General features: G+C 40.6%; 1 protein-coding gene and 3 long non-coding RNA genes across 7 annotated transcripts; 3 read left to right on the top strand and 1 right to left on the bottom strand.

The window, feature by feature from the left end:
• The first annotated feature begins 2,885 nt into the window (after positions 1-2,885).
• On the top strand, positions 2,886-15,159 carry LOC310895937. Its single transcript, XR_014581056.1, has 3 exons — positions 2,886-2,956; positions 4,242-4,352; positions 14,458-15,159. It is a non-coding gene; the product is annotated as an uncharacterized lncRNA (long non-coding RNA).
• A 28,482-nt stretch (positions 15,160-43,641) lies between these two features.
• On the top strand, positions 43,642-94,894 carry MAP3K7 (mitogen-activated protein kinase kinase kinase 7). Of its 4 annotated transcripts, none has more exons than XM_083831367.1 (17): positions 43,642-44,292; positions 55,713-55,823; positions 57,400-57,465; positions 58,405-58,450; positions 59,301-59,439; positions 60,565-60,689; positions 64,452-64,580; positions 66,766-66,896; positions 67,315-67,396; positions 68,571-68,722; positions 69,392-69,551; positions 72,116-72,196; positions 79,519-79,583; positions 85,870-85,978; positions 88,787-88,848; positions 89,379-89,494; positions 91,858-94,894. In XM_083831367.1, exons 1-17 carry the CDS (start codon positions 44,203-44,205, stop codon positions 92,036-92,038), a joined length of 1,845 nt encoding a protein of 614 aa, XP_083687493.1. In that variant the 5' UTR covers positions 43,642-44,202; the 3' UTR covers positions 92,039-94,894. The 4 variants fall into 4 exon arrangements, with proteins under 4 accessions (XP_083687493.1, XP_083687492.1, XP_083687494.1 ...); XM_083831366.1 differs by having other exon boundaries at positions 79,516-79,583; XM_083831368.1 differs by lacking the exon at positions 72,116-72,196 and having other exon boundaries at positions 79,516-79,583.
• Positions 94,895-97,649: 2,755 nt separating this feature from the next.
• LOC310897584 lies at positions 97,650-138,548 on the bottom strand. The gene is made up of 8 exons (XR_014582399.1): positions 137,779-138,548; positions 129,584-129,720; positions 116,758-116,826; positions 111,424-115,998; positions 109,073-109,263; positions 108,862-108,920; positions 108,334-108,468; positions 97,650-108,207 (listed from the first exon to the last, which is right to left on the bottom strand). It is a non-coding gene; the product is annotated as an uncharacterized lncRNA (long non-coding RNA).
• Positions 109,259-111,425, top strand: LOC310897585. Its single transcript, XR_014582400.1, has 3 exons — positions 109,259-110,261; positions 110,464-110,543; positions 111,265-111,425. It is a non-coding gene; the product is annotated as an uncharacterized lncRNA (long non-coding RNA).
• Positions 138,549-144,179: the final 5,631 nt, after the last annotated feature.

Below are 144,179 nucleotides of genomic sequence, written 5' to 3'. Positions count from 1 at the left end.
TTCATTAAAGTTGTTTTTTTTCATAGTCACGCTGAAACTGAATAATATAGTAACTAATGTTTCCCTCATTTGCCTTCATCTTCTTTACTTTTCTTTCCACCTGAAAATTGCAACAAAATTACCAGAAGCTGAACACGCAGAGGAAAAGTAGGGAAAAGGGAAAAGGGAAAAGGGAAAAGGGAAAAGGGAAAAGGGAAAAGGGAAAGGGGGGGGAAGGGGAGGGGAGGGGAGGGGAGGGGAGGGGAGGGGAGGGGAGGGGAGGGGAGGGGAGGGGAGGGGAGGGGAGGGGAGGGGAGGGGAGGGGAGGGGAGGGGAGGGGAGGGGAGGGAAGGGAAGGGAAGGGAAGGGAAGGGAAGGGAAGGGAAGGGAAGGGAAGGGAAGGGAAGGGAAGGGAAGGGAAGGGAAGGGAAGGGAAGGGAAGGGAAGGGAAGGGAAGGGAAGGGAAGGGAAGGGAAGGGAAGGGAAGGGAAGGGAAGGGAAGGGAAGGGAAGGGAAGGGAAGGGAAGGGAAGGGAAGGGAAGGGAAGGGAAGGGAAGGGAAGGGAAGGGAAGGGAAGGGAAGGGAAGGGAAGGGAAGGGAAGGGAAGGGAAGGGAAGGGAAGGGAAGGGAAGGGAAGGGAAGGGAAGGGAAGGGAAGGGAAGGGAAGGGAAGAAGAATCCTCCTAAAACCCTTCAAATACTTTTTGCATTATTTAACTGTTAGGGTCATTTTAGATCACCTGTCAAATGACGATGCTGAGACACCGAGCTCTTCAGCTCCTTTAAAATTCAGTGGACACTGCAGCTTCTCTAGCACTGCACCGTGAGTGTTGAGATCTCAGAGAATGAGACACTCCTTGAGTACTTCTGGGGCTTGAATGGTGGAGAATGAGCTCCAAGGATCTCTGACCCAAGGTTTTACCCCCTCATATTTTAGAATATTGTCACTCTATGCTGTATATACTAGGGCAAAACAAGAAAATTTTAGCTCTTTTAAAACAGTGTCTAGTAAGCACAATTCTCAGAAGGATGACCTTTCTTCAAAAGTGCTTAGAAACTAACCAGAAATACTCCTCCAATCTGATTTGCCACTGTGTTACACTGACGTGATACTACTGACAAGCCCTGGACTTCTCAGAACTTTGTGTATCAAACTGGAACAACAGAAGACAGTCAGGCTCTTTGTCTCTGCTCGATTTATAATAGTGACACGGTCTTTGTGAGGCATTCAGGCTGCATGCTTAAGAGAGCACTGAACAAATATTTTCTGGGCTTCTATAGTAACTAATAGTTGCTCCTGCCTTAAAAGGGTCATATATCCTCCCAAGACATATTTCACTGAAATTCTATTTAAGTAAAGCAAATACCTTTGTTAGTGGAATGTCCATAATGCATATTAAAACATGTAGTTTACAAAAGTGGGACAAACATAACCATGAGAGGGATTCAGTGCTTTGTAGAAAGCAGTGATTACACTTTCTGTTCCCAGTTAGCTTTCTCTCCCAGGTACAGCCAGGCACAAAGATGTCAGTTTTTAAGGCACAGCCCTGCAGTGGCAGGGAATTTGTTGCGCCAGTATTTTAAGATTGGCTGTTTCTCTGACCCATTCTCCATGCTTTTTCCTTAAACACATAAAATTGGGTTCTCTGGCACTTATGGAGAGACCCTCACTCAAGCTGTTTTACTTGTGAGACATTAAAAGTCCATGGTGACTCTTCCACCTGAGGCTTTAAGTTATAAGTTTTATTTTATAAAACATAAATCGAACTTAGAGTGCCATAAGCAATTCAAATTGTGCTCCATGTTTATGCACTCCGAAGCCATGATGACAAAGCCCTAGCCACTTTATCTTTTCTGAGTTTCATCACAAAGCTACTGTTAAACTCTTTTGGCTACCCAGCTTTTTATATATCTGTTTGAAACTAACGGGAAGATCTGCCCTCTTTCCTGGAGTTTTCCCACTACTTTTGAAGTGAGTAAGCCTCCAGCAACAGCCACGGTCGATGGTGGAGAGACACTTACTCTGTCATCAGTCAGTGCTTGGATCTAACTTCATACCTTTTGTTCTGAGAGCTTCAGCAATAGCTTCCCCGTTGTTTTCTGTGCTGTAGGAGCTGTGAACCACCAGCCCAGTCACTCCCCGCTGGGCTCCCGAGGTCTACATAGCACAAAGATCCACATCCACATCATGTCAGGGATAGGAAGAAATGTCTCACAGATATATAACTGAAAGATGATGCGACTTTTTGAGACTTATTGAATAACCTACATCAAGAAAACACTATTCAGGAAAAATATACTGGTTTAGAGCTGATCCATAAGATTTGAAATATAGATAGATAATCTAAATGCTTAATTTAAATAAATGACTTATTCATGATCTTTAAACTATCCACTGCCATCATTTGGAAATGATTTAAAGTAGCTGCAGTCCCACACAGGAGAGATGGTAACATGCTGCTGGGAACCTTTGTTGATAAAATTTACAGTTTTATCTATTTTGAAGTTTTTTAAAAAAAAAAATGTTGCACAGATAGGACACTCCATGTGGCAATAAATTAGAAGATTTGCAAACTAGCAGCAGGGGACAGTGTTTCTGAAGGAAAGTCCTTTACTAGAATCTGCGGGATACTTCAAAATTGCTATTATTACTATCTATTAAAAATCACAGTGTTAAAAATGCATGGAACGCTCTACAAAAAGATTAATGTTATGGTTTATTCCTTGCTCCAAAGAATTTAAAACACATCTCTGCCTCCAGAGACGTTGTTGCCATGCTCATGTAAGCCTGAAGGACCCAACAAAGTCAACAAAAGTTGCACAATATGATAAAGAGCACAGCTGGGCACTGATTAGGCAGAGCAAGCAAAGAAATGCAAGAAAAACAAGATATCCAGGTCTGAGAATTTTGACCCTGGTTCCTCTTACAGTTTGGTTTAATTGCACTGCATGAAACACTGTTTTCATTGGGAGTCAATGTAAGTTGTATTGTCTATTTAAATGTAACTTCAATTGACTTCAAAGAAGTGTCTCTAGTTCAGTTGTAGATGAGACTGGAACATAGTTATGCCTCAAATCATCATAATCTGGGACTCTATGTGGGTAGTACTGCAAAATATATCTCAGCTGTTCTTCAGACTGTTTATCAAGGCAGTATAGCTCTAAATGCCACTTTCTTTACTTATGTGTGTTCATATGAGTGTGGATATGTACGTGTTTGTTTATACATTTATTTGAAAGAGAGTACGTGAGTAAATTTTGGAGAATAAAGTTCTTTGTTTTTTTTTTAATTTTGGCAGAACACCTTTCTGGCACCAAATCATTATCCAAACTGGTATGAACAAAGAAATGAAATAAAAGTCCTTCTAACTCTTTGGTTTATATACCCAAGTAATGGGATAAAAGGAAGATTCCCAGATAATTAATTTTGATTACAGTTTTGTTCCAAGTTCTCATTCATACATATATACAAAATTCATAAAGATATGTGGTCTCCTCTATGGCAAGAGCTTATTTTATCTTAAAGAATAACTACCTTTACTTCAGACTGTTCAGTGTCTCTCTATGGCTTTTTCTGCACTAGTAATAATACACTGCCAGGACCATTCTTGGTCAATTGAGTCAGTTGTTTAAAAGCACTGTGAAGAAGGAACATACCTGGTTAAATCATGTCGTTGGTGTTAAAAGCTGTAAAAGATGAAGTGGAACAAAATAATATTACTTGTGGATGGCACACATGGGAGTCCATATCTCATGCCATGAGATGGAAATCTGTCCAGTATGAGTCTGCATAATATATTTTTGAGTTCCAAGGGACACACCAAACCAGGTTCCCACTGTGAGCTGCCCTTTCTGCAGTCATAGTGGACACACCATAGTTTGAAGGACCCTCTCAGGCAAGGAATGGAAGTGCCAGCAGCAGCTTTAGACCCAGGAACAGTATAAGTGGAAGGAAAACAAGGAGTGGAAGTGACTATGCCCCACAGCATCCTTTTGCCTTATCCCTCCATTGTCTCCTGGTTTCACATATTTCTGCCTGCTGGAGAGGGAAAAGGGCAAAAAGTGTCTGATAACTGACTTTGCTGCACTGTGATACTTCCCTCTGCAAGGAAAAGGTTCTCTCTCAGCACCCTGCCAGAGCCACAACTGGACCAGGGAACTGTTATACTCCTTATTTACAGTTGTGGGTATTATGTCACTTGTCATGTAGCTTGTTTTACTGTAGTATTATTTTGTACTGTTAATTTATTATCACTATTTCAGAGCTGTACCAGCAGAGCATAAGTCTGTGCTGGTATGACTTGGTAAATATATCACAGCTTCAGTGCTCAGTCATGACATCTGCAGGCCCATCACAAACTGTTGCATCAACAGGTATGTATACATTTTAGTTATATTTTTAACTGCAAATAACCTTTCCAATCTCCAACATAAATGTATTGCATGTATAAATGACACAAGTTATATACATGATACAGGTAGCAGAGTAATGTTGCTGCACAATGGCAACTTTCCACTGTTCAATAACTCAATTTTTATCTAATTATCACAAATTATAACATAATTTCTGAGCCAACAACATTGTTGTAACTGATTTTCTGCTTGAGCTGTACAAACACTAAAAACCACCTGAACTGGCAAGCTTGTGTGTGTAATTGAAAAAAACAGTTTGTGGTAAACAAAATGTGCCAAGGTTCTTCACCTGGAGCAAATTATTACAGCTGTTAATAAACCCATTTAAATGGATTTCATAACATGAGAAAATGCTCAAATAGCTCTGGATTTGGGTCTTTAGCTTTATCTCATGGGAGTAATCTAGTGATTGCAGTAGAACTAAACTGATCACATAATTAAGTATTTCAGGAATGGCTCCTGTAAGGGGATAAATATTTCTGTTTTTCACTGTTGCAGGCTTTGAAAGACACACAGGTACTTTGCATGTATGTCTCAAAAAAAAAAAAAAAAAAAAAAAAACGAGTCCACAACACTTCTTCAATTGATTTGCTCTTTGTCACTGTCACAGATATATTTTCCCTATTTTGACAGGTAGTTGTAATTCTATTAGCAACCCATCGACTTCCCTGTGAAATCAATCTCTGTTGGGCTAGCCGGGTCTTCTTAAACTAGCTGATTTATTGCTTCTGCCTAGTTAAAAAAAAAAAAAAAAAAAAGAGAGAGAGAGAGAGAGAGAAGAAGAAAAAGAAGATCTTCTGCTTCCACAGTGAACAAAGTACCTAAACAACGTCTGAAAATGAATAATTTTTAGCCTCACTGCTGGTCGTCTCAATGGCAGATGAGCTGTGACCTCTCGCCAGCAGTTTTGCTGAGACGCCTGCTGATGCTGGCATGTATAAATGATTGTCAATTTCCTGTATTAATTTACCTGGCGGTCTCATGTATAAACTAGAAGATCTCATTCACCCTAAATGTCTTCAGCATCAATCTATCATGTTTACCTAATTTTGTGATTTCGCACTGGGTTGCACAACCGCCTGAAACCGGAGAAATGCTTGAAGCACATTCAACACCTGTTCGCCCATGCAGACAGAAAATGGGGGCACACAGGTGAATTTGCAGTTTTTTGCATCCTAGTTTAGGTCAGAGGAAAAGGTTATCACCATACTCTTCTTATTCAGTGGCATCCAAAGAAGTTTAATGGTTTGACAGGCTTTAAAATGATGTCCTGGAGTTTTAACTGGTATCTGCCTTGGTTGCATTAATTCTTTCTTCTTTACTTTGGGTCATGAAAATAAATTACTTTTCTACTGGCCAGAAAGCAAGTTTATGTTGTTGTAGGTGGTTATATGAAGCTTTCTTATTATCTTTAAATATGTATTTGTGACTGTGGATGCAAAGAGATAAGGAATATTTTTGTACGCTCAGTTATCTTGTTCAGAAGTCAGTTACCAACTACCTTTTCTAATAGGTTGTAGAGTCAAAGTAGACATTTAAAACTACTCTTTGCAAAATGTAGTATCTCTCTGCCTTTTTATATAAGGGTGGAGGTCATATTTTTTTTTTAAGTGTATGCAATTGGTTAGCCAATCTCGCTGTTCTAGAAAAGCTTATGAGAGTAAGGACAGAGAGGCTGTATTTTAGATGGTCTTCATGAGGGAAACTCACCTACCCAAAATGTTGCAGTAGCGAGTATTTTCCTTTCAGTCTCCCTTCCTTCTTACTTAATTCAAATATAGAACTTAAAGAGTACCTTAATGCTGATCAAAGGAGGAAAAGAAAAAATAACCCAGCAATTATGTGACTTTCAAAATGGAATAAGACGCTTAGAAGAAAGAACATAAGTATGTACACAAGCGGAAAATGGGGGGGGGGGGGGGGGGGGCGGGGCGGAAACTCAATAATATCTACTTAAAAATAGAATTAAATAGTACTACTGAAGGTAAATATTAAGGTTGATACATTCTCCTAGGTGAAGACATAATATCAAACCAAAGCAAGAGTGAGACTGCTGGGTAAAGAATATCTTGCAATAGCTCCAACAGAAAACGTATCCAGGAAATCAAAGCTCTACTTAGTCCTTTCAAATATGAAAGCATAAAGAAAAATACATCAGACCACAGCAAAAGTCAACACCTATTAGGAAGAGACAGGTAGCACGAGTCAGAATAAAACTGGAAGAAATTCCTCAAATTAGACACATCACATCAGACCACAGTGATAGAGGTACATGTAAATAAAAGAAAGCAGGACCAATTGCCTACATTATCAGCGAAAATGTATAGCCTGAAAAAGTGCATTAGGCAAAAAAAAAAAAAGGGGGTTACTTCAATGCAGCTTTTTGACAGAACCACACCACCAGCCACAGCTCCACAAACAGCCTGTCCTTTGTGTTCCCCCAAAGACCTTGAACCAGCCAACAAAACAATACCCTACACAGTCACAATAGGATGTAGACCAGATCGTCTCCCTCTTTTGTGTCTACTTCCACCACAAGTTTTTCCCTGTGGTGGTGAAACTGGCTAAAATTTTGTCAAAACACAGAAAGACGTTTACAGATTAGAGGCAGCAGGAGTTCCTGCAAACAAGAAAACACTTCTCTTTCAGCATATGTAGTGAAGTAGTGTCTTTGGGCCCAATATGGAGAAATGGAGGAAGATTTTGGATCATTCAATGTCACAGCACATGAACAACTTCTAGCCCCACAATAATGATAATTGATGTCTACTAAATTGTAATCACAGATATCTCCAAACTGAGCCAGCATTTTAGAGCCTTTGTGTTAAGCAGTGAAAAAGATTAATGTTTGCCAGGACTCGGGGGGGGGGGGGGGGGGGACGAAAAAAAAAAGTCTTCAAACCCCTGCTTATTTTAAAGCTAACTGTTCATCTTCTCCCTTGATTTTGTGTTTGTTTGTTTTTGCTAGATGTAAGAGCAGTTACACAACATGATGGGTGTCAGAGAACAGCCAGTTAGATATTCTTGGTAAAAAACAAATTGGGTTACTCATTACTATATGAGGAGCCATCATTTTGAGAATTTAAGAAATCCAACGCTACTTGCAGAAGAAGCTCTTTGTCATTCTGATAAATGACAACCATACATGGGACTCTCCACAGAAAAGAAGGACTTGCCAACCCTGGCAGTTGCCCAGATACAGCATTTGACACCGACTTCAGCTGAGTATAAATATAGAATAGTGCCTAATGGACATTGGCTTCTAGCAGCATGGAGACCTTGAGTTGAATTCAATTATAGAAAAAACAGGTTCTAGGGGAGATTGTGTTACTGCTGGAAGGCCTCCACTAGGTACAGTAAAAGCTCTCTCCAGAAGGAAATGACTAAATATGGCAGAATCCTGTCTCTGAGGAATGTCTCTGAGATTCCTTCATATTCACAGTAATTTTGAATGTAACACAAAAACTCACTATGAGTAGTGCTTCAGCAGCCTCACACCATAAGGGCTCTGGTTCTATATGTTTAGGGCCAGGACAACAGCAGAGCAGAGAAAAAAGAGTTAAACCGTGGGTCACGAAAAAAAGGTTCTCCTTTACCTCTCTTTTCCCAAAGGCAGGGAACCAAAGAGCAAACCTTGGTATTTCTTGTCTTGGAGATGCATATCAGGATATGTGACTGGAGAAATATAGTGAAGAAAACATGAATGTCATGATAGCATCAGGGCTTGTCAGTCTTCAGGATGGAAACTATAATGCATCAGCTTTACAGAATTTTAAAAGGGTTCAAAATGAGTAGAAGGGCATGTGACAACACCAGCAAACTCCCCCAATACCTGAGATGCATCTCTGTCACATGAGGTATTCATGATATATTCCTGAACAACAGGCTACCTCTTATAATGCTGAAGTGAAAAGATCAAGTTTACCTAACTTGGGTATCTGACTTCCACCTACATTTAAGGCAACAGGAATGGCATTTATCTCATATTTAGCCTCTACAGCATAGATGTGCACATCTAAATATATCAGTGGAGTCCAGAAAGCAACTTGTTTGGTCATATAAATAAACTCCATTGACAGTAAGGGCTAGATCTGCAGTGGCCACAGCAGAAAGCTAGACATCTACCCAGTGGTGAACATCCCCATCTAAAGTCAGGCAAAATGGGTGAAACAGTTCTCTTGAAGAAAGTAAAAAGTGCCCTAGCTCTCCGTGTAGTGGAGACATGTCCTCTTGAGGGATTTTAGGTTTTATAAGTCCTAGAGAAAAAAAAAGCCCATTAAGACTGGTAAGGAAACAATGCGGAAAGTGATTAATGGGGAGCTATAATCACAATGTGCTTGATTTGTTTTGCAACACAGAACAAATCCTTAAACTACGGCTGCAGTAAACCTCATCCAGCTTTTGAAGGGAATACAGTCTGTTTGTCTTCACTGAACTGAATCTTCAACATGCAATAGCTAATTAAAGACACCAAAAGTCTGTAAATATTTTGATGAATATTGATATATCAGCCTGGGATCCTCACTTGGCTAGCTGGCTAAGTCTTGTTTCATTTATTTCAGTGACGCTAAGAATGACTGGTGATTTCATCATCTTCAGCTCCTAATAAAACAGCTAGTCCAAGAGAAGAGATGTATAAAGATCTTTCCATTATATAAACCAAAGAAATAACTTCTGATAAATGCAGGAAAATGAAATCTCTTGTACATGTCTACAGTATTAAGATATCTGGGAAGAATATTTCCCAAAGTGCTTTTCATTAGAATGAACAATAAAACAAAGGATGAAATTCAGAGCTGACTTACTGCAGGGAAATAATATGAAGAATTTGACTCTGCTAGAGTCAAACCACTTACACTACTTCTGCACAGTTAAAAATAGACTAGTCTGGCCAAAAGCACTTAAACAATGGGCAGTTGGATACTTAGGGGCTGATTCCTCATACATCAGATTTACATGCTGAGGAATATTTTTTCTACCTGGTTTCCTAATTCACGGTGCCATGGGCAGCAAATAAATAGATACCAATCATTTTTGAAATTACAACTCAAGTCTGACAATGGTATCAGCTTTTATTATTTTCATATCTGCCTAATGCTAAATCAACTCAAAGGTTAAAAACATAAGGTAGCAAGCAAAGGTACATAATTAAGATGCATACAAAATACCCTGTGCAGCAAGTAAATATTTTCTTTTTAATTATATTATTACCTGGCTTTGTTACTAAATTGCTACTCAATTTCATATATAATTGATTTTCCAAGAAAAATATTACCAAAGTGATTCTGCAGTTCAAAACAGTGTGAACTTAATAACATACAAACAATTTTTATCTCACAACCTATAGTGCTGCATGGGATTTAGCATGCTGAAAAAAAGATTCCTTCATATTCACAGTAATTTTGAATGTAACACAAAAACTCAATGACTTTTTTTCTCTATACTTGTTAAGAAGAATGCTAACAGTCCCTCCTGTGAGGATATATTTTGTAGGTGCTTTTGCAGATTATGAAAATAGTTGTGAGGAAATATTTGGATAAAGGAAGACAAAGCTCCAGGTAGCAATAGGTTTCATACTGAGTTGATAAATGCAATTAGGGATCAGAAGGATGAACAATTACTTCAGGGGAGTTTTGATACCAGAATGCAATATCAGATGATTAGAAAACTGGAAAAATATAATCTTTTTCCTATTGCAGAAGCAGCCAGCAGCCTCAGCACAGGTGAGAAAACCATTGTGCTAGGGCAATGGATATTGCATGCCCTGAAGTGTTCACAGGCTCAGTAATCAAATTTGAGATATACCTTTGTGATCATGATAAACTACGAAGCTACATTACCACAGCACAATGGAAGGAGGTACTGTGAAGAGTTAAAATGAAGGAGAACTCAGAGCGATCTTTCTTGGCCCAGAGGGCTTGAGACAGGTGGAAAACTTTCCCCCTCAGGAGAAGAGTGGACCAACACAGAGCCTACACTAGAGATCTGATCAAGAGGTGGAAGCATTTCACAGCCACTCTTCACTAAGGGACTTCGAGTTTACCAATGCTAGTATCTCACCAAACCAATTATGACATTACCACAGGGTCTGTGTTAACTAACTGCCAGAATTTCTCGTGTAATTGATTCTGAAAGAACAATATTGCCAGGAGAGGTCCAGTGCTGTTAGACGCTGAGCACCTCGGTGAGCTGCTGACCGCGTTGAGCTCCTATTGATTACAGGGAACGTGCAGCCCTGCCCAGACTGAAAGGCATAGAATGGTTCTCCGCAATCCTTCAGAGATGAAGCTTTTGTTGGGGAAAAATTAAACTGAACTTGGTAACTTAACCTCTGATTTGGTCTCTTTGAACTTGGAGGAAAAAGTAATGGGATAATAAAACATGTGCTGATTAGCTGAGCAATTCTAACTCAGTTATTGTTTCCATTATGTGGCTAATAGCCTCTCCTGAACAGACTTGATTTTTTTATCTGTTTGCATTAGAGTCAATTTGTGGTATGAGATTGGTATTATTTATTGAATGCTACACCCAGCCGCAAAGTTAAAAGTATGACAAGCCTCTTTGAATTTAATCACAATACTGTGAGACACAGGCTTGTATAGATGCTATAAATTAAGTTTAGCAAATATCACTGGTGTGGTGAATGGTCAAATGGAGGTTACCAGCTCCATGAAGCTGCTTTAGTCATTTCAAAAGGTTTAGACTGCTGTTTTGACCTGAATTGACCAGGCATTTAGGACTCGCTTATTTTGTACAGATAAACATTCACAATAAAATCAACTTTACCTAAATATGTAAGGCTAACCTGAGAATGAATATGTTCAAACTCAGAGACAAGCTAGAATTCAGCATCACTGAGCAATTTGACTGTGCATTGATGATTCTTTAGTACATTCAAAGCTGCAGATTTTTTTTAATTACTACAAATACTTAGTATTCTGACAGGCAGAACAAATTTGATACAAATAAACAATAGCTTTTTTTTTCTATTTTGCCTAAAACCTTCTGCTTTAAGCACTACAGACAGTTTCTCTCTTTTCTTGTTCCAACATGCAATTGACCGCTCTGCCCAATGTCCTTTTCTACCTTTTGATTTTTCCCCTAGCTGCTAATAGCATACACCATTTTATACAGCTTCAGTCTATTAACCAAGTGCCTGACCTTGTGGGATGCTGAACACCTGCTGGAATACATTCAGTGCCCATAATTCTCATTGATTTCATTACAGGAGAAAGAACTTGCTCTCTCCCAGGTCATTTGGGCTGATGAACAAAACCTCACTAGAAAAAAAGCGGCCCCTGGTGGGCCCATGCGGTTCCAGAAAGTCAGACCAACACCAGAAATGGCTGCTTCCAGAGCACCTAGCCTTGAACTGATGCCAGACAATATTACCTGCATACAACAAATTAAATGAGGAGCACAGATACTCTTCATTTCTTACACAGCCAGCGGAGGGGTATGTTTGACATTCACCTCTGGGTCTCACCAGTGATCCATCTAGCCTAGTACTGTACTTCTGACTTGCACAATAAGAGAGACATTACTAAGGGAGAAAACACAAGCTAAGCTGCCTTCTACAGTTTCTTCTTTTCATACCACGCAGCACCCATAGCTGTGCTCTAGGCATGTTAGAAGATGCATTCCTGCCTCTAACACTGTGCTCTAGTTCCAGCAGTGCAGGATTTGGTGAGCAGCAGTTCTGCCATTACCTTATCCAGCAGTTTAGTGACTTTGGAAACCTCAGTCATATCCTGCCTCACCCTTCTCCAGCTGAAGTGTCGCACATCTGTTAATGCCTCCTCATCAGGCTGCCCCATACTATTAATTATATTACTGACCCTTCCCTGCGTCTCCTCTATCTCCCCTATATCCTTCTTGAAACACAAGGCCAGAACTGTCTAGTAGTCAAAGATGAGGCACACCAAATTATAATGGTAAAGCAGTGCCCTCTGCCTTGTTCTGGATGAGAGAGGATCTGAGCCACAGAGCTTTGTATTTATACACCAGCGACCCTGCGCATTGTCACTCCTACAGCAGCTGTGTGCATACAAGCTAGTCGCCTCAGCCTCCCTTCAGGGAGCAACACCCTTCAGACATGAGCCATCTGGTTTGTTTTTTCATGTTTTAATATGAAATGAATATTAACTTCTATGTGCCTGCTTCCTCCCATTGACTAGAAAGCTAAACTACACAGCTAATGCAGACATAGACACCTGAGCTGCAGCTATGTAGAGGTGCCCAGAAGCACACCTACTGCATGTCTTCGACTTCCGGACTGGTCCCTGCCTCCTTTCAGCGGGATTTGGGGAGAAGTGAGCTAAGGAAGGAAAGTTCTGATGCATCATCCTGTGAATCTAAACTTGCTTTGACCCAGGCAGTGGTTAGAGAAGAAAAGGAAGTGCTCTCAGCACAGGTTCACCTGGGCTGCACGTTTTCTGGGTAGGTGTGACCTGCGTTGGGCTTGGTCAAGATGGAGTTGTTTGGCAAAAAGGCATATTTGGAGCGTTAGATTTGCACAGCGATGTGAACGAGAATATAATGATAAACTATAATGATAAGGGACTATCAGGATATGTTCTACTGATGACTGGAACTCAGAAAGAAAAATGAAAGGATGATAGGCAGATAAATACCACTTTATTTTGCTTTGTCCTTTCCTTGAAAGTATGTTTTTCATTTCAGGAATATGACTTGTTTATAATGAAGTGTGAGAAGTGACAAATAGGGAAAATAAAAAATTGAGTGCTAACTGCTCTCCCACCAATTGTTTGTGGCCCAGTCACTACTGCAAGAGTGACTCATTCAGCTTCAGTTTATGTGCACAAATTTAGCTCTACTCAAGAAAAACATTTTAAGGGTTCAATTTAAAAAAAGAAAACTCGGTAAGTATATGAAGAGATGAAATACTACTGCTGGACTCCAGTTCAGCATTGTTTTGAGTATCCTCAAAGCTTTCCTAGTGAGTTGACCTCCAAGAAAACATTTCATGTCTGATTTACTAGGCGTCTTGCTTTGGCTTTAGTGAACTTTCCTGTGAGGGAGAACATTATAATCAACTTTGAAACACAGAGCTAGTCACAACCTCTAACTATGGAGAGACAAACATCTCTCCATAATATTTACTTACTGGTTTATTTATTTGCAATTCTTAGGGTATCAAACTAATAATAAGCCCCCTCTAATTCACTGGAAGTGATAATATACTTTCACTGACATCACTGAAACATATAATCATGAACTATAAAAGTTTAAAAACCTGGAAACTGCAAAGATCAAAGGTGAAAGCTAATAAGTTTATATTAGAAATAACAACAGATGGCCCCAGAATGAAAACAAATGAACTCATTCCTAGAACTTTGCTGCCATTCGTAAACCACTTGCACTGGGAGTTTGGAGTTTATGACTTAAGTGGGCCTTTCCAGAGAAATAAAATTTCATTTTCACTACAGAGCCACCATTTGTCCTTTACATAGATTGTATTAAACTCTAAATGTAATAAATAATTGCAAATTTATTTATTGCAAATTTAAGATGTATTTACCAGCAACCATTTACTTTCATGGACTTTAAGTACAAATCTGCAGAACAGCATTCGCTTCATAATATGATAGCGCATATACTAACATCAAATCACAAATGCAGTGCTGAAAGTTATCACAGGCTTCTTTGCTATGTAGTACTCCTGCTTATCAGAACCCATCAAGCCTGCTGCATCCTTCCCAGGAGATAGGAAACATGCAATGAAGAATGGAGAACAGTATGCTTTATGCCAACTGCTGTCCCTTATGTTCTTTTCTCTTTCTCTGTTTGTAACTGAATAAGTAAAACCAAAGGTCAACATAAGCAGTACAGCTGTCCACATGCACTGTTTACTTTTCTGTTCCTTTGTTTTTATATTTTCTTTTGCCTTAACTCTAGAGAGGGTTAATTTGGACCATTATAAGACCTGAGAGTTGAAATGTAAAGAACTGTATGAAAACATATGCTACTGTAAAAGCCTCTAGTATTCAAAATGGACATTTTCCATTTCTTTTCAATTCCTTATACTCTCTTTCAAACTGTTTAGCAAGAGCTGTGGTCCTTCCCATTTTGTCCACATCCTCACCAGAAGAACTCCAGTCTCCAAGTGAATGAGAACCAGCAGCAAAAATAATCCTCAATGCAAAACTCAGACCTGAAATATTTCAACTGCTGAAGCTTATTAGCTTGGTGCTACCAGTCCTGAGCCATTGTTAGGTATGATGTTTCCTAATTTCCACTCCTATTATCAATGTATGCAAAGTGCCTTTAAAAAATAATAATAATACTTTGCAGGTGTATACAGTGTCTCACAGGATTGATGTGACTGTAGCATTTATAAAACCTTCTAAAAAGTCATTCTAGCTGGAGCATCACTCCCTTTGTGGCTCCTTAGGTCAAGCCCCCAGTACACATGCCCTCTCCTTTTCCTACCTTCATCAGGAGGTCCTGTATTCTCACTTCCCAACCATCTTTATTCAATGCCTTTCTGAAAACTCCTGGCATGCCACCATCACTAGTTTTTCCTGTCTTTTTGACTGAAGAATAAATATTTCAGGGAGTCAGCTCTTCAAACTGTTTTGGGAAGGTAAGCAAAGCTGACATAGACAGTATAATTATTTTGGAAGAAGTAAGTGAATGCTATCAACCTGTCCTTTGGTCTATAAAGAGAAAAGTGACTGAAGCTGCTGAATCTGCTAATCCTATACCAGGTATTCACATTTTCTCTTCTCTTTTTTTCTTTCTTTTTTGTCCCCCTTATTTTTACGTAGAATAAACGGGGTTTTTCCACTGATAATCAAGAATATTCCCTGAAATGCTCTGAGCTGCTATGCAAAAGTTTCTTGTTACAGAGAAAGGAAAGAAATGTCAAGCTGAGTAAAGAAGCTTATTTTGTTCAGACAAGAAAAAAAAGTGTATTTTACCTCCCCTAGCCAAAGCATTTTTAGGAGCAGGATAGAGGATGTTTAAATCAATAACCATTAAGAAGCACAAAGCTGCTAAAAGCATACGTCTTCAGAGAAAGAAATTACCAGGCTTGATGTAGAAATTACTGGGTGAAATTCTGTTTATGCAGAAGGGGTCCAGATTAGATGATCCTAACAGACCTTCTTGACATTGCAGTTTGAGAAACTATGAAACATGAGAACAAATAAAACAAATATTGCTCATCCTTGCAACAGCTTTTAAAGAATGCTTCCCCGGTGACATAAAATTTCACTTATTCATTTACTGCACTGAATTTATTTTTGTTCTACATACAGTTTATCAGATGAAGGTTTTCATATTGTCAAAACCACATTTCTGAGGACTTAAATTCCAAGCCCTTCCCTTTTTTCCAACGGGAGGTATAGAAGACAGTACACGCAAAATCTGCACTAAGCGACAGCATTGTCAAGAGCTTGCGACAAGGGGAACATAAGGCAGGAAGGGTAAGCGGTGCTGGGGTAGGGGAGGCTCAGTAGCCATTTGAGCAGCCATCAGAGCCTGGAAGCTGCCTTACAGGCAAATAAAAGCCATGTACAGCTCAGAAAACCTGAAGAATAGGAGGCAATAACCTGATCCTACAGACACCCAGGAGAGTTTGGCCATTCACTGAGGTAAGCTTTATACACTCAAATACCAAATTACTACTTTAATTCCCGCAAGAGAAGTTACAAATATGAAACTGGGTCCTGCCTTAGGTTAAAACTAAAGGATATTTATATAGACCAGGAAATACATTGTCTCAAACAACTGGAAATCCCCATCCACTAATGACTGGATTCCCAAGATCTTTGGAAAAATCATATTTCTCCACAAAAGATGGAGGAACTAATCACTGCTATCCCTTTGTGGTTAGGTAATGATCCCTTTCCTGCTTGGCTGACGTGCTCTAGAGCTGCTCCAAGAAAAATAGCTATGACATCCTACAGCTTGGCCTATAGGAGAAGGTAACACATAAATGGCCAGCATGATGGCTGTACTATTCCTTCCCTCTCCTTTCCGCCCTGAGAGCTTACTGTGCACCTGATCCCAGAGGTAGGCAAATACTTGCAATGTAGCACTAGAAAGGCCATTTTTCTTCCTGAAGACAGTCCTCAGAGGGTTTACAAACACTCTGCTGCTACTGTAACATTTCGGTTGATTAATGTTTTCCAGGAAACTCACTCTGTGCTGTGCTTTTGCATAGCTGACCAAATATCAGAAGGCTTATATAAATGTACACAGCCATAGGTCTGGCTTTTCTAGGTGCCTCTACATCTTAGGGTTAAGATCAGTATGACATATGCCTTGCATTTCTTCTTAAATTCCATAAAGGATATCTAAATACATGTAATCCCTCTGTAACATGATGACACAGGAGATATCACTGTGCTCAGGGTGTAACACTATATTGCTTCTCTTCACTGGTAATATTACAAAGCCCTTAGAATTAGAAATACTCCCACTTCTTTTCAGTTTTTCCTTTTTATTTTAAGCAACAGGTTACTTGCAAGTCAAAAACCATGTATCAGCTATTTGGAAAGGAGGGGTGCAAAGTTCTGCACTGTAACATTTTCATGCCATAAATTGCAGCCCACAGCAAAATGAAGCTAAGATTTCCTCACAAATAAAAGCGTTCTGATGTGAATGTATTCATCACAGATGGGGGCTGCTTCAAGATCTTACAGACATAATTTTTAGTGTAAAATTGACTATTGGAATTTCATTAAGCTTAAAATTAACACAACTTATTTCCAAACAGTATTAATCATAATTACTAGAGTTCAGCTTCTGATTACTCTGGGAGTATACATTCTTCCCACATTTGCAGCCTAAATAGAAACTTATCATACCCATCACAGCTTGTTGTCAAATGACAAAGATATTACTGAAATAAAATAAAAATTAAGTTGCAGCCTGCTGTGATAAAAACAATATCATAGTCAATATTTCACCCGTGGTTGAAAACCTGACTGATTATATAAGGGTGTATTATCAGAGTAGAAAGTAGAGGCATCAGGAGACAAACAGCATCTAATCCCTCTGTGGAGCAACTTCAATAAACTTCTCTAGAGTTATACCACTGCCAGGATTAGCCGACAAACTTTGAATTAAAGTATGAACCATGCTCTGACAACATGATTGTAATTTTTTCATTATTTTAATCCTTGATGAGAGAAAGAAATTGTTCAGACTCCAAGAGCAGAATAATAATTGTTACATTTATGTTTCTCCAATTATGGCTTATGAGGACTGCTTCCCAGCCATCTCTTCACTCTCATGAAGGTTTTATAACAAGGCTTTTGAATGAAACAAGTGTTTTCAATAGTGTAAGCAATGTAATGACATACTTGTGCAAAGGACTTGTTTTCATTGTGCTTTTATTCATGTCTGAAGTTACAGAATATCAGCCTTCTGTTTGTTCAGACTCTTTTATCCTCCTCACTTACATTCTTGGTTTAAGTGGATCTGAAGAAAACACTTCTTAAGATTGGTCTTTTCTATTTCCACTTATAATATTGTTTGAAGGGGGACATACTTTAAAAAAAAAGTAGTGTTAAATAGAGAAGAAAAGCAAATGCTCTTGTGTATTCTGCTCAGGCTCATAGGGATCAAGGTTGAGCTAAAATGTCTTCTTTGCACCACTACGTAGGTTGCGACAGTGGACCCTAATCCCAGATATCACATGCCAGATGACCACTTGGTCAGGCCACTAGGAAGGGTTTCAAAGTATATTTGCTTTACAGTTGATGTTTTTTGATATGGAAATGCAGAAATATTAGCAGTTACATTTTCTCAAGGAATGTTGCTGTTACTCCCCTGATTTTACAAACCATTGTATATGAAGCTTCTATACCCAACCATAGGTCAGCTAAAATTGGGAATCAAAACATACAGCTGGCCAAGGTGACATAACTGATTCAAAAATTACACGGTATGCTATGATATGATATGATATGATGACATTATGTTATGATATGATCTTTTAGCCTGACCTTTACTTTCCCCACAGTGACTCCTGCATCAAGACTACAACATCTAAGTGAGCTTGAGCCCATCTCTGAAAAAAATATCCACTATTGATTTGAAGACATCAGGTAATTGAAAAGCCATCATATTCCAAGGTAAATTGTTTTGTGGATTAATCACCCTCAATACTAAAAACACATCTTATTTGTCCAGCTTATTTTCTGACTGTTGGATCACATTATGGCTTTTCCACTACATTAAAGACCTGTCTCCACAAATATCTTCCTTATTTAATTCATAATCAGTTCACTTCTTAATCTCCGCTTGGAGAATCAAAAATGCATCAAGCTTCTTACACCTCTAAATTTATGGTATATTTATAGACTTGAAACTAGCTCTGGTAAATCTTTGTGAAAGATTTGTGACATTGATAGTAACGTTTCCCTGTTTTTCAGTGTCCTTGAAGGTATTCATGCTTGATATATTATTATTCCAGTAAATATCTCCTCGCCACTGAACAATGTGGAATACTGGTTTCCTGTTCATATTCGATATTCATTGCAAACACCTGAAAGTGGTGTTTGTCCTCTGTCCTTAGCACTTCCTAGTGAATTCCCCCTTTACTGGTTAGCATATCATGAACCCTAGCTTTTTTCAGTCAAAGTGCATTTTAGGATACAATACATGATTTTTCTTACCACAGTTGTCCCTGTTTTTCTAACTTTACTCCCAGAAAGCTGTGCAAAGCTACACAAGTTCCTCTGATTAAATCAATTAAAGTCTGTTACCTAAAGAGGCCCACCTCAAAAAGCCAGATCCTACCCGGCATCAGTGAACACAGTTCCCCTTGCCAACCTATGGCATTGCACCAGCTGACACCAGCTCACGATTTTGTCATAAGCACAGCAAGGTATTTTACAGCCATTCGTATAGCCACTCCTCGCTGAACCTACCATATCCTCTTCCACCACATAGGGCAGAACGGGAGCAAGGGTTCAAAAGTTTCCTCCAAATGCATCTAGAAAGTAGGCAGATGACCTGCTTGTCACCACCTACAAGACTTGACCTGCCAACTTGAAGGTTTAGCCAAGTAAGTAAGTATGATAACGGAGATGCCCTTTAGTGGAGTTAAATGAAAATGCTTCTGCCTAATGCTTCATCCCACCATAGCAGAAAAAAATACTAACAAAAAATCAGCTAACTTATGGCATACTTATCTTTGTTTTTATGCAGCCCAGTACAATACAATAGGCTTTTCTTTCTTTATCCCAATGGTTACTTTAAGTTCTGACAAAACCCTATTTTTGTAACATGCACCTTTCTAACCTGATAAGCTTTTCAGCTCTAGAAATCCTTCTGGTTAATAAGGGTCATCAGCGGGGACTAAGGAGGGACAACGAGGGATTTTAACGTGAAATCAGAAACACCAGTGAGAAGCAAGACACTTGAGAAGTCTGCCAGTGTTCAGGCCATAGAAAATAATGGACCTACATTTAAAAATTATAGCCCTGTTAAAGCATGGAGATATTGCACTAAAGGTGTTAAAATAACCAATTAAACATGCAGTTTTACTCCTGCAAAAATACAGAGCATTTCTGTGGAAAAAAAAAATACCACTGACAAGAACGCACCACAACTGCTAGAAATCAAAATAAATAAATAGCTTTAATTGGAAAAGGAATACTTCAGACCACAGTGCACAGTTTTGTGGGCAAAGTGAATCTGTTAGCCAGTCTTTTAATAAGCCCACATTGTTCTGGATTCAATTTAGCTTTCTGTGAACATGGACACAACCTGTTAATAATTTAACACACCTCTGGCAAAGTAGAAATGCAGTAAATAAAATGTAAACAAACAAAATAAAAACAGTGCTTTGTATTTGCAACTAGACAGCAGTTGTAAAGTAATGGGAAAGAGTGTCTGAAAATGCTAAACACACAAAAATCAAGAGACACAGAAAATTAAGATTCCAAGTGAGAAATTGACTTTACTATATTCCATGTTTCATAAAACATATATCATGTTTGGGTTTGGGTGGGGTTTGTTTGGGTGGGGTTTGTTTGGGTGGGTGATTGTGTTTTTTGTTTTGGGGTGGGGTTTGAATGTTTTTAATATTAAATATGTGTTTAAAGTCCTGCTCAGCAACACTGCTGTAGGAATTTCACTTTATGAAATTCTTCATTGCATTTCAGTACAGTTCTCTATCTACATTTCTTTTTTCTATAAACAGACAGAGGTGATGCATATGTGATGCATGTTCTGAACACATCATCAAAGAACAAGAATGCATTTTCAAATTAGAGCATTTGTATATGTATTTGTACAGCATGTTTATGGAAAAAAATAATGAATTTATTTAAATGAAGTATTAGGAATGGCTCGTAATCACTATTTGAGGTGGAAAAGCACTTTCCATCAGTTAATCTACCGCAGGGTTTTACAAGTTTTACTTGCTTCAAGCTTTCAATAAGTGAAGATAAGGGAGGCCACAGTACATCAGACCACACAAGCATGAGCAGCCAGCAGCCTCAGCCACTTGCTGTTCTCCTAAATTTCACCCTCTGAGCAGGTTCGTAAGGATATCCTGGACCACAACACAGGCAAACTCAATGTGGCTCAAAGCAGCTAAGAGGACTGAGCTTTGGAAATTAAGGGCCTGAGTAATTCTAGATAACTCAGCTAAGTTGAAGTTTCCTTGAAGTTTTCCCTTGAAGTTTCCACCCAGACTGGCTGTGGGCAGGTCTGTTCACCTCCTTTATAGTGGCTGCTGGGGCTTCACCCGGACACTCTGAGCTGGTCTCTCCCAACAGCGTGAGGGGAGCCAGCCCTGGTGCAGGACCTGACCCAGCCCACCGAGCCCGGCTGCAGGCTGAGGCCTAGCCTTGCACCTTGATGGCCTCCCCAGGCTCTTCCTCAACACCGAGCCAGCAGTCAGCACACAGCCAGCTCAAACACCTTCACCTGGAGTTCCCCTAAAATTGCCCTTCCATCCCACTCAGCTGATAGACCCAGGGAGACTTCAGTTGCACATTTGGTGCCATCTGTCCCATTTCTGCAGCACTTCATATTTGCAGGTCCCCTTTGAACAGCCTCAGCTGCAAGTGGTGCTCCAGCCCTGAGGAAGGCCATCTGATGAACACGGAGATTCTCTGTGGGGCAATTCCCCTATTTGTCAAGATCTCATTACTTTCCTTCCATAAATCCTTTTGGTTTCCTTTCTACACAGATCTGGCAGATGCCTAATGCTAGATGTGAGGAGCGCTGCTCTCTGTCTTGGCCATTAAAACTCCAGGGAAGGCAAAACTTCAGGTTTACTTATGTTCTTCCCTGTTACCTTTGGAGAGAAACAAAAGATTTGATTACGATATGGAGCCCCACAGTCTGTAACCATGTAATTGCATGTTATGCCAGTGACTTCTGTAAGAAGTGAACTCTTTGTGTCTGCTCGCACAGCAGATAAACCCTTAGCTGAGGAACCAGTGTTGATGCAGAAAGAAGCCAGAGAGATACTGCATCCTCACCTGTCCAGTCCTGGAGCACCACACAGAGCTGTGAGTTCATTTATACCAGAACGGACGTGCCATGGGAAGATGGATGGGACAGATCTGAAGACCATGCAGGAATGGCAGGATTTGCCCTTGGTGTTGTGAGCCTTGCCACAAATTTGGGCTGAGCTTTGTTAAGGGGTTGAAGGTTTGGTGATCCCTGCATATTGATAAGCTCACACAAGCTGCAGTGAAGGCACTGGAATATGTCTGTTCTTGTTATGTCCTTTACACTATACATCCCTTCCCATTAGACATGAGAGGATCCCATTTCCAGCTTAGGATGCATGAGTGAGAACAAGGACAGAAAGATAAGAGTTGTGCAAAACAACATCCCTCTGTTTTTTAATACCCTTGTCATCTATCAAGAGACTGACTGCTTCTCTTGCTTTTTTTTTTTCTTCCTCCAGCATATTTGTAAATGTTATTTACTTATTGTCACTAGTTCCTTTGGGCTGTCTACTTTAATTTTATATCACAAATTGTGACCGGCAGCATTTTGTTGCTGCTGCTTTCTTTATTAATTTGTATCTTACTGCTTCAGCAACAATAAACAGTCTTCAGCCCTCCCATAATTTGTGCTCCATTTTGGATCAAAATTTCATGGGAATATATACGGCATTCCAACTGCAGCAGAGGTGGGAAGGAACTGTGGACATTGCTAAGGCATGTCTGCACTTCTGATGGTCCCTTCTACACAGAGAGAAAAAAAAAATATGCCTGAATATCATATCAGCACTTCTACATTTCTCTCGTATCACTAAGCATCACCACTAGCACGTTACTAAAAATACTTACATTTTACTATTATTTAGAGTCTCCATAGTTCAGCATGTTATAAGCACCTAAAAATAATGCTTCACCCTTAGAACACTTCAAGCCCATTTTTTTCTGAGTCTTGAGCAGTTCAGAAACACTTTCTTGAGCCAATTTTGCATACAGACTTTTTGCCATCAAAATTAACATTCTAGTCATGCAAACGGCCTCGACAAGTTCCTCTAGAGTCAACATGTCAGTGTTTTATGTGCCACTGAATTTGCTATTTTCTATCTGTGAATATTGCAATGGCATTAGAGGCTTGACTCTCCCTATTTAACACTCCCTTTCTGACAGTCATCATTCTCAATTCTCTTAATTTGGACCATCACAGTATCTCCGACCAGACTGCAAACTTGAATTTGATTGTCTGATTATTTAAAATTATTGAAATCATCTTCTCTTTCCACTCTTCATCTTCTTTAAATACCCATGTCTCACCATAAATAAAATTTATAAAAACAATTCTTACCGCAGTCCTCACACAATAATGCTAATAAAAGCAATAAAAAGTATTTTTCTTCCATGTCAAACATGTTTGTGTATGCAGAGTAGTTACTTAACTGCATTAAGGGACATTTAATCATGTCTCTTACTAGGGATGTTGCAGAAGCTACATCCTATGACAGGAAGTTCTCCAGACACATTTGGCTATGGGTATCCCCAGAAGGAACATGGCTTTGCAGCACTTTTTGGTTTCTATTCTTTTTCACTAGCATGAATTTAAACTACTGTCTCTACAGTACAATATATTACATTAAAATGTAAAACAGATATAACTGAGGGGAATAGGAGGAAGGAAGAAAGGCCAGAAATCTGTGATATTAACCAGGATGAATTAACTTGTTTTCAAGTGTGTTTAATTCCTGTAGGCCTAAGTTACAATGTTTTAAAGCACCACTCATTTTCTTAAAGGTATTAGTTGAGGTACAGGAGCTGAGAGATAGAAATAAGATTGGATAAATATGTCTGCGACTCAGATCAACATCCCTTAAGTAAGAGTCTGCCTGTCATTGTGTCTGCTTTGTATGCCATCACTGCTGATCCCTGAGTGCAAGGATTCATGGCATTATCACAGCTTCCTTCTCCAGACCTAAATGCTAGCTTCAACACCATTTGTTTTTTTATTATTATATAGTAGGAAAATTGAATGACTCACACTGCCCACACACACTGGCTTATGCATTTGCACACAGCGGTCAGAGCCAAGGGTTTTCTAAATGACACATATAGTGGTGCTTTGAAAATCTATGTTCCAATGAAATCCCCCTCTCATTTCTAAATTACTGCTCTTGCTACTTACAAATGCATATGAGGCATCCACACTAGGAAATAAGCTTTCTTGTTATACCAGGGCTGATTGTTCAAGTGAGGATTTTTTTTCCCTATCACATCATCAATTTAAAGAGAAATATATCCCTCTCTGTAGGATTTGTTGCTTCAGAAATATATAGTGAAAACATCATAAAAAGGCTATTAATGACTATTGTTTAATTCTTAGGGGATTTAGAGTAATTTCTGTAAAATGCTATTACATTTTTATTGAACTTGTTCAGGTTTTTTAATAGATTTTGAGGCTAGAAGGGACTACTGAATCATCTGATTTGACCTCCTATATTGCTCATAAGAAAACATGCAGTTAGTTCTGTATTAAGTCCGTTGTATTGTTTAAGTAACAATATCTCTCTGTTTCAGCTCATTCACTGTAATGGATCCCTGTGTAGAGTTGCCTTTTAAAAGATATGGATGGAAGACACACTTGAATTGGAAAGAAGGGAATCCTGTCTCTCCTCTCCCAAAAAGAAAAAAAAGAAAAAAAAGACAGATGATAACAAATAAAATTCCCATTAAGTACTTCAAAAAAATTAGAATGTTCATTACTGAGATTCCTCTTCATAATAAAAAATAAATCTGTAAATAGTCATTTGTTGTCCCCTAAGCCTGAACAGCCTGTCCCCTGGCCTGAACAGATCACTACTTTTGAGACTCTCAGGCCTCAATACTTCTGGTATGTTTGAGGTATTAACTTTGGTATAAGACAAATTGCACCTTAGAAGTACTTAGTTTTCTTCCCTAATTTATCAGGGAAGGTGATTAGGTCAGCTACAGACAGAAGTGTTTGAGCAGATGGGTCTCATTCACATTGACTTGATATACTGCTGTCAAACTGCAATTGTAACCTGTGAATGGGTCTGACAGGTAATGCTGTCCCATTTGGATGAGAAAGTCATCATGACGAACATGTTAAAATAGTTGTCTCTTTCATGGTTAGAAGCACCTAACAAGTAGTAACAAGAAAAACACTTGTCCATCAACAGACTCCTTAAAAACAGAGTCCTGCAAGGAACAGTCCTCTCCCACAGCCTTGTCAGCATCTACATGCAGCCATGAAATGGGGAGCTCAGATACAGACTCAGATGCCAACCATCCAGCGACAGCACGCAGCGCTGCACAGCCTTCATTATTGACCAAATCCCCAAACTGGTAGTGAGCCACACATTACTGTAAAGTATAAAAGATGCAGTCAGTGGCCACACCTTTACTACTGTTAAGGGAAAAGCTGGGGAGAGAGTGAGGGCAAATACACTGGCATCACCAAATGAGCCAAAAGTGGCTCATATTTGAAAAATCACTGGACAATCTAGAACTTGAGAAACACAGAGGTTATGTTGGAGGCTGTGGAGCACACTTCAGGAAGTTTAGAGCCACTCTGTAATAACCTTTCTTTGACACTGCAAGCCCACAGTATTTAATTTAGGTTTGGATTTCTCATTCACACTGAGCTCCCAAGGAGCTGTAGCCATCAATAAATGCTTTCTTTTATCTTTGATTGGTTATAAGACACCATCCTAACCAAGTCCATCTTAGTTATATATGCTTTCATTAACTCCCATCTGGATTGTAACAGTGCGTTTTATTTGAACGTGAAGCAATCAGACCTTCAGAGACACCTACTAGCTGATTACAGAGAACAAATCATATTACTTTCTCCACTGATTCTGTAAAGTATTGAATCAGCTCAAGATTGCAGTGTTTATATTCAAAATACTCCATGGACCCCAGAAAGCTCTCTCGCAATGAATCTCTACACGTAAGAAGAGAAGTTAGCTGCCTGAGAAAGAACTGCATTGTGATCCAGTCTGTGGTGCCTGGATCCCACAGGTCATCCCACCTCCTCCTCCAAGGTGCATTTTATGCCTTTGTAAAATTAAAAGGATTCTACAAACACCAAAGCATGTGACCACTCACTCCTCTTCCCCAGGGGTGAAATGGGAGAATAAACCCCAAATGACAAACGCCACTCATGGCAGTAGCCATTTGGGCACAGCACCCAAATATTATGGTTTTGATGGCAGTATATGGAATAAAACCACTACTACAGTGGACACATTATAAATGTTACCATCTCTGATAAAAATTGTTATGTTCAGATGGATGAATAATCATGTAAATTACAATAACACTTCTCATTTTGCTTCATATTATTCAGCTCTTCTTTTCCTGACTTCTATTGCAGTTCCAGCTATTGGATGGACCAGAGAAAGTATATGTAGAGTAATCCCTTCCTCCCTTAATGAAATACAAAGGCAAACTACGCTGTGACTAACTTGCCTCTATCAGAAGTCATAATTCTTCAGGTAGACATATGAAGGACAGCTTTTGCCCAGTTTACCTCTGCTCAGAAAGGACTCAGTTCTCCGTTTTCTAAGCAAGACCACTCCTGAGATTTTATTACTAACTGAAAGATTATATCTGTAATAATATTATTTTTCTACAAGGTAGTGCCCACCAGGAATAACAGATTAAATAGTGTCCTAGCTTAGACAATTGCTAACACACACTGCATGAATTCTTTCCTGCCAGCTTCAATGATTCTGCCTGATTGTTTACATAGCCTGTTTCAAGAAAGCGCTTACTATATTTGCAAGCCTTTTGAATACAGGGAACTGAAGCAAAAAGAGAAAATAAATAAATAATTTAAAAAATAGGTTGTCCCACATGACACAGAACAATGTGATTGAATAAAGATGTAAAAATTTAATTGTCTATAAGGGACTAGTACCAGTTGTGAATAGTGATTTGGGGGAGATGTCAGAGATTTGCAGGATCCTGTCCCCCAAAACAGACTGTATGCCCTCCTCTTGTTTTTTGGCCACCTTGAAGAGTGTGCTAGCTCAGAGGGCTGGATTTCAAACTGTTCAGGGACAAGGGGCAAGGCAGAGGTGGTGGAACAGCCTTATGATGGGGAGGACTGCAAGAGGGGGCCTGACACTACTCAGAGTGCAGCAGCCATTAACTCAAGGAGCTGTGGCAGGGGAACAGCAAATGCTGCTGCTGAAATGGAGTACATCAATGTCAGCGTTGTCCTTGCTAGCTCAGATGCATTGCTTTCAGCTGGAGTATTTATTATTAATTATTATTAAATTTATTTATTTAAGTGTGCTTTGCATAGATAGACACATTGTCAGTCACCAAGGACTTAATATCTAAATTAGCTAGGACAAACAAACACAAGATGAAACAACAGTGTAGCAAAGACAGTGTGAGGGGATTATTAATGAAGACAGAAAGAGAGAAGTAATTGTTTGAAGTGTTGGGTTATTTAAGTGAGCCTCTAAAGATGAATCCAAGGATTTTAAAACTAGCCAATATGATCATTACAATAGTATAGACTACCAATTTTAGATGATGCAAAAAAACCAGGATGTAACACCAAAATGGACGTTCACTGGCATATCTCAAACTAGGTCATGAACCCTTCTTGCAGTTGGGAGTCAGTTCTAAGTCTAACCTCCTATTTCCCTGATTTTTTGCAAAACATCCATAAAATGAGGACAGACATTTTCCTGATACAGGAAAAGTAGTGATAAAGACAGTGGAGCACAGTACGGAGAAGGTAGAAGACAAGGGAACAAACAGAACAAGAAGATGGCCCAAATGGGCCATTCAGAGGGAATCAGAGTATGTGTACTCAGATAAGAAACATGTAGGTTGTTCCTGGGGTGTACAGCCTTACAGGATTTTAGTGAGTTTACTACTAAAAGGGCTAGAGGTAGAAAGCCAGCTGCAGAATTAATATGTTTAGAGTAGCTGAAAAGGATAATAACTGTACTAGCAAAGCACCAGTAGATAAGGAGAGGAGGAATGCGTAGGGCATGAAGGCCAAATGAGATCTAAAATGTCTTTGGCTCTTTAATAAAGAAAGGCTTTTATCTGAGGTCTTTTTCATTTCTTTTGTCCAGATAGAACAGACCAGCAATTTATATCATTTATTAGATAAACCAGCATCCATTCTTCAGAATGTATGTTTGAATTCTTCCAAAAAAAAAAATATAATAAAGCAATAGAAGTTGAAAGTATATGGACTCCCAAGCTCTGAGGGTCAGCTATTTCACCCACAAGCATCTTGTAGACGTACCTGGCAAAAACAGCTGACAAAGAAATTACAGAATAAGAGACTTTCAGAAGGTCATTTTCTCAGCTCTATTACCTCTTAAGCGCATTCCTAAAAGATTTCTTGTAATCTTGATCCTGCAGTCCCCTTTGGTGGCCATCTCAAATAGGCGACCTTTAATTTTCTTTCCATAATACTAAAGCTGTGCTTTAGCAAAGGTTCCCTAAAGCCCAAAATGGCTCATAAAACAACGGGGTTTCTGGTTGCTTTACGTCAGAGTCTGCAGATGTTTCAGAGTGCAGTGAGCTAAGTCTGGGCCATGAAGGGGTGAGTCCAGCTTAATACTTTTCTTAGGATTCAGAGAAGGAGCATTTAAGACCAAGAATCAAAGCTGGAAACCACAGGGAAAATATTTTCAGTGTCTGTTGCTCTTCTTTGTGTGATATTCCCCTGATTTCGGAAGTAAGATCCTTAAAGTTGTCTTGCATGGCTTCAGTTCAATCTCTGAAGTGCATTCTTATAACAAAGCAATATTGTTACCAGGATCCAGTGTCATGGGAAACAAGATTCCCACTTTATAGGGCATACACGCACCTCCTTTTCCTGCTTGTAGCTATATAGCTCATTTTTCCCCCTGCAAAGATAACTTGTGGCACCTACAGCAAATTCTGACATGGAAAAAAATGATGTTAGAGAAGCATTTAATCACTTTTCACCTTCTTTTTATGAGCTCTAAGTCCTGGAAACAAGAACCATACCCATGTTACTAAACATCCCTACGAGCAATGCTATCTATGTACCACTGGCAAACCACTTCAGTGTGATTCCTTCCAGCATACTTCTCACATCCAGTAGTCTCAAGAGCCTGCCTAAGACACATGCTTATTCTTTTTTCTTTTTTTTTTTTTTTGTAGATAGACCTCATTCAAACACATTTGAGACATTGCTTCACGGTCCAGAACACCTTTCCAGGGCATTGCATATGCTTTTTTCCCCACATGGAATTAATACTCTGAATTACTTCCATCAAGGAAAAAAAAATCTAAAAGGAACCACAGAAAGTGTTATTTTAAGCATCTACATTTGCAGGAAAGCCCCAGGATTCAGAAGACTTCTTTGGAATGAAGAAAAGTAGTAGGAAGAAAGAGTAATAGATGGAGATTCTCCAACAGCTGAGCCAAAAGCTGAGCTAAAAACTGAGGATGCATGGTTCTGTTAGGTTGTTAGCCAGATAGGGTATATAGGCATTTAATAGACCTTAGCTTTATGCTTTGAGAAGGCATAACCATAGGGAAATCCTCTGCCTGGGATTTGATGTACAAAGAAAGCGACCCCTTTTGTAGAGCATGAAAAATGTTTGAGTAGAAATACCTCGTGTAGCCCTTCCTATCCCGCTCCCATGTTAGCATAATAATACAAGCACAATATTGACAAAAGACACCCCACTGATATCAGAGACTTGTATCCCACAGCTGTGTATCTGCTTTGCAATCATGAACTTGCCAGGGGACTTTAGATCTTTAGCTGCTCCTTTAGCTCTTATTTTAGCATCCATCTGCTGTTCCCATGCCTCCCACTTACTCACCTCTGTTTTTCAGAGTCACATATTCTGAAAACAAGGAGTATCTTGTGTCCCATTTTCACCTCAGCAGGACCAGCTCTATCCTCTGACCTAAAGGCCACAAAGGGGATGGTGTGGACCTTGGCAAACAATGCCTGCTAGATTGCTTGTGGACTTCAGACATTCCCTCTGCCTTGATAAAGGATTATGTAGTGCCACATGGATGCACCTTCTTAATTCACAACTTGCCTGGGGTCTCAACCACTTGCCTGAAGTATGTGATAGTCCCTGGCCTGCCACGAAGCACAAGAATCTGAAGTGGGACGCTACTTGCAAGGATGGTCTGAAAGATAATAGCCATATACAGCTCTCAAATGTGTTTCATCAGTTCAGGAGGAATATACCAAAACTCTGTAGAAAAATAGGTAACTTTTTTTCTAAAAAGTGGTTAGATATCACTAAATAAGGCATAGATCACTGTTTTCTAATATCATATTAAAAATAAAAGTTAAATGTGAGCCTGAAAATGCACTTTAAAAGAAAAAAAAAAACTTTATATAACTAGAGCTCATTTTGATGCTTTCCCCCACTCTTAACTATAGATTATGTATTATGTTTCATATCTGGTAAGGCCAGAACATGCAGAGTATTTGCTTTTTAAGGCTATCTATAGCATATCCACGTACATGGGGTGAATATAAACAGACCACACAGAAAAATGATGGATGTAAAAGCTAAATCACTAAAGGGAAATTTGCTTTTCTAAAACTGAGCAGTCCCAAACCTACCTAAGTACATGCTTAGCTCAGAAAAAGTGCATTACTCAGGTGGTCCTCATGGCTGCATCGATCCTGGTTAATAAAAGGGACCAGGGCCTGTTCTCTGATCTCGGGACCAATAGGCACTGCATGGCCCATGTCAATATAAAGCTCATCTCTCCTCACAGTAAAGCACAAGGTACGGCCAAACCCAAGCAATTTCTGTCTGGGGGAGTATTTGGTGTCCTGGCCTTGGCCTTGACCAAGGGCTGTGGTGACCATTTAACAGCATGCACGCCTCCACACTAGTGCTCGGGCCTCTACCCTAGTCTTACATGATTTTCTAATATAAACTATGGTGGTGTATCTATATAGACACAACCACGGAAATTATGCAGCTTCTCAAATGTGATGGTGGGTGTGCTAATGTTCATGACAGAAGCTACAGGCCTCCGCAAGCAGCTGGAAGAACCCCATACTGCCGCAGAGTTCAATTTAAGCAATTAATTATGTTTCGTTTCTCTGTTTGATAGTGGTTAGGTCTGTTTCCAGGGGGGGAAAAATGCATTCTCCTGAATATTTAATGTTTTTAATTTATTCTTTCATTTCTGTAATTAATTGTAGGTGTCTGTTTTACTTACATGTAACTGAAGAAGGAAAGAAAAAAAAAAAAAAAGATGAATTTCTGAATAACCATACAGGAGCTGGTTTAGTTTGAAAAATAAGGGAGTCTGAAATGGCCTGATTAGATTTAAAAAATGTAATAAAAGGTGAAAAAGTCCAAACAGCAATAATGGAGTTTTTCTGGTAATCTTAACTTGCGAGAAAATCTATTTTTAATGAGACCAAAAAAAAAAAAAAAAAAAGAAAGAAAAAGTTAGGAAAAGAAAGCACACCAAAAAAGAGCCTTAAGACCATTCTGCTAATAAATTTGATTGTAACACCAGAACTGTCTCCTTCACAGACAAAAATCTGCCTTTAACACATTTGCAGAAGGGTTGCAGAAATAAATCAACTGTAGCCAGAACAAGACTTCTATAGTCAGTACCACAGTACCACCTTGTGGGGAAATAAAAACAGCCTCAGCACTGATTTCTTCCACTGAGCAGTTAGTCTCAGGAAACACCTATAATATAAATATAAAATTCTAAGATGAATGAAATAGATCCAGGCACCAGCAACATATGTGATGCATGATTTCTCCCAGCGTCAAATTACTTGGTTTGAAGAAGTCATATTCCAGTCAAAATCTTTCATAAGTTAAATGTGAAAACTTTCTGGAAGAAAAATGCCTCCTTTTACATTTGCTCAGATTCTTTTCTTGACTTCCATTTGCTGCAAATTTATTTCTCTGGTTACGCTGAATGAAGAGAACAATTGTCTCAGGTATGTCAAATTCTGCCCCTGCAAACACTTCATAAAATTAAAGGCTATGACATAAACTAACGCCAGGACCTTTGAGATGACTTTTCTTATTGCTTTTCAGTAAATAATGCAGAGATTAGGGGCAGTAAGATTCCTGAGTACATTTGAAGAAACAAGGTTATCAAATCCTTGGATGCCCAAAGGGAAGTATCACCTGCTTTTCTCCATTTCTTTTATACAGTGAAAGAAATTTGTATGATTAAGTAATTGCTGGCTGTCAGAAGAAACAGTCACCCAGTCGTCATATTTTAAGAGTTCTATTAAATGTAATTTTCACACTTTTAAATATAACTTCTTATAGGCATCTCTGAATTTAATGCCCCTAATAAAGAAGAGTAACTAGTTTTTTTTCTTTCCTAAGTGGTTTGTGTCTTGGCCAAACCAAAAGGCAGGCTTCCTCCTGCATTTTACCAACAGGCAGCACTTTTTTACCATTAGCTCTTACTGACATTTAATTACGGGGTACTCTTTACTGGATTCTGCCAGTTGAGCCAGACTTAGAGTGCCAAAGCACGTAGAATAGTCTTTAATTTTATGCTGTCTTGGGGGTGGAGGGAATTTTTGTTTTCATTTTTTGCTGTATAAAAAGAAAGCTTAAACCTATTTCCATTCATGTTGTGGAATCACAGAATCACAGAATTGTAGGAGTTGGAAGGGACCTCAAGAGATCATTGGGTCCAACCTCCCTGCCAAAGCAGGTTCCCTAGAGCATGTTGCCCAGGTAGGCGTCCAGATGGGCCTTGAATATCTCCAGAGAAGGAGACTCCACAGCCTCCCTGGGCAGCCCGTTCCAGTGCTCTGTCACCCTCACCATGAAGAAGTTCTTTCACAGGTTGGTGTGGAACTTCCCATGATCCATTTTGTGGCCATTGTCCCTTGTCCTGACCCCACAAACCACTGAAAGGAGGTTGGCCAAATCCCTCTGTCTCCCACACTTAAGGTATTTATAAACATTGATAAGATCTCCTCTCGGTCTTCTCTTCTCAAGGCTGAACAGACCCAGGTCTCACAGCCTTTCCTCACAAGGGAGATGCTCCAGGCCCCGTATCATCTTTGTGGCCCTCCGCTGGACTCTTTCCAGGAGATCCCTGTCTTTTTTGTACCAGGGAGCCCAGAACTGGACACAGTACAGTACTGCATACAGGCCAAGAGACTTTCTCAGAGAAATATGTAAGTCTCATAGTCAACATTTCAGGTCATCTGTGAATTTAGATATCAGTTATATTTGGTGGTTTTGTCCACAGTGACGAGATACACATACTTAAATCCTCTTCACAAGTAGGGTCCAAGTGATACAGATTTAGATTCCCTAGAGAGTGCTGGCCTCTAATTCTCATCAATGTAAATGAATAGATAATGAAATGGCTTTGAGAATTTGAACTACCCAACCCCAGAAGGAAGTGATTCAGGCAGCGGTATTTCTTTGCTTTTCAGTGCATCTACTTCCTAGATGCAAGAGAAGAGCTGTAGCGTGCCATGTAGCCACCGTAGTGGTGAATCATAGAATCACAGAATGGCTTGGTTTGGAAGAGACCTTAAAGATCATAGATTTCCATGCTTCCACCATGGGCAGGGACACCCCCCACTAGATCAGGTTGCCCAAAGCACCATCCAGCCTGGCCTTGAATACTTCCAGGGATGGGGCATCCACAGCTTCTCTGGGCAACCTGTGCTAGTGCCTCACCACCCTTATAGGAAAGAATTTCTTCCTTTTATCTAACATAAATCTACCCTCTTTTAGTTTAAAGCCATTACCCTTTGTCCTATCACTACACTCCCTGACAAAGAGTCCTCCAGCTTTCCTGTAGGCCCCCTTTAGGCATTGGAAGGCCCCTATGAGGTCTCCCTGGAGCCTTCTCTTCTCCAGGCTGAACAACCCTAACTACCTCAGCCTGTCTTTGTAGGAGAGGTGCTCCAGCCCTTTGATCATTCTTGTGGCCCTCCTCTAGACTCATTGTAATAGGTCCATGCCCTTCTCGGGCTTGGGGCCCCAAAGCTGAATGCAGTGCTCCAGGTGGGGTCTCATGAGAGCAGAGTAGAAGGGGAGAATCACCTCCCTTGACCTGCTGACCACTTCACCTGCTTGTGCAGGTGCTTTGCAGCTGCAACTCCACTCCTCCATCACACAACATGAAATAGTTCAAGTTTCTCAACTTAACAAATCAGCCACTAAATGGAAACATCTGCATGCTGTGCTATTTTCAGCTTTTTCATTGCTCATCTTTAATGTTCTGGTTTAAGGCTTTTGCAAGAAAAAAATTCTGTGCTAGACTGGCCAACAGGAGATAAAAGAAAACCAAGTATCACTGTATGAGCCCTTCTTGTTGAATTGTTCAGTCTGTGCAACAGACCGCCGTCCAAAACCTCTTTGCCCAAGAGGATTCAAACAATCCTAAAACATTCATCTCCCAAAGATGTCATTAAATACCATTTTGGGATAATTTGCACTGAGTGTTCTTCAGCCTCTTGTTCCACTTCATGTAAAATACTTAAAAATTAATTGAGCTAGGGAGTAACAACATAGTTTGGATTCCTTCCCTTGTGCCAATAAAGTGGATCACATGGTGTGAAAGAGCAATGACTAACAGCACCACCCATGTAAAACACTCAGTGTCTTTAGGGCTGGATTCTCCACTAGAATGTGACACCTGTATTTCACAATTCTTTCAAATTTTAAAGAAACTAAACCTTGTTACAAGGAGCAAATTTATGACTAGTAAAACTAGTAGGTGTAGCAGCCTCTGAAGTGTCATTAACATCCAACCTACTGGTCTGATACGAAGAGAAAGATGTATTTGTGCTCACTGAAGATTTACATGCTTAGATACTAGAAAATGTTGAGGTGATGCCAAAAATTAGGCCTTCATAAGTTAATTGGCTCAGCACTTTATTCCATTGATCTGGCTGTTGAAGTAAAGGCTACAATACTGCAAACCACACAAGAATCAGGCTGCCTTTCCCTAACCTTCTGTGGAGGTGTTTCTAACCTGCTGGCTTACTTGACCGAAGCACCTACAGCTCTCCATATTCTTGCTGCTGTCAGTTCTGGCTGTTATGAAAACAGAAACTAGGTACACAGAGCACCTATCCCTGTTTCTAATTTAAATAGCAGAATAGATCTTCTAGGAAAATGGAAACATTTTGAAGATGAGTTCTTGACTTTAAAAAGCCTTTCTGAAAAAGTGCTGAGGTGACATTAGTCTTTATTCTTATTACAGGATTAAAACCATGAGCGGTTTCCCCTCTTGCTTCCAGTCCATTATTCTCGCACTTTGTGGCATTCCACATTCATGTGTCCTGCCTAAAACACAGAATGCTGTCATCTCCCTTTTCTAGTATCTCTTAAAAATCATACATGCAAGAATTCCCTCCTCTTCTTCTAATTCATAAGTCTGAAGTTTAAAGAGATGGTAAAAAAAGAGATCAATAATCCTTTTCCAGGAATGAAAAAATATTAAAATTGTCCCTCCAAACTTCATCTTGTACTTCAAAACAAAGCCTTACTCACATAAATCTATCAAAAAAATATTTTTTCAAGTAATGAACATACGATTTCATTTCAATGTATACTCAGCCAAAAAAAAAGACCATGATTAGAATTAATTATATTATTTACACTTTTAATAGCACTCATTTGGCCAACATAAGATTGGAAAAGATCTCCCTAGGCAATGAATACAGTACTCTGCCCTCACAGGTAGTTATGTCAAATAAATGATTTCACTGATCAGGCACCACGCAGCTAAGCAACTTCGGCCCTGGTGGCTAGAAAGCTTTTTCAGGTTTCCAACTTGCATGTATTAACAGCGTTGTGCCAAAAGAAGTTTCTTTTTGCCTGAACATCACTTTTTCAACAGTGCTGCTTACCTTTCCAATATCTTTATCTTTCCAATCTCTGTAAAACGAGGCAACACATATCCTCTCTGTTTTGCAGGGTTAAGCATGCCAAGTTGTTTTATTTTCCCTTCTGTGGTAAGCCCTCTCTTATCTTGGCCATCTTAGTAGCTTTTCTCTGCAACTAGGTTGGCCTCAATTTATTTTTCTTGAAACACTGATAACCAGCACTGTAGAGGCTTTTAGATGAGGTCTCACATAACCCTGTATAGCTTTATCGTGTATATCATACAGGATATATACAAGCTTGGACTTTTTTCTAGGCACGTTACCTACAAGACTCATAGTCCTCCTGAAACAAGTTAAAACATGCAAGCTGTATTCTTCTTCATCTGTTCCAAATAAGTCTCTTATAGGAAGATGCCATGAGTCCTCAAGTTAATTCACAAACTTGCACTCTAATATTTTAAATATTAGTCACTTCTATTTCTCTTGTCCTTAGAGTCATCTAATTTTTCCCATTTGATATTCTTATCCTCCTCTCCATTAATGATTCTGTCTAAACTTGTGTCACCAGAAAATATCAGCCACTCTCCTGATTCTTTTGTCAACATCATTAACGGAATTATTAAGATTAACAAGGTTGATCTCAAAACTCAATCTCAAAAAAAAAATCTATTAGTAACTTCTTTCCATTCCAGTACTTCCCTTTTGATGGTCCCCACTGTCTTCTGACTGCTCCCATACTCTCCTTACCCACTTTCAGTTCTTTTAATGATTCTTATCATGTCCAGCTTAATTAATAATTTCCCACAAGGCAATAAATCAAATACAATCAAGATTGAATAGTTCTATTCCATTCCTTGTGCCTAAAAATATCACAAAATTTATCAAAAATGATCCTTTGTTAATCTGAGATAATCTACCCTTGATTAAAAAAGAGATGTGACATTTTATTCTACTTACCTCCATGCTCTTTATTATTCCCTCCTTCAAACTTTGCTTTAAAGCCTTGCTTTAAAGCTTTCTGAGAGCAGACTGTGTTTAGATGCCTAGATCACTTTTGTTATTTCACAGTTACCTGAAAACACTTCTACTTTTTCCTAACATATCCCCTATTGGAAACTTCATGTACCATGTCTTTCAGACGCCTCAGCTAAAGATCAGCCAGTCTATTTCCATGAGTTTCTTCTCCGTGTGCTAATTCTTTAGTATCTTTTCCCATTAGCCACTTAGCCAGTCCCAGTTGCTGCCAGCTGCAACAGGGGTAAAGTGTTAATTTAGTTTTGGGACTGCATCTAGATCATCTCTCACCTTTACTTTGCCCTTTGTGCACAGTGGCTGCATTACATCTATTTCCTTGCTCTCTGGGTGGCTTGGGCTGCTGCAAACCTTTGAGATCTCATATGCTGCAGATTAAGAGGCAGAGTACTCTTCAGAAACAATTGTGACCACCCGAGTTACTGCAAGATTCATATGAGAGAACTTCCTTTTTCTTTTACCAAAGCGAACACAGTTCCTTGCATATAGCTGTGTTTGGTATTTCACAAAGCAGCTCACATACTTATTTTGCAAGGCTTTTTTTTTTTTTTTAAATGTATACTTTTCATTTCAAGTAATAAGGCATACCTCAGCTGAAGGTATTTGAATGAACTCACAGCCCTTCAGAAGATTTTACATAGCGTGGAGAAGTCTGTGCAGAAAGGAAAAGGAAAAAAAAAAAACATGAAGCTGCTATCACAAAGTATTCTGCAGGGAAGAAAAAAAAAAAAAAAAAAAAAAAACACCTTTATGCTGTTTTGCCAGAGTTTTCAAAACAAAAAGAACTGTCTTTTTTCCAGTGGTGTCTAGTGACAGGACAAGAAGCAATGCGCACAAACTGAAACATGGGAGGAATCAGGTTCAGGTTCCATCTGAACATCAAGAAACACTCTTTCACAGCGAGGGTGACCAAGTAACGTAACGGGTTGCCCAGAGAGGTTGTGGAGACTTCTTGGAGGAGCAAGAAGCAACAGGAATTCAGTGTATTCAGGACACAAGTCTGCTCCCCAAGCACACAGAGAACACTTGCACAATGTAACCACACTGATCCAATACTCCTTGGAGATCTTCAAAAACCTCCTGGACACGGGCCTGGGTGGCCCTACTTGAGCAGAGAGGCGGACCAGATGGCCTTACAGAGGGCCCTGCCAGCCTTCTGTGATTGCAACTGAGATTCACAGTCAAATTCAACATACCTAAATGCTGCAACCCATGCGGGAAATCTTATGACAAGAGCCTAAGAAGCTACACAAGAAGAGTGGATTAGGCAAGAACTGCACCATACTGAACAAGACACCATTCAACACCTTCCACCACTGCTCTCTAGCATCATTCTTCCCTTGCTTAAACTTAGGTATTTTAACTAGCTGAAAAGAAAATGCATATACTGAAAGTATTACACGAGGTGAAGTCTTCTTAAAGAAATTATTTTTTTTTTCTTTTCTCATTTACATTAAAATAATGATGGTTTGCTCTTCTTAAAAAAAAAAAAAAAAAAAAAAAAAAACAACTCCTACAGCTGTTACATGGGATAATTTTAAGGGAGCTGGAACCTGAAATTTGACATGTTATCTTGAGATTTCAAACAATCTTCAAGTGCTGACCTTCCCTGAAATGTAATTTCTTTCTAACGTGAGAGATAAACTATCGAGGGAAAGAACACTGGCTTCCCAAGTTCTAGGTTTTTCTTCTAAACAAAGCTTTTCTCCCAGATAAACAAAGCCCGTGATGGAGGCAGCTGGAGTGCTTTTCTTTTCCTTCACCTTTCAAATGTGTTTGTTGAATAAATATTTAAAGTGTTCTATTTTGGGAGCGTACAAGTTATCCTCAGTCCTCAAATCCAACACACAGCTAATTAAGACTGTCAGTCAGAAAACAAAAAGAAGTAACAGCAAAATTACCACTTCCTTAAAACCCGATCTGATCTTCACAACAGTGACATTTTGATAATGATGATGACTCCACTTTCACAAAAGAGAGAACTCATTATTTTTGAGATACATATTTCTACATCAATTTCAGAAAGGAAATGAACCTTACAAACAACTATAATTGGAATGCTGTCCTCTGTGCTCTTAATTCTCATCAACAAAAAAAATAAAGGTAATGGAAGAATCACACTGCTAAAATATAAAAGACAGCAACTGTCACTTGCCTGATGTGTATCCTCAAGAGAGTTCTGTGAAACATAACAGAAAGCCAAACATTCAATTATATTTACTAGAGATCACCAATTGCCATCTAAAGTACAACCACCCAACCAGCCATCTTTCCAAAACAACCCCAACTCCCTCAGCCTGTCTTCACAGGAGAGGTGCTCCAGCCCTTTGATTATCCTTGTGGCCCTCCTCTGGACTCCTTCTAATACTTCCATGTCTTTCTTGTGCTGGGGGACCCAGAGCTCAACGCAGTGCTCCAGGTGGGGTGTCACAAGAGCAGAGCAGAGGGAAAGAATCACCTCCCTCAACCTGATGGTCACACTGCTTTTGATGCAGCCCAGAACACGGTTGGCTTTCTGGGCTGCAAGCACATATTGACGGCTCATATTAATCTTCTCATCAACACCCCCAGGTCCTGCTCCTCAGGGCTGCTCTCAGTCCATTCTCCACCCAGCCTGTATTTGTACTTGGGATTGCCCCAACTCAGGTGCAGGACCTTGCACTTGGCCTCGTTGAACCTCATGAGGTTCACACAAGCCCACCTCTCAGGCCTGTCCAGGTCCCTCTGGATGGCGTCCCTTTCCTCCTGTGTGTTGACTGCACCACACAGCTTGGTGTCATCAACAAACTTGCTGGGGGTGCACTCAATTTCACTGTCCATGTCACTAACAAAGATGCTAAATAGTGCCGGTCCCAATACCAACCCTGAGGAACACCACTCTTTACTGATCTCCACCTGGACATCAAGCCATCAACCACAACTCTTTGAGTGTGACCATCCAGCCAATTCCTTACTCACCAAGTGGTGATCCATCGAACCCATGTCTCTCCAACTTAGAGACAAGGATATCATGGGGGACAGTGACAAATACTTTGCACAAGTCCAGGCAGATGATGTCAGTTGTTCCTCCCCTACCCACCAATGCTGTCACCTCATCTAGAAGGCCATTAGGCTTGTCAGGCATGATCTGCCCTTAGTGAAGCCATGTTGGCTGTCACCAATCACCTCCTTATTTTCCATGTGCAAGTATTTACAGGACTGAAGCAATCCATTCATCACTACAAATTTATCTGAGAAGTGTCTAAATGTTAGGAGTCTGTTTTTTATCTAACTTAATTTCTCAATACCTCAGAAATCTATATTCTTCATCTTCCAAGAGCCAACATATTGCACGCTCAGCACCTGACATAGTAGCAGCAGCTGCCTGTACACCAGTGATAAGTTTTTCCTTAAGTCATCAGGTCCAGGTACAAAAGTGCCTATTTTCTGACTCCATGTCATACTGATGTATGACACTCCGTGTCACACAAAGCGACACGCTTAGTGGATGAGGGAAAGGCTGTGGATGTGATCTACCTTGACTTCAGTAAGGCTTTTGATACCGTTTCCCACAACATTCTCCTCAAGAAACTGGCTGCTTGTGGCTTGGACTGGCGTACGCTTCGTTGGGTTAAAAACTGGCTGGATAGCCGGGCCCAAAGAGTTGTGGTGAATGGAGTCAAATCCAGTTGGAGGCCAGTCACTAGTGGAGTCCCCCAGGGCTCAGTACTGGGGCCGGTCCTCTTTAATATCTTTATCGATAAGGGGATCGAGTGCACCCTCAGTAAGTTTGCAGATGACACCAAGTTAGGTGCATGTGTCGATCTGCTCGAGGGAAGGAAGGCTCTGAAGGAGGATCTGGATAGGCTGGACCGATGGGCTGAGGTCATCTGCATGAAGTTCAACAAGGCCAAGTGCCGGGTCCTGCACCTGGGTCGCAACAACCCCAAGCAGAGCTACAGGCTGGGAGATGAGTGGCTGGAAAGCTGCCTGGCAGAGAAGGACCTGGGAGTATTGGTTGATAGTCGGCTGAATATGAGTCAGCAGTGTGCTCAGGTGGCCAAGAAGGCCAACAGCATCCTGGCTTGTATAAGAAGCAGTGTGGCCAGCAAGTCTAGGGAAATGATTGTCCCCCTGTACTCGGCTCTGGTGAGGCTGCACCTCGAGTACTGTGTTCAGTTTTGGGCCCCTCACTACAAGAAGGACATGGACGTGCTCGAGAGAGTCCAGAGAAGGGTGATGAAGCTGGTGAGGGGTCTGGAGAACAAGTCTTACGAGGAGCGGCTGAGGGAGCTGGGATTGTTCAGCCTGGAGAAGAGGAGGCTCAGGGGCGACCTCATCGTTCTCTATAGGTACCTTAAAGGAGGCTGTAGGAAGGTAGGGGTTGGTCTATTCTCCCACGTGCCTGGTGACAGGACGAGGGGGAATGGGCTAAAGGTGTGCCAGGGGAGGTTTAGGTTGGATATTAGGAAGAACTTCTTTACTGAAAGGGTTGTTTGGCATTGGAATGGGCTGCCCAGGGAAGTGGTTGAGTCACCATCCCTGGAAGTCTTTAAGAGACGTTTAGATGTTGAGCTTAGTGATATGGTTTAGTGGAGGACTTGTTAGTATTAGGTCAGAGGTTGGACTAGGTGATCTTGGAGGTCTCTTCCAACCTAGATGATTCTGCGATTCTGTGATAAAGGTGTGCACTAATGGCAGCTTTCATGAAGGCAAAACTGAAACGCACCTGGGTATATCAGGTGCTAGATCTGCATCATCCGGAGACTATGCATCTGGAGAGCACCAGGGTCAGCATGAACATCTAAAGCTAAATACCTTTCAGAAACCAGGGGCTCCTAATTATTCCATTTCAGGATCAAGCAGATATTAACCAGATTTTGTGGTAAGGGAAACCTTCCCATTTCTAACACAAGCCTCTTTAGATCTTTCTAGACCAAAATGTATTGTAAAACCAGTAAGCAACAGGAATTCCATGTATTCAGGACATAAGCCTGCTCCCCGTGCACACAAAGGTCACTTGCACAATGTAACCACACTGATCCAACCTGTTCTGGAGACGAGTTTAATCTTGCATGCGACACAGTCAATTGGTACATGCACCAGGACAGTTTGTCTGGGGGGTTCTGGACATTTGGTATTCCTGGCAGGACTGACAGGAAAAGGCAAAAAGGGAGCAAACAACCCAAAATGACAATCTATTGCAAAAAGCCGTAGCTGTGACAGCTACATATGTGTTTTTACTTCACTTTTTCTAACAACATTTGGAGCCATCATGTTGGTAGGTTACTGCCCATATTCCTCCTTATCTTGATTTTCTCTTTCCCAGTTAATTGCTTAAGCAGCTTTTTCAGGCTAGCTGTGTAAATCAGCTCTCTTTCCCATTTACTAGACTTCACTGTGAAGTACAAACATTTGCTAGCATTTTAGTGAGCAAGATCTATGAAAGCTCACTGGAGCTGCTGAAATTACATGCCATTAATAGTATTTTACAATAACATAACTTTTTATATATAGCACTGAGGCTAAACATATGGAAATGAAGCACAGCTGTTTCAGTGAGAGACAGCAACTACATCCACTCCATGTCAGCACTGATCTCACACCGTGGGAAGCCCTAGATGCTAAACCTAGGAGATCTAGCACCAAAGCAGGGATCACAGAATCACGGAATGGGTGGGGTTGGAAGGGACCTCTGAGGATCATCTAGTCCAACCCCTCTGCCAAGCAGGATCACCTAGAGCACGTTGCACAGGATGGCAGCCACATGGGTTTTGAGTATCTCCAGAGAAGGAGACTCCACAGCCTCTCTGGGCAACCTGTCCCACTGCTCTGTCACCCTCACAGTCAAGAAGTGCCCCCTTATATTCAGCCAGAACCTCCTGTGCTTCAGTTTGTGCCCGTTGCCTCTTGTCCTGTCACTGGGCACAACCAAAAAGAGACCAGCTCCATCCTCTTGACACCCTTCCCTCAGATATTTATACATGTTAATGAGCTCTCCCCTCAGTCTTCTCTTTCCCAGGCTAAACAGGCCCAGCTCTCTCAGCCTGTCCTCGTACGACGGGAGCTCCAGTCCCCTAATCATCTTCGTAGCCTTCCTCTGGACTCACTCCAGTAGCTCCATGTCCCTCTTTCACTGGGGAGCCCAGACCTGGACACAATGCTCCAGGTGTGGGCTCACCAGGGCTGAGCAGAGGGGGAGGATCACCTCTTCCGAATGCAGCCCAGGATACCGTTGGCCTTCTTGGCCACAAGGGCACACTGCTGGCTCACGGTCAGCCTGCTGCCCACCAGGACTCCCAGGTCCCTCTCTGCAGAGCTGCTCTCCAGCAGGTCACCCCCAAACGCGTTGCTCAAGCCAGAAGCACCAGCAGACACAACAGTTGTTAAGAAGAGTGGGCTGTTGCCATAACTTGTGGACAGGAAAGGGAGTGGTGAAGGTGTGCTTGCTCGCGAGTCCTACCCCTTGTACTGCTGTATGTGTGCATCATTCCCTTAATTACCCTCTGCTCTGCCACCCTCCCACACACACTTCCTCTTGACAGAGCGCTGCTGCGTGCTGTGCTTCTGCCTTCAGAGAAAACAAGCCCAGGGCGCATGTCCACCATGTATAAACTTGTGTACCTGTATATATGCTCTAAACACATACACATACGTATGTTAGGCACATTTCAAAGCTCAGCCTTCTGCCCCTCGCCTTACGGAGGCGAACCGCAAGGCTCAGCTCCGACCAGGGGCCGTGCCCGCAGCGAGCACCGTGCGGCGGGGGGGGGTGAACGAGGCTGGGGCAGGTCCCGGCCCGCCGCGAGATGGCGGCGGCACCGCCACAGCCCCGGGGCCCCGAGCGGGCAGGAAGAGGAAGCGGGGCCGGGGCCGGGGCCGGGGCCGGTCGCTCCCCCTGCCGGCGGCGGGCGGCGGGGCGGGGGGCGGAGCGGCGCGGCGGGGGCGGGTGTGCCGCCGCCAGGCCGTGGCCCCGCCGCGGCCGGCCGAGGAGCTGCGGCCGCTGCCGGCGCCTTTCCCTTTCCCGCCCCCTTCCCCTGCGCTCCCTCCCCCGCGTCCCGGCCCGGGGCGGCAGGAAGCGGCTCCCATGCCCGCGGCGGCGGCGCGGCTCTGAGCGGCTCCCCCCCCCCCCGCACCGCCGCCACCACCGCCGCCGCCGCCGCCACCCCCGGGGCCGGCCTCGGCCCCAGGGGCGCCCCCTTCCCTCCGCCGCGGACGCGCGGCCGTAGGCGGCTGCCGGGCTCCGGGGAGGCCGCGGCCTAGGGGGGGGTGCGGGAGGGCGCGGGATGCGCAGCGGCGCCGCCGCCGCCGGGGCCTCCGGGGCCTCCACCCGCCGCCACTGAGGCCCGCGGCCGCCGCGGATGCGGCCTCGCCCCGGCCAGGCCCTCGGCGCCCGGCGCCCCCGCGGAGGGCAGGAGCCGCCGGCGCGGAGCCCCGCGTAGCCCCGGGCCCTGCGCCCCCCCGGCCTGCCCTGGGCTCTCGTCCCCCAGGTGACAGAGGAGGGATGTCCGCTGCCGCCTCCGCTGACATGATTGAAACCCCCCCGGTGCTCAACTTCGAGGAGATCGACTACAAGGAGATCGAAGTGGAAGAGGTGAGTGGCAGGGAGCACGGCCTCGCCCCCGCCGCGGCCTCGGGGAGGGACCGGCCCCGAGCGGCGCCTGGCGTCCACGGCCGCCCTCCCGGCGCCCTCCTCTGCCCTCCCGGAGCGGGGCTCCCCCCCCCCGAGTGCCGGGGGGCTCCCCGGGGCCCCGCAGCAGAGAACAAAGGGGTTTGGGTGCCAGGGAGCCGGCTTGTGCCAGCCCCCACGCGTGAGCCGGGCGCTGGGACGCGAGCGCGGTGGGCTCCTTCTGCTCCCTAAAAGTTTCGCCACCCGTTTTGGGATGGGTGGTGAACGCAGTTGTCAGACGCTTGCACAGGAGGGAACTGCGAGTTCTGGTGTGCCCTGGGAATCCTTATTTCTGTACGCCTCTGCTTTCCCCTCCTGCCCTGCCACCTAACTGAATTGTTGTATATTTAGTCATCGAACCAGTGTTGATTATTGCCCAAATTTACAGCTCTGATAGCAGTAAGGACACACATCTATCCTTTTTATTTGTTTATCTATTTTGACACAAGCTAGTGATGTTGCGCTCATGGATCTGTAACACTTCATCTGTGACTCGTGCCTGTTACCCAGGAAGTGGCATTCAGTGTAACATAGTTGGAAGCAAGCATTTCTTCCTCATGGGTAGAAAGTTTCACAGTAGAATTACTGCCTTAAATCCTTTGGGTAAAGTACTGAATTTCTTACGGTCTTTTTTGTTTTCCTGGATTTCCCGTGAAGCTAGTAAAGTTTGCATACTTTACTGAAAAGCTTAGTATGCGTATACCACAGTGGTGTTTGAATCGCAGACACACACAAAATATTTCTGTTGGATCTTTCTCTTCTGGTGAGGTCTCTACTGGCACGAAGCTGCTTCGCGCAGATCCATACTGAATTTGATCAGGCCAGTTCGTAGAGTCTGGTCCAAACAGACATCGAAGACTACTTTGTGATTTTATTTGCTGATTAACGTCTATCTCTTTTGGTAATAATTCCCCTTTTGTTCCTAAAGTACTTATGTGGGAGTAAATTTAGCTTCTTATAGTAGCTTTTATAGGTATAACAACCATTAAAGTGGTTTGGTCATAATTATCGGACTGGGCTCACATAGCCTGGGAGAGTTCGCAGAACATAAAATCTGCGGTATTTTAGTAGAACATCAGAACACTTTTTGCTGTATTCAGATAGTGTCATGGTGCCTTCAGCTTCCACCATAGCAGACACTGGAAGCTTTCAGAAGATACTATCTTCCGAAATGTTGCCTTTTCTTCTTTGTATGGATACGGCAATGGTGGTGATTTTTTGACTCTGTCTGATCTTTCCTTTTCCCTTTATACATTTAACTGTTGTAAAATGAGAGAATTTTATGGTGTTTGGGAACCGGAAGTATTTTTGCGTTTGATAATGTACTGACATTTTTGCAACACTTACTAATGGACAGGGATCAAATCGCATTCTTCAGGAGAAGTGTCTTTCCTCACCCACAGAAGAAAATAAAGTTCATAGGAATTTAACCATAATTAAAAGGTGCCCAGTGATGGCTCATAAAAGTGAGTAGCACATACACTCCGCACACAGCACTTTGAACAAAAAAAACACTATATACAAACTTTTTATCCTCACAGCACCCTTGGGAAGACTGTCAGCAAGGACTGTATTGCCTTTTTGCATGTAGGAAACGTGGACTTGCAAAGCAAGTAATTGGCGTACCTAGAATTTGTCATTCTAAAGCTTAGTGTCCAGAGCGTGGCTGTGTCGTACATGCCTGCCTAGCACCTGCGGAGACAGGAATGTATGCACAAAAATGTATGTAGAGATAATGCCTAAGCACTAAGTTAGGCCTTATTTAATGTGATGGCTATGTTGTCCTCAAAGCAGTATCTGTGTTGGAGATGACAAATCTCATGTAATATGAGCAAGGAAGCTTTGATGAATTGTCCTCTTCACGAGGAAAGCTGATGACAGCTGTTGTAGCATTTTGAGTTATGCTTTATATACCTGTCCTACCCGATACTCTTATTAGGCAATGGGGCTACCGTAGTGCTCAACAGTCTGAATGTCATTGTGCAGTAAAAGAATTAAGACCTACCTTACGATAAAACAGGTGAACTGGGAACCATGCTTAAACCTAGCTTTCCTCAACTGTGGTTGTTAACCTCTTATTCATGGTACAGTTTCAGAGCAGATAGACAACTTTGCAATCATAACAAAATATACACTGTTGCTAAAAGTTTTCTGTGCTCACTGCAGGTTCAGAAGTTTTCAGGGATTTTTAGCTGGCTGTAAGGATTCAAAATGGTCAAATTTTAATGGTAAACTTCAGACATCTCAAAATGGAGTGTCAACAGATCTGCAGTGGAAACTCAAATGAATGCTTGTATAATCATAGCTTTGCTGTTGTATTATCAAGGCTGTCTTGTCAGCAGATAGCAGTTCCACGCTGCCACTGGTTTATTAATAGATATTGAAGTTCTGGAATACTTGCAGGCAGAGTCCTTGCTAATAAATGTGAGATCTATAAGTGCACTTTGATTTAGGTTTAGCTGAACACTGCTGGATAATATCAAGAATATACCATGTTTTGTTTTAGCTACCATGTATATGGCTGTATAGTGCAGCTATCCTGCAATATTACTTCCCGTAAGTCAAGCATGTCTCCAACTTCAGGCTGCCTTTTCATTTTTTAAAGTGCTTAGACTGATGTAAAATGCAGAGATAATTATGAATGAGTTGGAGTCGAGTCAAGATTGATGTGACACGAGGAGCGTGTTCAAAACTAGAAGGGGAAAAACAACTTAAAATTTGTGTTCAACAGAAACGTTCCCTACTTTACCATGCATAATTTTGACTGTGTGTCTGCCCTTTCAAGTTTTCATGTACTGGATCAACAAATCACTAGAAACCGGATACCAAAAACAAAACCAAATAAGGAAAACTTAAGAATTTATCTAAAAACTTAATGTAGTTAAAATCAAGTTAACAATGAAAAGCCAAATAGGTCTATTTAAAAATCCTGTACTTAAGTCTAGCCTAAGTATTGCTTGCTGTTCTTCTCAGAGGAGCTTTCACATCTAAGCAACAGACAGACTTTGGTTTGAGTTGTTCTAGCAACTTGCTCCCTGCCGCTCTTTCCTGAAAATCCACAGCCCTTCTCCATCATGTAACTTGAGAACAGTCCCATACATGACCAAAACGTAGACCTCTTCATCACATGATGTGTGTGTGCCTTAGATTGCACAGCCAAAAGATGCACGTCTGGTCTTGCATGCTGCGGCCCTGCCCAGTCACTGCATGGTGTAGACAGGTTGAAAACCATTGCCTCATTTGCCGAGTTGCAAGTTCCAAGTTGCAAGTGTCAGAGTGTGTAAATTACTTGAAAACTGTTGTTTAATGCTCTCCTGGTGTACTGTGATATACATTGAAGTTTGTATTCAGCAATCTATTTGAACAGCAGTTAATTCTAAGGGGATTTAGGGGAATGTTTTCTTTAAGATGAATAAGTAAGCTTTCTAAATATTTATTTTAAAAAACCTACTTAAGGTGCCAGCAACTAAAGAGATGCAATTTTTAGTAGGTTCACCTACATTAGATGTTTTCGAAGCAGTTGAATAATTTCATCAACTGTGCAAGAAGTGTGCTCAAATTTATGTATGTGTTCATTGAAATTATGGAGGAGAGAAGTCCAGAGGCAAATATATGAGGAATTCAGTGAGACAAAATTTTTTTGCTCTTTGGTTTTCTTTAGAGTAGTTAGTTAACTTTAAATGAAATGCAGTGACCAGTTATGTCCCTTACACTACAAGGCAACACTGGATTGTGTAAACTACTGCTGAACATGGCCTTGTGACTACCTCTGTGTAAGACTTCATTGTTCTTATAGAAACAATCCATGACGGATTGCATCTAGTTGTAGAATACCTATTCTGAAAACCTGCGCAACTGGAAGGAGTGTTGACAAGAACTACAAGTGTGAGTTGAGATCTGAATAATACTCTTGGATATCTGACTTGGGCACAAAAGGCTTGATTCTAAGGAGATAGGGGTGCTAATTAGGAATCCATCTGAAGTTAGTCAGTCTGCAGCTTCTCATCTTTTTTCAGAAAGTAAGCCTCTAAGGTGCAAACGTGGACATCCAGAAGCAAAGACAAAAATTGAGTAGATAGTGAAAGCATAAGCCTGAATTTCTGTGATTTAGTCTAAGTACATTTATGATTTAATTCAAATCACTGTTTAAATTTTGCTTAGTTATACCAGTGGAAGGTTCTCTTAATTCGTCAACATGAAAAACTAGCTGAAGTGTAGAGTGTGAATTTATAGCAGAAGTTACACAACATCAATTTCATGTGGATGAAATTTAGCTTGCAGTAAAACGTTCACAAATCAGTAACAGTCTAGTTAAACCATTAATGTAAGACTTTACATCTATTTCAACATGTAGAAATATGTTCAATGAATCAATTTGCATCCCCTGAAATATACTGATATTTCCCTCTCATAAGAACGCTTGGAAAAGAAACCTCTCAGGCTCTTGTATGCCAGTGGTGAAAGCAAGACATGTATTTATGAGATAATAACCAAGTTCCATGTCTAATGTGGCAGCTAAGGCCACAAGTGAACGACAGTGTAACTGCTACCAGAAATAGGGGAGGGGGAAGGCCTTTCCCCGTGGAATAAAAACTTAAACAATGAAACAAACTTTGTGTGACCCTTTTTTATCCCAGCCAGTGGATTCCAGTAGTGCTTTACCAACTGTAGGATGATTATTTGTTTTTCAAAGACCAATAGTGTTAGACTGTGCCAGACCAGCAAGCCAAACTCATATTGGAGTCCCTCACCTTGAGTGCCTCATTATCCAGCAATTTGTGTCTAAACCTAGAATCTCCTGTCTGGGCCGCTGTAATGGAATAAACTGATTCATACTAGAACATCAGACAAATCTTTTGTTAACATGGTAAAATTATTGTTAATTAAAATGAGTTTAATTCTTGAGAGAGCCTCGTAAAAGGCTATGAGTATGTAAAAAGTTGGAATGAAAATGTAACCTAAGTAACTGTTATCTTTGCTTGAGATGCACACATTTCCTAGAAGGAGTGAGCTATCTACGTGCAGAGAGTTGCATGTTTGGAGAGGTGAAAAAAAAATTCTGGAAACACCCTGATCTAGTGGGTGGCATCCCTGCCTATGGCAGGATGGTTGGAGTTAGATGATCTTTAAGGTCCCTTCCAACCCAAGCTATTCTGTGATAACATTCGGAACAGGTATGGCAGTACTTTAGTACTCTATAAGCATGTTCTGCAGAAGTTGAAAAGAAATTGAAAGATTTCTTTTAACAGAACTAAGTAGTAGTACAGTGTTGTCCAACTCCAGAAGATGATGCCTTGAATAAGGACTGCCTGTATCGCTTTGTGGCAAAGAGAATTTAGGTATGTTTATTAAGAATAAAGTTGTTTTTTAATCAATGATTTTTCATTAAGAATTTTTTTTTCTTACAACGTTTTCTGTAAATTAAAGTGAAGTTAAAACTAGATATGAAATCTAGGTGCTAGTGGGATTGCTTATGGTGTTTTTAGGGTTTGTATGAAGTTTTTTTCATTGCTTTATAAATCCTGGAAAGGGCAAGCAACGTTTTGAGTTGGGTTGAGCACCAGTAAAATAAACTTAACCAAAGACCTCGGCTGTAAGAATTGGCAGATCTGAACTCCTTCCTAAAAGTTCTGCCAGGATATTGGCCACAGTCATTTATGGCACAGGGCCGATTTGCTTCAACCTACTTAATAAAGCATAGCAAATGCAGGGAAACTAAAGCTGGAATTTGAGGCTGGAATGATAGAAAATTTAGGGATATATTTAAGGGGCTCTAAACTGTTGTTCATGGCTTCTTTTGGCACTTTTTTATGCGTGTCTTTTCCATATGTTGTACAGGCAGATGTGTGAAAAACTAAAAATATTAGTGTGTTTTTAGTACTGCTGCAACTCTGGTAGATAAAGAGAAGTTAACACATTTAAAATGTTCCTGTTTTCACAAAACACGGTCAAACTTTTTTTTTGCCCTCCATCATGCATTGTGTCTGAAGCTTGAAAGATCCATGAGTTTCACTGGACCTTTCATTTCCAGATATGCCAGCAACAAAAGGGACAGACATACTAAAGATAATTTTGAGACTGCTCTCTGTTTGGAAGCACAGGTTTGGTTTGGTTTTGTTAATTTTGAACTGCTTGTCTTTCTTCCTATAATCATAAACAAAAATGTCATGTAGGTAGTGCAAATTATGAAGACAATTCTCCAAAGAATACTACGTATGCTATCCAGGGAGCTATTGTATTTTATTCCTGCCTTGCATATCCAGCAAAGCCTTTTTAGAAAGAAAAGCACTAAGTATACAACATGCAGAGCTAAATGATATGGACTCTTCATGGAGAGGGATAAAAACTATTTCTGTATCTTCATATTTTTGAGTAAATAGAAGGCCTCTGCAGCTAATACAAAATCGAAACTCTGGAAGGATTAATTTCAACATTTGATAGGGGAATAGTGTGCCCCTATAGTATAAACTTAGATGCATTTTTCTTGTTTTACTGGGAAAGTGTAGGGGGACCACTGTTCATGTCCCTTAGGACAAAATACATCCTTAACAGCTTAACATATCTGCAGTCTCTTATTTCCTGCATGATTTCTAGTCTACATACTTACCAGTCAGTATAGTCTACATACTTACCAGTCAGTGTCATGTATCTTTGTTTATGTACAGCATTTGATACTATTTGTACACAGGGGCAGAGGTAATGTTTGTTCCACGGATCTTGTATGGTTCATATTCTTTAAATAAGATTCTAAATACGTTATCTAAATACAAATGGTGATCTCTTTTGCAATGTTGTTTTATCACACGTTACAATGCAACTTTACTAGTATGGCTTTTGTAGGGAGAGGAATACATTCATACATAGTTTTTAATCTATAAAGCTCTTTGAGCATTTCTGCCAGTTTAAAATGTGTTAGTGTCACGTATTAACTCAGTGATTCTTGACAAGTTCTATTATGTGGGGTAGCAGAAGCACCAGTGTTATCCATTTCTAAACCTGTCATCTGCCCTGTATTTCCCTTTTCTTCTTATAAGATATTTAAAGGGCCAAGGCCTTTTACCAAAAGAATGTGTTTATTTTTAGATCATTTTCCAAACATACACAGTGCTACAGATCAACTGCTGTTTATTGATTTGTTGTGTCAATAATTCCATTAACTGTGCTTCATATAATTCAGAATATGCGCTACTGCCCAAACATATGGTGTGGCACCAATAGCAGGGGACAAGAAGGAATGAGCATGAAGAAACTAAAGTTCAGGCAGCGCTTCCCTTCTGTGCTATTAAGTTACTTAGTTCCAGTACACGGTGTTGAAGGAAACTTTACTTAGTTCATTTGTTAAACTGTTCTGACAAATTCCAAACTTGCTCCTTTAAAGAATAAGTTTGGCAAAAACTGAGAAGGAAGAAAATGAAATGGAAGTGGATTCCACCACTAGATCCATTGTGTTGATTATAAAGAATGTTTTTTTGCAATGAATAGGATACTTTTTCCAGATTAAGTAGGAAATACACAGGGGGATACCATACGTACTTGGTATACAACTTTAAGGTTGTATCCAATCCATCATTCCTCCTGACGGTTGCTCCTTCATATGTTGTGCTGGAGGCTGAGCTGCTTTAATGTAGAATTGAATCTTCTCTGTTTTCCCTGTCTCCCAGGTAAATATTTGTTTTGTTCATGTTCTCCCCTCAAGTTCAAGCCTCTGCACAAGCAGGCACAAGCCACAGATAAATTGGTATGGAACCTTGGCTGCATAGTCATTTATCAAACTCTTTTCACCAGCCATAAAATTTATGTATCTGATGATCTCTCACAGCCTTCCATTATGTAATTAAGATTTAGATTGCTTGGTAAACTTTTTTGTTTTTTTTTTTAAACAGTCTTTGGCAGTACTTCCTGAAGTGCATCTAATTCTTAGTATTTACTAATGGATTCTTGGTGTAAAACCAAAAAGTCATGGATTTATCTCTGGGGCACAGTATGCAGTTGCATTGGCTTATGTGCTGATTTTGACAGTGTGAAATGAAATGCAAGAGATACTTAGGCTTTTTTTCCTTGTTATATATATAATTTTATCTTTATACGCTTCATGAAAAAAATGTATTTAATATGCATATCGTTTATATTACACAAATGCAATAGCAAAATTGAAACTGTAATATATACATAATATATTTGTAGATATGTACACATACAAGTCGTTTCAGCAAGGAAAGATATAACTAGTGTCCCCCAAAGTAAACCTGATTTATGATAAACTGTTGTTTGTTTGTTTTCTCTCATGTTACTGGATTAAATGGAGCAGAGCCATAGTCAAAAGGCATGAAGGGTGTGAGTACGTTTAGAAAAGGAGCCTCACTCAGCCTTCCACCACAAGGTCAATTGTCTTCTGCTAAGACAAATCGTTATATGCACAATTCCCTTCCCCTAGGCCAGGAGGAAAGTTCTTCCCAGTTACTTGATCAGTTTGGGTTTCTTTGTGTTGTAGAGGAGCAGCAGACCTGGAACTGAATCGCTGCTGCCAGTGCAGCTCATCCCGCATGAGTTGCTCCGTGGCATCCTTCTCTATTTAATGGTATTTCCTTAGCGTTTCGGGGATGTAAGGAGGCTGCTAAGGTAAACGTGCTTGCACAGTAGGTTCTTTCTACATGCATAGTAAATCAGCACTTCTGCAAAGTGCAGACTTAGAGTGCACCCACAGATTGAGATTTTCTGTAAACTCTAAGTCTGGTTGTGCATTGTGAGGGGTGGCTAGAGGCACGGTAATAGACAGCTCTCTTATGCTGGTAGAAGAAGGTAGGGGCCTGCCAACACTGAGAATTTGGACATTTTTATTCAAAATGTGGTCTAAGTGAGAAGAGGAGATATCAAGAGAGACTTTGGTACTTTTCGGTCTTCAGGTGGTTCACCGTTTCCCATTTGTACCTATGTAGTTGTCATTCATATGGCTCTGAATTTCCAAACTTGCTTGTGGACTGCAAGAAAAGAGTTGGTGTCTGTTGCATCAAGAGAAGAGTCGTGGCCCTGCGCTAGCTGGAGAAAGTGGGTACAAGCAACAGGTCCCTTTTGTGTGGAGCAGAACTTGGCACATTGTGGATCTGCTGTGGCTGTCTTGTGGTAGGCTTGGTCTGTGAGCCACTGTTGTGGTGGGTAAGGGCGAGAAGCCAGGGCATCCTGGAAGGCAAAGTGTGCGCTGTAATGTGGAACAGAAAATATTTCTTTGTGTGTATTAAGGAAACCAGAAAAGGAAAATGTCATTGATCACCGTTCATGGGCAGCTGGCTCTTATAGCTGTGCATGACCTTTCAAAAAGATCTTGGGTACTTCCCCTTTCATCTTTCTTAATGCAAAAATCTTGCTTATTTTTTTTTTTCTTCACATTGGGCCTTTGCTTGTAGACTTTCTGATTTTAAGCATGAAATTGTAGCAGGTCTTGATCTATGTACCTGCAGCTTTATCCACCCCTGTTCTCAGGAGAACTCAGCCTCTGTTTATTTGGTATGAAAGCATGTAGCACACACCTCACCAGAGCATGGTTTATGTGCACAATAGGTCGCTGTGACACAGAGCCTGGCAGGTACTATCTTTGCATTGTTTCAGCACTGGCAATGTGCAGTTACTCACTGAACTCCAAACTCCATTTTTTTGTAAGAAACCATCCGGTTAAGGAGTGAATTCACTACCAAGTCTGTAAGAATCATTGTGATGTTTATAATGTGGATGCAATACCATGTTTGAACGTTTTGTGGGTCCTTTAATTATGTGGCATCTCTATATTTTAATTTTGAATATTCCTTTTGCTATTGTTTCCAAAAGATCTCTTCCCTCTTTGGTTGGGTAATGTAATAAATGAAAAGAGACTCTAGTGAAGATAATATTGGGAAGTGTGTTTTTCTCGATCCAAAATAATTTTGTGTGCGCGTTACCCATTTCAGGAAGACAGTAAAATTAAACTGCAGTAATAAACTGTTGTTATAATCTCATTTGTAAATGCTTCCACTCCACCCTCTGGTTTCTCTGCCCACTCCCTTTCACTTCTCTTCTCCTTCATCCTCCAAAAAAGCATTCATTGGATTAGAAGTGTCTGCCTTGTTTCTCTAGATGTGTGCAGATACTTGAAAATTAAGGGCTAGTAACATGAGCACAGAATGCTGTTAAAGCCATCAGCAAAGGAAGGCTGCTACCGCCAAATACAGAATTAGAGACCGACATACCAAGCCCATTGTCCCTTTCTTCTTTCCTTAACCTTCCCATCTGCTCCACCTTGCATTCCTTTGGACTTGGAGGAGCTCCCGTCCCTTAGCTTCTTTTATGCCGTTCTGTGCCTTACATGTTCTCCCCTTAGCCTCCCTTCCTTTCTCTTTCAGGTATATGTAACTACTAGCTTGTCTGTGCTTTCCTGTAGCAGCTAGAGTCACTGTTGGTGATGGTCTGGTTTCAACTTTAAATTTACATATGGATGTTTTGTTGTTTCTATATGTTGCTGGTTTGCTGGAAAGTGAAATTTCAATTTATAGTACTTTATAATTTGCCCATAACTGAAAGTAACCTCACAGAGGACATTTTTCTATATCCTGCTTTCATTCTCATGCTGAGTTTCAAAGAACTGGTAAAAATGATAACCTTCTTCACAACAGATGTTTTTGTTTTTAAAGGATTCTTGAATAATATAGTATGTAGAAGCTGCTACTACTGCTTCTGTGAAGTTACAGTGAAGACTTAGGGCTCCTGTCTTGCTTTGTATATCTTTAGGCAATGTGAACTCCGAACACAGGAGAAAGCAGGGATCAACAAAAATGGAGAAAGCATAGTTATGCAGATACTGTGCTTGCTTTCAGGACTCAGGAAAAATTTCCTGTTCTCACACTATTCAGGCACCTGTGCGAAAGTGGGAAGATAACTGAACACCTCACCCAGACTTTAGCATAGTTCCATACAGTTGTTTGGCAATGCACTTCCATTTCGGAAGTTTGACTTCCTATATTACTCACAAGCATAAAAATAATTGAGCAAGTAAAAATACGATTTCACTGGTCAAATCTGTAAAAACAAATTTGCCATCATTCCCCTAATTTTCTTCTGAGCAGATCTTGTTTGAAATAAATAAGATCAAGGTTTTCTGGAATACTGTTATTGAATTTCTTCTGTAAAAGATCTCTGGAGGAAGCTTAGGTATGCACGAGTTATGCTTTAACTGCATAATATTAAATTGCTGCTGTAAAACTCAATTTTGCGTGTCTTCAGTTTTCCAAGTTAAATTTATTTTCTATTTGTGAAGTTCTGGTCAGAAAATGAAACCATACCGAGTTTTAACTTAAGTATTTCATGTTATGTTATTCTAGGTTGTTGGAAGAGGAGCCTTTGGTGTGGTCTGCAAGGCAAAATGGCGAGCTAAAGATGTAGCCATTAAACAAATAGAAAGTGAATCTGAAAGAAAGGCCTTCATTGTAGAGGTACAGTAAGTTTGGTAAACACAGTTTTTTGCAAAGCTTGTTTTCTTTTTGTGTCAAATTCATGGGGACATTTAGAATATTTAAAACTGTGTCTGTATTGCAAAGTAAATGTGGTCAGTGGTACCCAGCACAGTCCTGGACTCCAGGTCATACAGAAAAGGACTCCTGTCAGAGCGTGCTGCTGCTCCTTTAGTTCACTCCCATAAAACCTGGAAGATAAGGGGGAAAAGGAGTGGGGAAAACACCAATTTCTGGTTTCTGTCCCAGTGTGGAGTTGGGACACAGACAAAATACCCAGCAGAGTCATGGAGCCGATTAATGCTTCCAGGTGCTAGAGCTTCTAGAGTTCAGGTCCATACTCAAAAAAATGTTTAAATATTCAGCGGTTTAAATAATTCTGTTATTTTAAGTGTAAGGTTATTAATGAGTGTCACTCATTTAAGGGCAAATCACTTTTATATTCAATGTCTACTTCTTTAGAAAGATCTTGAGCACTTCAGATACACTGATAAACTTCCATACATAGTATGTGTTAGAATTAAATGCTATCTAATTTAAATGAGGTGTATTGTGTTATGCTGCTTAGTAAGAATCTAGGATGTTCAAGGTATACAAATGTATTAAAAATGTAACTTTTAAGGGGTAAAGGAAGCATATTTGTAATAGGCCTACCTACATAAAAATGCTCTTCATTACTATTGTATGTTTTTAATGTTACTAATCTGGCTGCTTTAGTACCAAGTAGATCAGATCGCTTTCTCAGCATTTTTGTGTTGGAAAGAGATCTGAGAATCACAGAAATATTTTAATAATTATTGGGTTTTAGGAAGCCCTACACAGTGCAAGATTAAGATGTAATGCTTCATTCAGTTCTATTAGAACTTCTGAAGTGCACAGAAAAAGTAACATTAGCTCCCTAGAGTGGACTACAAACAACATAAGCTGCCTCAGAAGTCTGTGTAAAGGGGAAAAAAAATCCTTCTGCTTTTTCTTCTGTCTAGGGCAAAGAAGAATTCAGTGCAAAATAGTCTTGTCTCTGTAGCAGGCATGCTTAACACCATCAATTAGTACAAGCAGCAGTAAGCTCTTGGAAACTGTCACATTAATATTAAACCCGATGGCATATTTTATAGGCTTGTGGCTTTTTACACTTTTTTTTTTTTCCCAGAACAGTAGCTTCCTTTATTATGAATAAAGCCATTATGGTTCAGATTGTTTATGAGGTCAGACAGTCTGGATTCCAACACTGGGGACTCCAGGAAGAGCACAAAACCTTTAAAAAGCCAGAGTTAGAGTGCGTATGATTTGAGTGATCTTACTACACCATGAAAAAAAAAATCATTAAATTTAATTTCTCTAACATTTCTTTTGAATTCAGTTCCAGTTAGACACAAATCTAATTATATAAATTAAAATGCAAGCAGAGGCATTAGTCTTGTAATTTCTCAAATCGCTATCAAGGGTTATGCAGACAAATAAAACTATAATTGCTGTTGTTGTGTATGAATTATAGATGTGAATATAATGTTAGCTTTTTTTTCCCATGGTTTGAAATGACGTGTGATTTGTATTGCAGCTTCGACAACTGTCACGAGTAAACCATCCCAATATTGTCAAGTTATATGGAGCCTGTCTAAACCCAGTAAGTTATAGCTTTGTCAGTAAGACAAAGGGTGACTAGCTTACCATATGCAAGCAGCAATGCACAAAATGAAATTTATATACAAAGAGGGTGTTTTGTATATATTTGATATGTTTAAGCCACGATAATGCTTATTGACACAGATATAGAGACAGATCTGTAGGTTGGTTGATATTTTCAGGTTCGTGTCTCCTCCCGTCCTCTTACGAGAAATAAATTATTTCAAGAAAACCCCAAAAACTCTTTCTAAACAGTGGTTATATTTCAATTTGTAAAAATGGCATCTGGTATCTTACATACATAGTGTCATTCAGAACTACAGTTCTATTAATTGCAAATCAGCAATGCAAAACTAAAATTTATTAGCAACACATGAATCGTAGCATGTAAATCAGTTCCTGTTCTAATATATGCAGTTTTCAGGATTTGCTCTCTTTATGCCACAGCTGCAAACAGTCCCTCAAATTATGAAAGCAGAAGAGCAAATACTGTGACAGGACAGATATATGCATAACTAATTCTAGTGTGGAATGTATAATTGGTTAAAATAAGGATACATCTTTTTTTTTCTTAGAACTAGCTAATTATTTTGATGTGATATTTAAAACTGTTGAAAGCCACTCTAAAAAAATAGTAAAGGCAAATGAATTACACTTTGAAGACAGCATTTGATTTTCAGGATGGGAGCAGGAGGGAGAAAGTTTCCACTGTAAGTTAGGAAACGAGAATGCGCTAAGTATAAAGGTAATTTCTGTTTCTTATACGCAAATGTCTACCATTAACCCTGACTACGTCACAGATAAATTTTCCATTACCTTAGGCGTGGACACATTGCTTTTTTTTTTTTTAAAAGAAAAAAAAAGCTTTCCTTTAAGTTATAAAATCTGTTTTCTGCCCCTATATTTAAACATCCCTATTTTTTGTCCCCTCTTCGCAAAGGTGTGTCTTGTTATGGAGTATGCTGAAGGAGGTTCTCTGTACAATGGTGAGTATCATTTCAATATGATGTCTTACTGGAGCTGAAGTACTGGTGTTAGTGAAAATATTACCTAGAATATAAAGTTGTTTCATACATATGTCTTAACAGATTTTTAAAGGGAAAACGTGCTTCTAAAAACTACTTTTCAGTCTGTCAGTGTGTTTTTGATAACAGTTTGTTATTGTTTGTACGAGTCATTGAAGGTTTTCCATTGGGAAACTTCATCTGAAAAGGATTCTCCCTTGTAAATTCCCTATGTAGTTGTTTAACATAGATTTTAGCAGGGATAGCCCAGAACAGGCAACATCTTTCATATTCATAGAATCATTGAATGGCTTGGGTTGGGAGGGACCATGAAGATACTAGTCAAGTTCCTACCCCCCTGCTGTGGGCAGGGACACCTTCCACCAGATCAGGCTGTCCAGGGCCCCATCCAGCCAGGCCTTGAACACCTGCAGAGCTGGGACATCCGCAGGTTCTCTGGGCAACCTGTTCCAGTGCCTTCCCACCTTCTGAGTGAAGAATTTCCTCCCAACATCTAATATAAATCTCCTCTCTCTTAGTTTAAAGCCATTACCCTTGTGCTAGCATTAACTGCCCAAGTAAAAAGTAAAATATTGTTACTGGGTGTTAGAATTCTAACATAAAATATTATGAAAGACATACTAAAACTTAGACATTATTTTGACATTTCCATAAATTAAAATATCCTTTTGCAAGCTGTTAAAGCTTCAGTGATGAAATATTGTTAATTACTTAGATGCCATACAGCTTTCTGATTGGTATGTTGTTAACCCTATTGTATCTGTTGTAATATGCAATAAAGTTCTTTTTAGTTTGTGCCTTTGTTTTGCAGTGCTACATGGTGCTGAACCTCTGCCTCATTATACTGCTGCACATGCAATGAGTTGGTGTTTACAGTGTTCCCAGGGAGTGGCGTATCTCCACAGTATGAAACCAAAGGCTCTAATTCACAGAGACCTGAAACCACCAAAGTAGGTTTATGGCTTATATTTCTTTTTTTTTTCTTAAAATTTGAGTAGAAAATCATTTCTGATAATCTCATTGTATATGACACAAATGCCTTTAATTGATACTAAATGTATTGGATGTACTGTATTCTAAATGAAGGCTGTGCCTTTGAAACTGCAGTTACAGAGGGATGGTGCATGGTTCAGGAAACAAACTAATCACTTGCTTTCAGTTAAACTGAAACTGGAAAAACATCCTGCTCCTGCCTTTCCTCAAAGAAGAGGATTTTGATAGGGACAGGTCTCCTATTCAAAGTCATTTAAAATGTCACAGTTTTACAGTGGGTTGTGCTGTTCACTAAGAGAACATTAGGTGGGGGATTGCTTGATTGGTTGATTTTAATATTGTATTTAATCTGATATCATCATACATAATCTGTCGTGATCATCCTTCTCTATCCCCGTCCTCCAGCCCATTTCACTACCCCTAGCCAGAATCTCTCAACATTTTCCACCAAAACAAAAATGAATAGATTTCTATCCAGTCAGTTTTTTGATCTGATTCATCTGACAGCTTCAGATCTGGTTCTACAGGTTCAGTGGAAACAGAGATTTGCAGAATCACTTTTGGTAGTAGCCAGCAGTTTTACCAGATAAAACCGTAATGTGAAGTCACACTTTGAATCTTGAATTCTGTCCTGTATACCCACTTTTGATTTAAAGAGCTGTTAAAATGTAGCTTCAAGTTCTTTCATTTAAATAACTACATTGACTGATATTAATGGGAGTCTTGGTCATCATTCTTATGCCAAAATTGTTAAAGTACTTGTTTTTTACTCTCTGGCATCTGAAAGATTAATTTTGTCAATGTATGCTTAGTGGATTGCTATGCCTAAAGATATATATTTAAAATCTAGCATATAGAAATATGAATAAATTACAATGTGTATTTGGTTATTTAAAAACTATTTTGTATGCTCAGATTAGGCACAAGTGACTTTACTTATTTCTCAAATTATAAAACGAGAGCATTGAGAAGCACAGCCTTAGATATTCAACTGTATTAGAATGATAGCCATCGGGATAAAAATTCAGTGTTTTATTACCAGACTATTTCATCCTACAATTTTTTTTTTTTTCCCTTGACAGTTTGCTCTTGGTAGCTGGGGGGACAGTTCTAAAAATCTGTGATTTTGGTACAGCCTGTGATATTCAAACACACATGACCAACAATAAGGGAAGTGCTGCATGGATGGCACCTGAAGTTTTTGAAGGTAACAATAATTATGATGTCGTTATTATGCATTCTTTCTAGGGATGCAACTTTTAATTTATTTGTATAGGAAATAAGAACATCTTTTAATTTATACTTCTATTTCAATCAGCGTATTAAAGTTTGAAACAGCTGAAAGACTCTTGGTAGAAGTCTAACTTTTATTTTAAAATCTTTATGATTGTATACTGCCAAATAATTATGCAGAGTTTCAAAGAGCAGCACCAGACAGACTATCATGTTACCATTAAATAGTTAATCACGTGAATATGTGGGGCCTTTGTTTGTGTCATTTCCAAGGCTTATATAAGGGATACCTTCAGATAGCTGCTGTTTCTTATTTTATAACTACATAAAACATACCCAGAGGGCTGTTTCGCCAGGATTGTGCTGTTTCTGAGATTCATAAGTAATTTCAAACTCTTCTGACATTTAAATATGCTGTCATTACTTTCATTCCCTATTCTGATCAGCTTTTATCTTTAGAATTTGCCTGTTAGTGTCTCTAAATTGAACATAATTGCCTTCATTTTCAACCCTCCACTTTATTGTAACTACATCTTGTCTGGTTTTCTTCATGTTTCTTTCCTAGTTTTGCTCGTCTCTAGAGGTTTGATGTACTTCCTCTTGCCTGCATGCTTGTTATTAACAATTAATTTAGTTAAGTAAGAAAGTAAGCTATTTCTTAAGCTGGAGAAGACAGATGACAGTTGATAATTAGATAGGTATAATTGTTTTATGATTATTAGAGAAATAATACAGTCATCGTTAGATTGCAAATTAAACACATTTTACCCAGTCAATACCTTAAATTATTGTGATTAGCGCAGAGGGGTCTGGAGGTGTCATCTTCCTGTTTTAGGAAGCAGATGTCCTGTTTTGCTACGTTTTGCAAGTGCCTCTGGTGCAGTGGTTTCCCAATTTGTGGATCCAAATGGCTTCTTTTCTTTTACTGTCCTTGTTCTAGAGAGAAGCAGCAAATTATACATGTCAACAGTTAGCAGGTTTCAAAGGTGCTCCCTTCTGAGCACCACCTTTGGAGCTTTTGTTTTGAAGGTACCTTATTCTTCCTGATGTTACTCAGAGGACCCACCTAAAGGTGATTCTGTTTCACTTTGGTGCCTAAAAATTTTCCACTATATCACTTTATATCAGGGAACATACAGTATTTCTTTAACTCTAGCTAGAAATGCTTCATCTCTTAACACTAGTTTATTATTAAATTAAATTATATACATTAGAGATGTTTATTCTTTTATAAGTAATCAACTGCACTATCAGTGTTAAAGCTAGATTTTTTTGAGTGGAAAAAAATAATCTAAAACAGATTTTGAAATAAATACATTGTAGTAGGGATTTACAGTGCTTATCCTAATTCCCGTTATATGAATGCAACAAGGCAGAACAAAGAAATCTTGTATTGCAGATTTATTGCTGGATGGCAGCAAAAGCCTTCAGTTTACATTTGGCTTTATGTACTTTTTTTTTCTGAAAGCTTTTACTGATAATGCCACAACCCTTCATACAAGTATATGTAAAAAGGAAAGACAAAGGAATCTAGTAATTTCTGTGTTGCAGCATATCAAATTACTCTTGAGGCAGCGATTAAGCAGTACTAAAATTATGTCAAAATCATTAAGCTTGTTTGCATATACTACTGCATCAGAAATCAGCAAAATAAACACTGATATTATTTTAGTGTTGTTTTAGTACTGAGTTTTAGATGAGAAATATAAAGGCACAAGAAGTATCTCTTGTAGATGTCAGTGATCATTGAAGTAATGCTCTAATATTATGATTTTTCCCCCAGTTTTAAGGATTAGGGCACCTGGACCCTTATAACAGATCAAACAGTCTAAATGAAAATAATGTCATCTAGATCAGGATAAAGTGAAACAGAGCAAGTACTCCAATCTCTGCACTCCCTTCACTCCCTTTACAAGAAACTGTTTTAAAATGCTTTGGGATAATTGGATACATTGAGGAATGATGGTATGCATCTGTTATCCTACCTGGCTCTGTTATGTAATGAAACACTGTAGATTGTTCTCTCTCTATGATACTGGTTTTGGACTATCACTTCAGAATTAGTTCTCAGCCACAGAATAAAATTTCTGCGTTTAAACAGGAGAATTGCATTACGTCCCTGTCGTGGGCTGTCTGTCTCCCACTGTGTGCCACATGGGATCTTCACTCCTTCATTGGGACCAAGCAACTTTTTTCTGCTTTAGAAGGCTGTCTCCACTGAAAAGTGACTTCATCTGATCTTCGGATCTGTCCAACAAGGAGCTTGAAAGTTGTCCCTTTCTTCTTGCCATGCAGAGGTCTTGACTACAAAGGAGAGAGGGAGTGAGCTCCTTAGTGCTTTGCTCCACACAGCAGTATTAAAGCTCTTGCTGGGCTCCCATCTTGCCATTGCTAGGGAGAATGACTAGCAAAAACAGAGTGCCTAAGACAGGGTTGAATGTATAGGTAGATGGAAGTGCTGTGGCTGCACAGGTACAAAGACTGCCATTGTTAACAGCTGCCTTTTGAAAAAAAAAAAAGCTGACTGATGAAGCTAATGTTGTTATTCCCCTTCAGTAACTTTTAAATTAATTTGCCACTTTCAGCTACTTTGATACAGGTATAAAGGCTTTCAGAGATACCAAGTTCTTGTGAGTCTTGTGAAATCAGTAGCTGTGAGAAGTTCAAATTAGTTGTGCTGCTTAGAGAGGACTTCTGGTTACATGGCTGCAGCCTGTTCATTCTGTTTCATTCCCAGACTGGTCAGTCTGCAAGAACTGATCTGAGAGCATGCTGCTTTCCTTGCACAGTTTGTCAGAGGTCTGCAGACCAGAGGAGGATGGCTCATAGGTAGTGTAGAGCCTGTTGCAACTGGGTGTTACAAAATAGGTATCCACAGGAGACTAGAATTCATTAATTCTGCTGCTTATGAAATGATTTGTTTCAGTGATGCTTTCTGATTATGTATTAACAACAACAACAAAAATTCTTGGCCATTCAATGCCAATTTTGATCCTTGCTTGAAGACATGAGAAAATCCCTATCACTTGTATTTATGCATGTACTATCACATCCTTAATCATTCACATTTGTTTTATTTGTATGAGGTAGGGTTACAGTCTTCCTTTGTAGCCTATGAACATTCTTATTTGTTATTCTATATGAACTGTATGTCTTCTGCACTTATAACAGGAAGCTAAGAAATATTCAACTTGTGATCAAAACTTAATTTAAATAATGACATGACAAAAAGTAAAAATAATAAACAGGGAGGATAAGATTGTGAAAAACTGGGGAATCTGCTGATTTGTTCATATGGTAACATTGGTTCTGCTAAAGATGTTTAGTTAAGAGCGATGGATATGGCAGATATTTTTATTGGCTGACATGACTAATGTGGAAGAAGCAAGTTCAACAGCAATACTTATAATAATCAGTTAAGTTCTAAATTCAAGAGATCTTTGAAATTTAACAAATTGCATATGATATTATATAACAAAACTGACACATTTTATAATTTCGGGGTGAAAAGGACTGATTTCAAGAGAGGCATTCTTAATGATCAGTCATATGATTTCAGTCTTAAGTTAGCAGCTTAAGCAGTTCTAAACAGCTTTAGATTTATTTTTTTTTTTCCTCAGGAAAGCAAATATGAGGTAAAAAAAAAAGCATATAGGGCTGTTTTTCATCTGAAATTGTACTTATTTTTAGTGTGCTCTATATAAAAGAGACAGATTATATTGCTGATTTCTTTCAGGTAGCAATTACAGTGAAAAATGTGACGTTTTCAGTTGGGGTATTATTCTCTGGGAGGTAATCACCCGTAGGAAACCTTTTGATGAGATTGGTGGTCCAGCTTTCCGCATAATGTGGGCAGTTCACAATGGTGAGTTGAAAATTTTTATCTGCATTTGAAGTTGTATATTTGACCTATAAATTTGCTAAACATTCTTAAGTGTGCAGATTTAAATTATTAGTTTTTCAGTTTTATATTTCATTAAGCAAGCACTTTTGTCGTAAAGATTTAATATTAAGACACTGGTGCTTTTGTATCAGTTCTGTTTTTTGTGTTATTTGGCTGCTGCAATGTTTGCATTGAAGTGTGGTGTCCCTCAGGGGTCTGTCTTGGGACAGGTACTGTTTAATATTTTGATCAGTGACATAGACAACAGGATCAGGTGCACCCTCAGCAAGTTTGCAGATGACACCAAACTGAGTGGTGCAGTTGATACAACAGAAGGAAGAGATGCCATCCAAAGGAACCTGGACAGGCTAGAAAAGTGGGCCCACATGAACTTAATGAGGTTCAACAAGTCCAAGTGCAAGGTGCTGCATCTGGGTCGAGACAATCCCAGACATGAGGACAGACTGGGAAGAGAACTCATTCAGAGCAGCCCTGCAGAGAAGGAGTTGGGAGTTCTGGTGGACAAAAAGATTGACATGAGCCAGCAGCGCATGCTTGAGGCCCAGAAGGCCAACTGCATCCTGGGCTGCATCAACAGAGGAGTGGCCAGCAGGTGAAGGGAGTTGATTGTGCCCCTCTGCTCTGCCCTTGTGAGGCCTCACTTGGAGTACCGCGTCCAGGTCTGGGGCCCCCAGCACAAGAAGGACGTGGAGCTGTTAGAGAGGGTCCAGAAGAAGGCCATGAAGATGATCAGAGGGCTGGAGTACCTCTCATAAGAAGAAAGGCTGAGAGAGCTGGGGATGCTCCTAGAATATCCTGAGTTGGAAGCGATCCACAAGGATCACTGGATCCAACTAGCTCTGCACAGGACCACCCAAAAATCAGACTATGTGTCTGAGAGCATTGTCCAAATGTTTCTTGAACTCCAGCAGGCATGGTGCCGTGACCTAGGGAGCCTGTTCCGGTGCCTGTCCACCCTCTCAGTGAAGAACCTTTTCCTAATATTGAGACAATAATGTTCCTAATAATTTTCAGCCTGGAGAAGAAAAGGCTCCAGGGAGACCTCATTGCAGCCTTTCAGTACTTAAAGGGGGCTTACAAAAAAGATGGAAAGCGACTTTTTACATGGATAGTGATAGTACAAGGGGGAATGGTTTTAAACTAAAAGAGGGGAGATTTAGATTAGATGTTGGGAGGAAATTGTTTGCTCAGAGGGTGGTGAGGCACTGGCACAGGTTGCCCAGAGAAGCCGTGGATGCCCCATCCCGGGAAGTCTTCAAGACCAGGTTGGATGGGGCCTTGGCCAACCTGATCTAGTGGGTGATATCCCTGCCCATGGCAGGGGGTTGGAACTAGGTGATCTTCAGGGTCCCTTCCAACCAAAGCCATTCTATGATTTCCTGCTACGTAAAATTACAAATGAAATAATGAACAAACAAGGGAGAAAAGCTATGGCTAATATATCTTTAAATACTGACTGCTTTCTTTGCAAAATGTCGCTACATCTCATGTGTTAAACACAACTGGATGTCTATTAATTGTACTTGCTGAAAAGTAAAAAGGGTAGAAATTGGAACCAAAACCAGATGAATAGATTATATTTTACTTCAAGTGTAGTATATAATTGAAAATGTGCAGAGTCCGTGGAAAAAGTCATCCAAAATTGATGCTTCTGTCAAACTTATTAATGCTTACTAATTTTTCAGGAAGTTCTTATGAGCAAAAGCAGCCTTAAAAGTACTTTATTTATTTATTTGTTTGTTTGTTGCGAGTTCAGCATTAAAAATCAAACGCTTCCTAGCTTGGACTAGAGCTTTACTCGTCAGAAAGCTGTAATATATTCATGTGTCATTTTAATTACCACTGCAATACATTGTATTTGGTCAGTCAGTGAATTTATTCAAACCACTATTGAAGGAAAAGTTTCATTTTATTTCTTGTTTGTATGTACCTGTAACTTGTATGTGGTGCAAACAATTGAACTTTTGTTGTCAGTTCTTTGTTTGAAAGACAGAAAAATCAAGTACAGGCCAGTTCCATCAGACTACAACTAACTATACATTTTCTTCTATTTGTTTAGCAAAATATCAGACAGAGGTTATTCACTGTCAGTCTTCTTACAGTCTGCTTAACAAATTAATTGTTGTTTTTCTAATTTCAATTATAGGTACTCGGCCACCACTGATCAAAAACTTACCTAAACCAATTGAGAGTTTAATGACCCGTTGTTGGTCCAAGGATCCCTCACAACGACCTTCCATGGAGGAAATTGTTAAAATAATGACACACTTGATGCGGGTATAACACTTACTTTAGTATCTTAATCATTTCTTAACCTGTTAGGTTTGGAAGTTGAATTACAACAGGTATGCCTTTTAACTCACTTTAAAGGCAGGCTCATGTTTTCTCTCTCCTTCTCTTTTTGATTAAAAAGAAAAATTATTGTGGTAAAAGAAAAAGAGAGTTATTTCTTTCCTTATGGGAGGTGTATAGTATTGCATTTATAACAAATATGTGGAAATTAATAACAGGAGTCATAGATGTATTTTAATGTATTACTTAAAATAATTGGATTTACTTCTATATAAACACTTGTAATTGTGTATAATATATGATTTGTTATATTTATGAATTATTTCATGAACTACTAATTGAATTATTTTAAAGCAATTTTAATCACTTTTTATTATTATTAAAATACTGCTTTTTTTCACAGTACTTTCCAGGAGCTGATGAACCTCTGCAGTATCCTTGCCAGTATTCAGATGAAGGCCAAAGCAACTCTGCCACTAGTACAGGTACAGTTGTATAAATAAAAGAAAGCACCGTAAAGTGATACAGATGGATTATAAAGCACACTTCTATGTTGATTTTGAAATTAAAGTAGGAAAGGTAACCTTTCCAAAATCTTAAGTGTTGGCAGGAATCCATTTTTTTGTTAAGACTTTGTTAAGACATCATATTTATATTGTTCTCAGACAAATAGTTTTGCTGAAGCATACAGGTTGTCTTACTGGAAAACAAGCATATAATAAAAGCTAGCTCAGAACGTCCAACTTTAAGGTCTCCTTTTTGTTCCCATGAAGATTGCTAGCAATTGACACTTCCAGTCATGTGTAATGTGTAGGAGCTGACATCTTTAAATTTTTGACTGTTCTTGAAAGCTGTACCTGCTCTCAGTTATGATCTCTACAGTTTAAATTTGTAGTTGTTTTATGTTCAGCTGCAGTAAGTACAGAAGTTTAAATGAAGCACAAGGAAATCACTAGAAAGGGGAGCAAAACAAAATGTAAGCTGGGCTTTCAAGTAGTCCTTGCCCCAGAGAAATCCTTTTGCTAGTAGACAATAAGATTGTTCAGTCCTCTGATTTTATAGAATACAGTTTTCCCACTTCAGTAGTTAGTAATCTAAAGTGTCTTCACCTTTTGCTGCTTGATTTGTTTTTTTTCCCATCTCCAAATTGCTGTTATTTTGAACGAAGTTTCATTGGCTACTTTGCAACTCAGTGACCTGCAAATTACATTACAAAATCTTTTCAGCCATAGCATTTTACTGACTTTATCTTGTGTTCTCCACCCTTCAGCACATGATTTTAAGATATGATTTATTACCTTACACTACAAAGAAATATTGCTTGTTATTTTTCAGGTATTTGTGCTCCTCTGTAGTAAATGATGGACCTTTTCAATAGTTGTGAATGATGTTGCTGGTTGTGTTGTTAATTTACCATCTACTCTAATTTCAGAACAAGCTAAAGACTGACCTCAAATATCATTGTAGTACTTAGTTGTATGTTCTTTCCTCCACCCACTCCATTTTACTTTATTATTATTTGTGGATCTGTTGCAGTCTTGCATTTTGTTAAAAGCTTTCAAAAGAGTTGCTCTACGGCAAAGTTAAGCTGCTGAGAATGTTTGAAGAAATGCACGTTAGCATTTTTAATGTAAATTTGACCTTATTACTGATTTCTAGGTTCATTCATGGACATCACTTCTACAAACACAAGCAACAAGAGTGATGCTAACATGGAACCAGGTGACTTCCAAGGAGCTTCTACCAATGACACTATTAAACGTTTAGAATCAAAATTGGCACAGCAAATGAAAAATACAGCCAAGCAGCCGGTAAGCAAACGTCTCCAGTTTTGAGCCATAATAGAAGTGGACAAAGATGGACAAAAGTGTTGCAACTGCTATAAAGCATTAGTCTTTTTAAGCTTTTAAAGCTATAAAGTCTTTTCTTTCAAGTATAGTACAGTATTGGAGTCAGTTACTTACAGGAAAAGAGCATGAAAGGGGATGGAAAAATACTGAATGATTCCAAAAATATGAACTGGAAGGCCCTAATAAGGTATCTCCTATGAAATCCAAAAACAGTTCATTTAAGGGGATTCATTAGGTTAAAAAATATGTATATTTGCATATCATTGTCTGAAGTTAGAACCAGAAGTTTAGTGTGACATCTATGTGAATTTTGAAAACACTATTTTATTTCAAGTAGGATGGAAAAAAACAATATTATCTTGTGACAATACTGTCCTAATTCTCCTCAATTTGAATGCAACTAAAGTTAATTATTTTGAAAGTTGCAAGATGCAAGATATTTGGTTCTTAAATGACACTTTTGTGTTTTTAACATTTTCTAAAATTTTCTAAATTTTTGACTTGTTTTTAAAATCTGTTATAGAAAATATCTATGTTATAGAAATTATTTTACCCTACATACTGAGCATATCATGGAAGGGCTTCTGCAGAATTTTTTTCTTTCTCTTTAAAATGTAACTATTGAAACAGGGTGAACCTGGCCGTTTGAGTTTACCCCCATCTCGTGGGAGCAGTGTGGAGAGCTTGTCAGATGTTCGTGGGCGACCACAGTCAGCCCTTGTCTCAGGAGAAGCGAAAAGGATGAGTGCTGACATGTCTGAAATAGAAGCAAGAATACCTTCTACCACAGGTAAAATTATGTTTGGGAGACAGAGTAAGGAATTGGTAAGAAGAAAATAAGTAGGATTTTTTTTAAGACAATCTTAGAGAAGGTTAATAAAATTAGCCATATGAAAATACTTTAACTTTTCATGTAGTCTTTATTGTCCTTTATTAGTTGTGGGGGAAAGTTACTTCATTCACTGTTGTATATTCAACTGCCAGACAGGTTGAGTACTTTAATTAGGTACTTATAAGGTCAGGGAAGAGATTACTATTGTCGAATTAGACTTTCACCTTTCTAAAATCATTGTGAGACTTCTAAATATCAGTCTAGTTCCAAATGCACAAGCTTTATCCTTTGCATCTGAAATAATGTTTTTCCATCTCGTTCCATCACAATTATTTCTAAAATAACATTTTCTTCAAGGTTATTCCTCTAGTACTTAAAAATGAAGAGGTAGGTTTAAAGTTCAGCATGTTCCCAAATAACTTTTAAAATTCACTTTGACATATCTCAAAAAGATAAACATTTTATTCATCAGATGAACAAAGCATTGGTATCTTTTGTTTCAGAAATAGTAATAAATAGCTTCAGATGCTTTATTTCAGGTAGCTATAAATTGTTGTATCTAAATCCTTGAGTCCTTGAGTGAATTAGAATTTATGCGCAAGTATAAATACTTAATTTTATGGTGAAAGCAATCTTAGTTCTTCCCAAAAGATTGAGTTAATAAAAATGTGTATACTTGGCAAACACTTTCTTGTCTGTTTTCTTCATCAAGGATATTGTTTGTTAATCTATGCGAGCTTTAAGTTTTTCATATCTGGAACTCTTTATTTAAATCTGTGGTTATATACCATAATCAGACAAAATTACTTTGGTTAGTCCAGAGTTATGTAGTTGATCTAATATTTCTCTACCAATCTGATAATTAATCAAGGAACTGTAAGGAGTAAGGAAATATGCATTATATCCTGATTTCTTTTGCACAACAATGATTTTACTGTTGTTCATTATATTATGATTATTCCAGGATCTTGTTTTATTAAATACTGAAGAGACTCATAGGTTAATATTATCTTGCCCTATATACTTTTCACTTCTATGTTCTTATTTTAAAGCCTTATTCCAAGATTTGTCTTTTGTATTGTCAGTCTTTGACTGAATGATTGTGCAACACTTCTCACCCTGAATATCCCTAAAGGTTTCCTAACACAGACAGCAGCTGTGTACTTACCTGATAATAATAATATGCGTTTTTATTTTAAAATGTCAGGACTCACTTTAGTCACTGACACTCTAAAGTCAATGTAAAGTTTTGACATTAGCGAAGATAACTCTGGCCTTCCTTTTGTGTGAGTTTTTAATTTTCCTGGTTTGTCTTCCTTAAGTACATTGTTTTGAATAGTAACCATTATTTCAGAATATTTTAAGTTTTTTGTTGTTGTTGTCATTGTGACTGTAAGGTTTCTTCTTGAAACAAAAGAATATATTGAATATAGTAGAGTTTGGGGTGGGTTTTTTATTTGTTTTTCTTTTAATTACTTCATGCAGTAGACTACTAGAAATCGGGTCAAACCCATCTGACCATACCTTTTTCAGAAAGAGCTGAAATGGCGTTGTATGATTTTTTTGCTTTGTTTTTTAATCTTGTTAACTCTGTGACAGAAATAATATGTTGTGACTTGGGGAAAAAATTGTGACTGGGTGAGAATTGTGCTGTTGTTGAGAGTAAATAGTCAAGATTTTTTTAATTTTCTTGTTCCATCTATTGCTAGATTAAGTGTTTAGAGTAAATCACATAATACATGCCACTATTCTACGTTCAGTTTTAGATGAACGTGCTGCAACATTCTGCCTTTGGGAGCTGTATTTAGACTTTTCACTAAATGGAAACTTTATCTGTAGCTACTGAAGCAGTAGAATAATAATTAAGAAAACAAATTTTACTCCAAAGCATAGTATGTTTCTTGAACATCATTCAGAAATGAAAAGGTTTGTAGTGGTATCCAGTTTTCAAAACAAAAAATCTTCACTCAAAGGGCAAAATAACGGAAGGCAGGAATGTTTGTGCAATGTAGTAACAATAAGCATTTTTTTTCAGAAACAGGTTAGGTTTGCTTTAACAGGAGGTGATTCAAAGAAACAGAAGTATCCAACTTTTAATCTTGTTTATAAAATAGCTTATGCCCAGCACTAAAGAGGAAGTGTTACATAAGTTCAGGCAATCAAGAATTTATTCTGAATATACAGGTGATCTGAAATAATTTATTTTGTTCTCTGTTTGGATAATTACATTTGGTTTTCCCTTCTTGTTGCCATGCTGCTTTCTGTGTTTGACTTTTGTGTTGCTAACTATAACTAATTACATGGTGTTGTATTGATGGCTAGTTCTGTGTTTTTGCTTTTTAACAGTTGCTTTACTATGTGTAAGCATGAGTGGAAGGCAATGCAGTTTATTCTGCATGAAATATTTTTGCATGAACTACAGTTTAACAAAGTTTATGAAAAATGCAATATTACAAATTTAATAATTTTGCTGTTGCCATTTTAGTGTTTTGCATGTGTATTGTGTATGTGTATTTTTTCAGCCTATTCCAAGCCTAAACGAGGCCATCGTAAAACTGCTTCATTTGGCAACATTCTGGATGTCCCTGAGATCATCATACCAGGTATCGCAGACCAGGTGAACGGGTCAATTGGTTAAGATGCTGGAATAATGATCAGACTGCTTAAAAAATACTTCTTGCTCCAGCTGCTCTAGGACAGACCTAGAAATAGCCCAACATGGGTTTTTTTAATGCCTCTGTAAAGAGGAGCATGATCTTTTTAGTACTAACTTCTATCAGTGAAGGTTTTGATCTTCTAGTCTAACTTACATTTGCTAATAAAGAACTTTGTACTTTTATGATCCTGATGTTAGATTCTCATTATAGAACAAAACTAGGCAGAACTTTATTACAGTACATCATTTGGCAAAGACGGACATCAGTTGAAAAATTACTGTCTGGATAATTATATTTCCCTGATCTTTGTAGTGTTTGAGCAACCGTTTTAATCTAATCAAATATTAGTAGAGCAAAAGACTTAAACACACTATGTACAGAACTTCAAATCTGTGTAATGCATGTGATTAAACAAGATTAAAGCTTAATCTGTGGAATTTTTACATTTGACTACAGTTTTCCAGAGCTAAAATGTGTTTGCATGAGGTATTTCTGTTGTGTTTAAAATAAACTAAAATTATTAAGACAAGCTTCTGACAGGAAGAGGATCAGGATAATCCTCACCATAGCTGGTAATTTCTGTTGGTACCTTAATGAATAATTCTAATCTATCTCAAATTTACATTGAGTTAGAAATATATCTTTTACATTCCCATCTTTTATTTTTTCCAGTCCAAGTGGTTCATTTTATACTTCTTAAAGCCTAAAAATAATTACAATCAATCCCAAACTGTGACAGGTATACCCTTAGTGGTATGCAAGCCATTTCAAAGTGATTTGTCAGGAGTTGCAAGTAATAGTATCTATTGCTAATCGAGAGTTCCACTAAAACCTGTGGACCCCTACTCTAAATTTTTGTCATCTGAGGAGGTTTCCATATAAATGTTGGGGGGGGGGGGGGGGGTATTTTAAAGTTGAGTGCAGAAGATATAGTTCTGCACAAAAGTTTCAAATAGTTTTATTGAAGCTTACGTGAAAAATAAAGAATGTCAAAATGTAGCTTCCAAGGAAAAATAGCACAGTCAGTGAAAATAAAAGCTATTCAGCACTGAGGCTAACAAATCACCTAGTAAGTTTACTAGGTTTCCACTGTAATTTTCAGACAATCCTGGCCTTCTGCGGCATAAAAGAAATCTTGAGAACATGGAAGGAGAAAGTGAAGCAATATTCTGAAAGGATCTGTCAAGTTTCACGGTGTCAATAAGTGATGGGAGCTCAGCAAACATGCTCTAAAAGTTTACAGGGCACCTGTCGTCTGCATGTACTGTCTGTCTGCAGCAGCACATAAGGCTTCAAAAAAAAACTTTGAAACTTTTAGAGAAGAATAATTAAAAGGTCAGTGAAAACATATCATATGGCTTTCCCAAAATAGATTGTTCCAAACATATCAGATACCTTTTTGAGGTTTTGCTTATTTAGGAAAAGGAAGTCATTTAGATGCCCTTCATCTGGACTATTTTAGTTGAACTTGGCAAGATGGGAATTCTAACATAAATTTGGAATAGATACAAGAGAAATAGCAACCTGTAGAAATGAAAGAAGGTATAGGATTGGAGCAAGCATAGGAATGAATTTTCTCAAAGTTCACTCTTAAGGCATTCAATAAGCCCTAAATGAGCAATGAAGTGTTAACAGCGAATTTTGTTATCAAGAGTGACTAATAATAAATAGGAGGATTCGAGTATCACATAGGATGAATTGTGTTGTGACTGGGGGGCAGATGGGGACACAGAACTAGGGTAAAATTCAGGGTCATACACTGCGTTTGAAACAATGCTTACAGTTCCTTTTGAGAGGTATATTTCCAAGAGAGACTAAAAAGCACTAATTCTATTTTACAGGCCCTTGTTGAGGTCTGATCTCTGAGGAATTCAACGTAGTATACTGGGCAGCCAGAATAGTGTGTTGAGCTATAAAAGAAACGTGAACTCTGAAATAATAGCAAGAAAAGCTACTTGGATCGTATGAAAAGTATGAAGAAGAAAGTGGAAAAGCACGGCTGTTCTAGCCCACACAATGAAAGCCGAGAAATGCGTAATTTATTTCCTGTAGACAGATCCCCAGCTAAAGACTGGGAAGAGAGCAGCGTTTAAGCTAAAAGACACAGTACTGGCACTAAGAAAAAAGGTGTAAATATGCAAATAACTCTGGGCTGTGTAATAAAAGATGTCTCTTAGTCAGAACAGCTTCCCAGGAAGAATTGCAGGGCCAGGAAAAAAAAGAACATGTCCCTAGTATTAAAGCAGAGCTTAATTGTTACGTGACATGAAAATGACCAGCTTCCTAATAAACTAACTATATTTGTCTGTATCCTCAAAGCAGTTTCTCAAAAGCATGTTGCTCTATTTTTTCTTTTTAAGACAACACATGGTGGCCTATTTCTCACCTCATTCCTTTCCTTACTCTTTCACTTTCAGTACGTGGCTATCAGTCCTAGCCTCTTAGCACACTTCTCCCCTTCCAGTCGTACTTCCAAGCTCTCCAAACTGGCACCTCTGTCTGGATCCCACCCCATTATGTTCCTTAGCACTTCTGCCACGTACCCAGCTCGTCCGACCTTCCCTGGGCACGTCTGTCTGTGGGAAGAGTGAGTGCTGACACTGTCCGTGCTGCTGCCTGAGCTTCTGCTGAGCAGCTGCTTCCCGCAGAGGGGAGGGCACCAGGCAGGCAGGCATGTTACCGTGAGTCAGCTGCTTTGGGGCTGGGCTATTTTAGAAGCATGAGTACTACATCTGCTGTTGTTGGGGTTTTTTTCGTAATGGGTTTTGCCTTGGCTGATTTTCATCCATGAACCAAGTATGCTTGGTTCAACCAAGTATTGCATCCATGAACCTTGGTATGCTACCAAGGTTATAAAATACAAATTTTTATCAGTTGAGGGCAACATGTTTGCAGAAGGGGAAATTTTTAATATGCATTTGCTCTTGTTTCTAAATACTTTCGAGTAAGTATAAACAGAAATTACTTTGATTCAAGATTCTATTTTTGTTACTAGTTTACAAAACTTAAAAACTGAAAAATGGGTCAGCGAGTTCCAATTTATTGTGACAGCTTGGCAAATGAATTTTCAGTGGTGGTAGACTGTAGCCAGATAGCCAGGTAAAGTATCCTTTTCTTTCCCTTTATTGTATACGTAATACATAGTATAGTACAGATAATATGCAACAGTATTTTTATATTTTTTTTATTTTTTTTCATATGTATATGTGAGAAATAAAAACCCTAGTAAGTACAAAAGGCTTAAATAGCTATGTGTGTAAAAGAAAAAAGATATATAGTTTTAACCTGATCAAGAAAAATAATCAGAACGCCTTTTGGATACAAACCAGTCAAGCAGTATCTTTACTTTAAAGTATGCCTTTAGTATAAAGTATATACTTTAAAGTATGCCTTTTCTTCACTGGCAGTGTTAAACAGCTCGTGCATACAGCATGAATGCATTTGGCTTTTTAATTTTGTCATCTAAAATTGTACCACAGCATTAAAATATTTTTATAGCATTGGCACTGCATAAACGATTACTCAGGATAGACACATTTTGTTGAATATCTTTAGAATAGGAATCATAGAAATCATAGATGCTTTAATCTGTAATTTCTACATCTACCTCAAAGCCTGTATAAGCCAGAAATCCTGCCCTTGTCTCCCCAGATCACTTAATTCTTCTGGAATCCAAATCAAAGTTTTAACTTCTTTAAACTGTCTTCTAACGGTATTGAATTCTGATCATCCTGTACTGTAAGGGAGGTTTGGTTCTTGTAGGAAAGCTCTTGAGAGTACAGTGTATGAATAAGGTTCGGAGAACATGATCAGGGAGGAACCGAGAGAAGGATCCCCGAGGACAAAATTGAAAAAGAAGGGAGCAGGAGCAGAAGAGGGAGCCTGAATGAGAAAACAGGAGAGATGAAAGAAGAGGGAGTGTGTGTTTGTACTTGGCTGCAGATATACAAACAAAATACTGTTGCCTTAAAGAAAAGAGAAGAGAACAAGCAGCATGTATGTTTGTGAAAGTGTAAAAGGAGACAGCAAGTATCTGCTATAGGGCAGGGAGAAGAGTGTGTAGCTGCTTTGGATATTTGAGGGATGATCAAAAGCCTTAGCAGGAAGCTGTAACTGGTTTTGCTAGAGTATGTGGAGCAGCTCATGCTAGAAATTTTCTGTATGTTTTGAATTATATTTTAGAAAACAAACAACAGTATGTGAAATTTTTTTTTTGAGGCCAAGTATATTGGTGAGGAGAGATTAATGAGAATTCTGAGGCAGGTAGGAGGCAGTAAGATGATGGAAGAGAAGATGGTGTGAAGTGAAAATGAGACGAGGAAGGTGAAATAGAGGAAAGGAGGGAGGAGCTGGAGGAAGAAATGGGAAGATGGAGACAAAGCAAAGGAAATGAGAAGAGAATGTATACTTTACCACTGCAAATCTTTTGTTGTGAACAAATTTTAAATTACTGTTTGTATGAAATGTTTTGTGGCGTGAAACTAATTTGAGAATGTAGTGATTGCTTTATTTTCTCTTGATTTTGTTGACTACTTGGTAATTCAGCAATTAATGCTGCTTTCCTCTGAGCATCATTTTGCTCTTTCCTCTTCTCTGTTCTTACTCCCCTCGTTTTTTTCACTTTCATTTTGCCCTTTTAGTTGATATATCCGTATGTTATTAGACAGAATGTAACTCGGATATTCCAATAATTGTAGCTCTCATCTGCAAGCTATGCATATTAAGAAAACCTGAAAGCGTAAGTCCCCAGGTACTGTTTGGAACTTCTAGAACTATGTTACAGTAATCACTTGAACCATGAATGCCATATGAGTTTATGGGTCTATTTCTCTTTCGGTGCAATTAATTAAATTAAGGTCTTTCAACATTTCAGGTGGTGATGAGGCATTCAGAGCTTTTTCACTAAAGCTCTCAAAACAGATGTGTAATTGAGTGCTCATTGATTTCTAGTCTTACAGTCCTGTAAACTGTTAAAATACTGACATGGTACATCATATTAACTTCTGCACACTTACGAAATATTTTTTATAATGAGGAAAAATTAGGAGTTTGAAATGAATTTAGAGGTAAAAACATGATTAAAATTGAGAAAGGAAGGCATAGAAAAGTAGGAGTAATAATTTCAGATAAAAACTACATGTTACATAGTGTACTTTTCAACTGAATTTATCTTGAATCTGGAGCAATAAGTATTTGTTGATTTGTAGTCTATTTCTGCTTTGTCTAAGCTATTTGCCAGATGTCTGCAGTAGTTACACTAATTAAAATGGCATTGCCTAGTAGAGCTTGCTCTTCCCTCATGCTACTAACTTGGAGATATTTCATTTAAAGGTATTCATTTATTGCAACACAGTAGTTTTGGCCCCTCCCCATCCCAAAGCATTTTCTTTTCTTTCACCCCACCCTGATTATTTTAACTTTTTGGCAGCCATGTTCTAATGTTTCAGCAACACATGTGCCGGGTTCTTTAAATTCACAAATGTTGCTAATCTGAAATGAGAATTTCAGATATTTTTGCAAGCTTATTTCAGCTGAGCTAATTTTAGAACAGTGTTGTTGAATGAAACGTGCACATAATTTTGTGTCAGTCATGGGTGGATCATCTGTATCTTGAGTATTGAGATCAGCTGTGCCAGCCAGATGAAGTATCTACAGTACATAATTCTATTAAATGTATAAACATGTTTCTAAATGGTCAGCTAGTGGAAAAAAGTTCACTACAAATGAACAAGTTCAAAAATTTGACATAGATTTGTCATTCACTTCATCCCTAGTATCTTCATGGAAAAGTATTAAACATAATAGTAATTGATGCTTAGGTAAGTATATACATTCTTTGAATTTCAGAAGCAAAAGATCAACACCTCAAAAAAGTTGCAATTAAAATTCATTTGTAGTCAGGGTAAAGAATATACTCCTTTTCTGGAATCTTTCTTGATATTTCGAATATGCTTGTTTCTCATAGTATTTGCTAGAAATTTTATATTCTAAAATGTTATGACAAATTGGTGAAGTGACACTGACAATATGGTATGGCTGCTTTGTGGTAATGTGTTCGTACATGCGATAGTACCTATATTTAAGTTATTAACAATGATTTATGAATTATTAAGTTGATACCTTAAATGTATTGATTCATATTGCATAGATAGTCTTACATTTTTGTTGTAACTATTGCGAATCAAAACACTTAAGATAGGCTGTGAAGTAATACTGAAATTATGTTGAATAAATATCTAAAAGGTTTAAAAAAAAATAGGTGCCTGTTACAGGACTTTGAGTGAATTGGGCTGGCTGCAGAGTGCGTGGTTGATGGGTTAGGGGCTGCCGCTGCTGTAGTACATGTTTGAGATGCTACCCTCTAGTAGAAAAGTTACGTAATGCAGATCTAAGACCAAGAATTTTGAGCATTGTCAGCTGTTACTCAGGACGTTTTGGTGTTTCCTTTTGGACAGCTGACCTGCTCTCAAGAGACAATATAAACAATCACAGTAATAAAAATCAAAGTAGTTAGGGAGATTCCGTTGCATAATCTCTTTTATTTTTAAGGAGACTTTGTTTCCTGGAAATGCCTTTGATTGAGTGTCAGTGTTAAAATTTAAACTGTTTTATGTAGCTGTCACAAGTAGATAATTGCTAACAGGTGGAAGGAGAAGAGGAAAAGATTACAGCATTGTGCTCAGAAGGTTGATAGCAAGATGTGATTTAGCTGAACAGTCCCCTTTTCACACTTTTCAGAGCATGAGAATAGGGCATAGTTTCCTTTATCTGAAGGAGAGAGAGAGCTTTCACTTTGCCCAGAAGGAAGCACCTTCGCTTCTTGGTTTTAGCGAGGGAACCAAAACACAGGCAGAAGTTCTTGCTATGTTACTTGAGCATACCAAAGAGCAACAGGTTAAAGCTGGCAGCGTGTTATCTTCGCAGTCTAGCTTTTAGAAATCCCCATAACGTAACGCACTCGAAATAGATGTCGTCATCAGCTCCTGCCCCGAGTCCTGAGCCTGTTCAAATACATGTGACAGAAGATGGTGGAGTGGAGTGCAGCAGCAATTCATGTGGTAGGAGTGGTTATTGTATTGGGGGATACTTTTTGTTGACAGGCCAGCATGTTTTGAGTTAAAATTCTGCAGCTGTCTCTCTCTCCCCCTCTCTCCCTTTCTCTCTGTGGATTTGTACAAATTCCAAGCTCCTCTGCAACAGTCGCACCCTTCTTATTTTGTTCTGAATAGATTTCACTGTTTTGTTTTTGTTTTGTTTTTTCCCAGCAGGAAACGGACAGCAGAGGCGCAGATCCATTCAAGATCTTACTGTTGCTGGAACAGAGTCCAGTCAGGTAATGTCTCTCATCTCCTCTTTATCTTTCAGTGAAGTTGATGCTGTATCTGTATAGAGAAACTGGTTTGGAAATCTCTACCTTTGATACTTCTGTAGAAATCATGTGGAAGCTTGAATGCAGTGACATTTATTGCATTTAAACCCGATACCACGAGGATAATCTATGAATGAGCTCTAGATGACTAGTGATTTCTATATAGCTTATACAGTATTTATCATTTTTATGTACAAATAGTTTGTGTGTACTACTCAATTTGGCTCAGGGCAGGTGTTACGCAGGAAAGCCCTTACGTCTTTCTGTGTAGAAAACAATTGAAATAACTACTTATGATTGCCTGAAGCAGTTATACATACATTAGACTCACTTCTTGCATAAAAATAAAAAAAAAATGCACATTAATATTATAAGCATATTTATTATTGAATCTCTGAGCCCCAAACAGTAACTTAGAGTAGTATCTTTCCATTTCTTGTGAAAGTTTTATATGAAGGTGTTATCACAAAGTTATGTTACAAAAAAATAAAACTATCTCAATAAGACATTTTATAATTTCATATCTGGTATTGTAAGTGCCATGGTAACAGACAGTGTTATACTATATATAACTGAAAATATACCAGGAACATCTTAAATGAGAAAAGTACGGCTGATGCTTCATTCAGATGTGTTTATTTTGTGTTTTAATTGCTACCTTGTCTGTTTCAGTAATTCAGAAAGGATACTTCATCACTAGTGTGAATTAGCAATTTTGAGGTTCCTATTATTGTTTGTATGTTGGGAAAATGGGAGCTTAGCATGTTCATCATGTTAATCAAGTTTCCATATTAAACAACATACTGCAGTAATCTAAAATGGGTGGTAACTTTAGGGGTGATCAACTTTAAGAGCGATCAACATTTGATCTTTCTTTAATTCCATAGAGTGTGAAAGCCACAGAAACCTCATAAATAGATATTATAAAAAATAATAGATATTATTAGTAGAATTTACTGCTAATTTACTAAGATAGAATTTACATCTATTAGAAAATAATAGAATGACTGTTAAATACATTTTAATATCTTCAGAGAAGGCAGGTGTTTTAGAAAGAAATGAATCTGCAAAACTTAGTAAAGAAATTGATTAGCCTATTTGGTTAACAGTAGAACAAAAATTATGGAAGACTTGGGGGAAAAAATGAAGAAATGGTGCAACATTTATACCAAATTGAACTGATTTGGTGTATGAATGTTTTGAATTATGTTTTTTATTTTAGGTTCTTCATTCTGTTCATTTTAATGAGTAGTTAATATTTGAAAATATAGAATTTCCAGTTTACTTCAAATATTAGTAGCTTTTTGAAAACCTTTCTTTGAAAGCTATTCTACTGCTTGTGTAGATGTTCTAGCTAAATTGTCCTTGTGGCCAGGAGGGTACAAAAAAGTTTTGTTTACCTCCCCAGTTTCTGATGAGGGTCTGTAGAAGTACCAGAATCACATTTTGCTTTCTTCCTTCTGATAGCATATATATATTGGAAATGTAAATGGAAGAATTAAAATTACCTTCTTTTATCTTGCACATTTTGGAAAGGTTATGATAAGACATGGAAAACATAACATTTTAACAGGCACGAAAAATGCACTTCGGAAGAAATTTATTTATATGGACAGTGCATAATAAATTTTCACACACAACCTTTTTCTGGTGTGAGAAGAGAAGCACTGGTTTCAGCAGCCTTTTCTAACTTTTTATATATGTAGATACACATATTAAAATTCAATTGGGAAACAATTAAGAAAGCAAGCACAACGTAGTTAGAGGAGAAGACCTAAAAGTATTCTTTTTAGGATTCTATAGCTTTGGACTTCACTGCCTTGAATTCTTACTAAAATCTTGAACTGCTATGTGTATAAGCAGTCTACAAGCCAAAGCAGAAAACACATCTGTAACTAGTGTAGCTCTGGGCAGTTTATAGTATCTCCCCATATGCACCATACCATATATAGGTTATCCTTTCTAGCATGAAAATCCCTTTCCCCCTCCCTCTCTTCATTGCAAACATCCTTCTTCCCTGCATTCCATTCTCTCTTACACCCACCCTTTGGCGTAGCCTTCACTGAGCTGCCACCGCACTGTGTGCTTCCAGTCCCGCACCCAGTCCTTTTAAGCCCTTGTCCTGCTCAAAATTTTGCTGTGGTGCTGCTTTTTTATTATGACGATGATTTAAAACCATTTGACTGATACACTGTAAGGCTGATGAGAAATCTTCTTACTAAATGTGGTGTTTTTGTTTTTTTCTTGAAATTGCCAACATGTCAGTAGAAAATGATTCTCTGATGTTTTTTGCTTTGTTTATACTGGGAAGGTTTTACCAACTTGGAATGGATTTTTTGTTAAGGTGGAAGAAAACACTCTACTTAATAACAAATGTACCAAAGTTTGTGCTTGCCTGACAAGGGTAGACCAAGACTCCCTGCCTAGCTTCTGGTCTGTTCTTATCTAACCTTCTTGTATGTTTTATGATTGTTCTTTCTGTGTAGTGCTAGAAGAATTCTTTGTGTGGTTTGTATGGTGATGAATACTTTTTTGTGTGTGTGTGTGTGTTCAGAGATTTAGGACGTTTTCCAGTAATGGTCTTACTGACGCTATCAAAATTAACAGACAGTAATAATGCTTTGCAGTTGATTTTAGTACTCAGCTTACACTTTTACATTGAGAGCTTAGGTAGGAAAATACACAACACCAAAGGTTTAGTATAATTATAGTAAAGTTCTAGTTGGACCAGCCATCGGAAGGGCTCGCTGTTGAGATCACGTCTATAAAGCCCTGTTCTTCACAGAACTTGATGAAAGTCTTGTGCTCTAGTACTTGCTGACCTTAGACTCGACTCCAAGTGACATGAGCAGCGCTGGTGCGATCTTCTTACAGTCTGATGTCCATTCCCATTTGTTTCTATACATGTATTGGGATGGTCCACTCATGTTTGCATGTAATCTTTTTTTTCTCCACTGACTTGATTCCTCTGCCTTTCCATTTGCCTGTACATGCACTTTAAAAACCCCTTAGGACTATGCGGTGTCTGTCCATTACCAGTACTGCTCTTGCCTAAACATCTTTGTAACACAAATAGATGTGCAGACTCTGAACTGCAGCCATAAAAAGCTTTGCGAGGCTAGATTGAACACAACGAATCTGCTATTTATACAGGATTGAGTCTCCGTTGCAAAATTTGGCATTTTACACAGGTAGATTTAGGAACTTATTTGACATAATCGTTAAAGAACTGCATATTGCAATAAGATATCAGTAAGACATCCTTGTCTATATATTTTTATGGGGTCATATTGGTATATATCATCCTTTACAATGCCATCATAATATCAGAAATACTTCTTTTAAATGTGTTTTTTTTTTTTAACCTGTCACTGGGCCTCTCTACTTTCAGTTTACTTTGAAGTGGAAAAAATTAATGTGTTAAAGAAAAGTGTGTACTATATTGAACAGTTGAGAGGCAGGGTTTGAGTATACATGCCTGCATGCAAGTGTGAGAATTCATGGGATCTGAAACCATACAGATGAATCATTCTGTCCATGAGATTGTGCAATTGGTCACAGACGCACTTTTTTTCTCTTATTTCATAGGGAGATAGAGTCTGCAGAAAATGAGGAGAAAGGGCTAGTACTGCTGATTTCTTTAAATTTGGTTGCCTGTTTCAATTAAACTCAGAAAAAAACATGCTGTTCCGAGAAGGGGGAGATGTTATTCCTTAGAGCAAGTCAGCTTTTCAAGATGCTAAGCCTTTGAGAAATGGTAACTAAGAAGCTAAAAGGTTTGGCCACCTGGCAAAGATGGTGTGAGAGAAACCTTACAGAAAGTGTGTTTTGCATACTGTGATACCTGGAGGAGGCAACGATGGCAGGATATCCGTGAGGGGATGACAGAAACCGGTTGCTGAAAAGCGGTCACTGGCTTACCTGTCAGCAAAGCTGGTGTCAGGGAAGGTGGCTGTGGTCTAGTGCGATGCCAGGAGAGCTGAAGTATCTCACTTAGCACACTCAACCACTGTAATCTAGCAGCTATTCAGTTTGGGGAACTTCCCTTGGATTTTGTGGTGCTTTTAAAATGTGCCCCAGATAGGAATCCTTCAATTTTGTCTAGTAATTTCATGTAAACAGTGTTATCGCAGAAGTGGTTTTACTGTGCTGATGGACCAAAGCGATCTGGTACAGCAAGCACCCCCCGTATAGCATGGTTTGCTAGAGTTACCCTAGCTAGAACATTTCTTGGGTCCCCCTTGCTGTCAACTACATACTCAACAAATCTCTTTTTTGCTTTAAGGACTTAGACCCCATTAAAAATGCTTGCTCTATCTTCTGATATTTATTTTTCATTCATATCCGAGCACACTGACAGTAAACAGTAAGCTAGGCCACTTAAACCTTCATAATGTCAACAAAGACTTCAACACAAAAGCTTTTTCAAAATATCTGATGTGGTCATCCCGATAATATCATTCCATTGGATTATTTCTATGATACTTTCTGGCTACTAACATAAAACGGTCAATAAAAAAATGAAGCTACTCCTCTTCATGTTGCTTGCGGTGGCTCTGTCAAAGAAGGAATACAAGACTAATGGATAAATTGCAGTCCCAGTTTGGCAATTTCTTTGTTCTTACAGAGTTTCATGTCACTTTATATTTATGAATGTATTTCCCTTGATAAGGCAGACAGCACTCACATATGAGTTTCCTCAGCATGTGAAGACTGAAATCATTTGAGAAACATAGATAGCTTAAGCAAATATGTAAGGAAATGTCAAAAAAATCATTTTTAATAACTATTGGTACTGAAGCTGTGTACTTTGTTTGGAAACATTTTTCCATTACATAAGCAAGCAAGACTGAAGTGTTCAGTGTTGGCACAGGGACAGTGTTAACTGCTGCAAAATAAGGTTTACATTTTAAACAATTTTTAAAGCTCTGAGAAGGTAATAATTGAGCCATGTTTCTGGCTTCCCTGTTTTACCCAGTAGACTTAAATTATTGCTGTTTCAAAGATGTTTCATTTTAGAAAGTATGGGCATTTACTGTTATAGGTCTCGTGTGTGCAGTCTAATAGCGTGTTTTCCTAGCCTCTTAAACTGAAGCAATTACCGGAGAAACGTATTGTAATGCAGTTGAAATAATGGGTATTTCAGTGTGTAGGATCTTACTACTCTTTGGATTGATGCTTGACTGACTGAAATCCTGGCTTTTAAAATTAAATTAAGATATGATATTTGGAAATCAGGGTCATAAAGAAATACAGCTTCCAGGTAATGTATATTTGAGTGGTTCTTTTAAAAAATAGGGACATTTAGCTAATAATTTCATAGAAAGCATACCATATTGAAAATAATTGTCTTTTAAATAGCATCTTTTCTTTTGACTTTTTTTCCTGTAAAACACGGTGGGGTCTACACTTTTAAGTCCTTTACTATGTTACTTTTATGTCTGTGAGAAGATGTATGGCATACAATAATTTATATTTTAAATAAGTATTCTGAAAAAGAAGCTAGGTAGAATAATGAAGTCAGTATCAGATATTCTGTGCTTTGATAAGGAAAAGGATTTAAGTAGTAAAAGTACTCCTTCAGTGTAAAGGAGGTTCCTACAGAATTTTTAGTTTTTAATTTGCTTTGAGTGAGAATTTCCTGATTTTTAATTTCTTTGTTTTAATCAATTAATTGATTGTTCTAATTGATTGTTTTGTTAAAATACCTCTTCATGTTTTCCGAGGATGGACTGTATAACCTCCGAGTTAACACAGGAACCACAATAAAAACTGTAGATTAATACATTGCAGTCTAGTGCAGTTACTAAGGTGCATTCTTTTAGTTGAATGTAGTTCCATTCATCAGCTAAATATCAGAAATAAAACTTTATTCCTTCCTTATTTTATGGAGCTGATAGATTTCATTGAACAGTATTGTGAAAATTAGCAGGTGTAGTATTGTGCTTTTCATATAAAGTTCTTGAATGCATTGTTGAACAGTGCTTTTTATTATGCTGAATAGCAAAATTATATCCATTTCTTTTTCTATGGTAGAGATGAGGATGAAATTCCTGCAATGCATACAGAGTTCATAAAGCTAGCTGGAAAGCTTTCAGGAAGAAAGGTTTGCAGGGAGTATTTGGGAGGAATATAGATTAAGGCTTTGTCACATTTTTTTTTTCATTTTAATACCGTTTTGTAAAATGAACATTTTGAAAAAAAAAAATGTTAACTTTCCTTGTCATTCTGTTTTGCTGTATCTTTTCAGGAGAGTAGAAACAGCAGTAGATCATCTAGTCCTAGTGTGAGAATGATCACTACCTCGGGACCAACCTCTGAAAAGCCAACTCGTAATCCATGGACACCTGATGATGCAGGTAATCCTTTGTTCATTAGTTAACCTTTTGCCTTTAAAAATAAATAAATGTTTGATTATGCTGTGGGGTATGTGCCTAGATATAAAGAAAATTAGGCAGTTAAAGTGTCATCCCATTTTAATGCTGCTTAGGTTAAATCATTACATTATTGCTTTGTTTCTGACAATGGCTTTAAAAACTTTTTATATTGGTAATGTTAAGTTACGTAAGCTTGTAAGAATTTTGTTTGTTACAAAGTGTTGTATGTGTGCAGTGCTGCTTCTATTTAAGAGAGCACCAGTTTTTGTCTGTAATGTGTGGTTGGGGAGTGGGCATCTTGCAGCATTTTAGTGTTGTGCATTTGTATTACGAATGCACAGATAAAGCTTTCTTGCTCTGATTTCTGGAATGAAGTGCTACTTAGGTGAGTATCAGCTGGAATACATTAATTTTTCTTTATCTGCGTGTTGTAATTTTGCTTATGCAGAATGTGTATGTGCACACAAAGTTACTGGTCTTAAATGAACAAATGTAAGTGTGTCTACAGAAATGTAAATACTTCTACTGAAGCATCGCTGTTGTTCTGTTACAAAATATGATTGAGTAAACATAATTTAATAGCTGAATTCAATCTTAAAAGTCATAATGCACACCATTATGAAATGGACCGATACTGGACTGCATATAAATAATGGATGCCCACAAATTCCTTTTTAGAACATAAGAATTACATTTTCATTACCAGAATGTACATGTTAAATCTTAGACTTAATCTCAAGTTGGTATTTCATAGTGCCTTAAATTCTGAAATCTTTTGCTTGTAATCCGTTTCATCTTTGACTGATTAGATTCTGCCATTCTTTTCCTGTAATCAACTGCAAAATGGAAACTCACATATGGACTGATTTTGTGCCAGCATATATATATATCCGTACATATGCGTACTCGTATTTTACCAAATATAAGGTGATTCTGAAAGTAAGATGTGTACTTCTCTTTTTTGCCCTGCTTTAGCAGGAGGGGAGGGCAGCATACTCTTATTCTTTGCTTCTGTGCTTTCTTCTTTCTGTCCATTGTCACTTTGCATAATCACACTCTATGCCTAGTAACACACAAATTCCCAAAGCCCTTGTCCTCTGCCACAGCCTTCCTTCTCTCGTATAACTTGGGGTTCCAAATTTCTTTAGGCAGCGAGCACTTAGGGGAATTGCTGCTTCACACAGAAGCAAGCTCTTGCCCATTAGTTAAATAGATAATTCATTGGGAACTGAAAGCTGCTGATCTTATGCCAGTGCAAAGACAGTTTGTCCTAAATCTCTGGCCTTAAACGCAGCACACCACTAGAGCTAAAGTAAGGTCCGTTACTATGGTGGCTTTCTTGTTCGCAGAAATCCCTCACCTTATACTCAGGTAAATACAGAATATACCACACATATATTTTTTTCTTAATAGGTTTATGCAGTCCATTAACAAAGGGTTATTTGCATTTCTGAACAGATAAATAATTTTAGTTTTCTGTAAAAGAAAATACATTAAGTTAATCGGGCAAAGTGATAAAATGAGGACACAGCCGAATCTAATCAATCACAGGAAAAGTTACAATTCTGTGACACAGCCAAAAGCTAAGGAATGCAATCTGAAATATTTTGCATGTACTGATGTGTTTGAAACGTTGCAGTAATTCCTTTGCTGTAGCAGTATTCCATAAATGGCAGTAATTGAACGTAGGGAAGGCCTTCTATATTGTTCTGATTTAAGACTCTGTGGTGATTAAGTCTCTCTGGTTTTAGTTTTTTGGTTATTTTTATTTATTTTTACCACCTTCCAGTTTCCTTACAAGCATACACTTAACCACTTTTTCTCCATTCCCACCCTCTTATTTCTGTTTCCTTTTGAAGCTGCTCTTGGAGATAGCATAGTCTTTGAGGGCAACACCTTAGTTTCTCTACCACGACTACTCTGTGGCAGGTGCTTTTGGGGTATGGGTAAGCAGCCCCTTTTTTTTCCCACCTACCCTCCTCCATATAATCCTCTAGTAGCAATAATGCAGCTATGAAATCAGTAGTTTCATAAAATTAGTAGTTTCTCAATGTGTCTTTACTCCTCTGTCTCTTAAAGCTTAACAGTAACCTTGTGATCCCCAGATTCTGGGCTACCAAAAGATATAACCTGTAAGAATTCAGAAACATGTTAAATGTGGATTAAAGATCTAGAGAAATCCAGAGTAACTGCAGTGTAAGAAGAGAGCAGCCAGGCCCAGGAGATGGATTGGGTATTGGGTCCCTTGCTACCCATAAAGTGTCTCTGCAGAGTAAAGGAAATGCCCTAGAGCATGTTGTGAGGAAGATACTTAAAATCCTCACCAGGAGTAGGCTTTGAAACTGAGCAGGAGGTTGTGCTTATTTTATTTTGGCAGAGCTGGTTTGCACAGCTTCTAATTTTAAAATCATTAGATGCATGGCTGGCTGGCTGATCCTTCATAAACAAGAATGAAATGGCAATTTTTTTATAAACAGAACATGATAGCAAACTGTACAAAAATAATATTTTAAAGAACGTGTATGTGGATACATGGCTTCTAGAAATGTAGGATAACAACCTTAATATTTGTTTCTTCTTGCTGTTATAGACCATAATTTTGAAGTTCTTAACTTTATCAGAAAAGCAAAAAGAGTCATCTGCCTTGGGATTGGAACACTGCTATTTCCATTTGCCTTTTCACATTCAGATTGTGTATTGTGAAATGATGTAGTTTTCTCGTTTTTGTCCTATAAAGATAGAATTATCTGTGTTTAAAAATGCATTAAAATGTTCTTGGTGTTGTTACAGAGACCAATGGGTCAGATAACTCCATCCCAATGGCATATCTTACATTAGATCATCAGTTACAGGTAATAAATATATGTGTCATTAGATGGTTTGTTTTGCATTACATTCTTATGTGTGAATTTGGGACTGCAAAATATAGTGCCACATATTTACCAGTGTTTATAGTCTAACTTTTGACCAAGGCTAAAAAAAATATATTATGTAATCTGAGATTGGTTGACTCAGATTTGATCAAGCTATTAAAAACAAGCCCTGGGAAACATGATCTCTAAAACCAAATGTAATTTGAGTTTGACTGTCAAAATAAGATATTTTTTGCTTGAGTATTACTGCATCAAATTGTTGCATTCGCTTTATTTGGGGTGTGTGTGATTAAACCTTAGTTTGATTTTTGATCCTTGTGACAAAGTGACTGTCAGATTAATAAGTGCAGATTGGAGGTTTGAGGCAACTTTGGCATCAGTGCAGTAAAGTTTTCCAGGGCATGGTTTGACACTTGTTTTTAAAAGCCTACTGTTTTTTAAAAGATGTTATAAATACACCGCAGAGACTTCATTAGTTCATTAGTTTTTAACGTCTGATTTATTTTCAGCCTCTAGCACCATGTCCAAACTCTAAAGAATCTATGGCTGTGTTTGAACAGCACTGCAAAATGGCACAAGAGTATATGAAAGTTCAGACAGAAATTGCATTGCTGTTGCAGAGGAAGTAAGTAAAATGTCTCAAACCTTTTTCTGTTCTTCTGTATGTTTCTTTTACACTAGTTAAGTCTGTGACTGCTGTTTCAGGCTTTATGAAGTAAAATTTCATAGAGCATGGTTATTTTCAAGACCTAATCTCGTAGAGATACCGAGGTAGTCACCACAGGTGAGGTATTCAGAGCCCATAACTTAAGTTTTAAGCAATATTAAGACTTTTCTTCTGGACAGGTCCTACATTAAAGTGTGTGGCACCTTTACGTATGTTCCATAGTAGTAATGTTTGTATCATCTCGAGTGAAAGACCTGGAATGCTGAGGAACTTTGCAATTCTGTTTCACGCACTGTCCAATAAAAGACTTTCAATTGTAAATTGTAGATAACCATTTGGTTTTTATCTTATATCTGACTTTTGTTAATAATCACATTTATAGCAGTGTTATCCAGACACGTGTTGTGGTTTTCTACCAGGGTTTTAGCACCTAATACATAAAAGCTGTTACATACTTTCTTATCGTAAGAGGAAAGAGATTATTTCTAGTGCACATTGTGCACACATATAAGTGAAGCAACTGCTTGCATGTACTGTTGGATTGGGGCCAAGGTTATTGCTGATTCAGAACTTCAGTTTGCAATGCATTCTGTCGTGTTCTGCTTCCCTTCATTTCTATTTCCTGATGCTGGGGAGCAGTTCTGAGAGGTCATTACATACTCATGTTCTAAACCAAGTAACCAGCTTGTTACCTACCAGAGTCTGAGATACTGCAGGCCTCAGCGTTTGTGGAACAGGCAATGAGAAAAATGTGTGTCTAAACCTCTTCTACTTGAGAAATAACAGACAGAATGGGGAAAAAGCTACTTTAAGATTGGCCTTACATCATCTATTCATTTTGTCTTAGTATCTTGAGAAGAATTTTTTTCAAGTATGATTAGAATTTTTAGACCTCGTTGAGGTGATACTGAAACTAGCATGAAGATCGTAACTGTGTTTTTGTTTCTATAGTCCCTCTAGATCAATAAATTATATAAAAATAAGCTTCTGTTTCCAAGTTGGTTTTTCTTAGTCAGAACAGAATTGCCCTTAGGTTTGAAACAAAAAATAGTACTGTGATTGATGTATTTAATGCTGTTTGAGGTAGTAATTACTCTATAAAGGTTGAACTAATGAAGTTTTCTTTAGCTGTAATTACAAACCATATGGCAACAATTAATTATCATGAGGAACTTTCTCCTCTACTGTTTTGTTGCTAAAATATTGTTGGCAGCTTGCCTTCTTGTCACCTCATAAACAAATAGTAAAACAAACTGCATTCTATTTAGCTACATCAGTTTTGTAGGATAATTTTTAGCAAGTTTATCAGTGCATTTGTTCATCTAAAATTGTTGGTTAAAAACATATTGAATTCTTAATGCGTAAATTAAGTGAAATGACAGTTACAAAAATAATCTGCCTGATTCTGTTTTGCACTGCTTTAAAATATACAGCTCAAAGTACAAAACAGTGTTTCAGTGTGAAGTTGCCAGAGTTACTACAGTGTTTTTTCCAAGAGTCAAATTCTGCTCTAGCAAGAAGTTGGGTTGTAAGGGTATGTAAAGCACAAAGCAGTGTTCCTACAGCTTTGAACTTTACATGATGAAACATTAACTGAATTGCTTGGGCAACTCCAGGTTTTGGGGGTTTTAGGTTTTTGTTTTTTAATGCTCTGCCTGTAAATAATTAGTATGCTGGAAAAAAACAAAACTGCAACCTCATGTTTTATGTAACATTAATATACTTGATAGAAATTAAGAGATACAGTTGTAGAGAATGTTCCTCTAAAAGTAGTTGCTAAAAGCATTTTGAACAGTTATTGCAAAAATTAGCGCAAATAACAGTTGTAAAAATGATCTGCCTGATTCTGCTTTCCACACCTTCAAGACGTTCAACTCCAAATAGAAAACAGCACTTCACTAAAACCTTACCTAAGTTATTGCTGTTTTGCCTTTTAAGTTGCCTACTGAATCTTTGAATATACATACAGCTAAGCAAAGTTAGAGCTAAAAAATTTATAAATTTCTGTGTGGATCCTTAGATGCTCTGCTGTGACCTGTAGAATTACATCTGAAAGCTATTATAAAAAGGAAAAATGTAGAGATTGAGTCTATGGTTTACAGCTGTTTTAAGGTTTAAATGTGGATTTGATTTGGAAGAGAATTTCTCCTCAGAATACAGTAAAGAATAAGATTTTTTGTTAACTTAATTTTATTGCACAAGATATCACCAGCCATGAATTCAGACGGATAATCAAATAAAAATTTGAAGCATATTTAGTCATCTACGCACAAATAGAAGTAGACTATAAATGACAATTACTTTTTTTTTTTTAACTGTAGACAAGAACTAATAGCAGAACTGGACCAGGATGAAAAAGACCAGCAAAACACATCCCGTCTGGTACAAGAACATAAAAAGCTCTTAGATGAAAATAAGAGTCTCTCAACTTACTATCAGCAATGCAAAAAACAATTAGAGGTCATCAGAAATCAGCAACAGAAACGGCCAGGCACATCATGATTTCCTGGGACCTTTCAAATGGAAAATATGCACAGAAAAGACTGATTTTTTTTTTATTGTTATTATTATCCCTTATTATGACAACTCATGAGTGTAAGCTTCTTGGTGTGGTCTGTATTTGTCTGCTACACTTAACATCATTTAATTTTTTTCATTTTCCTATGGTGGACATCCAGTTCAACAGGTTAATCAGATAAGGTGAGAAAATAGTGACTTGAATTAACCAACAGCCCTCAATTTAAAGCAAGAACAGTGGCTGTATGCATGCTCCTTGTGTGAAGGCTAGCCTAACAAATGTTAGAGGCTACAAAATTGTAAGATCTTGGTTTTAGTTTTTGGTGTTACCTCGATAAGAGCAAAACAAAAACTTTCCTGTTTAAGAATGGTTTTGTTCCAGTGTCTCATCTCAAATTTATAATGATGATTATTTTCAGGACATAAACATGCACCAAGCTGCAGAGGTGATGTTGGCTGACCAGAGTAATTCATGATGCATTAGTGATGCCTTTTACCTGTAGACGTAGTATATTTTTTCCACATGCAAAATAATAGTCAAACTGATGCCAGCATCCTTGGTTCAGTGCTTGATAGCCCTGCATTTTGACTAATATATTTGTTGTAACCTTGCATTCATAAAATATTTGAAGTAAAAGGCTGTATTTTCTTTCCTTTCTTGGGGGGAATGCCATGCAGTTCCATCTAGTTACTGGGCAGAAGTTATGAACGTTATTCACTGGGCAAAGTTTATCCCCTGTATAAAAGAGGGAAACAAAAACGTGCTAAAGTGTCTTAAACCTTCAAAGCTTTTGTCACTGAAACATTCTTAAAAGGAAACTCAGAAAGCAAATTAAAACAAGATTTTAAGTATTTCCTTCATACCACTTACTGGAATATTTTTTTCTTTACAACTTATTTCCTCAAAAGTATTTGCTATAAATGCAAGTAACTTTGTTTTGGATAGGAAGAAAGAGACTCGGGGAAATGAATTTATTTTAAATATCAAATTATGCAATGGAGTTAAGTATGGAAATGGCAGAAGCTATTAAGAAAATGAGGGAAATGGCTTCGATCTTCATCAGGAATCTCAGTTATTCCACTCATCTGAACATACTTCCTTTGAAGTCCATCTCAGAATGCCTGCTGCCTTTGTGACTGAAGAATTGCATTTAATGAATTCAAGCGGAATATGTAATTATCAGTCTCATTATTTACCATTTCTACATGGGAGAAAATAACTACTCGTTTACATTGCAGATTGATTATTTGGTTTATGAGTTAACTCCTAACTGGTAAAGAAATGAGGCATTTCTAAATATAATAGGAAATTATTCCTTACATAAGCTCCTGGTGTACTCAGTTGTGGGCAGGGTTTTAACATTCTTTTGCAAAGGCAAAATAGAAAATTGTAATTTAGCTGCTGAGCCCTCAAAATATGAGAGGTAATCTGAACTTTGATTTCTGCGTACTTGAAATTAATAATTATTTGTAGGAGCCCATTAGCAGAACTTGGAAAAAACATTCACGGTAAAAATATCACAGTATTTTTCTCTTCCCCTTCCTGCCTACCTGATAATAAACATCTTGTAAACCTATCTGTGAACAACAAAAGTAGCTGACAGTTTACTGAATGGTGTCATTCTGTCTTGAAAATAAATCTACTGTTGGTAAACCTTTGGGAGTAAGAAGTGCTTCCCTCTTTTACTTAAATAAAGGAAGGGTTATCATTCCCCAAACCTTAGCAGATAATTTGATTAGTTAGCTGAAACTGATATTGGGATCAACTTAAGGGCACACATATTTATAGCAAAATGTAATTGGTGGAGAAAATAACTGTAGTATTAGGAATAGCACAAGTTATCCAAAGCATTGCTGTTCGCATACATCTGTCCATCTACCAAAATGGACACGCTCCATGTTCAGCAGCTTGCTTAACATATGCTTAAGCATTCAGTAGGGCAGCATAAATACCAACGCTCGACTTGAGATGCTTGGTTGATAATCATCACATACACAAAATCATTTCCCAGGACAGTTTTTATGGTTTGCCTCATCATAAAACAGATTTGTTTAAAATAAATCAGCATTGCATATGAAAAGTCATTTTATGGCAAATTCTGAATAATGGAAGTGAACGCAATGCTAGCTTTATGGTACCTAATACAAATGTCACTTCTAACAGTTGTTTATGAGTTTTCAGAGTTTACATTAAAAAGGGTCTCAGATTGTAAAATAAGTGCTGTGCTACCAGTGCGCTGTTGAACTCGGCTCCATTCAATATTTAGGTTATATTGCTGTTCTTGCAATTTACAAAGGGAATTTGGAGTTTGACCTTTGGCTTTCAAGATGTCTCTTTCTTAATTGCACCTTTTCTTTAATTATTTGCCTATAATTTTCAGTGAGGTGTTCTGTGTGGCAAAACTTGTGTATCAAAAAAAGTGTAGAACATAGCAGTTTGGGCTACTAAGAGTTTAACAGCTTAATTTTCTAGTGACTTCTATTATTTTCTTAAGGCTCTTGTTTGAAAGTTGTTTACAAATGTACTTTTATTTTTCTGTTAAACTATCTGGAGTGTTCAGGAAGTTTTTCATGTACTCTTTTGTCCAGTTAAAGCCATTCCTCTAATAATGGAGGTGAAACATCTAATTTTGTCTGGGCAGTGCCTTCTCAGAAAAAGTAACAGGCTCTGCTTTTTGTTAATGTGTTCTGTAAGATATTGTATAATTGAAAGTATGCTTCTGTACACTGTGCAGTTCTACCAAAAATGCTTTTTTAGGCTTATTTGTGTTTTTTTTCTGATGAGAAGTTGAAGATTGTAATTCAAAACTTGTATATAAAATGGTGAATGATTTCATATGATTCAGGAATGAGCAGTGTGGCTTTCTGCTGGAGGGTTTTATTACATTATCAGGAATCTAGTTAATAAAAGCTGAGAGACTTCCACAAACATGTAATAGTGCCCCAACACTTGCCAGGGCATCCTTGATCTCTGATGAAATCCCACACTGGGTGGGGGATAATCATCATGCAGTTGTTCCCACCACCAAAAGAAAATTCTTCTGTTATTAGCTCTTCCCTTCCTGTGTGCTGAAGTAGGGTGTTGGATGAATAGTCTTGGTCATGACCGAATATAAAGATATTTTAAGAATGCCACATCTTTCATACTGGTGCTCTGTAAAAAGATGAGCGCGATCTTCTCTTGTTGTTCAGTATGGATGAATTCCTTTCCCTGGGACTTCTCTATCCTAGTCATAATGGCTTTTATTGTTTAAGAGTTTCTTTTGACATACCACAGATGGATGCAACCTGTTAACTGTCTCCTTGCCTGTGAAGAAGACAAAATCTTGCTTCAGATCAAGTAGCTAAAAACTTGCGATACTTTAAAGGATAAAATAGGTTAGTGTTCACATCATTAGGCGTGCTTTGCCATTACCCCTTTTCCAGCTTGCAGGGTGGTTAGCTAAAGGCAGCTTTGGGAACTGCTGCCTTTAATGGGTGGAAAGAGGAGCAGAATGATGCATGAAGGCTGGATAGGTTTCTAACTTCTTATCAAGCAAAAGGCACTGGTAGAGGCAGAGCTGGAGATGGGCAGGATGGAGCCCCTGCCTCCTTGGGGTGAAAGTGCAGCTCCTTGCTGGGGCCAGGAGAAGATGGGGCATGATGCAGTGTGCCCCAGCTGTGCCACCCCCTGCCAGACTCAGCGCTGTTTTCCCTCAGACCTCTCCCTGTTATTAAGCAGTTGATGTTCCCAGTGTAAATACAAATCTCTTAACACTGGCATGCAAACCAGGGGAAATGCAAGGATTTTGCCTTTTGCCAACCACTCTTTTTCCTCCCAGCAGTGTCGAAGGGGAGAGGCAGTGGAGCAGCTGCTTGTGTAGGCTGTTCTCCTGAGGTATTTAGGCAGAGGACCAAGGAGTGACTTGCATTCATTCATATAGCATATTGGCTCAGCACACAGGATGGGTCACAATTGTAGCTTGCAGCAGAAAATCCAGGAAAAACAAATCCTATCAAGTATAGTTTGCTCTGAGCCCTTTTTGCAGCATAACTGGTGCCAACCCCATATGCCTTTAGGACTGCTCAGATTCCATTCAGAAAACGGGCAGAGTTACAAACATCAGCCTAAGGGAGGGACTGCATTGTCCCGTGATGTGAGGACGTCTGTATTCACCCAGCCACCGCTGCAGAAGGGATGCTGCGGGTGTCTTTGTTCTCACAAGGCTCCAGAGGCCTCTGCCTTTGCCAGTCGCCGGAGGGCTCCTCGGACAGCTGCCTCCCAAAAGTTAAACCTGGTACGTGCAAATCAGACTCTTATTAAAGTTTCTTACATCACCAGCGGCAGCGGGGCTAGAGCATAGCTGAGAATGGTTTGGGAGGTAGGAGGTGAAGCTAATTTAGCTTGTCCTCTGAGCTCAGCCTGGGCCCTGTGGGGCTGCCAGGCACAAAATATTTCTGTCACTCCAGTGCGCAGATAGGACCTAAGACAGAGGCAGTGCAAGGAGCCATTTTGATCACGGCAGCTGTGCTTTAAATGAGTGAAGCACAATAGCTGCATGTTGGCAGCCTTGGTGGGGAGAGGAGGGCTCGTAATTTTTGTTAGGGGGGTTTAGAAACTTCTCCAGGTGTCCGTGAATGCTGGGAGACACTGAATCTGTAGCAAAATTTGAGGATTGGTACAGTCTTCTCATGCTCATCAAAAGCACTGTGTACCAAAAGATGGCTGAGGAGGGAGCTGGGATTTTTGTTTAGACTTACCAAAAAAAAAAAAAAATAGGCCAGGATCCCCAGCATACTGTGTCTTGCCTCTCGATCAGGGAAATACACCTGTAGCCCTGGCATGAGTCCTGCTCCAAAAGCACTGACAAAGGAGCAGCATGGGGAAACAAGAAGTGGCACAATGGAGGCCCTGGTTTTACTTCATGGTTGCTCTCCTCCTGAGTGCTCTGACTTCCCAGGACTGAAAGGAAAGGGTAAAAAGGCTTACGAACACTGCTGGGGAGCTGAGTTGATCCCCCAGAAAAGTGCTGTAGGTCAAGCTGAGTTTTCAGTCTCGACTGTTGCAATTCTGATGTTTTAGGGCCTGCACCACCTGGGCAAACCCTCAGCCTTCGCTGGCTCTGCTCAGACGCAGCCAAAGAGGCCATTCCTTGCTCACGCTGGATGGAGCCAGCGGTGTGTACTCTTGTGAGCACTACCAGCAGCAACAGCTTCTTGTTGCCAGCTCAGTGACCTGAGCAAGGTGGAGGGGCAGAAAAAGTCTTCGGCCTGTTTAGCTGCTTCTGGAGCAGAACCTCAGGCTAAGAACTTGATCTCAATATAATCCTCTTATGACAAATCATGAAAGGTGCAAAGGAGGATGAACAGTGAGAATCAGATTTGGGTTTTAATTGTTTAAGAGCTCATATTTGCGTTGTGTTTTTTTTTTTCCCTGATACCTAGTCTCTGAGCTAGAAGAATAGCATAGAAGATATAACCAAATACACCTTTCTATGTTCTTTTCAGCTCCCACAAATTTAGTCCCTGCCAGCGAGACCCACATATAGAGACTAGATAGTTACTAAAGAATGCAGTAAAATCTAATTGCAAAAGAAAATGAGTCTAGAAAACCTTAGTCTGTACTTGATTTATTTGGAAACTAGTTTTGTAACAGTGAAGTGAGTCATTTTCAGATTACCATCAGTAAGAGAGAGAGTCAGAGTCTAACAGCAGGCATTTACATATTTACAAGGTTTTAAGCATCACTGTGTCTTCATTTGCCCAAGTGCTTACTTCTGGTCTGGTCAACTGAAGTTGCTGGGGGGCAAGCAGAATATCAGGTTCACAAGAAGCGAGTCTGCAAAGTCTCAATCAAAATGCCAAAATCTCAAAAATTTGCAAGAAAGGGAAAGAATGCCAATGAGAAAAACGAATTTGCAGTCAATTGGGCATGTTAATCCAGACATCTGAAACTGAGCGGGGAAGCAAATGAGGTACTGTCCTCACACCTGCAGCAGGATGACGTTCCTAAAAATTGGGTTTTTCCAACTGTGTTGGTTGGACACAGGCAGTCAGTTGGTGGGAGGCGGTCACTTTCCAACAAACCTTGAGGGGCTGAGAACCTGTCGCTGCCATGGCTACAGACAGCGTCACGGCTGCCTGCTGTTTGCAAGGCTCTTCAGCAAAAAGCAGACCCCCAAGACAGCACAGTCCTTGATCCGTAGCAGCGCATGCAGGAGAAGGGAGAGTGTGTGATCTTCCGTATTTCCTATTTCTCTGCGTTTGCAGGAAAGTCTCACTAACTTCACAGCAGCCGTATCTGCAATGGGAAGAGTTTCTTATGAATGGTTTATAGTGATAATTATACTGATAAGGAACTTGCTGCTTAAGGTTCCTTGCCTTGAATTAGCTTCTTGCACCAAGAGACAGGTGGGTTTTTTTCACAATTGGTTATCACCCTTACCCTCCTCAGAAATATATATTAGAATTAAAGATATATATATATCTTTATATATATATATAAAGATATATATCTGAGGTGTAGATCACTTGTTAAACAAAACAGCAGAGATCTCTATGCTGGCAGCGTAGTATAAAATTACCCACCATAGCCTTCCCTCAGCCAGCGTTGCCAACTCCTGAGAGCCTTTTACTTTTCAGGATGACTGAATGAGCTGAATGTTTTAAGAGGTGCTTAGAAGTGCTGAGTGATTACGCTGTGCTCCCTCCTGCTGCGTAATGGACAAGCATGCAGCAGCTCCGAAATCTGCCTGAAGTGCAGAGGTGCTCAGGCGAGGCATTTATTCATCTGTGCTCAAGCCACCACAGCAGCGCTCTACGTGGTGAATATTTTTGCAAGATCATCACAACTGATCTCTCAAATCTCATTGCTACCAGCTCCGTGGTCTGACCTGCTGCCCAGCCGAGCGCACTCGGAGAAGTGGCTGCATCCCAAGGCACGCCAGAAGCTGAATGCAGCATCAGTGTCGCTGTGGTTAGTTGCATAAAAATACTGCTGTACAGTATGGCAGTGCATCACAGGCTATGCTGTTCACTTCTGAACTTGGCGTTGGTACAAATCCCTTAAGAATCAGATGATGAACACTAAGCACTTTGAGCTCTCCTGAACCTTTATGATCCTATGTATGGCTTTTACTTGGACTAATGTGCCCCCTGGTATCTGCTCAGACCTAATCGTTACAGTGTGAGTGATGATAATGCACTAATGCTGGCTCTGCTTGCTTTCAGGCACAGCAAAATTCAAATTTTTACAACATGATTAAAAACAATCCATGATTCTGGGGAATCTTTTTTGTTTTGTTCTGAAGAGACAAGGAAAAGAAATCTACAAGTTTCTCTTTAATTTCAAGAGTTGTATGTACTTGACAGGGTTGTAAAGCCTGCCGCAGTGTATCTAGGACAGCAGCGCCTGTAAGAAGCTTGAAGATGTGCAGCATGCTCCACAAGGATCAGGGTTACAGAGGGTTGATGCTATCTGTACTCACTATATGACTATTCTTCCCATGTTGACCTCTTTTTGAAGAGATGAGCCTTGGATGGAGGGGTGCTGGGAGTATTCACCAAGACACAAGCTCCCACTTGCTTTCCTGGCAAGGCAGCAATTCAAATTATGAGCCTGATTTAGGCTCCTGAAGTGGATGATGCAGAACAAAGAACGCTCTGCCTTGCACCTCAGCCTCACTATCGGCTGTACAGATGGATCTGGGAGAGATTACTCTCAGATGTCTGAACTTAGCATTTGGGAATACCCCAAGATTCCCCATCTGCCAATGAATAAAACCAGAGATGATACATACACCCATTTTGACCCAACCGTTGTGTTTGTGATGCTGAATGTGTTCTGGGCCTTGAAATAGCCAAACATAAAACTGACCTGCAGTTTTCACTTTAAGAGCGCACAGCATAACTTGCTCTGTTATTTTGAACACAATTTATGGTTTGAGATACAAGAGGCAGTGTTTTCTAATTGTCGCTGGCAGTAGGAGTACCACGAGCAGCAAAAGCCACGTGTGCCCTCAGCGCATCTCCAGGCGGGCTGCAGGAGGAACTGCGGTACGAGACGTCTTGCAGCCACCACAACTCCACCTCAGAGAGCAGCGGGGATGCGAAGCTGTGGCAGTGGTTTTGCAAGGTGAACGTCTTTAATCTAGGCTAATGTCACCGATTTGCTCGGTGTTTGCCACCCAGCAGACAAATTAATGGCGTGAGTCATCACCAACCCCTACTAAATAACCAGCGACCTAGAGACGAAAGGCTCTGTATCCAAATTGTTTTCATTAATTGCACTGTGGGGCAAGGATAGATTTAATTTCAGAGACAGGAATATTAACCTCAATTCCCTTCCTTAATTGAGTGTGGAGAAGCAAGAGGTATAAGCGAGGGAAGCAGAGAACAAGGACATGGGTCATTAGCACTGTCATCTGGTCTCGCAGGCAGCAGCATCTTGTCAAAACGTCAGTGTGGCAACCAGAAGGCAAAAGCTTGTTTGGCAATGTATAGGGCATCAGTAATAAGAAAATTTACAGTAATGACTGGATTTCCATTGGTTATTTAGGCGCACAAGTCCCAGCACGGGTCTGTAATGACAACCCAGTGACTGGAGCCCAACTCACGACACTTCATAAGGAAAAAACAGCAGCAAGAGGCTGCAGGACAGTCTCGGGGGGTGGCGGGGACTGGTCCCATGGGAGCCCTTTAGGGGAAAAAGATATGAATGTGGTCATCGGACCTGCTCTTATCAATGATATGTAATGCTTGCAGAGTGGTTCTTGCCTGAATAGCTTTCCAAAAAGCTAACAAGCATGGTTACAGGGCAACAGAGACAGGGAGTGCAGCTGGGCTTCTGAAAGATCAGTACCCAACAGAGGGGGGGGGGGGGTAAGGTTCAAGCCTCCTGCCTGTTCATCAAAGAGTTTCACTAGTGGGCTCCAGCGATTCTGTTCCTGATGAAAGAGCAAGTAAGCAGCACAATCTGGGGCAGGATTCCTACATCTAGCTTTGCTGGAGAGTAGATCCTTTAAGCCAGCAAGGACTGGGGCCACTTTTTTTTCGCTGCTCTTTTCTAGGTTGGTTAGACAGATACGAATGGAAGTTCATCAGCTACTTGCAAACCAGGTTGACTGTTGTTGCCGAAGTGGGATAGCAATGAATGTATGAATATATCTCCTGGAGACGCAGCAGGGTGAAGAAATCACATATTAACATGAGATCTGTCTCCTACATAAGAAGGTCTTAATAAAAGACCGTGGTTTGGGGGCTTGCTACAAACTAACTGACTCTGCTTAATCTTGCTCAGAATCATAACTATTGATGAAATAAAACAATCTTAAGAGACAACTTTCTGGAAATGCCTGAAGGAGCTTTATAATTCAAGAACAAAATATTCGAAACCAAAAACAATTGTTACTTGCTAAAAAAAATCTGTAAAACCATTGAAAATCATGATATCAATTTTTGTTGAAATAAGAAGTTGTCAGAGGTGCATTTATGTTATATACTTCAGGATCCTCCTTACAAGTCATTGCACTTTGTTACATTTAAATCCTGTGCAATTATTGAAGAATGTGCCTAAAGCTGTGTCTCCACATGTAATGCACATATGAAGAAAGAATTTCTCAACAAGTTCTTTTTTTTTTTTCTGTTATTTAGAACACAGGAAATGCAAGTTCATCTTCCTTTTATGAAATCCAGCACTGACTGCAAATCTATAAATAAAATACATTACTTTCTTGTGACACCACTGAAAGAGCGAAGGAAAAATAAATACCTGTTTCACATGGTATCTAGAGAAAACCTCTAAAGCTCTACAAAAGAGTAAATTCTGCTAGTCTCCTGACTTAGCTCAGTTGCTCTCGGCTCCCTGGGGTCCCATCATTTTGAGAGAGCTGGAGCCTATTTGGCTTGAGAAACCAACCAAACTCTCTTTAACTTAAAAAAAAAAAAAAAAAAAAGGCAGAGTTTCCAATCCAGAAAATGCAGCTAAGAGCAAAACCAAAAGCCATCACAGCACAAAAAAGGCATCTCGTTCTGTATTTGCTCTCCATGTACCACTGCTGTTTTACTGAAGATCTGATTTTTCATCTTTCTGGGGGAGACACCTCGCTGCACCCCGCAGAAACTTGTGAACCTGCCCAGCTCAGGGAGGCCGTACCCTGCTGGGGCTCTCACTCAGCCCCAGCCAGGGAGCCCACCAACACCAGTGCCCAGCTGGAGGGACATGCGGGACACGTGGGTCACCACTACCCTAAATTATGCCCTTTGAAATGATTGGTCTTTTTTTTTTGACCAGTGGCTTCTTCGTGCCTGGCCCTTTTTTTTTTTTTTTTCCATTTCCCTCATTATTGAAATTTAGGCAAGTACGGAGATCTTGTGTAGTCATCCTCTCCTTGTCATCTCCATAGCAAGGCTGGGCATGCGCATGGATGTGTTCTAAACTAATTATTGAGCTTATTTCCTGATTTTGCTAAATATGCGATTTTTATACATACACAGATACTGATATAGAAATAAATACATTATACGCACAGATTTTCCTCTAAATTAAAGTGAGATGAAATAGAAAAATGTGTTATTCTGCTCTTTATTTTGCATACTAGTGGAGAAAAGCAGTATGTTTTCACCGTGAGAGTGGTAATGAATACATGCAGTTTTTCTGCAATTTTTCTGTGTCAGCTTTGCAGTAGGCAAGACTGGGCATTTATGCAGGTAGGAATAGGGCTGGATCTGCAAGAAACCACCAAAAAAAAATGGAAAAAAAAATACTGAGACTGCCAGTAGAGGCTAAATCATGTCGTGCTGTAACCTCCATCCTGGGTATGAATGGATCATATGTGTCACCTGAGAGCTCGCAGACTAGATTTTTTGATATTGTGTAAAATATTTTTTTTCACATTTTTCTTTTTAAAATTTTCACTGTTAAAAATCACTTCTTATATAAATGGTTATGCTAGAATGCTCCTCCTATTCAGCAGAGGGAGAGCAAGAGCTAAGCTAATGCTAAGGCCTGAGAGTTTAAGTTTTAAACAACTAAAAGGCTTTTTCAGCACATGGAGGAGAAGAACATTTACTGTGAAGGCTAGAGAAGAGATGGACTATCAAGTTCCCAAGTGGCTTAGCACATACAGAGCTGACATTTTTAATATCTAGGCTATCGTTTTGATCCTATCAGCATGCTTCAATGGTCTTATGGCATGTGCATTTCTTTTTTCTTCATTTTATCTGTGTTGTGAACTTAAAGCAGGCAAGCAAGGATAAGTAAATTGTCAAAAATGTTGAGATTATGTTAACAAGTTCGAGATTGTCAAACCTTGTTTTGTCTACCTGCTGTCAGCACTCAGGTTCTCAAGGTTTCCACAAGCCTGTATATTTGTATATTGGTTGGGTAGAAGGAGCTTTGCAGCAGTTTGCAGCTCAGAGGTGGTAACTGCGACAAGAACCTGAATAAAGGCCAGGCAAGAGAAAAACGGTGCCAAACAGCCCTCATGGACTTTTTGGAGCAAGGCAATTTTCTCTTGCATTCACATGTCAGTGCAGTGAGGACTTCGTCCTAAGACTTTTTGTTTTGTGATTTCTCACAAGGCTGTGAATTTTGTGCTACTGAAAGCTGTGATTATGCAAAAATGTGGCTTTTTTTCCCTTGCCTCCAGAGGAACGTCACTGCTTTTGAAGAAGCAGCTCTGCTCTGCAGAGAAAAGTCCCCAGGCCTGGCAAGTTAAAAACTTTGATTGTCAATGAGCGAGCCTTAAGTTGTGCACACATTTCATTTCAACACAGTGGCCTGGAAATGCTCTGAAGCTAATTAAACCGTGTTAAGTCATCAGCTGTTGGTGCTGAAAACTGTTTTACGGCTTAGAACTGGGAATTGCAGTGGTTTCCTCATTTTCATATGAATTTGTGAGGAGCATCATGCGTAGTCTTATTCGATGCACAGAGCTGCTCTAATGGGTGCAAAGTGGTTTCATGCCTGAAATTAGACAAAGTTAATAATTTAAGAGCAAAGAAGATGTCAGCTTGGGTGGAGGCTGAGGTTTCCAGGTATTGCAAAGAGCCTACGTAAAACCACAGCTGACCTGGATGAGAGCTGGACAGGCTCAGCCGCAGAGAAGTTGGATTATGGCAGTTAGTTAGCAACCAGTAAAACTAGAAGAATCAGAAATTAGCCTTTAAAAAAAAAAAAAAACTTGGATGCTACTTCTACTTCAGTTTTTTCCATATTAAAAAATAATATCAGTACATAAAAATCCCAGATGAGTTACCAAACCAGCATTTGAAATCAGTCAAGCAGCCACGGGATGCTCACAGTATTTGCAGCTGCTAGCAGACAAAAGGAGGGCAAGTTCAGCGCTCTTCTGCTCAGGTAGTGACTGCCCTGGGTAATTCCCAGTGTACTTTAGGGATTCATTACCACCATGGCCTCAAACCATACTGGCTTCTTACCTTCAACTCTGAAATGACTCAGAAACAGAGCCCAGCTTCTGCTCCAGCAGCAGGCAGTGCCCAGCTGGAGGCAGGAGAGGGGCATTCGCACTGCTCTCATCCTCCTACCTGGCATAAAAGATGCAGACAGCCCTGGGACAAGGCAGCTCTGGGTGTAGCTACACGCTCCCTCTGCCTGGTCAGCAGCAGTGCAACCTCCCTGAGTTTACCTGAGCGTGACGGAAAGGAAGACAAGGTGTGTCTGTGCATTTCCTTCTGCCACACGGGCATGTGATCCCACAGATCTCACCTACAGGCACCAGAGGCGTGTAGAAGTGAATTTTCCTCTTCTCACTGCAGATTAAAGGAAGTGCATGGAGACTTATTTTGGTGGATCCGCAGTCTGTATCTTATTTAAAATTAAAATTGTCCATTGAGTAGATTTCCACGTACTCTAGCAGAGCTCTGGTGATTTACATCAGTCAAGAATCAGCTCATCATTTCCTTTAAAGCTACTTATATCGTTCTGTGGTTATGAGCACTCCACACAGCATTTCAGCTGCATTTTTAAAGAGAAGAAACCCTCAACATGCTTTCTGATGCAAATACAAGTTTGAAGTGATATTTCAGAGTGATAACATAGTTCATTTTCGTCTTCCAGAGTTTTCAGTGAGGTTCAGTGCAATTTTAGATGTAATAACCTGTTTAATAAAAAAGGAATGTTTCATCCTCTGGTCTCTGAGTCAATATTTGTACTTCATATTATGTTTTACAAAAATCATTATCACAAGGCATTTTATTCAAACTCAGCATGTAAAACATGGCTTTCATGAAGCTCTGATGTACTATCAATTATTTAATAAGCACTAGGCTTACAACTTAGCTAAAGGTTATCATCTATAATATATACATCTGCTTATGTTTTCCCAAAAGCAATGCATTTTGACCTTTTTGCTATACAAAGGAGTAAGCTGTTTCTGTGTCTGTACAAAGTACTATGAGACTGTGGTTTTCCTCTTTATTTTTGCACCGCTTGCATTGCATGGTTTTGAATTTAAAAAAATAAATAAATAAGTTGCAGGGGATTGTGCTGAAAAACAAATACAAACACTACTGTACTGTCTTGAACACTGTCATTATAATACAATGTCAAACTTTATATTAAAAACTGTTTGGGGCCCTGTCACACTGTAACATAGACTACAGTTCCTGAAGACAATGATCCTTTTGGGAGCAATTCAACTTTTCTTCAAAATGAGGTCATTTCCACTGAAGTAACATTTTTTTCAAAAGAGCCAAATGAATAAGGTGTCTGAGTTGCATGCTCAGGGGGGTTCTTGGCTCCTTGAAACCTGGGTTTCCACTGACGTGAATGGGACTTGGTTTCCTAAAAGTTCAAAAGTGCTTTTGAGAATAGGAGATAGTCAGCCACATCATTTTGATGTGGCATCACAGTCCCGTAAAAAAAAAAAAAAAAAATATCTGCTGTTTTGGCATGGGCGAGCAAGGCCAAGACCACTTCTTTTTTGACTCCTTCTGTAGTCACTGGCATCCCAAAATTGAAGCCCTTGGACTCAAGGTGACACGGGCCACAGAAATATGGCACCTAACCTTCCTGTATAATCACATAGTTACAAAAGTGGGCTTTGCAGAAGAGTGGCCCAAAAATCCCACAGCCAGGTGCTGGGGAATGGGCTCAGGTCACCACCACTGGCTGAGGGGATTAACCTTTCCTATGTATACCATTGCCAATTTTAAATGAGACACAGGCTTCCAAATCATTGGGTATGTATAAAATTTTCAACCTGGCCCTACCAAAATTATGGTACACCTGGGGGAGTTTTGTGTTCGTAATGAAACCCCAAAGCTGCTGGACTGTAGGATTTGGGTATATTCCTCCCCACATTTATCAGATGAGAAACCCCTCCATTGGGAAGTAAATTTTCTGAACTGCTTCTCAGTGCTCAGCGTTGGGTTCTGGACGTGGCCATTTGAGTTGTTATTTCTCCAGCTTACACCTAAAGGTTGTTAGTCGTTGCTGACTTTGTGAGAGAACCCTCCTTGTTCCTTCCATGAATCTGTACCGAAGCAGGTAGGAAACATTAAGCAATCCATTATTGTAAAAGAAAGATTGTTTAAACCAGAATGCCTGGAAGCACCTTAACTCTAGACAACTGGAAGTCATTTTCTAAAACCTCTTATTCAGGAAGAATCATTTAATTCTTTGAAATGTAGGCCATTTTCAAGTCATTTTCTACAACAAATGGGACCAGCTCAATCTGTTCTTCACATTTTAGTAATTTAAAAGGACATAACTGAATTTTATTTTAATGGTAATTGCAAACTCATGCAGAAAATGTAAATGCACACTTTCCGATTAGCTTGCAGCATAAACCATGGGTTCTATTAATGTATTCCAATTTGTAATTCTTTGCACAGTATGAGATTTGAAAGCTGTGATTAAAATTAATTAGGTTAAGTAAAGTTTATCCCCCCTGAGCACTGCTATTTGAAGAAAGAAATAGTAAAACACTAGCTACATCTGGCACTGCAGGAGGCTAAAGCATCACAAGGAGCAGCAGCATTGCTTTGTCAGAGGAGTCACACACTGCCTTTTTGGCATACCTTAAGCACTGTGCAATCTTTTCTAGAAGCTAATTGAAGCTGTTAAGTCACTCTTTGCCTCTTGTAAATGCTCTGGAGCTACAGCATCTGTATGAGCATCTGGGTAGCCAATCTCTGTAATACAGCGGATGACACGGATGAAGAGGAGACATCATTGCTACCTAGCGAGGCATTAGGAGCTGTCCCTCCACGTGGAAGCTGAGTCTCCCAAGTTCAACAGGCAACAGAAACGCTGTCCTGAGGGAGCTCCTGGAGTTTCCACCCCTTCTCTTCTGCTGCGGTAAAGCCCATGACGCTTCCACTTGTTAGCTGAGAGACCCAGGACTCTGGCTGGAAACATCACGTAACACACTGTGTGCTGCCTTTTGGACTCCAATTTGTCACTCCAGAGGAGGCAGCCTATGCCCCACATTTGATCTTTCACCATTCTCTGTTACTTCAAAACAGCTAGTGAACTAACTGAGCAATTCTTTACCAGGTGAAGTCTTTTGCAATCAGCATCTCTGACAGCCAAACTCTGGTGCTACTTACTGGGTATCGAATACAGTTGGCGCACTAACTAGGTTTGGACTAGAAGCAGGAGGGTATTTGGAAGACAGATGCTAACTGGTGACTCAAGACACAGCCTTCATGCCTCTGATGGAGACAGGCTGTGCCTATCAGGGCAAGGTGACGGCAGCACACCAGATAGCTCTTGCAAACCTTTTGCCCTGCTGGTGAGTGATCCCTTTGCTTTCTCATCCAGTTGGAGTTCACCATGAGCTGCGCCAAGCAGAGTGCTCCCATGAGCCAGGTTCCCACACTGGAGCACCTCTGTGATCACACGGCCACCAGGATGCGCCTTAGAAATTCAGTCAGATGCAAGAAATGATAAGGCATAGTCTGGGCAGGGAGAAAAAAGCATCCTTGCAGAGAGCAGAGCATAACGAACTTAGCCCACAGCACTCATCAGACAGCCCAGCAGACAGCAGAGGGGCTCATTATTATAGAAATTGACCCAAATGAGGCCAATTCAAAATTGGATGAACCTTGTAGGGTAGAGGAATTAAAAAGTCTAAAATCAAAATCCAGGCCAGTAGTGAAGTGTGAAAGGAAGTTTTGATGTAACTATATCCCTGCCACTGCCACGGCACCTGATTAGGGAAGAAACAGAAATGAATTTTGATGTTGCTACCCTTGTTCTAGCCCAATATTAACAGGCACAGCAAAGCATCAGTTTTTGTGCCTTTTCACCCAAACAAACAGCTTTACTCTCTCACCTCATATTTCGTTGCCCGAAGTCAGAAGCTGTACAAAAAACACAGTCCCAGTGGAACCACAAGGCTGAGCTGCTATGCATGGCAGAGGAAACAACCACAGGTCATCGCCCAAGGCAAAATTGCTTGTTTCTATTTCTTCAGAATAAGAATTGAAAAAGAAGAAACAAGAAATCCCATTAAAAATGAAAATGCTTTACACTTTCTCACTGACAGGAATTCCTGGACAAGAACTTCTTACTGCCTGTGGTATTTCTGGATTAGAAGGAAAGACCACAAAATATATAGTCATATGATCCTTTAGCTATGCAACTGCCAGAGCCAGTAAAAACACTGCCATTGGGGTGGTAAACAAAAGGGACTGAAAAAAAAAAGAAGCCTTTGTAGTACTCTGCGAAGCCGCAGGCTTCACAAGCCAATTCATAGTTTCTCAGGCTCAGGAGGAGGCTCCGCAGTCCCGGGGTCTGTCAACCTTTCAACGCAGGCCAGGCGGTTACACCCAGTCATTTCTGCTGCAGGCCTGTAACTTACCTGAGCTACAGCCGTGTGCTTCAGCAAAACAGCAGGAAGGGCCGAGAGTGTCATTAGACCTGAAACGACGGTAAATCCTGACTGAGAAAACAGCATGAGGCCACAGGGCACAGCGGACACGGTGCCTCCAAGCCACGGCTGGATGGGGTCTTGCATTCAGTCAATAGCAAGGAAAGGACACTGCATAAAACAGACCACAGAAGCCACTGACCTTGCTAGGTATGAAGACCTCCTGGTGTTTTTAAAGATCACAAACAATCCTACTCCTTCCAGCTGTCCCTTTTCCTGCCTCATCTCTGCCCCACACGGCGCTGCTCTCCTCTTCCTGCCCTTCCGTGCTCCTCGCCCCGCTGCAGTGTGTACGAGCGGAGCAGGACGGGTCTGATTGCTTGCTGAAGGAGTCTGAGAGCAGTGGGAGGGAAAGATGTGGTAATTACAGAAAAAGTAGACAGATAGGACACGCTGGCTGGCAGTACTGACAGTGCATAAGCAATGGAGAGTGGGAGCAGCGGTGTGATGAGGGATAACACTGGGACAAGGAGAGGCAGTACATTAATGTGAGGCTTCGGCAGCTGTGAAACATCCATAGGAGTGCAAAAATGTGAAGGCCAGCATGGGACTTTGGTAAGAGGGATGGCCTCCATTCAACCATTCACACCCTATTTTGGGGAGCCTGAGAATGGCCAGTCTGAGCTATTACGCCGGCCCTCCAGCCCTTCCATCCAACCTTTGATAGATGCTCAGAGAGGCAGGGCATAGGTACAGAGATCTTTCTGCTCACAAGGTCTCCGGGGCTTGGGTGAGCAGCAGTGTAGGTTTTCTTTGAGGGAGAATTTGCAATGTAAGTCACCGTATTTCATGAACCTTCCTTGCTGCTGAAATACAAAATGAAACCAGCTGCAAAGCACCTTGAAAACGGAGGTCTTACTACATAATACTTACCCTAGAGGGCTCCCTTTTGCCATCTACGTAAGGAGTATGATATATCATGAAGAACAATTAGGGGGAAAGGACTGTGAGATTAATTTTCCTATTCCTCCATGGTTTTATATTGTTTCTGCAAGTGTATCTCTTCAGAGATTTGCCCAGCCTACTTCAATTAAATTCATCTCTTTCCCTAAAGAGGTGATAACAATCTAGTGGACCACTCTGCAACTAGTATTTATTAAGCTAGGCATTATTAGGAGAAATGTGGTCACGTGGTCTCTGAGTTTGGGAGAAACAGCCCATTTGCCCTATAGCTCATACTAACCAGCATGAACTGACCAGGCTCCTGGAAATACATTTTGCGGAGTACTGAAGTGGAAAACATGAAGTGATAGAACTTGTGTGGAAGTACCTGCAAAAGTTAAAAAAATAAACAAATAAATGGTGAAAGGAGCTCTGCTTCACAGTTTCTGGTAAGAGAGTGTTGCTGTAAGAGATGGGTTTCCAACTAGGAGAGCCCATTCATGCACTCCCAGTGCAGACCCAGCACTAGAGAGCTAGTTCACAAGCCACCGAGATGACTGCTAACCTGATGCCTTGTCCATTGTTCTCACGTTGGCTTTTGTTGCAGGAGCTATAAAATAAGTTTTCTTTTTGTTTTTATTTATGCCTAAGTGCACTATTTTGGGGAAGAGACAATCCTCCAAATAACAGATGTGAAGAAAGGATGTGACCAACTGCCACATGGTAGCAGGGTAAGTTTTCACTAACCTGCATGGTAGCATGGTCCCAAAGAGTTGGATTAATGAGGTTACTCTGCACGTGGGACTTTGCATAAGGAGAGGCTAATACATTTCTGCTGGCCTGGCAAAAATTCATAACAAATCTGCAATGCTGCTTCAAAGATCACCATAAACAATTCAGTGCTCTCGTTAGTGTCTACACCCTGCAAATGTTTAAACCACAAGAAACCACAAACCACAAGAAACCTGCGAACTGAATAAACAGCTGCTGCTCCCAACTCAAAATCAAATTTACAAGATTCTGCTAATAGACAGGCATTTGCATTGCAAAAGCAGATTTCATATTACCAATATCTATGTCACAATTAGGCTATAGCTAAGCTTTTAGGTGTTTAAATGAATTCATGATAATATACTCAAGAAAATTACCACTTGCAAAAAAAAAAAAAAAAAACTAAAATGTCAAAAGATAAAAGTGGTACAGGATGTGGATGTATTAACATCTCAGGTAAATGGGACTCATTAGCTACAATATTTCATACATTACAATATAAGGTATGCACATAAGAAGAGGCTCCCCTGGGTTTTTGTAGAGCATGAGCTCTCTAGGTCTTCCCCCATACTGTTGCCTGAATTGTTTTAACACAGAAATTCAGTATGTAAATCTGGCTGCCCTCACACTGAAGAAGCACCACCCTTTGGCCCTTGAGCTCACTTTTGTCTCTGTTTACAGGTCAAACAAAGAGGAACGGACACCCTGGCTCACACCAAGGGCAGGTCCAGCCTGTCCCCAAGATCAGCATGTGTGGGGATGCTCAGGGAACCACGCACGAAGCAGAGCCGGCATGAGGTGATCCTCCTCCTGCCATAGCTCATCTCTCTTTGCAATTACCTGGGGCTTGGGGAAACTCTGAAGCAACCATGAAGGGTCTGAAGGCCCTCGGTGGGTCCTTCTGCCATGACTTTATCTCAGCGCTTCCCAAATCCATTTCAGCTTTCCAACAGACGCAGTAAGGAAGAGCAGGTCTCACGGGAGGTGCACGGTGGTGCCGGGACAGCTGCTGGGGCTCAGCCCTTGCTTGCTGAGAGGGAAGGACCAGGTGGTGTTCAGTGAGGACTGGTGTCATCTTCTGGCCGATGAGTCACTCATCACGACAGTTTAGATCACACTGATTGCATCTACCTTAGTAAGTAACATGGGCCTGAGACTGCTTTTTAGGTCTGACACAAACCTGCAGGGTATTGCTCACACCACACAGGTAACCCCTTTCTGCAGCCTGTCAGGAGTAGTCCCAGGCTAGGTCTCAACACTAACGAGAGCACGGATGTGCCCGGTCCTTGCTAATTAGTTACATCAGCAGCAACAGGCCACTGCTCAGGCTCTTTCCCTTGACCTGTTGATTCTTGTAGCAGTAGCATAGCTGTTGTGTTTGAATTTCACAGAAGCCGTAGTCCCCAGAACAACATTATTAGTCAAAGCTGTGCTTGTGACTAAAGGAAAGAGTGGGTCAAACGGAAGAGATAGGTCACGGCGGATCTCACTGTTTTTCTTAGCAAAGCCTGCCGGGTTCTGCAGAAAGGGGCAGCAGGGAATGGGGTGGATAAAGAGCTGGGCACAGGCCAGATCAGGTGTAAAGGAGCTGAAATTCCTGGTATAAAAGTCAACAAAGGTGGAGAGACCAACTAACACAGCAGCAGATGAGAAGGAGGAGGCACCTGCACTGGAAAAAAACAGCATCACGCCAAGATTTCCATCAGTGTTGCCCACATCATGGAGAATGAGCTCATGGGTCATCTTATCAGCAACCTGACAGTAGTGTCCCTTTTTAGGAAGCCCAATAGCAGGAGAATTCATGCCCCATCTTTCAGCAATTGCCCTGACTTTGTCCCACTAGGTGAGCACACTGTGCCAAACAGCATGAACAGAGACACAGGCAGAGCCCAGCTCTCTTTCCCTTTGGTAAACCTGGAAGTGTGCATTTCCCTTTTGCTGAACCTGAAATACCAACACTTCACATGAAACGAGACTTGGGTCTGAGCTACCTCTAGCTGCTGTCAGTCAGAAGCACCCTTAATTTTAGGCTTTTCTACAATTCAGGAATAAAATAAAGCCCTGAACCCAAAACTTCACCTATTTATAAGGTGCTCTAGCCAACATTCACCCTAACATCTGGGACTCCTCTGACTTCAGTATTGACCTTTGCACTGCTCCAATAGAAGCACAAGAAAAATGCTGCTGGAGTCTTAGACCTAAAGGCAAACAACTCTTGTTAGCTCCCTGTGTCCTGTGCTGACAGCGGTGTCGGGGAGGAGGCCTCCATAAGCACAGCAGCCACTAGATGCCACTATAAGCACGGCCTTATGTTTCGAAATAAGATCTAAAATAAAGCAAAGTGGCCGGTCACATTTTGCTAATTTTAAAACAGTCCTTTCAGTGAGAGTGCACTATCTTTGTACACACCAGCCCCGCTTTACAAGAATTACACTTTTACCGGGGAAACTTTCGGTTGCCTGTTTCCACGTATGATCACTATCTTTACACAAGAATGTGAGTACTCGTGTGTAAATATGAGTATCCCCTTCTATTTTGCCTTTCTGGGCCCTTTGTCCTCATGAGCGGCTAAAGCAGTAATTATCTTTGAAGATCTCTCACACGTCTTTCAAAAGCATTTCTCTCACCTCCATCGGGGGATGTTCCTGTGTCACCTCGAGCAGAGAAGCGTACTGCACTATCAGCAGTGTACCCTGCTGCGTAACATCTTCAGCCACACGCGCCTCTGCATACTAACCCCATTTCCTATGCTGCAAGAACAGACCATGGCTCAGTCTACTTTCACCCTACAGCCCAAAGCAGCTCTGCCATTGCAAAACTGGGAATGGCCCGGGCTCCTTCAGGTGAAGGAGCCTTTGTGCCACTCAGAGCAGCTCAGCTGCACAGAGGACAGGAGGAGAGATGGCACCGGCAGCACCCAGACACTGCACCGAGCCCCCAAACCATCCCCACCACAGAGGCTGGACACCCGCCCTCAACCCCAAAACGCTGAGCAGCCGTGTTTGATGCTGCCACAAGCAGGACGCACATGCTGTTTCATTAACCTCCTTCCTCCCTCATCTAGCCCAGGCTGTCAGTGAAAACAACGCTGCCTGGGAAGGAGAAAGCCTTACCCCCACCCACATATGACTCAACCCAAAACCCTCGAAGCTTGCAGCAGCGGTCAGTGTGCTAATCTTCAGCATCACCCAAACAGTTTGGTGTATATATGGGTCATGACAGTTGCAGGCCAAGGAGGCTTTTCTTGCTAGCTGCCAATGTTGCAAACTGGGGTCTGAAAACTAAGAAATGATTTCTCAGCCTCTGCCTTCTCCCCTTTCATAGTTATGCTCAAGCCAAAAAATAACAAGGTTGTTTGCAGGAGGAAAAGAAAAGAAACCTCTATCTGTACTCTCGCACTGCAGCTCTGTAGGCTCCGTTGTGTCCATTACCTGTTATTAGGTCAGTGGAGAAATCAGCAGTGTGAGGTAGGACTCATCTCACCTCTGTAGAGGTGTCAGAAGTGTGGATGCGCACATGTGAGCTCACCAGCTAAAAGTTCTCTGGGCAATGGAAAAAGAAATACACACTTCTTTCCCTTCTTTTAAAAAGACATCTATTTTAAGGTGAGATGAGTCTCATCACAGATGCGGAGGCCTCCACTGTTATTACCTGCAAGAGGATAAATGAATATAGGTCTTGGGCAAAATGCTTCAATTTTGAAATTCCAGCAATTTCAGATGTTGACTGTTTACAACTGAAAAGCTAAATGAAATCTGCCGATACTCGCCAACAACCCACATCAAGTTTTAAAGCTGGTTTTGAAAAATAAAGAGGGTATCTGCACTACTTGGTCAAGAAATGGTTGTAAATACTGAAGATTTAGGTGCTTTTCACATTCAGTAACAATTTTGGATGAATGCCACGGTCTGTGGAATCCGAGTGGCAATTTTAATGAGACTAATGAAATGTACCATCTTTACTGGTGTCGTACCTTCAGTTTGTTACCATATCAGAGCTAACATAAAAAGCATGTTTTTCTGCTTATCATCTTGCACTCATTTTTAAAATGGAAAGCAGATTCTAGAAAATGAGACACTAAAGAGTTTTCTCTGTAATTTTTACCTGCACGGTTGAATATTCTAAATCCAGTGCTCTTTCCCAAATGATGGTAATAAAAACTGATGCGTTCACAAACGGATGTGGAGAACATTGGATCTGAGCACTTGCTGGGCTGCCATTTAGGAAAAATTAACATGAAAAGATAAATTCTCAGGTGGGTCCTCTCCCTTGGGGTGGTGCAAACACAGATAATCCTCATCTCATTTGCAGCAGGGTTGGTTGCCTGCCTCACCCCCTTGAGATGTGCTAGCAAGAAGTCCCAAACCTTTCCAAACCATTTGTGAAATATTTCGAAGTGGAGCAGCTATCTTTATTAAAGTAATGAAAACTAAGTCTCTTTCCCAAACACTCCTGGGATACTCTCTATTTTGGCCCATATTCAGGAAGGCAATTAAATATGTGCTAACTCTATGCTCATGAATAGTCACATTGAAATTTAAGGAATTACACATGCCTAAGTGCTTTCTTGAATGAAGCCCAAAGTTTGTATTCCAAAGAGAGCTAGAAACACCGTGGCTGAAAGCCTCACACTGCTCAGAGGGACATGTCAAGGGAGCTACAATGCAGCATAAGCTCCCAGGAGGGAAGGAAGTCCAGATTTATGCACGTTGCAAAAGGAAACCCACTATTTTCCATTGGTAAGTACTGCCCTACCTCTCTGGGGAAAAAGATACTGCGTTTTCTTTCATTCTCTGTTTCCCCTCTTCAACACTGATAGCACTAAAATAATGCCTGATGCTCACTGTTTCGCAAAGTTCACCTAAAGGATGCTGTGGAGTCTGTGTGGGGAAGATAGAAAGAAACCTAGGGGATCTCTGTGAACAAGATCAGGCGTCTGTTCAGTGCTACGTTCGTGTCCTTAGCAGAGCCAGGTAACTCTCTGCCTCATTTTCCCCACCTGATGATAACAACTGCCCAAGAGTAGTTGTGCTTACAAGTATTCTGTGTATCTTAAAACTTATTTAGGTCTATTGTTGTAGTCTTTGCTTACACTAAGATTCATAGCGTCCTCTCCTGATAGCAGAGTTGCTGTCAATGCAGAGAATCCTTCCTATGCAGCTACCACAAGATAGAGTAATTTACAGCATCTTCTGCCAAATGATTGCCACCATAAAGGCTAAGTTGTCTACCACATTAAGCACCAATCTTGCAAATTCTGATCAAGTCTGGCAGCTTGCATGTGCCTGGTTTGGGATGAATTGGTCAATAATTGGAGAGGAATAGTTATGGCTGGGTCTCGAACATGGCTTGATGTGAGTAGGTGACTACGTGACTTCCAGTTGTTCCAGTTTTTGCTAGAAGTTCTGGTACCTCCTGCATTGTGTAAAATACAACAGAACATCAATTAGCATAAACGACCATATTTTCCTTGATGATTTTCTCAGTTGGGTAAGCTTTTTCGTGCAGAGAGAGAGGAACATGGACTGAGCTGTGGTGAACAGCTCTCCTTTGCACACAGCGTCCAGCAGAGCCCAAGTTACCTCTGCTGGTCCCAAGGAACCTCTCACTCCTCCATCCCAGGGCCAGATATGGTGCAAAGTATGCCCATGAAAGCAGGGGGAGGATTTATGTCTCCTCACTGAGAAGGTGGCCACGTAAGTCCAAGCTGGTCTCCCAAGGCTCTCTATACTGAGAGGAGAGCAGCAGGCATCTCCATAGGGCAGTTCATGCCATCTGTCCTATTTATCTCAGGAGTTGACGAATGACAATATTACTGTGAAGTAATACTTGGGTGACAGCTGATAATCCACATATTGTTTCCTTAGCAGCTTCTCGAGGAAGAAGCACTTAACCCATCACATACCCTTCTTGGTGCCAGCAGCTGGTTCACCTGCCTGCCATGAATTTTTTGTGTGGCCCTGGACAAGGCGCCTAACCTGCCAGCACCTCATGAATCCTTCTTTTTCTCCATTCCCTCTCCTTTTGGCCTTTCCATGTGCACTCTCCGTTACTTCTTGTATGTACAGAGAAGACCTAATGACATCGAGCCCTGCTTTCGGGTGGAGACCGGCTGACCTGCCCAGCAGAAGAGGTCACACAGTGAAGTCAGAGATTTCTCACTTTGAGACATACCTTCCTCTTCAGCTCCAGCAATTGCTGCCCTTGATTTGCCAGTCTGATAACGGTGACTTTCAAGGCAAGCTGTAAAGTCACAGGAAAAAGAGAAAACGATATTAACCCTTAAGACTGGTTTGAAACATCATGCAGTTATCTGTATATATATATATTTTTTCTGCTGGGTATTTACCCTCTTTAAATGCAAAGAGTTTTGGTTTCTGTTATGCAGAAAAGTGTTTCAAGTACTGACTTTTGGTTTCAGTTTAGCTAATGGATGCGAAGAGCGCACTTTCTTCATTTGGACTAAGTTCATTCACAGTTAAAAAATCAGTCGGGAGTGGAAGAAGCATCAAAGCTCATTTCCTCTTCCAGCCTGTGAATAGAAACAGGTGGGCAAGGTCAAGATACACTCATTTTAGAAATGTGAAGGAAGTGGGGTGAGATTTTCCAAACCGCTCAAGCAGGTACCGTTCCCACTTCGCACGACTCACCGATTTCCATAGCAAGCAGCAGGGCGATGCTATGGGAAACAGCACAGAGCACTTTTCTCTATCTTTATGAGACTTTATATCTTTGAATATAGAGTTCACAGTGACCAGAAGCATCCTGTCCGCTCATTAACTACATCTGCTACTTCCCTTATTTAATATGTCCGTTAGATGTAAGTACAAAACCTGTTTTGATGTATCTTCTATCCAACCTTCCCCACAAAACACGTTTGAAATAGGTGATTATTATTATTGTTATTATTATTATTATAAAATTGTAATAAAAGATATGATTTGTATACTTTTAATTGACTTTCCACATCCACCCAACAGTTGCTTGACACAAATCATGGAAAAATGAGCTTTCACATGGGGAATAAGAAAAGTTGTAATATACCATTTGCTGACACAGAATATGTGTTTGTCTATACATACGGTCTTGTTTGTGATGGAGAAGTCAGATGTTTTCCCTGCTCAATCAACCAGTCCTGTGCCCGAGCATCAGGAAGCTCTTGGTTACCTGCTATCCACTGCAGCAAGCTGTCCTTCCTTCACTCCCTCCACAACCTGCCTCTCCAGCACGAGTCACTCAGCTTCCAAAGCTGTTTTGCCCAGGCATCAGCAAGAATAAAACTCATTTCCTGGACCCCTCTGGAAAACCAGACCCCAAGTGGGGTTTCACTTGCAAATCAAAAGCGTCACCGCAAATGTCCTCTGAAGGCTTTGCTGATCTGCTGTTTGTCCTTTGCTGAAGTTCCCAAGTGATTACCTGACCTGTAACCCAAAACCAGTTTCCGTGAGAAATATTTTCAGTTTGTTTGCTCATCGAGGTCAGAAGACAGTGGTCTGGAACAAACGTCCTGTACATTTTTACCAACCTCAATTTTTATATATAGTAAGCAGTCCTGTGAAATTGATTGATTACAGTTGGCCGATGAGCGTTATTTCTACCAGACAGTGAGATCACCTTGCTAGTGTGGAGACTGTTTTGGAGCAGGCTTCTGTTTTAAGCTTGCTTGAGGTGTGCCCACAAGTCTGTTTATTCTCATGTATCTTATGTGGTCAGGGTGGTGGTGCTGGAGTTTTTCATTGCTGAGCAATTTCTTCTAGTTTATTAAATGAATTTAGTTTCAAATGGAGTACTGGGTTTTCGTTTGTGGTGCTGCTTTTCCTGTTACTGTTGTTGTGGTTTACCGTCCACACTGGGGTGTTCAAAAACTGCTCTTCAAAATTCACCGAGCTTGTTTGTGATTTGTGTTTTTACAGTTCTGTACATTTCTTAATCTCAGAGTGCTGAGCGTGGGCTGGGACTCCCTCCAAGAGGAGTTTTGGTATATACAGCGCTGGAGCAGTGCTTGTGACTTCAGCCAGACATTCATTTCAAGTCCCCGCCAGGCCAGGAACTGTGAGAGAGGATGTAGGGATCCATCCAGGCAGAACTTATGGTATCAGTAAGGCCTTCTAAAATGTACGGAGACTGTTTAGGAACTGTATTTCCGATTGGCTTCTTCCCTATACCTAGCAGTGTGTTTTAATGGTTAGAGCAACATACTGGGGGGGAAGGAAATAACACACTTTTTTTTCCAGGCTCAAGCAGTAACATAGAGGATAATGTTGAGCATGTCGTGAAGGTTAACTTCAGTTGGAAAGTATTCTGAACTAATTGAAGGAAAGGGGCTGCCCACGCATACATAGTGGGAGGCCTGGCAATTCTCTACCCAGCTAATGCGACAACATTTGAGATCATGACTCTAGCTCCCAAACATGAGAAATGAGGGATTCCAGATGGGGCGGTATGAGTGACATGACCTGAGGGCACATCCTTCGGCTCCTGAGAAATGAATACCTGAGGGCACCATCCACACAACTCCTCGCTGGTCAGCTGAGCAGGGTCTCCCTGATTTCGTGAGCGTATCTGCTTCAGTGTACATTTCCTTAGGCTTCAGACAGTTTAAGCAACACAAACAGAAAACAGAAAGATGTCCCCCTTTTTTTTTGTCAGCAGCTCTGCATCACTTTTTGGCTGGCAAGTGCAGTATATCTGACAAAGATTGCTCAGTAGGTATTTGCAGTCATAAAAAGATCTGCTTGAGTACCTGAGGCTGGGTCAGTCATGCCCCACTCTGTGCCCTCTGCCCTATTCTTATCTTGTGTCCCTCACCTTGGCCCTCTCCATTCCCAGCCCTGTGGCCTGCCAGTAACCCCATGGGCACCCCCCGAGTCTTCAGTTTCCCTTCATTTCCACTCATCCCCAAACCCAGTTATGTCTTGCTTACTTTAAGACTGATTCATTGCAGCTGTCTGCAATGACTCCTCTTGCACAGCCCCACAGTCTCTACCACCACGTCTACTCCTGTGCACCCCAGCCAGCTTTCGAGTATTTTCCTGCTCTTAAAGGCCATTCTGAAACGTGGCTACATCCCAAGCTAACTTTCCATTTGTTTTTAATCAAGCTGGTGAATTCCCCATGCAATGTCTTTTGTGTGTGTCATCATCATCATCACTATTATTTCCAGTACGCCAAAACCTTTAAGGCTCTTTGTTTTAAGACAAAAAATTTTACCACTTAACAATGGGAGGCAGAACGCTGCTGGTTTTCTGAGTTGAGATTAGGTACAAAAGAAAGATTGGAAACCACTGGCCCAAACGGTTCTTAATCCTATGGTAACCTGCAATATGTTCCAGTGCTCGGTTGTCTGTCACTAGAAAAAGTTCCTGAAGGACAGCATAAATCTTCCTTGGTGCAATTTAAGCTCAGTACTTCTTGTGTTATCACCAGAAGGTATGGACAAGACTTCGTTACAGTCTCTGTTGCCGCTACCTTTTATGTGTGTGAAAGTTGTTGTCTTGTCTTTTTCAGACTAGACACATTCTCATGGTTCAGTTTTTCCCCCCAACTTGACATTTTCTAAACTTCTGATCAGTCTTGTTGCTTTCGTCTGAGCTTTCTCCAGCACTTGAGTAGGGCAGCTAAATATATCACTGCTCTTCTTTGAGATCCAAATTGGCCTTTATGCTATGAGCTATCCTGAGAGTGCCTATAGGATTGATTACTAGCCAATTCACCTAAATCCTTTGCTAACCCACCACTTTCTGAAACAGAGCCTCCATTCCTGTAGGAAAGCTGCTTTTATTTGTCCCTAGCTTCACGGATTTTCATTTGGCTGTCAAAATGGATACTATTTAACTGACCTTCCTTTAACAAGTAATCCAGATCAATTTTTCTAGCTAACCTATCCCTCACACTTCAACATTTTTTTCTGTTTTTCTGCAGACTTTCCACAAAGACCAGAAAGGAATCCTGTGGGACACTGCAAGGAACATCCCCCAGGGTGATAAAATCTCATTTACAAGCAACATTTAATCTGTTCATTATGAGCTCTTTTGACTTTGCATTTATCATTTATTTTCACAGTGTCATGCGCAGTGAAGTCACGTGTCTTACAAAACCCTAAATGCTTAGTGTCATCACATTTACCCTTACCAAACTTGAGATCTGCTCAGGAAGCAATAGCAGGTTTGTTATCTGTAAGGGACCTCCAGCTTTCTTAGGGAGGGACAAAGAGTTCAAGTAACAGAAGGTGGTGTGTTGCTTGGAAAAGACCAAAAAAAAAAAATAGAGGCAGGAAATCTGTTAGACATAAGAGGAGTGTATCTGTACTCATTTCATAAAGATATGAATTAAAGACTGGAACTGACTATTACTCTAAATTGATTGCATCTGGTAAGCATTAACTGAGTACACATTTCTGAACTGTTTGCTGTTTTTTTGATCCCACTGGGTAGTCAGCTTCTGATATTTCCACTGAACCATGTTTAATCATGTTTAGCAATATTTTAGTGATAAGAGTTGGTGGCATTATAGCTCCACTTTCAGTCTTTGATGCATATGATTATATTACCTTCTTCAGTGAATGTAAAAATCCTCCAGTAACTTGCACTACTGACGTCTGAGGAAGTCAGGGCTGTTATTGTTTCAGTGTTCAGCATGCTGCCACTTCATTGCTTTGATCCATGGCCTTACGTGGCTTTTTAAAGTGGAGGAGGGTGGAGGGAGAAGGGTCACTGAGCTTGTAAACATTTCTATTACATCAGATTAGTTTCTCTGCCACGTACAATCTGCTGGTGTGACTCAGACTTTCACATTTTATAGTCAGCTATGTCTACAGGGACTACAACCATTCTGAGAAATTCTAGATAATGTGAATTAGTTTTATTCTTATCTTATTACACAATGTACAATTGTACAAAAAAATGCCCTTTTGTTGTCTTTTAGTGCAGATGTGCAACCACTGGCAGATAATGAGAACAACGTGTTCCCCCTCACCAGCTCCTTTATTCTTTGGCTGTTAGCCTTAACACAGGTTTAGGACTAACCATTCTCATTCATAGTGCTCTCAGTTGCTCTCCACCCACCTCTCAAATTTTTATTGAGGCTGCACAACAGTGATCTGAGATGGCTGCCACTAAATACTTGGAGTCATGTTTCTTAGAGTAGATCATTCAACTGCTTTTGCTTCGGGGAATAGGGTGTGCTTTTTCACAGTTATAAGGTCTGGGCAAAACAATTTATTTTTGCCCTTGTATCGGTTCAGGGCACTGTCAGTAGCATGGGAAATGTGATAGTCATAACCAGCAAAAATGTTAATGTCTCGTATAAAATAATCTGGGGCACCACACGTAACATTTTCCCCTCAGAACTTTCTGGGCAGGATTTTCAAACAATCCGCTTTGTGGCAGCCAAAGATTGCAATTGCTTTGTTATCTCTCACATGTTTTCTTGCCAAATGTTTCCACAGTTGTCTGCTATTCAAATAATGTCTTGCTAACACAGTGGTCATTTTGAATATGCTAAGGAACAAGCAGGGCTCACAGGCTGCTTGCAGAGATCCTGAGCAATAGCTGTAGTTTCTTCAGTGGTGGGACACACGAAGGAGTGTTTTTCTTCTTGGACACCCTAGCCCACAAAAGCACATCATCTTTTCTTGCATTTCTGGTAAGAGTAAACAGGACCCACTCGCTAGCCCCAGTCGGAGGAAACAACTGCGCCAGATCCTTGAAGTAAACAAAACAGGATGATGATCCTGCAGGAGGCCCCAAATGCTTCCACAGGGCTCTGCAAAGCATCAGTCATGCTCTGCAGCACGAACTCAGAAGCAAAAACAAATGTTTTCAGAAAGTGCAGGGTAGGACTCCCAGCTGCATAAAGGCTGTGAGTAAAACAAATATTCAGGAGAACCTGAATGATCCTTACCAGCCCCTCATGCGGTGGACTGGGCATCACACTGCAGTTGTTAGTCAAACCACTGAAAACCATATGCAGAGAAGAAACTAGTCAAGATGTTCACTAGATCATGGCAAGCTGGAACCTGGTGATTTCTGTGAGGGTCACGCATGAAAAGCCATTGCCACACACTTGGGGCTGGGATATGGGCCTTCAGGCTAACTCAAACAAGACACTGCATGGCTCAAGGCCAGTGAGAATGTGTTCTTCTTTCCTTGCCTAACCTTCCCGACCGACTTTAGGTCTGCCTTTCTGCACCTGAATGTAACCACATGCTTGGGGCCGGTTGTGAAGGTGAAAACAGGGCCTTTCTTCAGGCAAATGAGGACCACGGGTGCAGGTGTGGGACAGCCGGGCCCTGCCAGCCCTCCAGCCAGCGCAGCCCTTTAATTGGGGTGTAGCAAGCTCGCAGTTTGTGGGAGAGGTCAGGAAGCTTTTATCAGGTGGAAGAATGAGTCAGTGCAGGATGTGAGCCCAAATATGCTCTATTTGTGGAAAAGCATTTTCTTATTAACCAACCTGTATTTGACAGGGTTTTACTGAAACAACAGACTCCCCGAGGGCAGGTAAATGTGACTGTGGCAGCAGTTAGTGTTCCCTGGGGCCTTCGTGCATCTAGGATACAATTAGGTACATTTGTCTGCAAATGCTTTAAATATTTCAGCTGGTATGCCATTAAGGAATAAGAAAGGATTTTATGTTAAGAGAGACTCAAAGCACTGCAAGGCAGCCAATATCACAGACAAGGCATAAGAATGATTTGGGATAGATAATGGTTGTGAGTAATGTTATAAATGATCTCATAGACTCTTTTTTTCCTGTGAAGTAAATGACCTTCCTTCTTCCACTTAGGGAGCTGTGTGGCCATTACAGTGTGAAAAATGTCTCTCTCAGCCAGGACAGCTCAGTACATTTTTACTGAGGTCCATTGGATAATTTTAATGATGTTTCACTTTCACTGAGCTCTTTCTTGTGGTCTTGTCAGGTTCCCCTCCCCTCCAGGACACGGGGAGGACGGGAAGGGACAAGGGCTTTCTCACAGGGATGCAGGAGGCTTCATTCCTCTAGATCTTTTCTGATGTCTGAGATGTTGTTTAAGTGGCCCACATCTAGCCTTTACCTTTTTGACCCTAGATTCACTGCTGGAGCTTTTATGTTACAGCAGCAGGAAGATTTACTCATACTGCAATTGGATTTGTAAGGAGTAGTGAGAACCGCAGCATAACATGATGAGACACTACACCCGCATAACAGAGAAAAAAACAACCCTCATTCAAAGATCATAAGCATCTAATGGGAAATAGGAGGTGAATACAACACATGCATGAGGTTGTGACAGTTTCTGTGAGCAGCACAACAAGCAGGAGTCCCAGAGCACAGAAGTGATGCTGCAGAGTGGGCCATCCGTGGGCATTGCATTGAGCTTTCTCCTCATCTTTTCAGGATGAGCCTTTGCAGGTGTCACGTCCTCCACCCCTGTCACTGCACACATAGCCACGAAGATGCAATGTGGCAGTTCTAACCGGAGATGTGCCCAGAGGCTGCCCTGTGTCCCACCTTTGTTCTCTCTTTCTGCGTTAATGCACTGAAAAATAAGCTCCATTTGGAAAAGAAGCCCACTTGAGACCTACTTAAAAACTTTCCTGTTCCTCCTTATTTGGTAAATTTTCATCCTTTCTGTCTCTGTAGCATGTATAAACAGTGTGAGGAGAAAATAATAGTACCTTCATTATGCCTTTATTTTCGTAAGATATTTGCACAGGAGAACTTATGAAAGGAGGCCTTTGTGCCTTGATCAGCTTTTATTATTCTGGATGCCTAGTAATGGGTGAAGAGCATGAAAAAGTATTACATGCTTGTTTTAAGTTTATGCACTTACAATCATGTGTTCAAAATTGCAAGACACCACTGCTAAAAGTCCAACTGAGACATCTGTAGGAAGTGCAGAAACTCCACAAAAATATTTCAATTATATATATTACTCAAATCATTACTAATTTCACCAACTCTACTATTCAAAGTCTATCTAAAGGCTTCCATCAGGGGATAGGATCCAGCACACGTGGCAACAATTCTACAATTTCGTTTGAATCTCAAATTGCAATGTTTACCACAAAAACTTTCCTTCAGTCATAGTTCTCTTGCAAATGTGCTTCAGCTTAAAAAGTCAGGAAAAACACTGTCAAAACCTGAAGCCCTTCCTCCTTTTTCATTCAGGATCTATTCCAGCAAAGCTCCCCTCAAGTCAAGTGGAGACACTACTCTGAACAAAAGCTTCACAGTTTGACTCAATAAACTTTTCATCTTTGAGTAAAGAAACTGATAAAAATGCAAACAAGCATTGTCCTGACATGTCACATAGCTTATGGCAAAGACACTTGATTCAGAATGTAACCGGGCCATTGGGCCAAAGCCTGCGGCGATCAGGGCAGTCCAAATAACTAGTCTAAGTTGAAGCCTTTAGTCATGAGTGGCCCCTAAGTGACTCCCAGATCACTCTGCACTAGCCATGGTGCTCACACAGGGGAGGCTGACAATCCAATTCAAGCTTGCAAGTCTCAGTGAAGTTCTGATTCTCACACCAGTGACCTGGTTGCTCACCCTGCCCCAACCTGTGGCGTGTCTGGAGCTTAACTAGGCATGTTCACCTTGAGCCTGCAAGCCTGACAGCAACAATCCCACAAGTCCCCATCGCTGCTTTCTGGCATTTTTTGCCAGAACATAACATGTGCTTTCCACCACTTCCTCTCCTTTCTATAGATAAGGTCTGACAACACTAGAAAATGGGTTGCTTACTGACGCACGCTGAGGGTGGCCTTGGTGCCAGACTATAAGATGTAATTAAGATACAGGCAGGTGACTCCCATATGGTGCGGACTGACCGGTTATATGAAGAGATCTTATGCTAGACTAGTAAATTGTCATGTTGTATTTCCAGTGAGAGTAGATGGTGTGTTTATGTCATGTCAGTGTATACTCCCTGCTGTATATGACAAAATATTTTGTTCAAGTTTATCAGTGTTTTTCAGAACCTGTACACCAAAATATCTAAGGTAACTCATTTATGCTTTTTTCTACATCATCAAAAATTGGCCCCTAAAATTCATGGGCATTCAGGGTGAATGATTGCCTGGATCTGAGATAGATGTCATTGTGCAATAAAATGTTCATGTTTGGAGTTGAAAAAGACAATGATTTAGTGGAGTATTGATTTTTTAAGGAGAAGGGGAATTGCGATTGGAGATTGGAGTCAGTCCAGCTAGAGATGAGGCAAAGCAAATGAGAAAATTCATCTACTTATTTCAGGTACTTAGTTTCCCTTACTTAGATAATTACTTATCTGCCATTGTAGAAAACCTTACAAACACAAAAGCATTGTTCCATTGTGCTCAGAGTACTGGGCCCCAGGAGATAAGAACAGTGTGCACAGTTTGGTGAGGTCACTCCTGAAGGTCACCACCACAATGCAAGCCCCTCGGACATGCCAGCTGCCATCAGCCCAGGGCTATGGTTGACCAAACAACCCACCTCAAAGGGTGCTTCCCACACTTGCCCCATATCTGGCTTGTGTGCACTGCTTATACCCTCTGGTCCCAAGACCTTTATTGAGGGAGATTGGAGGATGTAAGCAATGCAGACAAGTCAGGAGTCCAACCCCTGCAGCCTTCAATTTCCCCCTCATCTTCATTCTGTGGTAGGCTGATAAGTGTAAGCAGAAAGGGATCTTTTAGAAAAAAAAATGGTGATAACACCACCTGTGTAGTGATCAGACACACCTGGTTCATCTCAGAGAGCCTGCTATGGTTAGTGCTAGGGTTAGCTTACAGCCATAGGCAGACTGCTCTCCTCTGTACCTAAAGCTCTGAAAATCTCCAGAGGCTGTTTCCATCAAGCTCAGACCTGTTAAGTTCAGGGCACCTATCATGAACTTTACTTGCTTTTTTGCACATATGAGATGGAAGACAGACAGTGAACTAAGAATTTGCCCAAGGCCCTAAACCAAAATAACAAACAGATGTTGTAAAGTGCAAAAATATTTTGCAATTGCCAAATGCAAGGACTTTTTCTGGTCTCCTACACAAGAAAATTGTAATGGTTTCCTGCAGAAAGGCTACTGGCAAAGGGTAAACCTGAAAGCCAGACCACATTTAATAGCTCTGTGACATTAATGACTAAAAATAAAGCAAAACATTTACAAAAGTTCCAGACTTCCTCACTGAAGAATCCACAGATATAGAGGTATTTTCATATTGCTTCCTTATTTAGGCCAGCTCACAGTGGCCCAAATTAAGCACAGACCACACACTGAAAGGCTGGTCACTCTATTGCTAGAGCCATCTGGAATCCCCTTAGATTAAATGTGCCCTGACCATTGCTGGTTTATGGCTGGAATGCATTACTACAGAAAAACAGAAAGCATAAAAGCACCTTGTGGCCAAAACCTTAAAGATAAGCAAGAAGTACAGTCTGTCCTGTCAGTAGTTACTTGGGGTCTGCAAAAGTGCAACAAATAAAAAACTAGAGCCACCAGGCCTTTCTGACTTAGAGTGTCAGGCCTCAAATCCAGATTATGAACTATCCATCCATTTTCTACATAAAGAGGCGACCAGCCTGTATAACCCCTCTCTGACGTGCTGAGGAGGTAGGGGACCAACTGTGGCTATGCACACATGGTTTCGCACAGGGAAGTGCAGAGCTAAGGTCTGGCAGTCAGGATCTGTCCCCTGAGAGTCCTCAGGACTGCCTAGGCTGCTGTTCCTCAGGGTCCTCCTGAGCACATTAATGGTCCAGACGCAGCCCATTGCTAAAGTGTTTGACTTTCAGGAGATCTCTTCCAAATGAAACTCCTTTCAGCAACAGCCAGGATGTTTTTTACTCTGTGCAGAGTACCTGACCTTTGAAAAATAGTCAGAAGGCATCTTGTTCTTGACAAATAGGCCGCCTAGACAAGGTAGAGGCTTGGCTCTGTCTGGTGGAGGTCACTGCCAGGGGTGGTGGTGTGGCTGTGTCAGGAAGAGGGCTACAACCCTGCAGAAGAGCCAGCTGTGCCACTCACCCCTCCCAGGCCTTGCTGCTGTCTGGAGCACCTCACACCTGAGGCAGAATTACCTCCCCACGTCGTTACCTCATTCCCGTGGCTGTTCCCATCTCCAGCCTGGGAGTAAGCTGTCCTCAGCTTTTCCCTTTTCCTGTGGCACTGGTTGCGGCATGCCCTTAACCCCATTTCCCATTCAGCAGCAATCTCCCTACATCAGTGGCTGTTGCAGGTGGCTTTTCCAAAGCAGTGATCTTACACTTCTTTCAGTATGGAAAGGAGAACACAGGACTCCAGCCAGGTCATATGGATATACCTTCTGTCCATGCCTCAGTGGTTTTGTGGAGGCAAACTACAAGACAGTGCATGAGGCTGTGATCAGTCTTGTCACATAGTTTCCTCATGGCTCCATGACTGTGTGTGGGAGCAAAACTCAGAGCAAATTCAGAATAAGGTGTCGCAGAGCACTGTCCATCTTTCCAAGAGTAGATGCTGTGGAAGCTAACATAAGGACAGGTTGCTTATAAGTCTCAGCCCCAGAGATACCAGCTGAAGTGCTTGCTGGATCTTGCTTTGACAGCTGGGCTCCTGGGCAATGAAGAAAAGTGGCCTCGAACTTGCCAGCAACGTGCTATTAGTTTGGTGGTGTTTATATAAAGACTACATTGAAGTGAAAGAGCAGGGCACTGGAATTCAGGCCTCTAAATGCCATGGTTTTAAACTCCTCACCAGACCAACCTCACCACTGTTGCATCCCCTTACACAGATGCCTGTGCACAAAACAACCCCTATTTAAAACAAAGGAAGCAACCTTTTTTCTTTCCTTATCAGCTACCAAGCTTTGTAACACATCGTATTATTTTTCTTCCAAGGGTAACAAGACTCTGTGGCAGGATTTATCGGAGCACCGATAACAACAGCCTTTACTCGGTGCAGGTGAGAGAACAAAGCGGTGCGTCCCTGCTTGCCCTCCAGGACCTCATGCAGTGCCTGCACAAACATCAGCAATATGTGTAGCTGCTGCACTGTGCACTTACAGGGTCGAAGTGTCAATCTGATCTCCTGAAAGAGTATTTTTCCTGATGCCTCGTGACATAATAGTCTTGTAGCATCTTTAATTTAAAACAAAAGCTACTGCAGAGGATTGCTCCTACAGACTTACCGACCTGAGGAAATCAAGCGGGGAGACAGCATGCAGACAGCAATACCTTAGAGGATGCTGCTTAGAGCTCTTTCATTGTTTGTTTGACGGTAATGCAAAAAAGGTGCAATCAAGATCAGCGTCAGTTGTGCTGTGTGTCACCCAAATACACAGAGAGATACGGGTCTGAAAATCTGCAGGCATATTTAACGAGCTGCTTTTGATTTGTGTAGCGTCCTGAGGTAACAGCAGTTTTCACGTGACAGTCAGAGCAGAGGCTGAAGGAGCCAGAGGCCAGGTCTGCCTGGTGTTACCTGCAGGCATGTGCACTACTGACACTAGTAAAACAAGGGGCTGTCAAATAAAAACTTGATCTGATTCACCAAATCATAGACTTGTTCATGCGTTGTGTCCATTCTGGAGTACTTCCAGCTGAATTGTGGCCGGTGTCCGAGCTGATTCTCAAAATCCTCAGTCCACTCTCTGCACATACATACATGTAACATGTCCTGTGGTCACTGTGACTGTTTCATCTGAGCCATAAGCCAGCTACTGCAGAGTATGAAGAAAAGCTGCCCCTCTTGAAGCCTGCTTCCCCCCAGAGCTCAGGTGCTTTACACCTTTCGTGATGGGGTGGACTCAGGCCATGATGCCACAGTGCAGAGGCTTCAACAGCAATGAAGCTAACAGTGAAGAATAACAATGATTTTATTGCCACCTTCAAGCCACAGCATGCCCTCTCCTCACATCTATCAGCACAAACGCTTGTGGACCAAGTCTTCTTCTGGACCTTTGAAACCCCCAAATTTACTTCTTTTTTGCAAACAGAAGAGATGCCTGATCCAATTTTCAGTGTGGAGCCGCAATCAGTGCTCTTAGGGAAGAAGTCCTACCTGGAGGAAAGACCGGCAGAGACGCCTGAAGCTGGCACTGACACCAGCGCTGGGATGTCAGCGAAGCTCAGCCTCAGGAGCATCACTGTGGGCCTCCCTGCTGCTGCCAGGTAACTCGCACACATTCACAGCTGTGCCTGCAAGAGAACCAGGGTGGAGAGAAAAAGAATTAGGGCACACAAAATGAGGAAAAAGACCATTAGATGTGCAGGAACACCATTTTTAGGTACCGACTGCCATTCCTTTTCCTCTCTATTCTACTTCTCTGACATGAATAATTTAGAAAATTAATAGATTAAAAATTAATGTATGCCATTGCAGAATGTGCATGAAGACACATTCCCAGAGATTACCTTTCCTCATTCCTACTCTAGGTCCAAAGCTGATCCTACCCAACTAGACTCAAATATTTTTGTTTTCCCTTTGTGAATTTTGGATCCAAGCACTTAGGGTGAACTGAACAAAGCTGGGAAATGAAATTACCAGCACGCAAACAGGACAGATCATTACTGTGACATTTTTACACTAAAATAAATAAATAAATAAAAGCAGGGGAAAAAAGAAGGACTTGCTGAAAGTTACATGAAGAATTCCCCCTTGAGCCCCTCTCTTTGTGTCATTTGGGAGTAATTTAGTCAAGGAGGTGACTGTGGATAATGCCTGCTGTTTCAACTGCAGGCTATTCTAAGCAACATAAGATCTTAAAAATACACAAAGCAAAGGCATAAGCCCAAGGGAGATGGACATGAAGTAATAAGCCCAATGCTGAACATCCTGCTTTAGTAGAAAAGTTTCTGTTCAGCTCTATTAATGGCAGTTTTAAAAACATACTTCTATCAGAAAAGGCGAAATAAAATATCTCATGGCAAGCCACAGGTTAATGACCATTTGCAAGGAAGAGCTGTGCGCTTGCCAGGGATGCACATTTGTGATCCAGCCTTCAGGTCTGAGACCAGTTCAAATTTTAGTAGAATCTGCATAACGCTTAATTTTTCCAGGGTAAATCTACTGAATACCAGCCAGTGCTCTATCTTTTTTTTATATATACTTTTAGGATTCACAGCACTGTATTTTCCAAGCTGCTACTGTGCGTGAACTTTTATAGGAACTTTTGTTATTATCTGCCTGATATGGACGTGGAACTTTTTTGCCAGAGAGAGGCTAAAGTCTGATACGGTGCACTCAAATTTTTCCACAGTACAGGCTGCATTTTCTCTGCCCTGGGTTGATCGGCTTTGTTTCAAATCTATGTAAATCATTTGTGGTCTCTTCACCTTGGTTTCGCTCTGTGCTTTTCTCCTCGCCTATTTCTCCCCTGTTCTCATTCCTTACCTCATCCCCCTGCTCATCTTTTATTTCCACTTGAATCGTGTCTTCCTAACTGGAGATACAACCCTACAAAAGACACCCTCACTCCCCCCGAAAAAACACAAAAATCAAAACATAAATCACACAAAGAAGCATGCATGTCTTGTATTTGCTGCCATCCCATTTTATTCTGTACTTGAACATTGCATCCCATTGTGCCCAAGTCCAGAGCTAGGTGAAGACATTTTGGCGACAGGAACCGCCACACTATCCTCCTTTCCTAAACATTTCTTTGTGTATGTCTGTCTCTTTGTCCAGCAGGACCCAGCTGCTGGTTTTGCAGGGTCTGGCACACTCAGCTTCCAGTTCTCGTGGCCCCTTAATCACTGTCCTAACAAATCATTTTCTTATTATTAATTATTTTGGTTGACTTGCATTGTCCCGCTCCATAGAGTATGAGTCGGCCTTGCAGAGCAGTTGCTTGCAAGCTTCGTCCCCAGACACAGCTGCATTTTCAGTGGTGTGCCTGATCTGCATGTGATTCATGGCTCAGCTGGGATTTCTGTGGAATAAATAGCATTACACCATTATGAAATGACAAAAGATGCCAGAGCTGTTATCCATCGAAGTGGAGCCCAAGAGTGCCACTTCTACCAGACCAGCAACAATTAGGTTTGCAAGTGTTACCATCTCCTATTGGTAATCCCAGCTCTGTTTGGGCATCCGTAACCACTGGTTATGTTGTAAGACCACTACAGCTTCCAAGTAAGAAATCTCTGTGTTCTCATTATGTGCTGAGTGTTCATCACATCAGATCCATTTCTCAGCATTTAATGTTAATTACTAGCTTGGTTTTGGATTAGCTGAGAGCTAAATGATGTAGTACTGCAGAAAACTATTAAGATCTGCGTCACATAGGCAAACATAACCATCCACTTCCAGAACGTGAAATGGATAATGAGTGGGTATAAAGGAGTTCTCAGAAACCCCAGCTGAATGTATTCAAGAGCAATGCTTCCTCTTTAATGGGCTCTCTGCCAGAATGACACATCACTCTGCCTCACTGAAGTCATTTATAAGCTGTCCTTTACAGCACTCTTTTCTCTCCTGCGTGTGACGCTTCTCCTCCTATGGATAATCACATAAAGAAGGGAGGACACATCCAACAGCAAAACACGGCGCTGTTCAGAATAGTAAAGCTCTTGGAGAAAGCAAGAACCAAACTTTCCCCACAACTCAGCCTAGAGGAAAAGAGACGGCAGGACAATGCGAAAAGCAGAGCCGCACAGAAGGAGCTGGATATCAACCAAATTCCCAATTCTTTGAGGCTGACTTGGGTTTTCCACTCAAAAGCACTCCCTCGGTTTCAGACTGTAATGCAATATCTGAAAGCATCCTGTGTAGTTCCCTGCATTCCTGGAGAAAGCCAGGCTGGAGCACACCCCTTCAAATGGCAGCTGGAGGTTGAGGCAAAGGTCCGGGAGGTTTACACTGCGTTCCCCTGGAGGGACGGTGCTGAGGTGTATCAAAGAAAGTGTTTAAAGGGAGGGAAAGGAGCTTCTTAAAAACTCTATGTACCTTCCCCTCCCTTCCTCTCCTTCTGCCCAAGCACGCTCCAATACAATGAGTCATGGGTGGTTGTCACAGGCTTGGGATCCCCATTGTATTGCTCAGCGCATGAAAACACAGTCCTTGCTTTCCACCCAAATGTGAAAAACTGGACCCAGAAACAGAGCGCATGAGAGAGCACAGGGCAGTTTTAGCCATCCTGGTGGGCAGCAGGTCAAGCAAAACAATGGCAAGATTTGGGCCTGCCCTGCACAAAAGAAAGTCTTTCTTAAAGCAAGGGCTGGAAGAAAGAGAGAGAGCGTTGCAATTTTTTTAATGAGGAGTTCCTCCCAAGCCTGGGGAGAAAATAGCAGAGGTGCTTGCTTATGGCTGATGAAGGTGGAAGTCAACCTCCTGACAGTGAATGAAGGTTTATGGGCAGGGTGGGGATAGGCTCTAATAGAGCTTGCAAGTGAAGAGAAATTATTTCTGCCTGATATCACAGAGGCGAGAGCCAGCACAGGGATGTGATCAACAAAGAGAGAAAGGAGCTGGCAGCGAAAAAAGTGATGATGGAGTAATCCAAGCGATGGGAGAAGGAAATGACCATTGCAGCAAATCTCCTGCTGCAATAAAAACGTTAAGCTGCTGGGTGCTAAGAAGCTATGCAGGCAGCCTGGAAAGGTTACACGTCAGTGCAGTACAAACAAGAGATCTGCAAGGCGTAAAGTGGGCATGTTTACTTAAAGAGAAAATGCTGACTACTTCGGTCACCAGAAAAAAAAAAATCCTTGCATTAACATCTGAAAATCCTTATGCTACGAGGACTGCTTTGCTTTTGTCGAGAGAGAGAGGTCGGCTTTTCTTTGGGGTGACTTGCCCAGCAGTTACCTGATTCACCAAAGCAATTGCTTTGCCCACTGCCAGCTTCACTGCTTACACACGCCCTACAGATGTTCTGTATGGGAAACTGCAGACACGCTGAAAGCACAGACAAGACTGTAACATGCAAAAATGCTCCTAAGCAGACAATTTCTGGGGGAAAAAAACACTTCAGCAGGATTGTAAAATGCTGCCCAGTGCTTAACCAATTCCTTGTTCTGCAGCACCGAATATTGAATTTAGGATGCAGCAGATCTCACAGCAGAGTTTTTACAAGGGAAAGCACAGCCACACAGTAGCTGCTGTTATAAAGAGAAATGTGCATTTCCCCTTCCCCCGCCTTGCTCCAGTTTCTTGGGCTTCAGGGGCCTTCCCTTTTGTCCTTTGAACATCCAGCACAGCTGCCTAGATGTGCCAGAGCCCCCGTTACTTCAAAACCATTGCTGGCGATATCCACAATCACAGCCTTCTGCAGCGGTCGGAGGAAAGGATGGCTTCTGACAATGAACTTCACATACGTGCAGACAAAAATGCATTGTGTGGCTTGCTGCTCGCCTTTGTTTCCCTCTTTCGCAGAATTTGCTTCTCTCGTCAACCTGCTGAGGGCTGCCAGGGGCTAGTGTTGCCCTCATGGTGTTGAATTTGTCAGTCAAATGCTGAGCTTAGGACAGAGAACATCTTCTTTTACAATTAAAATGAGTTGCTAACTGGGGAAAGGTAAGGCTGTCAGCTCTAAGGGAATTTAACTTGTCCAGTAATCTCCTCCCTGTTTCAAGACTTTGTGGTTTCAGTGAAAAGACACTACAAAGATTATTCCTGTAGCCCTTTCAGCAATTCAGATAAATCCTATTGAATTACTGGAGTTCCTTCCTTTTCATCTTTAACAGCAGACTTAGAACCGAACACTCCTGTAAACTGAAAACAAATGTAGGTTAAATACCCAGCAGGGATTCCCCTACCATCCCCAAAAGCTACATAACACTCACTCTCCTCCTGGAAGCACCAACAGACTCCTCCCTGTTAGGAAAAAAAATACATATACTAGGACCACAGATGAGATTGTGGTGATTGCTATAGGGTAAAACAAAAATACAACAGCAATGGAGGATAAAGGGGAAGGTACAGCTAAGTACGTACATGGCTGTAGGGCTTTATGAGGCCTGAACTCGCTCTGCTGGTGTCCGTGAGCATTTATTTAGGACTAGAGGAGAAAGTTGCAAAGTGATCTGTGGTTATTAGGCATATATTTCAGAACAGATAGCTGTAAGCCATGTTTATATTCCTGTTGGTTTTGCCTTCCACCAAGCTGTGTGGCCACATTTTAACAATATCGTCCAAGCATACAGAAAGAAAACTTAGGTCACCACTTCACAAGGAAATCTCCATTTCAGGAAGATTGTTTTTTTTCCCAAGCTTGTGCTCCCACTAAGAGCTCTTAAAGAAGCATCCAGTCGCAGCACCCCATCGGACCAAACTCATTAGCTAACAGCAAAAGCAAAATTGCCTGTAACAACTGCCACGCTTTGGGGTGAAGGAGGCAGCCACGGCAGACGTGGTGTTGCTTGCAGGTCCCACCAAGCCTGAAGGATGCAAATAATCGGCAAATTAAAGGTTAAGAGTCAATTTTACTCAAGCAGTGAAGTGGCAGGGCTGAAAGGAAGAAAATAATTTTCTTTTTATTTGTTTTAGTCATATCCACCTTGCGAGTATGCATTCACTGTGCGTGTGGGTCACCACTGGGGCCAGGCGTGCTCTCACAGGATGCAGCAGCAGAGGGGAGCCCGCTGCAGCTTACCTGCTCTCCTCCTGGCTTAACTCTGGAAACTCCATTTTCTTGGAGATTTCTCTCCTTCCATCCATGTTTAGGATGAGATAAACTCATTCTGCCAGAGGACTGGGAGGGAGGAATCAGCTGCAGGGATGGGCTGTGCTGGTGCTGCAATGCTTGCAGAGAGCTTTGGAAAGAGCCCAGTAGGAGCCGTTGTGGGGCATGCAAGGCTCTTGGGACACGGAGGTCCCATGTGGACCACTGCAGTGCCCCTGTGTTCCCCACCGTGGAGGCTGACAGGGCTGTGGGGAGCTCAGTGTCTGTGGCAAGGGGAGGGGAACCCCCTGGCCAAGGCGCCAGTCCCTGGTGCTGGGCTGTTACGTGCATGCCCCTTTTCTCACATAGCCCAATGCTTGTTAAGAAGAAAAATTATTACAGCGAGAGGCAACTCAAGGAAGCCCAGTTTTCTCCTGGGTCACCTCAGTTTAGGTGCACCTGAATCCCTTGCAACCTCCACACAGAGAGCCATGCGCAATGGGGAGAGCCAGTGGGTTGCAGCCTGCTCCTCGTAAAACCACGGGAACGTGCAGGAGCCGTGACTGCGCTGTGCGCTCAGCGTGGTGCAGGGCTATCATGGAAAGACATTACCCGTCCTTTATTTGCATGGGACCATTATTTTCATTATTGCTGTATCACCTACCAGTGTTGTTGCAGTTAAATGTCTATTAGCGACAGTGCCTCTGTTATTAACTTCTGGTCTTAGAAGTTTATAGCTGCGCAATCATGGCAGTATTTGCAAGGGTTTTAAGGTTGACTTGCAGATATCTCAGCCTGGAAGCATATTAATTTCCTAAATCCAGTGGTTTAGTATCATCATCATCATCATACTTTGAAAAATAACTTCACAAAATGGCTTTTTTTAAGCAAAGAGGGTTTTGTTTTGTTTTGTTTTTATCTTTTAGGATTTCTGTTCGGTCCTTTTTTCACTCTCAGTGGCTTCAAGGTTTCAAGATACCTGGATGAGATGGAAGGAAAGTTTTACCACCTCCCAGGTCTGACTTTGGACCCAAGTTTCCCTAGGGCCCGCCTGGAGTCCGAGGAGAAAGAGGCACCTCCAGAAGGTGGGACCTTAACAGGCTTCAGCTCTGGAGAGCCTCCTGGAGCCCTTGCTCTCCAGCACAACAGGAGCCAAGGGGCAGCAGCTTTCTAATTTTAATGACATCACCCTCCCTCTTGTTAATAGCCTGGGAGAGAAGCAGAGGGTTAAAATGCTCTCCTCCCTGCACTGGGGGAAAGAGTAGCTCTGCCCACCAGGCTGGGTGACCTGTTTCCACAGGCTGTACCCATCATGATGCCTCCTGCGGCACCACAACCAGACACAGATCTGAACCTGGATGAAACAGGCTGCCAAGGAACAGCATATTTCCCTAAAAAGGGGATGTTTTGTCCCATAAGTGAGGTCCTCAGATTTCCTGGTACAGGGCAGCACCATTACAAGAGCAGCACTGCTCTCGGCCTCATGAGTCTCCTGGGGAGCTGGCGGGAGACAAGCAGTGGCTGCGGGAGGGCTGAGCCTTGGGACTGACATCCTTCAGGGCTGTCCCTTCCCCTGGGGGCCAGCTCTGTTTCCCCACATTGCTGGGGTGCATGTGACAAGGAGCAGAAGCTGAGTGTGTAGCTCTCCAGCTGTAGGGATGGTGTGGCAGCCTCTCATCACAGGAGTTAATGCACTCGGCAGAGTGCATGCTTGGCTGCAGCCTGTGTTATGCACAGGTTAGCTCTGGAAAATGAAGGAGAAAGAGAGAGAAAGGAAAAGCCACTCCAGCAGGGAGAAGGTTGATAATGGACTTTGTAATTAAGAGAAAGGATATCAAATGTTCCAAGGCTCTTTTACCTTGACTGTAAGTCACCAACCTGGAACACCTTAAAGAAGAGCGAGTGTGGGTGTTCAGCAGAGACAGATGCCCCCAATTACTGATTATCCATGCTTAAAAGAAAACTGCTTAAAGTTTGCTGCCTTACAGATTTCACTGGTAGGGTTACTTGTCAAAGGAAGTACATATGCATAGCACTAATGTTAGCAATGAGTGGGATTTACAAATGACATTTATCTCCGACATTCACGGAATAATAGCTGAGGGAGGGAAGGGCGAAGGAGTGCTTGTTTGGCTATTTCATTACTCTGGTATTGCCAAAAACTGGAGCACCTTATCTACGGTGCTTGCATTCTGAACTGCGAGAAATTAGCAAGGGGACAAATATAGATAGATGGATAGATAGACAGATAGATAGACAGACAGACAGATAGATAGATAGATTTGTGTGTGTGCATGTGTTTTAGTATAAACTGAAAGCATTTTCCCTGGTTCTCCCCGAATCATTACAGCAATCCCTTTTAGCCCGGCTAAAAATGTGAGCATGGTGTCATCGAACATGACCAAGAGGCAGCAGAATCAAAGATGCCACATTCTCACAAGCAGCCATGAAAAACAGGATTATAAGAGCATTTGCACTGAAATAAACACGGGCTGGTGAGCTGAGGCGTTAGCAGACTGCCAAGAATATACCTGGGCACGTCCAGCCCCCAGAGGGGCTTCCTTTGGGGTTCCCCCCTTATCAGGGAGCACACCCCCCAGCCTCTGGTCCCAGTGCACAGGCAAGCAGCCTCCCTCAGTTCTGCCCCTCTAACCTGCTTAGCTGGGCTTGGGCTGCTCTTTTCACGGGAAGCATTTGCAGTCGGCCTCAGCGCTGCAGCAAAGAGCATTCTCTCGTGCTGTTTTCCAGCTAGCCCCAGGAATAACTCTGATGTCAGCGGGGAGCTCTCTCTCTGGCAGCCGTCCCCTCTCTGCCAGCTCGGCAGATAAAAGGTCAGCTGGCTCCACCAGCTCCTTAGACGGACCTGGCGCGCGTGGTGCCCCGCTTACACCCAGCCACCCCGAGCAAAGGGTGTATTTTGTCCTGCAGCTGCAGCCCGGGCTAGGTTTCCTTCCACTAAATCACTCCCCTGTCAAGGATATAAGAAATTGCAGTGTTATCCAGCGTAGCCCCCAGGAATCCAGCCCCGAACAAACAGGGTCAGCAAACCTCATTCATATCGCTAACAACAATGGCCGTCTTGCCTGAGTAAAGGCAGAGTTAGGACTTCAGAGTTTGGCCCAAATCCTAGACTATATAAATAGATTTCTATGAATCAAAGCTCCATTATGTAAGACATAAAAATAAGAGAACAAATGAGAGGAAAAATAAGCTGAACTTCAGAGTCTGCAGTGAAGCATCAGCTGAAGATTTTGGGAACTGAGTCAAGACACAGATCTTTCTCTCTCTTTTTTTTTTTTTCAGTTTGCCTGCTTTGCTTTAAAAGTGACTCATCCGCTCACCCCCCTCTCACCAGCACTTTCCATGTTGTTTCAGACATGCCTGTACATTTTAGAGCTCAGCAGGACCATCAAAACTGCCTGCTTGTTGACTGCTCAGCTGCATTTGCACTTCTGAATTGGAGGGAGGGGAGCGGGATGTGCACAAGCAAAAAAAAAAAAAAAAAAAACTACCCTCAAAACACACAGGCAAGGCAAGGCTGAGGGAGCTGTGGTGCGATGCATGCTGCAGTTTACAATGAATCGCAATGTGACTAAACGCAGCATGTGACAGCCTGCTATATTTAGCCGTGGCTTTTGCTTTTACACTCCTTGAGATACACTGTCAAAAAAAAAAAAAAAAAAAAAGCATCTATGTTTGTGCATCTCAGCAGAAGAATGAGCCCCTGAAGGTGTAGGAAACCTCAGACAATGGCTGTGTGTACATTCCCGCTGTCGCTGGGGCATTTGTTTGTACACGCCGCAGGCTCGCCTCCCTCCCTACCTCTGGCACACTCTCATCCGCTCTGTGCTTTGACCACAGGAGTATTTTTAGCTGGCGTAACGCAGCCCTTTCGCCGTTGGATCTCCTTGTCACACCTCTCTCCCAAGCCATTAAAACGGAAGGCTTGGGAGCAAATCACGATGCCCCTCATAAAAAGTGTTGCGGCTGCCATCCCTGTAAAAGATGAGACGTGCACCAGTGTGTGTTCTTTTTCTTTTCTTATTTCGTGCTGGTCCACGTTCTCAAATGGATGATGAGTGTGTGTTTTGTATGAGGTCGTAAGGTAAATTCATGTTGAACGTAAATTGTCCCGAAGTGTTTTCTCTGGTTAAGAGAGAGTCTGTTAGTCATGTGTGTATCCTGGAAGAAACAAAAAAGCAAAGAACTATATATAAATATGTTTTTTTTTCATTTGTTTTGTTTTTAAATCACCCTGAAATGTTGTTCTTTTGGGGGATGGTTCTTTTTTTTTTCTCCTTTTATTGTAGCTCTTCTCTAGTGTTTGGTAAATAAAAACATTTCTTACATTCACTCATGCTGCATGCATCCTTTAGGATTATAAATAGTTACAGAAATGATACTTTCTTTTACAATCCCCTTTCTAGTCTCTTTAAAGGCTTGCCTGACTGCTTTTAAAGAGGGCTTAGAGACATTCAGATAACATGGTGATGCATGCATATAAGAACTTGAACAACACTAATAGTCTAGCCGGAATAAGCATTAGAGCATTCCCAGTATTCCAGATTTCCATAAATCACATAAATTAACCTCCCAGCTATTTATATGCAATACCGGCTACAATGGCCTTTTATTTCTTTCCCTTTCCCCCCACCCCCATTCACAAAATCAATATTCAGCCGACATTCGGGGGGTGGCATCCATTTTTTTGCAACAGGCTGCACAAGCACAATGGATGCTGCATGAGTTCACTGGGGAACAGTCGCCCAAGGTCTCAGTGCAGCTCCATACGGGCCTCTCCACTGGGAGATTTGTAAGACAAAGGTAAGGCTTGTTCTGTAAGAAGCTCCGCGCGTTGTCACACCCAAACAGGAGGTCCGTCTGCCATTGAAGCCGAGTCAGCCCTGAGTCTGTACAACAGAAATTGCAGAAAGATTTCTTTGCATGGGCCAGGAAGGGGATAAAACTCCCATCCTACAGTCCTTGCCGAGATTCTTGGTCCATAGCCCAGCTCCAGACCTATACTCCGTGTTTCCAGGGTTTGGACAAAGTATTCTGTGTGCTGCCATAGCAACTGATGCTCACATATCTGCTAGCAGATGGCAGTTCCAGGAAGGAGGCCTGAAAATGTCTGTGTAGCAGTCGTCGCATCCCTTGGACATTTCAGAAATGCTCTGCCTCGCAGGCTTCTCTTCCTGCAGGTTGGACACCGCCGGCTGGCATGTGGCTTCATGAAGTCAGGACAGGGCAAACAGGCAGCTGCCCTACCTGTAAGGCTGACAGCCATACTGGACAAAGCAATAGAAACTTTTTTTAAAAGCATAGGACAAGTAAACACACGGGGAAAAAACGATTTAATGGATAAGACTCGTAATAGCTGTCGGACAGGGAAGCTGTATCACAAATTGACCAGTTTTCTAGAGGAGGCAATGAGCATGCAGATGTAGTTCATTTGGTTGATAAAGTAGGAGTGGATATTCAACAGGCTTTCACAATATCCCTTACCAAGGGCTCTTAAAAATGCTAAACTAGGGGAAAAGTTCTCTCATGGATTAAAGTTAAAGGAAACAAAGAGGAGAAATAAATCTTAAGGTCCCGTGGAGGTCTGTTCTGCTTCTCTGTTGTTAAGCGTATTCATTAACCACCTAGAAAAGGCAATGGAGAATAAGCTGATGAGGTTTATTGATGATATTAAGCTATTGAAATTGTAAAAATGAATGATGTCTGTGCAGAATCACAATGCAGTGCTATAGTACAAAGAAAGAGAGCAAAAAGATGTCAGACAAAATTCAATCTGACACAGTATTTGTGCATGCAGGGGAAGGCTAACTTCAGAGACACAGGGGTGGGCTTTGAGATATCTCTTACCCCTCAGAAAAATAATAATACTTGTTGTCCCCATGCCCTGAATCCTCTGTGGAGCTCCAGTACTCCCATCTTTAAAATAAATAAATAAATAAATAAATAAATAAATAAATAAAGCACTACAATTACAGGGAAGGACAAAAGCATTCAAAATAAGTGCTTACAAGTCTGGAAAAAAAGACTCAGGAAGCACATAAACCACCTTTCAGACAAGTCTTTCTCCTAGAGCGAGATGACTGAAGAGTGAGTTGACAGGCATCTAGGAAACCTTGAAGACCATGGAGGAGTTGGAGAAGGAATGATTATTCACTCTTCCTACACTCCAGGAAGTACACAGCATCAAATTCTGAACCTACCAGAAGGTAGCTTCAGAACAATGGTGTCATTTTTTTTTTTTTTTTTTGCAAAGCAAAGATTACACTGAGCAGTTGCCACAGGATGCTGTAAGCCCCAAAAGTTTACGTGGGTTCCAAAACATGATAAGACAAAGTCATAGGAAAATATCGTCATGAGCTGTTATGCACAAAGATACCACCTCTGGCTCAGGAAGTTTCTAGATAAGAGATTGCCAGGATCTGTGAATATACCTGCAGCACCGTCATCCTGCTGCTGTTTCCTATCTGCTGTTGGTCACTGTTAGAGACAGGGTACTGAGGTAGCTGGGCCTTTGGTCTGGGTGGTCAGCGTCCTCTCATACCGCATCATTTGAGCCACAAGAACTGATCTCAGGCTGTGCTACATGTGAGGTATGTTTTTCACTGAAAGCTAATCTACATCAGCTGCTTCAGATCTCCCATAAATTTATAATAGCCCCCACACAGCTATGGTGCCACTCCATCCCTCCCGGCACCCCATGCTCTTTTGCTTTGAAATAGAAGAGACGACTCACAGGATGCATGAAGAGAAGCAGAATACTTGGTCTGAGGCTTTTGCAAACCCTCTGGACCTTATTCTTTTCCTTTATTTTGCCTGAAATGTCATCAGTGGTACTTCCTTTACTGGGAAAATGAAGATATGCTAATTTTATAACCTTCCCCATCCATCAGCTGTTCTTCAGTAGGAAAGGACTGCCATTTGGTTGGAGCTTTTCTGCTGGAATAAGGAAGGGTCATGCTCTGACAACTGGATTCACCCTGCACTGTACCTCACTCAAACACTAGTCACAGTGTAATCACTGCAGCTGCCTCAAGGATTAAAAATTATAAGGCTAATGAGAGCAAGAATCTGCCCCTAATGTACCAAGTCTCTCTTAAAGAGTTCTGTTTGGTTCATCTTGCTCCAGCTGCTGCCCCATTAAAGCCTTAAAGAGAACTCATAAATATAAAAATACCCAGGAGCATGGCAGAAAATCCTGCCCTGAATAATTGTACTGAAATGTTCTAAGAGGAACTTAATTTCCTTCTCGATAGCCTCAGTAATACTTTGAAGAGAGAAGAATGAAGGTGAGGACATGCATTACATTCTGTAGAGGTACAGAAAGAAACCTTTTTGCAGCGAATACATCAGGGGAATATGTCTAAAAGGGCTTATATCTGTGAAAATATGACCTCTGATTTTGCCAAGGTCAGTAAAACCTACTGTGATTCGCTTTGTAAGTGTCGGTCACACAAGTTAAAGCTGCCTCAAGGCAACTTTAATTTCTGTACCCAAATGCAACAAGACGTGGTGTTTCTGAACAGTTTGCAAAATCCTCCTCTATGTGGAGGAGCAAGATTATCTGGTCCAACATTTCTTTATAATTACTTATGGATACAAAACAAGTCAGTTTCTTTACTATGAATTCATACAGAATGACAGATCAAAAAGCCATTAGGGTCTGTTAATCTAACATGAAACAGGCTGCTTAATTTCAATTTTGTGGCTCACGCTGTTCACGGGTAGGTGCTGTTCTTCTCTTATCCTCCATAGCAATACACTCCAGAAGATCCTCTCTTCACACAGGCCTGCAGTGCCATTTGCTGAGACAATCTGTTACAGTGCTGGGTTACACGATTTGCTCAATATTTCTTGGGTCAAAACTGAAAAAAGGAAGGGATGGGTCTTGCACTCTGCCCTGGACGCCTTTATATGGCTGTTCAGTGGCTGCCGCTGCACCCTGCAATAGCCATTTTTGGAGACAGAGATGGGCACACGGGGTCACACCACTACCCATTCCTTCAAACATTCCTGATTCTTAGTGTCAGAAAAAAAATGAGCTCCCGACATCCACTGCACTTATGTTCACATGGGATTTCTTTATTGTGCTAGGCATAAGAGGATTTCCATAGAAGGGTAAAGCATTTTGTGTCCTGCCTGAGGCTGGCCAACTCTAGATGTTTCTGAAAAAGGTGCCAAGATCTTGTTAAGTAATTGTGGAGGAGTGTGATCTCCAAAACAGCTTCCAGTTTACCTGCACCAGAAAAAGAAACCGGTTTACCACCTGTGATGTAAGTATTTACCCCTTAGATGTTCTGGTTATCCCACATAGGATAACAACAATATTATTTTATTGATTTAAATGTCTAAATGCCTATCATTGCCTTGACTTTTTTTCATATCTTGTGGAAATGAACTTGTCAGATTGTTGAAAAAGTATTTACCATTTACTGGAAATAGTTACCTTTCAGTTTCACTTCACTTTTCACCCAAACAGTGCTATATTCGTTGTTTGTGTGCCGTAGGATGCTCTTCTGTGTCCCCTTTTATTCGCCTCCTATCTAAATGAGCAAGCCCTGACTTCCCACTGAGAAGCCCCCCCATCACTTTAGCTGTTTTACCGTCAGGTTTCTGTATCCTCTTTAGAGTGGCGTACTACTGAAGTGAACATGACGTATTACCTTACAATGCCTCTGCAGATGTAAATACCATCCTCCTGCTCATTATTTCTTTGTCCAAAACATCTTGCTTATTTTCTAATAGCTATGGTGTGTTGCGTAGTACATTGATGCTTGCCATTTACAAAGACACTCACAAATCCTTCCAGTTCTTCTGGAAAATCCCAGTTTGAGCTAGAGTTGTACAGCACTTGGCAACCTGAACCTCATTCCCAGCCTGCTGCTGGAAGGCAGCCCTCTGCCCCTCTGGCCATGTGGCTGTGCTGATTCTCATTCTCCAGCACCATTGCTTCATAGATATCTCATTGAGCTGATGCAGCTCATGAAACCAGTGGAAAATGGACCTCAGGAGAACAGGACATTTTCTGACAGATCA

The sequence above is a fragment of the Anser anser genome, assembly GCF_964211835.1.
Source record: "Anser anser genome assembly, chromosome: 3".
In the NCBI taxonomy this organism is placed as follows: Eukaryota; Metazoa; Chordata; class Aves; order Anseriformes; family Anatidae; genus Anser; species Anser anser.
The sequence above is the reverse complement of the archived record's forward strand: the minus strand, read 5'-3'. Positions and strand labels throughout refer to the sequence as shown.

What these genes read in the sequence shown, in the direction of transcription:
- MAP3K7 (XM_083831366.1), top strand. Translation starts at nt 44,203, where the DNA reads ATGTCCGCTGCCGCCTCCGCTGACATGATTGAAACCCCCCCGGTGCTC. An exon ending in AGGAGATCGAAGTGGAAGAG is followed by an intron (nt 44,293 to 55,712) that starts GTGAGTGGCAGG and finishes ATGTTATTCTAG; the next exon opens with GTTGTTGGAAGAGGAGCCTT. An exon ending in AAGAATACCTTCTACCACAG is followed by an intron (nt 69,552 to 72,115) that starts GTAAAATTATGT and finishes GTATTTTTTCAG; the next exon opens with CCTATTCCAAGCCTAAACGA.